Source organism: Delphinapterus leucas, chromosome 15, assembly GCF_059928025.1.
Source record: "Delphinapterus leucas isolate spDelLeu-1000000601 "Yukka" chromosome 15, BTC_Dleu_Yukka2, whole genome shotgun sequence".
NCBI classification, from domain to species: domain Eukaryota; kingdom Metazoa; phylum Chordata; class Mammalia; order Artiodactyla; family Monodontidae; genus Delphinapterus; species Delphinapterus leucas.
In genome coordinates this window covers 82835074-82976788 of record NC_143143.1, presented here as the reverse complement: position 1 = coordinate 82976788, position 141715 = coordinate 82835074, and the positions used below count along the sequence as shown (strand labels likewise).

General features: G+C 52.0%; 1 protein-coding gene across 3 annotated transcripts; it reads left to right on the top strand.

Annotated features, from left to right (window-relative positions):
- Positions 1-28407: 28407 nt before the first annotated feature.
- Positions 28408-121916, top strand: BMP7 (bone morphogenetic protein 7). 3 transcript variants are annotated; one of them, XM_089897099.1, is made up of 7 exons: positions 28408-29396; positions 60797-60989; positions 88683-88831; positions 105991-106188; positions 110803-110879; positions 112292-112402; positions 118396-121916. In XM_089897099.1, exons 1-7 carry the CDS (start codon positions 28979-28981, stop codon positions 118510-118512), a joined length of 1263 nt encoding a protein of 420 aa, XP_089753225.1. In that variant the 5' UTR covers positions 28408-28978; the 3' UTR covers positions 118513-121916. The 3 variants fall into 3 exon arrangements, with proteins under 3 accessions (XP_089753225.1, XP_089753226.1, XP_022453203.1); XM_089897100.1 differs by lacking the exon at positions 118396-121916 and adding an exon at positions 110996-111122 and having other exon boundaries at positions 112292-112381; XM_022597495.2 differs by lacking the exon at positions 118396-121916 and adding an exon at positions 115607-118370 and having other exon boundaries at positions 28409-29396.
- Positions 121917-141715: the final 19799 nt, after the last annotated feature.

The following is a 141715-nucleotide window of genomic DNA, read 5'->3' as shown; positions in this document are numbered from 1 at the left end:
AGAGGAGACAGACTTATTTCTGAGGGAAGATAGCCCAAGGCTGACGGGTGGAGCCAGAGCTGCCCTCAGGAATTCCAGGAGGAAGACGGCAAGGCTGTTTCCTGGCCACTCGAGGGGAGGAGGTTGGGGTAGAGTTAACTGGAGAGGGTGGACGGAGGGAGGAAGGTGCCAGGCCTGGGGATGGCTTGGGTCCCAAGGGGACCGGCAAAGCCCTCAGGGTGGCGGGGTCACTCCTGCACTGGTCAGGCAGGCCCATGGCTGCCCCAGCTAGGATGCGACCCCACTGCATGCAACGGGTCCTGTGTACCCAGCTTCTCAGTGGATTCTTTGTGTCTCCTCTTTGGCACATCTTCACCTGCCCACTTCCTTTGTTTCTTTCTGTCTCGGAGTGAAGACAGCAAGCTCTGGGGTGCGGGTGATGCCCTGAGAGACCGCCAGGTGTCCCCCTATCTAAGATCAAGTCCAGATTGCTCAGTATGGTGCACCTGGGGCTGACAGTCCTTCCGCCTGGAGCATCCCCGCACCTCCGCTCACACCCCAGCCCCCAGCTGCACCCAACTGACCATATGTTTTCTCCTCCGAACCTTTGCACAAGCTGGTCTGTCTCCCCAGAATACCACCCCTCACCCCAGCCCCAGGGACAGGGTAGGTTTACCCCCTCCTGCAACAGCAATTTCCTTGAGTGACCCCTCCCTCTGGGCAGAGTGTCCCTGCCAGCCAGGGGGACCCTTGTGTGAATGTGTATGGGACGCCCCTGTACCACGATTAGGTGGGATGTTAGCAGTAGGGGGAGCAGGGTGAGGGGCACGCCGAACCCTCTGTACTGTGTTTGCAACTTTGCTGCAAGTCTAAAATTACTTCCAAAACAAAATGTCAGCAAGAAAAGGCACCCTTTCCTCCGTCCTACTGGGCTTGATTTCCCGTCCCCAGGGCAGGGCAACCTGTGTGACTGGACCTATCGGACCTGTGGGTCAGCGTCTCTTCTTTGTCCGTCCTCCAGCCCCGTGTGGCCCCCACTGATACAGAGCAGGGCCCGATGGAGAAATGGCTCAAAACACACACTCGTTGGCTCATTGATCCTTCTGGTTTTGTCTTCTCAAACCTTTAACACAGTCAGTTTGACCTGTAACCTGCTGTTTGAAACCATTTTGCGAAATGTCTCTGCCTTAGGCCAAGTCCCCTTGAAGCAGACACTGAGACACGGATTCATGTGCCCGGGACTTCCTGAGGATGTGTGTCCAGGGCAGCTGGACGGGGCGGGCAGACGCCAAGCATGGGGGGTTGTCAGGCGTGCCCAATGCCAAGCCCAGGACCCCGCCTGGCGGGAGTTCTGTCCAGAGTGTGAGTGACATTCGGAGCTCAGCCTACCTGGAGGCAGGGGCTGGACTCTCGGTCGTCGGCTAAGGGCCGCTGGGACCTCAACAGCCAGGTGTCTTGGGCTCCCTGGGCCTGTGACGCAGCAGGAGCAGCTGCAGGAGGAGAGCACAGAAGCAGAGAGGGGCGTCCGAGGGGGCACAGGCAGACGCTGGCTCTTGGCATCTGCAGGGCAGACGGTGAGACCAGGAAAATGGATGTTCAGTGGGGGAGGAACCTGCCAGAACCCACAGGCATGAGCTGGAGCCCACGAGGACGGACCGGAACCTGTGTTGGTTCTTGTCCCCTCTGACCATGGTGATGGGGGTGTCTTGCTACGGCCGGGACCTTCACCAAGGAGCTGAACACACGCCCGGCCCAGGAGCTGGAGGACCTGCAGGAAGAGCCAGGAGAAGGGGGGGCAGTGGCAGCCCCCTGTTATGAGTCGAACTGTGTCCGCCCCAGAAGATAGGCTGAAGTCCTAACCCTCAGGGTCTCAGCGCGTGACCTCACTTGGAGATGGGGTCGATGCAGATCCTATTTGGTAATTAGTTGCGGTGATAAGTTGAAGTCCTGTTAGAGTAGGGTGGGCTCCCAATCCAGTAGGACTGGTGTCCTTGAAGGGAGAGGGCAAGGTGGACACAGATACGTGGAAGGAAGACGACGTAAAGATGCAGGCAGAGATTGGAGGGGTGCAGCCGTAAGCCCAGAACGCCGGAGCCGCCAGAAGCTGGGAGAGGCCAGGAAGGATCCTCCCCTAAAGGCTTTGGCCTTGATTTGATACCTTGATTTTGGACTTCTAGCCTCCAGAATTTCGAGAGAATAAATTCCTGTCATTTTAAGCCATCTACGTTTTGGGTGCTTTGTTATAGCAGCTCTAGGAAGTGAGTGCAACCCCCTACCCAGGCACCGCAGAGAAGGGAGTTCCAGGAAACAGGTCGCAGACTGGCCACGGCAGTGTATCAGAGCCACCCAGCCTCTTAGATGAACGTCACCACCTCAAGGAGGAGCCCTGAGCCAGGCCCCTGCCCAGCTCCTTACTGGTGCCAGCCGTGCATGGTTAAGTGGCGTTGGGTCACGGGGCATCCTTGCCGGCTCCCCCGGAGACCATTCGTTCTGGCAGACGAGCGAGCGTGCCATCTGGTTCCTTCTCTCTGTTGTCTCAGGCCTAGCAAAGTGCCTGGCACATTGTAGGGCCTTTGGTAACTGACAGAAGGGAGCGGGCTTTGCAGGGAGAGAGACGTGACCACTGCTGGGCTGGCATCGCAGCCTCAGTGGGCGGGGGAGCTGGGGCCTCCTTTTCCCAGACCCGCACTGGTCAGCAGATCAACGTCTCAGAGAAAACCCGGCTTTTCTTCCTTGCTCCTTTGGACAGACAGCCGCCAACCCTGACTTACCAGTTTCCTCCAAGTGCTGGTTTATCAGGACAATAATAATCTTGGGGATGATTTATGGTTTGGAGGGATTACCAGCCTGTAGTGGTGGAGCTGATAGGCGTTTATTACCTACTTAACCATTTAAGTCGAACAAAAAAGGAAAGCCTTGTTGCACAAAAGGTGATGAATGTTTCTGTTAAAACACCCTGTTAACATGATTCATTAACATGACAAAGAACGGCTTGGTCTCCTGACACCAGCTATAGGAGGTTGGAAGATCCCACCAGACCTGCGCTCTGGGGGCAGGGAAGGGGCGGGTGCCGGCGGGAGGCTCCAGGAATTCAGGGATTTGCTTCGACTCTGCTTGGGGTGGGGTGTGGGGCATATGTGCCCAGGTCTCAGGCCAGCTGCTTTGTGGGATTTGGGTCTTTTTGAGAACCCTGACCCACATTCACCTCCGGCAGCGGCGCTGCAAGCTGTACTGGGAAGGAAGTAGCTATAAAAAGAATCCCAGAGGTTTCCCTCAAATCTCCTCCTTATCGAATCATTTCTAAACAGCAGAGGGGTTGGGTAAGGATGTCACGACTGTGCCGCCTGGTGCCAGTGTCAGGTCACTCAGCAGCTGACACAGAATAGCGGATAGTGAGCCTTTAATGATAGAAACGTGGCAGAAAGTGATCCAGTGGAGTGACCAAGAGCTGGGGGTGGGCAGTGGGAGGGGTGCCGTGGACGGGCCTGGGTTTAAACTCTCCCTCCGCCCCGCCCTCACTGTGCGATCTTGAAGAAGTCACTTCTCTCTGAGCCTCAGTTTCCTTGCCTGTAAAACGGAGCTGACACCTGGACCTAGTTCCAGGGTTGTTGCCAGGGTTCAGTGAAAGAATCATAGCAAAGCTCTTGGGTCAGTTCATGGGTGGAGTGCAGCACAGTGCCTGGCACAAGTGGATGCTGAATAAAGGATCTTTGGGGGTATATTCAGGCTGTTTCATGAAATTCCTGGTTCATCAAAGACACCATCTGGGCAGTGCGCTCCAGGATCAGCCCTTCTCTGGAGTTCTGCCAGCTTGTTACTGTTTTTTAAAAAATACAGATGACGTTTATCCAATACCACCTCGTCTTTCTCCCTTGATTCTCACCCCAGCCCCACGAGGTCTGCTCTGTCATCAGCTCCATTTTCCAGATGAGGATTGCTGAGGCTCAGAAAGGGTTAAGTGACACCCCAAATCACATGGCCAGGAGAGGATGGGTGCCCAGTTTGAACCCTAATCTGTCTGAATCTTTGGTATTTAAAAGTGTATCCTGCCAGCTGGGAGAGGCAGGAAATGGGCAAATGTTTCTTAAGGAATCACGTACCAGAATCTTTCATGCCCTTTATCTCATTGAATCACTATGGCAGCACTTCAAAATGGTATTTTATTAGTCTTGATTTATAGCTGCTTGCTCATAGAGTGTTAGTCCTTCAGTACAAGGAGTGACTTTGGGGAGGCAGGCTGTCTTTGGGGCAAACCACTTTCAGGTTCAGCTTCACTATGGAGCTGTGTGACCCAGCATAAGTTGCTTAACCTCTCTGTGCCTCAGCTTCTCGATTGGTAATCCTGGCACCTACCTCCTAGGGTGGTTTGAGGCTCCATGACTTTATATCTCCATGAGGGGCTCATGGTCAGGGCTCAGTACTTGTTTTCTGTGATAATTGGGCAGCGGCGGGCTGGACTCCGGCCACATGGCCCCCTCTGTCCCCACACCCGTCATTCCTCAGAGGGTTACAGCGATCTACAGGGTTTCCATCACTAGAAACTGTTCACGCCGATCTGACCCCATTGATAACAACTCCCCCAAACACACCTCCCTGTTTCTCTTTTATTTGAAGATGAAATTCATATTTCTACTATCTACTATAGGTGTGTCTGACAGCAAAAAAAAAAAAAAAAAAAGTAATTTAAAAGCCTGGAATTCAAAACCCGCAAACCTTTGAAGCTAGAGCCAGCTGAAAAACTTGTAGTCAACTGTAGTCATTCATGTTTATCACGAAGAGAAAAAAAGGTTCACTCCAAACAAAGGCGCTTACCGGGGAGAGGGAAAATATGAGAAGTATTTGGTCAAATGCCGTCCTCTGAGCAGCTTACCCAGCAAGGCATTTCACCCACCAGGGGCTTGGCCTCTCCCCCCACCCCAGGAAGTTATTAAGTTGAAAATAATTAAGGTTGCTACGTGATTTCACCTCTTGTGAAACCGCTAGAAAGGAATCCCGTCATTGTTTAATTAAAAAACGAAGAAGGGAAAGAAGGAAGGAAAGAAGGGGAGGAAGGAAGGAAGGAAAGAGGGAGGGAAGAGTGATGGGGGAGGGATGGGGAAGGGAAGAAAGGAAACCATGTGATGTGCTTGGAGGATGGGGCTCTCCCGGGGTGGGGGGGCGGGGGGAACATCTCTTCTTATCACAGAATGAGCTCATTTCCCACTCAGCTGGAAAGTGGTCCCTGCCAGGCCTTCCCCCTGTTGCTCCCACCCCTTGCCGGCACCTCTGCGGTTGCCTCTTTCCTGCACCCAGGAGAGAACAAAGGGATTCTGAAGTTCTTTTGGCACCATATGCCAACTTCTTCTAAAGGCACACAGGGTCCCAGTTAGAACACCGAGCAGAAGTTCTGGATTCAGACTGGCTCCAGCGTTTCCCCGTTATGTGGCCTGGGGAAAGGTCCCTGGCTTTTGCTTGACTATGATTTTACTTACGTGCAAAACAGGATCAGTAATATACTTGTTCTGCCTATGTATTTAGACTGAACTCATTTTTTTTTTTTGGTAGGTCAAAAATGGCCAAATATCAGTAATTCCATAAGGTTCTACCTGAATCAGTTAAAAAGGAAAGAGCATGGGAGTGTTTTGAAAGTGGTTAAGTGTTGTACCGATACAGTCATTAAGTCATCCCACAGGTAGTCGCTGAGTGTCTCCGAGATGCCAACACGGCTAAGTCAGCACGTACTGTGGACCCCGCTTAATCCTGCGACAACCCCGGGGATGGATGCGACTGTTCCTCATTTTATGGATGAGGAAACTGAGGCTCATGGGTCCAGAATCACATACCCTAGGACATTCAGTGGAATGTAGAGCAGCCAGAATTTGAACTCGAGCAGCCTGGCTTCCAAACCCAAGCTCTTCATCGTTAATTAATCAATCATCAGTTATTTTTTTTAAAATCTTTATATTCATTCAATAAATATTTACTGAGTTTTTAAAATGGGCCAGGCACTGTTCTAGGCATTGGGAATACAGTGATAAGGAAGATAAAGTCCCTGCTCCTACGAGAGAGAAAGACAACATACAGCAGACGAGTAAAAAGTATTACAGATGCTGGTAGTAACAGGAAGGAAGATAAGGGGTGGGGTGGAGAGGCTATCGTATAATGGGAAACTCTTAAAACCTTTGGAATTTTCTGAGTAATAGGGATGATAGGAGCATCTTTTGTTATAGTATTTGGTGTTTGGCTCTGGTTCCTGACACAGAGCTCCTAAAGCCTTTGGAATTTTGTGATAGCAACATGTTTTGCTCTAATGAGGCGACTCTGGGCAGATCCCTGAATAGCTTCATGATGGGGACTGGTCAGCGGAAAGACTGGACCTTGATGAGAAGCTTGGGACTTTCAGCCCTACCCCCGCTCCCCATCTCAGGGGAAGGGCGAGGGGCTGGGGATTGAGTTAATAGTTGATCATGCTTATGTGATGAAACTTCCATAAAAAACTCTAAATGATGATATTCAGGGAGCTTCCGTGTTAGCGAACACATCCACACGCTGGGAGGGTGGAGCACTCCAACTCCACAGGAACAGAAGCTCCTTTATAATAAACCAGCAAATGTAAGTAGTCCTTGAGCTCTGTGAACAGTTATAGCAAATTACTGAACCTGAGGAGAGGGGTCATGGGAACCCCCAATTTATAGCTGGTTGGTCAGAAGTGCAGGAGGTCCAGGACTTGTGTTTGATATCTAATGTCAGGTTAGTCTTTTGGGACTCAGCCCTTAACCTGTGGGGTCTAACTCCAGGTCGTTAGTGTCAGAATTGAATTGAATTGTAGGATACGCAATTGGTATCCAGAGAGTTGGAGAATTGGTTGGTGCAGGAAAAAACCCACACACACATTTGGTGTCAGAAGTGTTGGGAGTAGAAACAGAGCATATAGTTGGTGTCAGAAGTGGGATTTGTTACAACAGCCCTGGCTCATGGAAACATGTGGCTTGAGAAGAGAGAGGATGAAAGGGTGGGGGATGAGGAACTTTTGATTCCTGGGTGGCCACGTGGTCACCCAAGGTGTGGAACAGCAGGAATGCGGCAGTCAGTTACTAAAGATAAAAGTTGCTCATGGAATTCAGAGTTGGATCCAACTCCTAGGGAGTTGGTTCACTGGATGCAGCAGGAAATGTAAACTAATAAGAAAAAAAGCAAAATATATTCAATATAATGCTTTGGTTATTGTTGTCTGTAAGAGCTAAAATGAAATTAAAAGAGAATTCTGGGTTGGACCTTGATGCAAGACAAAGCTCAGATTTCAGTCAGTCTGTGCTTGGCTACCACCCTCAAAGCCACCCATAAAAGGAAAAATTATGTGGGGACCACAGAGAGTACCCCCAAGGCCTCTAGTCACCAAAAAAGTAGTCCATGTGAGGGGAGGGAAGAGTCAAGAAACTTTTGAAACCAAGGGGGATAGTGTGAAGGAGTTGTCTCGTTTTGTGGATCAGTGTCATCGGATTCCTGAAGAACCTTAACTAAAATGAATTTTGAGAGTGATTACCTCAGGGGCAGTAGCCTCGGTTTGTAACGCTGCAGAGTAGCAGAGGCTCTTCTGGTGGGTGGTCTGGCTGCTGATACTGCAGGAGGCCAGGGTGGCTGGGACATCTGGAATGGAGTAAGAGCAGTAAGGGCAGCCAGAGAGGCAGAGCAACTGCGAACCGTGGCCTGGGCTTCTGGAGGAGGCCAGGGCCACCATCCAGCCAGAGGTGACGGGGGCCTGGGTCTGGGTGCAGGTGTGAGAGGTGGGTGGAGTCAGAATATACCTTGAAGGTAGAGGGGGCAGCACCTGCTGGTAGACTAGGTGTGGGGGACAGAAAGAGAAGGCTGTTGTTTTTGTTATTCCAAGTCCACAGCTAATCACTTGCAGAGGGGGGACTAGAGGTCCAGGCTCTTGATATTGGTCAAATGTTGTCCACCGTTCATTCATTTCACAAGCATTGATTGAGTGCTTGCTGTGTGCCTGTGCCTGGCGCCGAGGCAGACCTGCTCTGCTCTCATACAGCTTACGTTCTCGAGGGGAAGGCAGATTCCAAGTCACAGGTGTCCTAATGGCTACTATAATCACGTGGATGTAGAGAGGTGGGGGGTGCCCCAGGAATACAGGGAGGACCTCATTACCCCAGGCTCCCCTGGACCTGCCGAAGGACAAACCTGGACCAGAAAGATAGCCAGTGTCTCCTGACCTCCTCCCAGGGGCTGGGGAGTATGCAGAGCAGCTTGCATCCGGGATCTCATTTTAATCTTGGTAAGAACCCTAGGAGAAAGGAATTATTTTTATTCCCCTTTTATAGATGAGAAAACCCAGGGTTCGGGGGAGCAGGGGCAGGTAGCTCAAGGTCACACAGCTGGCCGGGCCGAGACTCAAATCTCGAGATTTGGATCCTAAGTTTCACCGTCTTCTCTGTTCAGCATTCTCTGATATCAGCCCCTTCCCATTACTTCTTGGAGCAAAAGGGAAGTGATTAATAAATCAATATGTCACATAATAAGCATGGTTTACCTCCAGACAGTCCCCTGTGATAGAAGCAGGTGTGTTTTTTGGGGAGGGGGTGAGCATGAGGGAAACTTGATGAAAGTCCAGAATTTTCCCCACAAAGTCCACATGACCTTTAATTACTTACAGATTTAATAGAATATCATTCCACATGATTTATTCCACTGGAAGATTGATTAGTAATATAACTTGAATTGTATTCCATTTCCCCATGCAATTTAAGATGATTTAGTGCCAAATAAAGACTAACCTCAAAGCCCTTGCTTCAAAGAGCAGCAGTCCCCCTTCCTGTTCGAATGCATGTGGGAGGGAGAAATTGTGCCTCCCCCCACCCCCATCCCTCCCACCCACCCCCCACCCCCCCCACCCCTCCCACCCCCACCCCCCCGCCCCCCTCCCACCCCCCACCCCTGTCAGAAAGCAATTCCATCTCTCCTAACCTTTAACTAAGTGAGGATCCGGATCCTTGCAATCTTGGCCGTGGGTCTGGGTCACTTTCTCTTAGCCCAGGGTTTCTCAGCCTCGGTACTGTGGACATTTGGGTCTGTTCCTTCTCTGCTGTGGCCTGTCCTGTGCACTGTAGGGCAGTGAGCAGCACCCCTGGCCTCTGCCCACCAGGTGCCAGGAGCACCCCCTGCAGTTGTGAATAACTAAAAATGTCCCCAGGGCTTCCCTGGTGGCGCAGTGGTTGGCAGTCCGCCTGCCGATGCAGGGGACACGGGTTCGTGCCCCCGTCCGGGAAGATCCCACATGCCGCGGAGCGGCTGGGCCCGTGAGCCGTGGCCGCTGAGCCTGTGCGTCCGGAGCCTGTGGTCCGCAACAGGAGAGGCCACAACAGTGAGAGCCCTGCGTACTGCAAAGAAAATAAAAATGTCCCCAGACATTGACACCTGTCCCCTGGGAGCAGAATCTTCACCCCTGGCTGAGAACGACCGATCCAGACTTCACTGATGTGGGAAGAACCAAAGTATGTTCTTTAGAAAAGAACAAATGAGCACAGTTAAAATCTCACTTGCACATGTATAATTAAAAGAGGGGAAACTCTCTCGGAGGGATAAATCACACCTTTTGTTTCTTGTCCCTCTGGTTCCTGTTGTTACATAGACAGCATCCTGCAGGTCCACCTGGGAGCTCCTCGGAGGACACTCAGGTGGGCCTCAGGTTTCAACAGGGGTGTTGAGCCGCAGCACGTTGTGACGTGTGAGTGACTGGTACATTTCAGTCTGTTTCTTCCCTTCTGTGTCAGATCCTGCAGGAACCAAAGGGACCCCGAGGCCTCCACATGAAAGCACAGTGGTCAGAATGTGGCTCCCCCGATGCAGGCTGAGTTCTCGGGCCAGGGAAACACATGTTGCACTTAGTACATTGGCTCTACCAGCTCCTGGGTTTTCAGCTTTTGGGAACCCCTGTCCCTCTGGGATGACATTTGATGTTACTGTGTGTGTGTGCGTGTGTGCGTGCACGCATGTTTGAGTCTCTTAACACGTTGCAGACACTAATTATGGAAATTTGTGGGACAGTCCGCCTCACACCAGCCCCCTTCCCTTTTCCATTTTAGACAACAAATAAAACAGCCCTGTTCTCCTTTGCGGCAGGACCACCAAGGCTGAGCAAAGGACCGCCAGCCCCTCCCAACGGTTCCCTTGTGCTCTGCCCCGCTTGGCTCTTTCAAGGACGGCTCAATGAGTGGCCTTGTTGAGACTTCCACTAAGGCCCGGCCTAGAAGGGACCATTAAAAACAGTTTAATCAGAACAAAAGAAGTTCTGTTCTTATTGTCCCCCTGGTTGCAGTTTGGATGCAGCAGCTGAAAATCTATCTGCACTAAGCCACAAATCCGGATCCAGCCATGCCTCGAAGTTCGCCCTCCACAGAGATTTCTGGATGGATCTTTGGAGCAGATAATTTACAACGAAAGCAAAATGCAAGGAGAAGCCTTTTTATTTGGCACAAATGTTTCCTATTAAAAGCCTTCGAAAGCCCCTGGTAACTGGAGTGCTCCTTTTGCTGCCCCAGCTCAAGGTGATCATATTTATGCGTACAGAGCACCTTAAAAGAATTCCTGGCTTGGATGCCCATCCTGTCTGCGAGGAACAGTGTGGAACCTGATTGTGAAAAAGTATACAGAGGCAGAGGCATGTGAAAGGGAGTGTCTTTCGGTTGATTTTAAATGCCTGCCCTGGAAGCTTTGTGGTCAGTGATTTTCTGCTGCTGAGAAGTTCCAAACAGGTAGGGGCATTTGTGGTAAGCTTCCTGAACCATCCGGAAACAGGGAGAATTGCCCCGAAGTGGAGCCGCTTGTGTGTGGTGAGGGGATGGGAATTTTTGTGGCCAGCTTTCTGGGACACAAAAGAAGCTCAGTGCTGCCCATTCTTTGGAATAGACCATCTAAAAGAGGTTATTTTTAAATTTTTGGTTTTCTAAAATTCGTTTTTAATTCTATTTTTTTCTGTATCGGCAAAGATGAAATTCCTAGGGAGATGAGGTTCAGAAGCTCATCTTATTTGACCTCCAGCTTCCTCGTCCAGATTTTTCCAGAATGGGCAGCTCGTGGGGTTGTGGGCTCTTTTTGCTGTGCAGGGCCTAATGCAGCTCAGAACCGTTTTCATCCCAGCTCATGAGTAGCTCTGAACAAAAGGAGTCAAAGGAACAAGTCTTACTGTTTGGGCCTCAACTTGGGGGAAAATGTGTCTGTTAAGGCCCGAGGAGGACCCTCCTGTGCAGACATCAAAGAACTAGCCAGAAAGCGACACGGGAACGGCTGGGTGGAAGCATTTCCGTGTGATGTCGAATAAAAGCCCCAAAGGGAATTCAATGCCAGGTGGATGTTTCTCTCCTGGTGCCCAGCAGCCCCAGAGTCCAGGCCCCTGTCATTCTTTATCCCCCGTGGAATTCCTACGTGCCCATCTTGGGCAGTGAGGGTTATGAGGCTGTCATGAGACCAGTACTTGTGATTAGTCACCATTTCTTTTTTTTTAATAAATGTATTTATTGTATTTATTTATTATTTTTGGCCGCATTGGGTTTTTGTTGCTGTGCGCGGGGGCTACTCTTCGTTGCGGTGCGTGGGCTTCTCATTGTGGTGGTTTCTCTTCTTGTGGAGCACGGGATCTAGATGCGTGGGCTTCAGTAGTTGTGGCACGTGGGCTGAGTAGTTGTGGCTTGCGGGCTCTAGAGTGCAGGCTCAGTAGTTGTGGCACATGGGCTTAGTTGCTCCGTGGCATGTGGGATCTTCCCGGACCAGGGCTCAAACCCCTGTCCCCTGCACTGGCAGGTGGATTCTTAACCACTGCGCCACCAGGGAAGCCCTAGTCACCATTTCTTTTTTTTTTTTAATTATTATTTATTTTATCTATTTATTTTTGGCTGCGTTGGGTCTTTGTTGCTGTGCATGGGCTTTCTCTAGTTGCGGCAAGCGGGGGCTACTCTTCGTTGTGGTGTGCGGGCTTCTCATTGCAGTGGCTTCTCTTGTTGCGGAGCACGGGCTCTAGGCACTCGGGCTTCAGTAGTTTGGGCATGAGGGCTCAGTAGCTGTGGCACGAGCGCTCAATAGTTGTGGCTCACGGGCTCTAGAGTGCAGGCTCAGTAGTTGTGGTACACGGGCTTAGTTGCTCCGCGGCATGTGGAATCTTCCCGGGCCAGGGCTCGAACCTGTGTCCCCTGCATTGGCAGACGGATTCTTAACCACTGTGCCACCAGGGAAGTCCCTTAGTCACCATTTCTTAAGTAATTAGCATATGATGGGCACTTTCCATGGATTTTCTCGCTGACTCTTCCTGGCAACATGGGGGAGATAAATGAGAGAAATAAGTCTCCCCATTTTACAGATGGGAGAATGGAGACTCGACAAGGGTCAGTAAACTGTGCAGGCCCCCACGGTGAGCAGGTGGACGGTTCTGATCAGCAGGCCTGGGTGGGCTTGAGGTTCTGCTCCCAGTGATGCCAGTGCTACTGGCCCACCAACCACACGTTGAGAATCAAGGATTTAATGCAGGAGCCGGTCAATGTTTTCTGTAAAGTGTGGTTTACAGATTGTAAATATTTTTGACTCTGCAGACCATATGGTCTCTGTCCCACTATTCAACTCTGCTGTGTAGCATGAAAACAGCCACAGATAATATGTAAACAACTGGCGTAGCTGTGTTCCAGTACAACTTTATTAACTAAAATAGGTGACTGAATGTGGTCTGTGGGCCTTAGTTTGCTGACCCCTGACCTAGTCCCTAGACTAGATGCGCAGTCTGCACCTCACGGAGCTGGAGGGAGGCTGCAATGAGTTCGGCCTGTGATGTGCTGGGGCAGATGCTGCTGGTTGCTGGCCCTGTACCCCTTCTCCCCTCCTTCCTTTCTACCAGAGCCAACATGATGCCAATTAAAAATACCCTCTGATTAGCCTCTGTTGCAGCTAAGGATGGCTGTGTGGCCCTGCGATGGCTGATGAGATGTGAGGATGAGATATGTTGCTATCAGGAAAGGCTGTTGTTTCCCCCTTGTCCCCCTCCTTCTTCCGTTCATCCTGCCTGGAAGACTGATGTGATGGCTGGAGCTGGGCAACCAGGAGGACACTGAAACCATGAGGAAGCAAACCACAGGCTTCGGACTGCAGGGCAGGAAGCTTAAGAAGAGGAAGGTCATTGTGGTGTTTTCTGAGAAGCTACATCAACCTTGGACTTCCTACCTGTACACTTCCAGTATGGGAAAAAACCACACCGTCTTTTGGTCAAGCCATTATGGGCAGGTTTCTGTTAATACAGCCACGTGCCATCCTACTAGTCCAGCTCTGGATGAATAGTGAGTATTTAATAAGTGATTGATATTCAGTGTTGTTAATGTCAGAAGTGAAATCTTTGACCTCTTGGGCATCTTGAATGATGGGTAGGGTGGTAAGGTGGCATGTTTTGTCATGGTATCAATTTTAATGCCTTTTTCCCCCTTTAATTCAGTGAGCAGTTAGGAGGTTGGGTAAAGAAGTGGAAAGAACAATGCCTTTGTATTTTTCATGCTGTCATAATTGTGCCTGTTTCTCTCCTTTCCCCAAAGACACAGTTGACCTCTGTCTGAATCATCCCTGTGCCCCTGGGTACTGGGACCTGCAACTCACCCACCACATGCTTGTAGAGGCTCGGGGGTGGAGACTTCTTGCCCAATATGATGGTTAATTTTAAGTGTCAACTTGACTGGGCTAAAAGATGCCCAGACAGCTGGTTAAACGTTATTTCTGGGTGTGTCTGTAAGAGTGTTTCTGGAAGAGATTAGTATTTGAGTTGGTCAACTGAGTAGAGATGATCACCCTCACAAGTGGGGGCGGGCATCATCTGATCCATTGAGGGTCTGAATAGAGTGAAATATGGTGGAAGTGCCAATTCAGTCTCTCTGCCTGTGCTGGGACATCCATCTCCTGCCCTTGGACATCCTCACTCCTGGTTCTCAGGCCTTCAGACTCAGACTGAATTACACCACCAGGATTCCTGTTTCTTTAGCTTTCAGAGGGTAGATTGTGAGACTTTCTGACCTCCATCATTGCATGAGCCAATTCCTACAATAAATATCGATAAATATTGGTTCTGTTTCTCTGGAGAACCCTGAATAATACACTCCTATGGCATCGCCGTTGTTTGTCCTTCCAGCAGTCCGTCTCCACCTGCTTCTTACAACAGCAGAGGAGCCAAACCCCGTACTTATTTTCCCAGCCTCCCTTGCAGCCAGGTGTGGCCATGTGACCTGCTCTGACCAATGGGATGAAAGGGAGGTCCACTGGGGACTTCTGGGAAAATCTTCAGTCCCAATGAAGAGAGAGAGGGGCAGAGGAGAGGTTTCCATGCCCAATCCCTTCTGTCTGTGGCGCAGGTTGTGGGAGGGCTTAGTACCTGGATCTGTGGCAGCCATCTGTGACCTTAAGGTAGCAAGTCAGAGAAAGAAAAGCCAACCCGATGAGGAGGGCAGAGAAGGGAGATGGAGACAGCCTGAGTCCTTGGTGACTCTGTTGAATTTCTGAGCCAATTCTAAAACCATTTTCCTCCTTACCTGTTGTTCTTTGAGATCATATAACAGCTGTATCATTTAAGACACCAGCCAGGGTTTCCCTACAGCCAAACACATCCCAAACACATCACCTTCTATGCAGTACCCTTTTAAGTTTAGTGAGCAGAGCTCTTCACAGGTCCCCCACCCCCAGCCTCTTCTTCCTCCCCGTTCCCCACCTCAGTCCATGGCACCACCCTTTACCTGGTAATTCAGGCCAAAAACCTTGACATCATCCTTAGTCTCTCTTTCCCCCATGCCGTACATCCAGTCCATCTGGAAATCCTGTTATCTGTCTTCAAAAGGAAACCAGAATCCAATCAGTTCAACATTCTTACAAACTTAGTGACTTAAAATAACACATGTTTATTATCCTTTAGTTTCTGTGAGTCAGGAGTCTCTGTTAGCCTAGCTGGGTCCTTTGCGGGACTGCAGTAAAGGTATTGGCCAGGGCTGGGTTCTCATCTGAAGGCTCAGCTGTGGAAAGATCTGCTTCCAAGTTTATGTGGTTGTTGACAGGACACAGTTGCTTGCTGACCGTTAGCCAAAGACCACCCTCCAACTTTGTTCCCTAATGCTCCAGCCACAGAGACCTCTGGCTGCCTTCAACACATAAGCATGTCTTGCTTCAGGGCCTTTGCACTTTCTGTTCCCTTGACCTAGAATGCTTTTCCGCAGGGATGTGAGCAGCTCCCTCCCCACTGCCTTCAGCAGGCTCTGGTCAGACACATGTCCTCCAGGAGGGTTTACCTGACCACTGTAGCTAAAGTAGCACTCTTGTATCTCTCTGAACCCACGCTCTGCCTTACTGGGTCTTCTGTCTGACAGCCCCATTAGGATAGAAGCTCAACAAATCAGGAATTGTATTTGGTCCTTGTTGTTCACCCTGTGCCCACTGTTCTCAGGAGAGTGCCTGCCGGGCACACAGTTATGCTCCATGTATATTTATTGCATGCAAACAGGCTGAACCTCTAGAAGGATGAACCCTTGCTCTTGAAGAAGAGGAAGAAAAGAGTTTTAAGGTGCAAGGTAGGAGCAAAGACAGGGAAAAGCCAACCAACACACAAGCAAAAACCACTGGCACATGACATCCGCCCCTAATTAGCATCTACGGCCATGTGCCAGGCGCTGTCCTCAGAGCTCAAGGCAGGTGGACTCTACCGTTTTAGTGAGGGAGGTGGACAAGAGACCAGCAGCTGCACTGAAGCGAGCTGAGTTAGGCTGTGGCAGAAGAAGTGCAGGGGGCTCTGCATCTCCTCTGTCAAGCAGGTATTTATGGAGCACTGACTGTGCAGGGTCCCTAGTTAGACACAGAAAGTATAAAACAACGGGATCCAGTGTGCCCCTGGGACCTCAGAAAGCAATGGGCGCGAGGCGTCCGCCCCTAACGTTCGGCCAGCAGTCAAGCAGGGCTGGGATTTGGAGGATGGAGAGGCCATGTGGCAGTGATAATTCTGGCTCCCCAGGGTGTCTGTCTGTCTGCAAAACCCCAGCTCAGCTGGATGCTTGACCAGAGAGGGGATTCTTTGATCAAAGGTGGTGCTGGTATCTGCTCTTTCATTTTCACCCACCTGGTATCCCTTCCCCGCTTTTTCTAGTGACAGCATCCCCTTGTTTTGGAGGAACAGCTCCTGCCCCACGGCAGGCATGGGTCTCTGGTGAGGCTTTCAGCACCTTGATCCCCACCCTGACCCAGGGGCAGTCAGGTTACCCAAGTCAGGAAATCCAGGTCCTCCACTAACTGGTCCACGAGGTGAGCCGAGATCTGGACATCCTCTCCTGGGAGTGGATCCCCCCCGCCCCGCCCCCAGGGTCACCAGCCAACACTGTATGGTGGCGGAGACCCCCTGCCATGCAAAGAAAGCTTGTCTGTGGTAGGAAAAAAATGAACATTCAGACAGATGCTGAATCAAAAGAGAGAGACAGAGAGAAACTAAGCCACAGAGAAGAAAGCACGGTAAGCCCCAGTACAGCCCACACAGAGCTCCCTTTTAGCGGCACCACTTGGATTTGGGCTGATACCACTGGGACTTGAGAGACCCCCTGACTTACTGTAACAGCTCAGGGAAACTCTGCACTTTAAAGACCGAGGAGGCCCGCAGTGAAGAAACCTGTTTATCTTTCTTGAGCTCATCATTTCTTAAACTTACTTGACCAGAAATTCCTTTTTCCGCAGGACACGTGCGGACATTTTGATGACCAGGGAGAAAGAGACGGCACATTCCAGGTGATGAGACAGCAGAGGTGTGGAGGTAATATTTGCAGCATAAAAACTCATCTGGGCAATGGGGCTTTGAGGTAGCTTCTTGAAGCCAGAAGTAGGGAATTATCTAAATCCCCCCAAACCTTCCTGCCTCTTGTAGGGTTCACTTCCCGAGTGAAGAGATGTGTCCACATGGGACCATTTTTACAAGATGACTTCTCTGAGTCACATTCCGTTGTTTTATCTATAAAAATTCTGCCTCGGAGACAGACCAGCTTTTTAAACACAGGATGGTTTTATCTCCTTGGCCTGTTTATTGCTTAATGCCAAGAAGGCTTTCTGAAGACACAGATGCCTTGAACTAACCTCCAAGCAAGGGGGACTCAGTGTGGTCACGCTCAAAGGTTTTTTTTTTTTTTCCTCTTTTAAAAATGGAAATGAAAGAACCGAAAGTCTGTAAATTAAATTTTCTGGTTATAATGATGCTTTTGAACCACTGTAAATCATCCTTTTGTTTCTCGGGTTCCCACCTCCCAGCCCCAGCAAATTCCCACAAGGCATTTGGGAATCAAAGAGTATTACCCCATAAAAACAAAATCAGGGCCATAGTGCCAGAGACATGGAGGGACATGGGAGCCACAGATTACGGCGGGGATGGGGGTGGCTGGAGGCGTCAGCAGCTTCTACCCTTCACCGGAGCCTAAAGAAAACATGTCAGACTCAGTGTCTAAACAGCAGCTGCAGGAAGAGGTCTGGCTCTGAGGTGACTGCAATCTTTGTAACCTCTTTGATGTCTGGGAACATCATGCTTCCTGGCTTTGCAACTGCAGATAGCTAACTGGGAACACGGTCTTCAGACGCGGCTGGGCAGGGTCTGGCTGGTGAGGATGCTCAGCTTCAGACCAGAAGAAATGGATGAGCACCCAGCAACACCGAGTCTGAACTCTGCTTGGGGACAGAGGCCCAGGCTGGTTTGGGCTGAGTTCTCTTGGCTCTAAGAATTAGGCATCCGCTTAAGTCAACCCAGGGAATATGTTGGTATCGTAAAGACACTCGTGTCCGGGGATCTGGGCACAGGGAACCATCAGACCCCAGGAAAAACTGGAGTTAGAAGTTATTTCTGGAGTTAAGCAGCCCAGATGCTCTTGAGATTCACCTCAGGGCCTTTGCACTGGCTGTTGCCGCTACCAGGGGCAACTGTTCCCTGTTTGTCACATGCCTGACTTCTTCTCAGACATCTGCTTTTCAGACAGGTCTCCCCCTTCTGTTTCCCGCAGCCTCTCTCTCGGCTCTGTTTTCCTCTTTGGAACTTCTCACTCACTCATTTCTCGTCTGACCCCCCCCCCCCCAACTAGAATATAAGAAATTTTGAATGTCTTTCCACAGCTGCTACCTCAGGGCCTGTATAGAGACTGCCACATGGTAGAAACTAAATACATATATGCGAATGAATCATGAATAAATAAAGTCTCAGGGCTGCCAGGTACAGTCACTCAGGGTGTGCACTGCACAAGTCCAGAGGTCACCACTCGCAGACAAGGATGGGAATGGTGATCCAAGGGAATGTAGTGCACAACCTCTACCTCTGGACATGGAGGCCCAGAGCTCCTTTGCAATGCCGGCTTGCTCACAGCCCACCATGGCTGTGTTCACTTCACTTTCTACCTCCTGACCTGGACTCACTCCTATTTTCTCATGATAGGCCTCATTTTTCTGGAATTTTCTACTTTGAATACTCAAGAGAGTGAATCTGATACGCCTGGCTAGTGTCTTGCTCTAAGCCATGTCATTGATCACTCTGGCCAGCATGGAATGGTGGCCCATAGGTGGCTTCCTCTAGCCTAATCATCTCTGGCTAGAGAAGGGACAGGGTTGCCTGTGGTGGGCACTCGGGCCCATGGAGGTACTTCACACAACATCCCAGCCAGGTGGTACTGTTATTAAACCTGTTTTACAGGTGAGGAAATGGGCTCAGAGCCTGATATCGGGCCATCTGAGCTCATGTTTGATTTTATTGCTTTGTGGTAGTGAAACCCTGGGAAAACTGCTTACCGTCTCTGAACCTCAGTTTCCTCATCTGTAAAAAGGACTGATTTCAGAATACTGATTTCCAAAGTGCTATGACGATTAAATGCGGACATGCAGGTAAAGTGCCTGGAAACCTAGACTATTTAGCTATTGTCGATAAGAATGTCTGCAAGTGTGTTTTCCTTCCGTCTGACACGGAAGTGCTTCACGCTCTTGTCTGCAGTGCTGCTGGGGGCGGGCAGCTTGCACACACTCAGAACACTGGGTAAAAATGGGAAAAGTTGGCTTTTAGGGTTTGTGTCTCCAGGACTCAGTTGTCTGGGGGCACGAGCCCTTGGATGAGAAAAGGAAACCACACTCGAATACTTGAACATGTGGCTTTTCTAATCCATAGCCACTGTTGAGGTTGTTTTGTCACCTGACCTCCCCTGTGATGCTGGGCCATAAGGTGACATTAAGGACGGTGCCTCGGGGACAGGGTACCAGTGACAATCCCAGCTCCTGATTCTGAGTCAGGCAGTGTTCCTGACAGAAACCAAGAATTGCTCTCAGGGAGTGCATTCATTTACTCAGCAATTATTTGTGAGCGTCAACTATATATGAGACGCTCTTCTGGGGTCTAGTGAACAAATCAGACCAAAATCTGCACCCACATTCCAGTGGGGGAGAGAAACAATAAACATGTGACTATATAATATTTCTGGTGGTGGTAAGTGTTATAGAGAAAAAGCATTGAGAGGAGGAAAGGAAGGCAGGAGTGGGGAGAGATTGATTCTGGTAGGGTGGGCGGGGAAGGCTTCGATGACATTTGAGCAGAGACTTCTTAAAAATATTTTTTCCATTTCTGTAATTTTATTTTAATTAAATTAAATGAATTAATTTATTTTTTGGTCTGCGCTGGGTCTTCGCTGCTGCGTGCGGGCTTTCTCTAGTTGGGACGAGTGGGAGCTACTCTTCGTTGCGGTGAGCGGGCTTCTCTTTGCAGTGGCTTCTCTTTGTTGCGGAGCATGGGTTCTAGGCCCGCGGGCTTCAGTAGTTGCAGCACGTGGGCTCATTAGTTGTGGTGCACTGGCTCAGCTGCTCTGTGGCATGTGGGATCCTCCCAGACCAGGGCTCGAACCTGTGTCCCCTGCATTGGCAGGCGGATTCTTAACCGCTGCGCCACCAGGGAAGTCCCTTGAGCAGAGACCTGAAGGAGGTGAAGGAGGGAGCCGTGTGGATATTGGCAGATGAGCCTTCCAGGCAGATGGTGCAGCAAGTGCAAAGGCCCTGAGGTGGGCATTTTACTACAAGGCAGAACCTAGGACACAACTGATGTTTCTTGCTTTACCCAGAAGAGCCCCTTAGTGTAGAACTGGCAGATATAACATACGAAATGTCCAGTTATATTTGAATTTCAGATACTCAATGACTAAGTTTTAGTATAAGTATGTCCCACAGAGTTTGGGACATATTTATATTTTAAAATTAATCATGTGTATCTGAAATTCAAACCTAACTGGGTGACCTATATTTTTATTTGCTAAATCTGGCAACCTTACTCAGCGGTCAGTCATTGTGTGAGCTATGGAAATAAAAGTAGTGGGCTGGCTCTATGGAGAGGTATGGCTGGAAGAAATAAGGGAGTCAGAATCAGACTGCCCGGGATTTGAATGCTGGCTTTGGCCTTCACTAGCCATGAGGTCTTGGCCAAGGTCTTTGACGTCGGTGCCTCCACATCTTCATCTGTGAAATGGGAGACGCGGCATCTAATTTCAGGGCCATTCGAAGATTCAAGATAATCTGTAATAGGAATTCCCTGGCGGTCCAGCGGTTAAGACTCGGTGCTCCATGGCAGGGGGCGTGGGTTCATTCACTGGTCGGGGAACTAAGATCCAGCACGAAGTGCGGCGTGGCCAGAAAAAAGAGAGATAATCTGTAATGTGCTCAATTAATGTCATTAATGTAACTCTCGTTAGTGTTAACTGTGTCATTAATGTTACTCTCATTAGTCTCATTGTGTGATAGATGAGCTGAAATCTGTTAATCTTCCCAAATTATCTTTTTACATGAGTCAGGACTAACCTATTTAGAGTGAGGCTGTGCCTGGCAGGGGAGATGATAAAGATAAAACCCAAAGTAGAAGACAGAATAATTAAAAAACAAAAAAGGGGGGGCTCAGAAACAGAGTGAGGGAGGGAAGAGAAGGAAGAAGAAACAGGGATGGATAGAAGCATGGTGCGGGGCAGTGAAGAGCTCCCAGGACCCTGAAGGCCAGGGGCCCCAGTTCGAATCCCAGCTCTGCCCTGACTTGCTATAGGGTTTTCAGCCCTACAGTTTTCTTCTGGGTCTCAATTTCTCTATCTTCAGGATGAAGGAAATGAACCCCACACCGGGAGGACTTTGGTTGTAACTTACTGGAAACTCAGTATACAACGGCTTAAACTATCAAACGTCTTTTCCAATAAACAAAGAAATAAACTTCCAGCATAAGTATGTCCCAAATAACACATAGGACATACTTAAACTAAAAATTATTCCTTGTTTATCTGAAATTCAAATTTAACTGGGCATCCTCTATTTTTATTTGCTAAGTATAGCAACCCTAGGCCCCTTTCTTGCTCTATTGAACCAGAGAAGCTCTGTTTCTGTTTTCTGTGTTGAGCATCTGTGAAAAGCTTCTTGACCAAAAGTTTCAGCTGCTGAAAAAAAGAGAAGGTCTGTAAGCTTTAGATCAGCATGATTTCCATGGCCCCTCCCAGCTCCCTGATGCTGTATTCTGCAGGGTTCATAGCTGTGGGCAACAGAAACCATCTGGGGCTAACTGGTGCAGAAAAAGTGCTCACCAAAGGATCATGAGAGGCTTACAGGAGGCCCAGAAAGGCCAGGGAACCAGGCTTGGGGGCTCTGCAGCTGGGAAGATGGCCCCCAAATGCTCTGCAGGATAATAGCTTCTGGGGTGGGTGCCTCTGACTGGCTGAGACTTGGTCACATGCCAATGCTGTGTCTGCAAAGCAAGCTGGGACAGTGCATGTCAGGGTGTTCAGCTCCTATTTGCGGATGGGGGCGGCAGGGGCTGCTTCCCAAATGGGGAATTCCCAAACATAAGAAAAGGTTCAGGGACTTCCCTGGTGGCGCAGTGGTTAAGAATCCGCCTGCCAGTGCAGGGGACACGGGTTCGAGCCCTGGTCCAGGAAGATCCCACATGCCACGGAGCAACGAAGCCCGTGCGCCACAACTACTGAGCCTGCGCTCTAGAGCCCGTGAGCCACAACTACTGAGCCCACGCACCACAACTACTGAAGCCCGCTCGCCTAGAGCCCGTGCTCCACAACAAGAGAAGCCACCGCAATGAGAAGCCCACGCACCGCAACAAAGAGTAGCCCCCGCTCGCTGCAACTAGAGAAAGCCCGTGCACAGCAAAAAAGACCCAACACAGACAAAAATAAATAAAAAAATTTTTTAAAAAGGGTTCAGATGTAGCTGGTAGGAGGGAGGTGCTTGGAAGCAACAATGACCAACACTCTTGCTCCTAAAGAAAGAATTCTGAGTTTTGATGTTTCTGGGTGAATTTTCTGACCTGGGGGGTGAGTTTATCCGAAAATCAGTTAGAGCGGGAGTGCCAGGGGGAAGCGACTCTGGAGAGGGTGAGGGTCTGACTTTGCCTGGAGGCGAGGGAGTGGCAGGTTCTGTCTTTTCCGCCTCTCACTCAGTGTTCCTGGAACAGTGAATTAAATGGAGCTGCTTAGAAATGCCCCAGCCTTGGTGGTCCTTTGGCTTGGGGCAAGGGGAAGGCTGGGTTAGCCCTTCAAATCCAGCAGAGCCCTTTATAAGGCCAGAAGCAAACTGGGTTCCTGAATCAGACTGGTAGATGGGTTTTCTTTGGTCTAACAGTTCAAAAACAAACGGAATTAGTTGCCAACAAATGCACATTGAGAGTTTTCACATACAAACCCAAATTTCCAGCTTCTCTTGAGAATTAGGACTATCTGGTAACACTGGGATCAAATTCCTGTACGGCATCACCCATGGTAATATGGTTTCCAGTTCACCTTGGTCCCTACCCCTCCCCTGTTGTATCGGGGCCCCGGGTCCCTCGCCACCTGTCAGTATGTCTGTGCTTATGGTCCCCTTTAGAGGAAAGTTAGCTGTAACTTCAGACACGTACAGCCTTGCCCCTCAGTGTAGAATCCTCAGACCAGCAGCATCGGTCCACCCTGGGGACTGGGTCAAAGTGCAGAATCTCAGGCACCACTGGTACTGGCCGTGTGGGAATCTGCATTTTGACAGCTCCCCAGGGGTGTGTGTACAGTCCGGATGGAGAAGTGTGGCTTTAGGATCAAGCAGGGGGGAAAAGATCACGAAACCACCAGACGGTGAGGAGTCTGGGCTGTGTAGACGGATGTGGCTTTGGATAAGGGTTCCGTCGTAAATGAGCTGTGTGACTTTGGGCAAGGCGCTCTCGGAGTCTTGATCTCCTTCCTGCGGTCTGAGAAGCAGAATAGGCCCCTCTGTGCCGGAGGGTGACATGAGCTAAGGCAGCACTGGGCTTAGCAGGTGCCTGGCAGAAGGGAAAGCCCTGGACTTGTCAGCAGCTCTTATTCATGTCTGGGAGGGAGGAAAGGTCTCCCTCTAAAGCCGAATTGAGAATCGTTAAGTTCTCAAAACCAAATCAGATTTCCTCCAATCGAGGAAGAACTAACAGCCATGCTAGTAATAAACAAAACCGCAGCTTCCCACTAGCTGTTTGGGAGACCCTGGGAATCCCTCCTTGGGCATCAGTTTTCTCTGGAGGTGTGTGTGTGTGTGTGTGTGTGTGTGTGTGTGTGTGTGTGTGTGTGTGTCTTTGTTGCCTGTGTTTTCCATTTGGAGCGATGGCTACTGCCACGTGTATTTAAGACTGATAAAAACTGTTTAGTATCTTACTCCTCTGTTTAAAAAACAGTGCAGAGCAAGTCCCAGCGTGAGCGAGCATGAGTTTATTTCCAGTGCAATGAGGGATTTGCACGGAAAGCAACATTGAATTATAGGTGTGCTAAAATCATTTCCTCTCTAGGGTAGATCTCTTTGCACACAAGGATTTTAAAGCCTGTGCGTGAGAAGGCTCTCGGCCCCTCTTCCCTACTGGGGTCTGAGGCCGAGGTCGTCAGGCCTTGGCCAGGTGGGTGGACAGAGGGAGCAGCCCTCAGGCTCCCTTGGCTGTGTAGGGCGCCCCCAGGGAGCCCTCAGGCCTGCTGTGCTTCCTCCAGGGCAGATGGTATAAGAGTTCTGCCCATGAAGATGAGGTCCCTATCTCCCGCTGAATGTGCGTGTCAGCAGAATTCTTTTCTCCTTTTTATTGCTTTGGAGACACATGCTGACTTGGTCAAAATCGCTTCAGCAAGATGACTGATGACGTATGAAATGAAAACTGCTTACCCAGTGCTGGGAGGCCGGCGAGTGAGGGCTGTGGACACTCGGCCGGGGCCGGCCAGACACAATAACACCCCTCACGTTTCCAGGCCATCTTTCATCTGGGAGAAGCTGGCCCTGGGGTGGAGCAGATTGGGGAGATCGGGTTACCGCCCAGGAGTCCAGGGCTGGGTGCCCCGGCTTGGGGAACCACAGCTGGGGTCGGGTGGCTGGGGGCTGTCTGCTGGGGAAATGAGATAGGCCCCAGGGAAGTTCCTGGGCCCCGGATGGCATGGGGTGGCCGGGGGTTGGGAGCTGGGGGACAATGAGACGGATCGGAATGCGGGGATCCCCCTTTCATCTCTGATCCCTTCTCCCTCTCTGCCCTGCTCTCTCCTGCTCTCACGCTCTTGCCCCTGCCCTGGATCTCTCCTAGTCAGGATACATTTGCTTTCCTCTGTTTGGCCAAAAAACAGACCATCATGAAAAGTTGTGTTGTTATTTTTAAGCTTAGGAGGCTTTCCTGTTAACATATTTTCCTTTCCATCCAGATGGTAACTAACATCTATCAAATGCTTTCTCTGTGCCCCAGGCACCTTGCGAAGTCCTTTACATGAGTTGAATTAACTTCTGAATCCTCCCAGCAACCCTAGGAAACAGGTGCTATTTGTCCCCCCGTTATACAGATGGGGGAACTGAGGCACAGAGAGGTTAAATCCCTGGTACATGGCTGCAAGTGGCAGGGCTGACGTGTGAACCCAGGCTGCCAGCTCCCACCCAAGACTTTCTCTAAACAATCTCGAAGCCCCTGCTGGTGGCCTCGGCTCTCAAACCAGCATCTGATGTGCTTCCAGGCAGGTATTCTTGTTTGCATGAGTGCATTCATTCATTCAGCGATCAAGCCAGCATTCAGTGGGGGCCTGGTGCAGTCTGGGGGACTCCTTTAAGGGAGGAAGCAGGGAAAATCAAGAGCCCCCCTACCCCCGGCATGAATCACAGGAAAAATCAGGTTAAATAGGGGGTGGTGGGAGTTCAGAGGGAACCTGGTCTCTTCCGGGTCTCAGATATGGAAAGCGCATCGTCTCCATCTCGCAGGGGAAAAGATGGCATAGCAGAGCAAGGGGGGCGGGGTGAGGGCTCCACAAGATGCCTTAGCCTGGTGCCTGCGCAGTCAGCCCTCAATCCACTGTGCTCTCCAGGTATTGGCTGTGCTTCCTGCTCTTCATTCAACAGGTACTTACTGAGCGCCTGCTGTGTGCCAGGCTCAGGTGAGATGCACAGATCTTGCTTCAGGGCCTTCCCCTGACCGAGGGGGAACAGCGCAGACGCCAGCCAATCAGTTGTTTTCGTTGTAGACTGGTAGCACCAATACCTGCGGCCTCCACCCCCAGCCTCACTTGCTTGTTAAAATCGCCCCCAAGAGATTTGACAGTGGATTGAAAAGCAGAGAAGGCTGCTGCAGAGGGGTAGTATTTCAGACTGGAAGAAAGTAACCTACTTCATCCAAGCTGGCATGGGAGGTGGCATAGCAGTTGCAGTGGCTTTGCCCCTGGAAGGCCAACCCCAGGGGCACAGGGAGCTCTGGGGAGACAGAGCCTGGTGGCCGTTCCTCGCTCTGCAGGGCCTGTGTTGCACTTGCTGCTCTCCCTGCCTGGGATGCCTCTCCCTGGCAAAGCCGTGTCTTTCTCATCCTTCCAGGACTCAGGTCAATGGCATCTCCTCCAGGAGATCCCCTTCCCACCTCCCTCCACCTCTCCCTGTTTATGCACTCCTTCACTCTATCACAGGCTGACATGATCTGGGTTGCATATGCTCTGGTGGACACTGGACCAGCCAGTGCCCCTCTGACTGCCTCAGCAGGTCCCTGTGTTGGTTCTCACTTTCCACAGTGCCCACCCGGGGCTCTCCCCCTCGACCCTCCTGTGTGCCCCGCTTGGCCTGGCTCCAGCAGGTGAGCGCACTGCATCCTGCCTGAGAGAACCGATGGCCGAGCATAGCCTCCCCTCCCACCCCTAAACCATGTATCAGCTTCCCGCTTTGTCTCCCCTGGCCTGAAAGCCAGCTTCGTGGTGGAGGCCACTGGGTGAGCTCGCTCTCTCCTGTCCCCTCCAGCCCAGCACTGTGCTGGCACTGGGATGGGCCACATAATTTGCAGGGCCCAGTGCAAAATGAAAGCGGGGACCCTTTATTCGTAGATCACAAAGAGCTGCAATGTGGCCATAGCAGAGCATTAAGCCAGGTGTGAGCGTGGGGGCCTGGGCACCTACCGGGTCACATGCCCGTGGAGCCCACCCTGCGTGACACCCAGGAAGTGCTCAACAAACCTTTGTTGAAGGAAGGCGTCAGTGGAAGAAGGCAGGTGGAGGGGGCTTTCACAGTGCCTTGATTGACAGGTGGGCAGAGGCCCAGCCCTGGGCCAGGGGGCCCAGGACCCGCTCCACCTCACAGCCTGGAGCCTGTGTAACAGGGCCGGGATGTGATTGAAATGGCTAGGACCCACAGCCTTGCATTTCTCTTCTCCTCAGCTGGCCTCTGGCCTCTCCTGTCTCCACCCATGTGGACCCTCAGGCTGCCATCTTGTCCAGAAGCCCCCAAAAGGCTGCATGGTGGAACCACCTATGCTGCAGAAAACTCCAGAAGATCAGGTTCCTCTTTACCAGCCCTGGAGCTTCTGCCTCCCCCAAGTGAGGCTTAGCCAGATCCCTCCCCCTAAAGGACACCCCTGTCCCCAAACGCAGCCCTTCACCTTTCATCCCAGAGTCCCTCTGGTCACCCTTCATCTAGCCCATCATCGGGCAACCACTGGTTTGTGGGTTTGCCTCCTTGGGGCAGGAAAGGGAGGAGGCAAGATTGAACTTGATCACGGTACTCACCGCCACTCTGAGTCAAGTGTTATTTTGCTCCCAGTTTTACAATGAAACTGAGGCTCTGAAGAGCAGTAGTTTACTCAAGGTCCCACAGCGGGTTCTGGGTTGTCTGGGGCGCCTGTGTGCCATGCCCAGTGTGAGCTGGGCCCCAAGTGGGCAGCTCAGTGTCATTCGTGGGATGAATGAATGAGGGGACGGAAGAAAGGAGGCCAGGAGCATCTGGTGAGGTCTCAGGCACAGACACTCAGAGGTGAACTGGATGCAAGGCCAGCTGTGCGCTCCTCAGGTGTGGCCAGGCAGGGGCTGGTGGAGAAGGTCAAACAGTGACCGAGGGACTTCCCTGGTGGTCCAGTGGGTAAGACTCCACGCTCCCAATGCAGGGGGCCCGGGTTTGATCCCTGATCGGAGAACTAGATTCCACATCCACGTGCATACCGCAACTGAGAGTCCACATGCTGCAACTAAGAAGTCCTCACGCCACAACTAAAGATCCCGCATGCTGCAACTAAGACCCGGCGCAACCAAAATAAATAGATAAATAAATAAATATTTTTTTAAAAAAAGAGGCAGTGCCGGGCCGGGATATCTGGTCTCAAGCTGAGGAGTGGTTGGGTCCCCAAGGAAGGGAGGTGGGGAGGAATTCTCCAGCTCACACAATTTCAGTCATCCAACAAATAACGACCGTGCAGCCACAGTGGCTACCAGGCCCTGGGCTCAAGGACATCTGAGAGGGTCCCACCTTGGCCCCCAGGGAGCTCTGTTTCTAGTGGGAAGGCAAGACAATAAAGAAGGTACGAATAACTCAGTAATGCCAGACGGTGGGAGGAGGAGTTAAGGAAAATAGAACAGGTGTGCGCGGGGGTGACGAGGGGAAGGGACCTTATCTCCGACGGTCTGGGAGGAAGTGGCACCTGAGTGGCACCTGGAGGTGGAGGCTTGGCCAGATGGCAGGGGTGGGGAGGGAGACTGGGAGGGGAGAGAGTTCCAGGCAGAAGGACTGGCAAGTGCAAGAACAAGCTGGCAACAAGTTCGGGGAGGGATCCGCGTGTCTGGAGTAAGGCGGGGAGGGGGGGGGCAAAAGGCGAGAGGGGCTCGGGTGCCACCTCCGCCAGGAAGCCTTCTCGTATCGCCGCGCTTCCTCCACACTCCCCCAGCTTGCTCTACCGCAGCGCAAATCCCATGGGTGCCGCTCAGGCCTCCTTCCCTGTCCGGACTACGAGTGCGGAGAAAGCAGGGCCGGCTCGGATTCCTCTCTCCGCATCCCCGCGGCGCCCGGCCCGGCGCTGGGCACCCTGTGGGCACTGGGTAAATATTTGCAGAGCGCACTAGAAGGAATGAATGAACCCATTGGGCGCCGCTGGGGGGAGGGCGGGGCCGAGGGCAGGTGGGAGGCCGCCGACGCGGGAGGGGCCCTCGGAAGCCCGTCCTCCTCCTCCCCCTCCCCCTCCCCCTCCCAGGCCCCAGCGCGCACCACTCTGGGGCTCCCGAGGCGGCCTCTCGTGCGATCAAGGGCGCGCAGGGCTGGGAGAGCGACCTGGGGCCCCTCTTCTGGGCGCCGGAGTTCGGAAGAGGGTGGGTCCCCGCCGCCCAAGAGCAAGAGCGCGAGAAGAGCCGGAGGAAGGAGCGCCCGCTCGCCCGCCGCCTCGCTGCCACCCCGGCGCTCGCTCTCCCGGCTCCTAGGTTTGCTGGCTGCTCCTCCCACCCGCGCCCGCCTCTTTGCTCGCGCTCTCGCTCGCTCAAGCCGGTTTCCGAGCCCCACGGTGCGCCCGGGCGAGTGCGGGGCGAGGGGCCCCGGGGCCAGCGCCGAGCCGGGGGCGGGGGTCCGGGCAGAGCGCAGCCGGCCGGGGAGGGGCCATGTCCGGCGCGGGCGCAGAGGGGCCCGTCTACAGCAAGTGACCGAGCGGCGTGGACGGCCGCCTGCCCCGCTCCGTCACCTGGGGCGGCGCGGGCCCCGGTGCCGGGTGCCCGGAGCCCGGGTCGCGCGTAGAGCCGGCGCGATGCACGTGCGCTCGCTGCGCGTCGCGGCGCCCCACAGCTTCGTGGCGCTCTGGGCGCCCCTGTTCCTGCTGCGCTCCGCCCTGGCCGACTTCAGCCTGGACAACGAGGTGCACTCAAGCTTCATCCACCGGCGCCTCCGCAGCCAGGAGCGGCGGGAGATGCAGCGCGAGATCCTCTCCATCTTGGGCTTGCCCCATCGCCCGCGTCCCCACCTCCAGGGCAAGCACAACTCGGCGCCCATGTTCATGCTGGACCTGTACAATGCCATGGCGGTGGAGGAGGGCGGCGGGCCCGACGGCCAGGGCTTCTCCTACCCCTACAAGGCCGTCTTCAGTACCCAAGGCCCCCCTCTGGCCAGCCTGCAAGACAGCCACTTTCTCACCGACGCCGACATGGTCATGAGCTTCGTCAACCTCGGTGAGTGAAGGCGGGAGGGAGGGGTGCGCGTCTCGGCCAGGAGTCGCTTTGGGACAGGGAGGGCGCCGCGTCTTGCATCCAGCCCGCCCATCTTTCCACTCCCGGTAGTTTTCAAAACGCCAGTGCCTGGCCGAGGGTCTCCCACCCCCCTGCCTTAGTGGACCCCAAGCTGCGCGCGCCCCAGGTAGGGCGAGCCGGGCTCATCTGGCCTGTGGGAGTTCGGGGGAAGTAAGGACCGGTCTGAAGCCCGCTCTGGGTTTAGTCGGCGACTGCACCTCTGGGGCGGGAGGCGCCGGGCGGGCCGCGGCTCAGTTCAAAGCGCGGAGCTCGGTCATGTGAGCTGTGGCTGTACGGCTGGGCCCGCGCTACCTGGATTTAAAGGGCCCTGCTCCGCGAAGCTGACTTCCCGCCCTTTCTGAGCCCCTCTCTGCCCTGCCTGGCCCTGGCATCGCGGGCTTTGCGCTCCCTTCCCCGCCCTGGCCAGCCCTACCTGTCCCCTCGCGGTGCGCCCGCCGTAGCGTGCTGCGCGCCCCGAGCGCCTCGGGGCCCCTTTCCTGAGCGCTGGGCGCCCCTCTCGCTCTCAGCTCTCCTGGCTGGAGCTGGGGGAAAAAACGTTGCCATTGCGACCTTTCTATTTTAAATATTTAATGATAGGTCCCGGACTGGCAGAATCCATTTTCAGCGTTTATCACGTGTGGCGCGCAAACCACGGCTTCTGGCTATTGGGTGGCGAGGGATCTCCCAGCAGACGCCGCCGGGGGAGGCTAGGGGACCCGGCTTCCGACTGGAGCCGCGACGGCCCCGGGGATCGGAGGCTGGCGCTGCGGCGGGGGTGGTGCCCTAGCTCCATCTGTGCACATTCACCAGACTTACTCAGACTAACCCCCGACTGCGCGCTATAGGGCTCATGATCAAATATTTGGTTTCTGAGATAACACGCCCCGATAGCGCTGTTTCCCGAGCCGCTTTCATTCTACAAGTGTCACTTGCTGCGAAAATACGAACGAAGTCAAGACAGCAAACTCACGCCCACCGGCGCTGTGTCAACAAGGAAATAATGATCCTGAAGCCCCCCGCGGGGCACCTGGGGCGTGGATGGAGGGCGCCGGGAAGCGCGGATCAACCTTAATGCTTCCCGCGCCAGATAAGGTCCCTGGAGTTCCCGGGACGCCATTGTCTGTCCTTAATAATAGCCCAAAATCAAATAGTGAAACGAGTTTCAGCGAGCAAGGGGTGGGAGGTTTAGATGCCAAAATGACTTCAAGAAAGTTTAAATTATACTAGGCAGCCTGTTAGAATGAGACAGCTCCATATGTCCTGATTTAGAACAATCTCCAAGATGTATGGGGTGGAAAAAAGCAAGGTGCAGATCAGTGAGGTTACATACGTGCTTGTATATCATGCTTTCCCACTGGAGGAAGACGCCACGGATTGGAAATAGATTTTATGGGGGCAGGGCAGAACTGGGGCTGGGGCCTTAGGGATTTGGGAGCTGGGGCCTGATATTTCATTGTCTGCAGTTTTGTGTATGATTTTTTTTTTTAATGTGTATTTGTGACCTATACTAGAAGCTAAAGAAAAATCCCAAATACGTACATGTAAGTAAATTAATTAAAGCAGAGCTGTGTCTCCATCCTGAAGCCAGGGGTTAACCAGGGCCCTTTCTCTGGCTGGGGATTTATGGTATCTTCTGTTCTGTCGGATACCTGTGACTCCCAGTGAATGCCAGCAGGTCCCAGTGGCGGCCTTCAGAGCCTGGCTGAGGTCATTAAAAAGGTATTTGTATGCCCTGGCTTCTGTGGAGGGCTCTGCAAACACAGTGCAGAAAGCACCCTGCTGCTTATGGACCAACCGCGTGGCCAGACACGGGCTCCTCCCATGCCCGAAAAGGACCAGGTTGCCAACTGGGTACCTCTGGGAAACTTGGGGCAGGGCTGTTTGCTGCCCCTTGGTAGGGGGGAGCAAGCTGGGACTCGTTTGGGAAGACCACAGCTGGGTGGTTTTCCTCCTCTGGCTGTACACACACCTTTCAACCCGTTAGTCCCATTTCTTTCATCTTGAAAAGACAAAGACCGGCTTGTCTGAGCCTCTTAGTCAGGCTGGCTTTGGGCTTTGTGGGACAGTCCTGACTTTCTCAGGTCTTGCTTTCTGGAGCATCACTCCAAATTAGATGGCAGAGTGGCTTTTAACAGAGAGCCCTGACCTTGCTTGCTTTCTTTCTCAGTCCCTAAAACTTTCTCGGTAATTAGTTGGGTGAAGACCTGGACCGCAGTTGGGCAAGACTCTTCCTGTAGATGTTTCTAAGGTTGCCCTTTAATTTCTGCTCGGCAGCAGCATGGGAGTAAACCGCCTGTCCCTTCCATTTTGTGGGGTTCTGGGATTTTGCCACAGGAGGGGCTGGGGGGTAGCAGTGGGGTTGGAGGGGGCGTGTAGGAGACCTGCTTGGAAGCTGAGAAAAAGCACACGATTTTTCCTTGGATTGCAGATCATACTGACCTGTAACATACAAAGTTTTCTAAAGATGCGTTTAGTCTCACACTTTTACTAAGAGTGAGAAAAACGTCGTTTGTTCATATGCAGCTATTACTTGTTGCCTTGCAGGGGACCTGGGGGAGACCTCGAAGGGAGACTGACTTTCTCCACCACCCCCTCCTCCCCTCAAAGCCCCCTCCTCCTTCCACCACCCCCTCCTCCCTCATTGCATACCGCTGCTGTCCTGCAGTGCTCTGGGGGACTTCGGCCTGAAGTCTGAAGGCTTTTGCAGAGCTGGTGCGTTTATTCTTCCGTCTGCAGCCAAACTGGTTTTTGTTCCTCTAAGTCGTTCTCCTCAGAATTCAAGCTTTTTGCCAGGCTGAGTGGGATCTAAACTAGAGAGGGAACTAGAGGAGAATTTATGACAAAACCAGGTGCTGAGAATGAGGACCTCAGACCGCACCTTGTGACAAAGACCAGCCTGTACAATAAAGCCCCTGTAATGCTAGCTGAGCTGCCGGAGGGAGACTTACATCTTCCCAGGCTGGGCCTCTTAAGTTCAATGGCGAGATTTGTAAACTGGTTTGGATTAACAAGCCCCCAACTCCTCTGTGCAGACTTAAGTTTGGAATTCAAAACAGGCTACCCTCTCTTAAACTGTCCCCAGGCAATGTGAGTTCTGCAGACTGAATCCCGAAGATAGCTACCCTCCCCCCCACCCCTTCTTTCTTTGGAGAAATCCAGCAGCTCCTTTTGGGATCTTCTAAAGAAGCCCCTGGCACTGGGGGTGTGCGATCCACATTTATCTCTGGTCCAGGTTCTGAAGGAACCAAATTTGTTTAATCTTTGAAGCTAAATTAAAAAGAGGGGAAGTTAGAAACCTATACTTATTGGGCTCAGTGTCTAAAAGTGGCTTTTGTTAATGTAGCCGAGGAGTGGGGAGAAGGCCGTTCAGTTTTACTTTTATTTTATACCATCTGGCGATCCTTTTTGTTGACAAGTGTTTGGCATTAAGATCTCTCCTTTTGCCCCTTCAGAACAGGCCCTACCACTGTAGAGTATTAGAAAAAGATTCTGTTACAGTTTAAAAATTTCCTTCAGGGAGTGCTTGCCGAGGGAGCACAGGCTGCAGGCGCTCACAGCTGTAACCTGGCTTGTGTTAAAATTTGGAAGGGGCTGCCCCACATTCCAGCACTGGAGTGCCGGCCCTCACTGGTGAGCAGCCAGAGGTTAATATAGATGTCACACAGCCTTCCCTCCTTTCTTTCTTTCTCTCTTTCTGCAGTGTCTTCGCTATAGGAGTGCACCAACAGCTGTGTTTTTAGTAACCCTTTCAACATCACTTCTTTTAAACCTCATTTTCCTGCTTATATAAATCAAAGATCTTCTCCCCCCTCCCCCCAAGGATATATGTGACCCAGGTTTGAACTTTGGGGGGGTCTTTGTATTTCCCTTCTGGAATCAGAGCAGGTTAAGGCCGAAGCCTGGATGCCAGCTCGCGTGGCCAACAGTTCTGGTGTTTATTCCAGAGTTGTCACTTGGTTGTGGGGCGGCTCTTGAAGGGGTAAGGGAGGAGGCCTAGGGAAGCGAAGGGGGGGCTTCTCTGAACGCACAGAGAGAGGAAACAGCTTCTGAGATGCAGCTCCTGCGAGCTTCGGGTCGGGGCCTTCCGTAGCGTCGTAGCCTGTCAAGCCTCTGCCGGGATAAACACAGCTGGCCCGCGAACCCTTGACCAGCAGCGTGCCTGCGGTGTGAGCGAATATCACGTGTCCACTGAGCTCGGAGAGGATGATGACTTCATTCCAGGGAGAGCCTCATCTAAGTTGATTGATCACCCCTATCGCTTTAATATCTTTTTTTTCCCCTATTGGGTAAGGTCATATTTGGCCCATTGCAAGAATCAGAGTGTCCTAACACTCCCCCAGTCTCCACCCTTCCCCAGCCTGCCCATCCATTTCACCAGCTGACTATTTTGAATGGAGAGCCCTTTGCACCAAGTGGCTGGCCACGTTCATTCTTTGGCGATCACTCTTCAGACCTAGCTGGGGGCTGTCGGCACGGCTGCTTTCTGGCCGGCCTCTGCTTTAATGCACTCTGGCAGTGTCACCGGGCTTAGGGCACAGGCAGGGATGTGTGGGACCTGTCACGTTATTGTCAGAAGGAATGCATGGATTAGCCTGTAAAACGTGGCGGTGGGAGAGCGCTGCAGCTGTGTATACTTATTATCAAAGATTTAAGTCCCACTGGTAAAATCAGTACGTTGAATTGCATGACCCTCTGCTTTTAATTAGTTTAAGTCAAATGCGCCGGTGCCATTTTGCCTCCTCTCGCCTTCGTGGGGTGAGGAAATACCAATATTTACATAGAAACCGTTAATTTGTGGTAAAAATGATAACACATTTAGCTTTGCACACCCAAAGTGCTCCGACTTGATGGATCCCGGATCAATGTGGAGTAGTGGGGTGATGTCACCTGGGCGAGAGGGCAGGGCGGCCACATCAGTGATGTTTGTCGCCTGGACCCAGGATGTGGTCGCAGGTGCCTGTACCGATGGGTGGGTGCAGTGCGTGAAGAGGCTGGTCTTTCAAGAAACTAGCCGACTGTCTTTGCAAGCCAGATACGTTGCGATTCAACCCCATGATGTAAAATCTTTTAAGCATTCTTACAAAATTGTGAAGCGAAGCGGCAGTTGCCTTTCTGGTTGTTTTGCGTCTGTTCTCCCAGCATGCTGGGTCCTTTGTACTGGGCAGCTCAAGGCACAGTACTTTATTTATTCCAGAGCTTCAGATGCTTTTCTTTCCAATTCCTGAAACAGTTTATAGAGGAAGGGGGGTGCTTTCACGGCAAACGATCCCATGTACAACCACAGCTATTATGTGAACCGTCCGCTATTAGCTCTGTGTTCAGCTGCACTGGAAATCTGGGTTTTGCAGCAAATGGCATTTGACAAATAATATTTGACAAAAAATGTGACTTGGTATTTCTTAATATGGAACAGATATTTCCCAGTTAACCTTCTGCGGGGAAAAAATGCTCTAACCCGATGTGAAATGGCAGTGCCGATGAATACCAGGGCTGCCGCTGTGCGCTTCCCCCGCTCTCCAAAGTGGAGTGTTTATGATTTGGGGGCATATTAGCAGTGCATGAAGCTTGACACTTACTTATGTGAAACTCAGAGTAGCATGTGCGATGCCGTCCTTTCAACATTTGTGTCGGGAGGCATTGCTGGGAGCCGAGAAAAGCCTTTGCTGATCCGCGTGGAGTGGATTGAATTAATGACAACTCCAAGAGCACCAGTTTTAGGGTAAATTGCTTTATTGTTTTGGAGCCAGGGTGCTTATAATCCGGTTCCTGTACAAACATGTTTAACGTGTGTTAATGCATTTGCAAACCAGGGCCTCTCAGCACAACCCTGCTTTTCATTAATTGATGTCGGTAGCATGGTACAGTATTTCAAAGAGCTGGCCAAGTAGAAACTGTGTTTCCAATTTCCTTCCTTTCCTGTGTTTGGAATGCCAATGTTAATTTGTTCCCATGCAGGAGCAGGGGCTGCCAACTGCGGCTTTCTATAAAGGGCTTCACGGTGAAGGCTTCCAGCCCTCGCTGATGCTTGGGGCTGCCTGGCCAAGTTTTCTGACACTTTGCAGCTAATTCTGGGTGATATATGGAGTGGGGGGTTGGGGGGCTTCACTGCCGTGTAACGGAAGTTCTCGGTGACAGCAGAGGGTGTGACTTGGCAAGAGAGAACAGAATGGCATCCACACTGATTCTCTTTAGACACAGCTTCAACCCATGTGTCTGTTTCCACTATGGTTGCCTATTAGCTTTGTGACCTTGAGCAAGTTACTTAACGTCTCTGAGTTTGTTTCTTCGTCTCAGAAATCTGGTTAAGAATCCCCTCCTCCACAGACTCTCATGAAGACAAAGTCATATCTCTCTTGGGTAGAGTCGGGCACCAAGTAGGTGCACAATAAATGGTAAACCTTGTTTGTATTTTGGTGTCCAGATCACTATTCACTTTGGTATAATAGTCCAAATTTCCGTTTTTAAGTACTTGATCTTAAAGTACCAAGATTAAGCCACCCATGTTGTTTTAGAGATATGAAGAAAATGACCCCAAAGATGTATATCTTTGTATATATGTGTATCCCCCGCCCCCCAACGACACATGCATTTTCGTCCTCTTCAGAGATCTGTGACATTTGAGCACACCAAACTTAGTTGAGGACAAGTAGAGTCTAATGCTGACTTTCTCTTGATTTTAAGCATCTATGGCTATTTAAAAGCTTTCCTACTAGGGAACCTAAAACTTGTATGAGGGGTGTACAGGAACTCTCTACTATCCTTGCAACTTCTCTCTGAATCGAAAATTATTCCAAAATAAAAACTTTTAATTTCAAAAACTCGCATTACTGACATATTTCTTCCCACCCCTTCCTGGAAGGTGGTCAAAGTACGAATTGTCTTTTCCTTGATTCAAGGGAGTGACAAGCCCAAAGCATTCATTAACAGACCAGCACAACTTCCCCACTTTTTATGGGAGCAGGTGCAAGACTGCCCGCCCCCCGCTCTCCCAGCTGCGGTTGGGATAACAAAGTCCCAAGTGGATTCAGTGCCTTTAGAAGCCTCTGGAGACCAGAGGATGGTGAAGGTCTCCGGGGCCTGAGTCTCGGGGTGGGCTTTCTCACACAAGGTTTCCCATAAATTCTCTTCAGCTCTTTCTGTACCGTTAGAAAACTCTGACTTAGCGAGCATTAAGGTTCCCACATCTTTGAGGTCACGTGTTATTCTTTCACATCTTTATCTCCCCAGAGTAGCTTTCAAGTTTCACTCTTTTGTTGTCTGGCTTAATTAAATTTGTCTGTGAATAAAAACTTGCACTGTTTCCAAAATTGCGGACTTGCATGTTTTTAAACATTGGAGTTAGGCCTGTACCGTCTTGTAATGCCAGCCTCTCTCTTGCCTTCATGTAGTTTGAAGAAAAAAAAAGAATCCAAGCAGTTAGCATGACCATCCACCTAGAATGGCCCCGGGGCTCGTCTGCCCAGCAATTTAACAGTGCACTCAAAGGCAGGAGGGTTTTTCTGTGGTTTCGATGGCTTGTGTTTTGGCCTTTGATAAAGGACTTTTTCTTGACTATTTTCTCAGACATTCTCCCCGTCCCGCTCTAGCACTGCCTTGGAGAATTCTCATGGCACAGAAGGTACTCGGACATTGGCAGCTTGCGTGCGTGCAAGGGGTGAGGATGTTACACGGCAGCGTCTTCAAGTGTTTTTTGATCTTGCATCCCCGCTAGGAAATCTTTGAGTACACACCCTAAACAGAAATAGATCGTATAACTACTCCTGTTTTAGGATGGTGTGCACTTTATAAAACAAAGACTAAAATAGAAGTTTAAGTAGGAGGCACTAAAGATAAAAAAATACAAAATTCTGATGTTCATTAATACACATTTTAACTCATGCATCATTAGTAATTAATGCAAAGATTACAAGTTTAATTCATTAGCAAGACAAATGTAATTTTGCTGTCCCTAAGATTTTCAATGTGATGGAATTTGATCTTTCACAGCTCATGGTTCAACAGTTTGGGGTCAGCGAGCTAAAGGTCTGGTCCTAAATTTTGATTATTTTGATCCTTCGTCTAGTCAGCATTAAGAGTTCACAAAGAACCCCACAATCTCGGTAGCTTGAAACCACAGAGCTTTGTTGTTCTTTTGTTATGGCTGCATCGTGGGTTGGCAGGGGGCTCTGCACATTGGCAGGGTGGGAGGGTGTTCAGATCTCCAGGCCGACGGAGCTGCCGCCCTCTTGAAAGTCACCAGTTGTGGTCCCAAAGGGAAAGACAGTGTGGCTTGTGCACGGGCTTTTCATCTTTCCAGCAGGAAGCTACACGGGCGCTTCTGCCTGCATTTCATTGGTCACAGCCTGTCACATGGTCAGACCTGACCCAAGGAGGCAGGAGATGACAGTCCCACCCCAAGCTTGGAAAGGGGAGCACCAGAAAGCGCCTGGGAAGTGGCACTCATGACGACCACACTGTCGCAGGCGAAGGCTCTCTCACGGGGTAAAACGATGGAAATAGAACAGGTGAATTGCTGGCTGCGTTACTGAAAACAAGGTCTGTGTTTTTCAGTCTCATCCATCAGTTATGCAGAGATGCTTGTTGAAGCTCAGCCAGTAAGTCCCCATCTTCCCTGACGCCCCTCAGTCCTTGAAATTTACTTAGTTGCGATTATAATCTTTCCCGCCCCACGTCCCAGTGGATCCCTCTTGCCCCCGCTAAGTGCTTGCACCCCATTTTGGAGACCAGTGTTTCTAGAATCTTCCTGATCACTGAGGTATTCACGTGGTTCAACAAGAATAACCACTTCTCTCCATCCCCACTTGTAAAATGACTCGCCTCTTTAGGACTTGTCTTTCAGCAAAAGCACGCTTCGGCGGCACTCGGGTTCACTACCCAGAGAATTAAGGAGCCTGACTCTGGCCCCAGCTCAAGAGGCCCTTGCCCTAGCCGCGGTCTGTCCGGGCTGTGCAGGTGACTGTCTTGTCATGAGGTCTTGCTTTTTCTTCCTGGGCTTCAGGGGCACTTCCTCGTCCAGGCAGGATCTTGCAAGGCTAAACCTAGAAACTGAATTCAGAGACTCCTTCATTATCTAAATGCATCGCTGAAGTAAATCACAGTGATAACGTGGGAGGGTTGTGATCTTTCTGTAGCGCTAAATGGATTTATAACAGCCTCCCTTATCAGGCTCCTTATTTAATTCTCTCAGGTTCTGCAAAGCAAGTCGTAGCATTCCCATTTTAAGGAGGAAGAGACGGAAGGGCCCCGAACTTGCAGAGCTACGAAGTGGTGGGGTTGGCATTTGACACCAGCGCTTGCCGAATGTAAACCCATTCACTCTTCCTCCCGGCCCCGTGGAGGTGCGTGAATGGGGGAGACGGGGCACAAGGGCAGTGGTGATGAGACTGCCAGGACAGCCTCCAAGCCCTTGACCTTGACTTTGTGGTTCTGTGCTCTGAAGAGGAAGATAACGATAAGTTATCCATCCTGCTTGTGGAAACTCCCCTCTGCTCTGTCTCTATGGCTTAAGAATTATCGACGGGGCAAAGGGCCCCGAGTGCCCATGTACTGGGGCTCCTGCATGCACCCCACACCCACTTGATGGGAAAATTCCAGAGGCAGCTAGGGACTGGTATTTTAATAGCGATACCTCAAGACACTGTATTGAAAAGATCATGGAGGTGGTTTTTACCATATGTACTGGAATAAATATTGCATATTGTTTGTAATAGCATCGTCACCACCAGCCTAAATGTCCATGAGCAGGGGACTGGAGAAATAAATTTGTAATAAATTTATTTATAAATGTGTAAGAAACCAGAAGGGAATGCAAGAATTTCTTTTTTATGTATCCACTTAGACTCAGACAGAATGTCAAGAGGGAGAAAGCCAGTTGTAGGAGGATGTTTAGGGTGTAAGCGTTTGTCGTTGTGTCAAAACAGACACACACAAGAGCACCAGATAATACTGTGTATCGTTTGTGGGCTCATATATTGTGGTAACACTACGGAAACATGGCGGTAGGACTCACACCAACCGCCTTTGGGGAGGGAGGCAAGGGATGGGATTGGGGAGAAATTTTAAATAAATTCCAACTGTTCTGGTCAAGTTTCCTTTATTTTAATAATAAACCATTCAGAAGTGCAGTGTGGTATCCTGGACTGGATCTTGGAACAGAACAAGGGCAATAGTGGAAAAACTGGTGCAATCTGAAAAAAAATCAGGAGTCTGGTTAATAGTAACCCATCGATATCAAATTCTTATTTTTGACAAGTGTCACACGGTTATGGAAGATGTGAACCTTGGGGGAATCTGGGTGAGGGTCCACGGGAACTTTATACTGTCCTTGCAACTTTTCTATAAAGTTATTCTAAAATAAAAAGTTTATGGGAAAACCAGGAAGCAACCGTGATATTAACTCCTGCAAATTCTTAGTTTTGTGGGTACCTGGATATTAGTTACATTTTCCTCTGCATTCTTCTTTGTGATTACATTTTTCCAAGCACCAGTGAATCAGAAATCTCTCCTACTGGAGACAAGAGAGTCTTGGCCGGAAGCTCAGCCCTGAGGTGGCTCTTGGTGGTGTGGCCCCAGGGAACCCGTCTTAGAGTGTATTCAGGGTATCATGCCCCAAAGGCCAATAACTCATCAATCCACAGACCCATTAACATGATGGGGCCTCAGCCAGCAAATGAAAACCTCACATGGCAGTGTCCCGAGACCTTCAAAACTCTCCCTGCCTCGGTTCACGAGGTACCCCGTGTAAGGCAGTCCTCCGTTTATAAGCAAGAAAGAGAGGGGAGGGGGTCGTTTTAGGTCTTTCAGTTTTCCTCTTGGTCCTGAACTTTGTGAAATGTCCCCCCACCCTCTTCCCTCTTCTCAGGTTCCATTTTCTGACTCACTTGACCTAACATTTGTTGAGGGAGAAGCCCTTAAAAATGGCAGTGGGGCCTCAGAGCCTTCCAGGGCTAGTAAACGTTTATAGGGTGGAGGCACTCGTTGGTCATTTCCTTTAGGAGAAAACAGTAAATGAAGCCACTTGCCTTATACCTGCTCAAACCCGGAGCTCCTAATTGTCTTAATATATTGGGCGGGGGGGGGGGCGGTGAGGGTGCGGGGGGATGGGAGAGGAGATCCAGAAATCTCTGGTTCTCATGTGCCTCAAACACCCTAGGAACTTGGAAGTGGCCCTTTCACGTAGGTGTAGAGCAGGGTTTCCCACCCGCAGCGCTGTTGACATTTTCAGCCCGACTCTTCTCGGCCGGGGGGCATCCTGTGCGCTGTAGAATGTTGAGGAGCATCGCTGAGCTCCACGCATGAGCGGCCAGGAGTGGCCTCCAGTTTGACAACCACAGTGTCTCCAGACATAGCCAGATGTGCCCTGAGGGGCAGAGGAGCCCCCGGCGGAGAACCACTGGTTTGGGGTAACTCTCCTCCAACTTGGAAATTGACTTGGGAGCCTTGGCTTCAAACCCATTGGCCCATGGCCGTAAGCGGGGAAAGCGGCGTTTTCGGATGGATGGATCGTTTTCCGGTTGAAAGGAAGACAGAGTGCAAGCAAAACGTGAGCCCTCTCCTGGGGACCCAGCTCTGCCCGGTTTTGAAACAGCCTGGAGACGAAAAGGAGGTCAGATCTCTCAAGAGCAGGCATTGTCTCCCGGGAACCAAAATATTTTTACAGCACCTTTTGCCCGATGATACTAAAAACTTATTAAACACACACTTAGAACTGGTCTCTCTTTATTCCCCTCCGCCAGCTTCTCGGGAGGAAATAGGGCAAACCTCTCTCTTACCTTGTTCCCCTCCAGCAGGTAACCTGCTGGGGGGAGGGGCGGTGAGCGAGGAAGCTGCATTTTCCATTTCTCACTGCAGCTCAGAGCTACGATAAATAAAGCAGGGAGACCCGCTGATTTTTGTGCAGACTGTGAGCCAGAATGGCTTTTACAGTTTTCAGAAAGGGTGATAAAAGAAGAATATTCCATGATGTGAAAATGAGATGAAATTCAGACTCCAGTGTCTATAAAGCTTTATCGGAACTCGTTTTGTTTGCGTCTTGTCTGTGGCTGCTTTCATGCTCCATCCACAGAGCTGAGTGGTTGCAACAGAGACGGTGCGGTCTCCAAAGCCTAGAATATTTATTATCTGGCCTGCTATAGAAGTTTGCTGACTCCTGCTTTAGACTGCCCATACCCTCTACCTGGGGAAGGGTAAATAGTAAAAAAAAGTCTGAGTTTTACCTGACCCCTCTGTCCTCTGCAGACGTCCAGTGACACATAGACAACCCTCTCTCTTCCCGGGTGTGGGAGGGCCTCCTCTGAGTTTGAACAAACTCTTAGTTAAACAGATTGCTCCTCTGAAGACTTCCTGGCATCCTTCATGTGGGTCGTGCGTCACAAGTTCCCACCAAAGTGATCAGGTAGACTGCACAGCTTTTCCTAAATTCGCTTCATCCCAGCAACCCCGTCCCATGTTCTCTTTTTAAAAAAATTGTCCTAAAACGTCTCAGGTGGTAGTTAAGACTGGCTCTGGGGTCGGACCTGAGTCTAAATCCCACCTCTGCTACTTGTTAGCTCTGTGACCTTGGGCAGGTTATGAAACTCTGGGTCCCCATTTCCTCCTCTGGGTTCGTGTTGGTGCCTGCTACCCGGGCTGCTGTGAGGATCCGTCCCCTCCGCGGTGGCGGGAGGAGAGCTGAGCATGGTGCCCACGTGGCAGCTGGTGCCCCATACGTAACGTTAGTGGCCGGCAGCAGCGCTGTCACTTGCCTGGCCAAAACTCGGACCACTGTGGGCGTGGCCTGCCCGTGCAGGTCCTCCGTGCAGCTCCCCCTGGCATGTAGGGCAGTGGGATGCACCGCCCGGCACCTTCTGGGGATGGGAGCGGCGTGGGCACGTGTCCCACCAACTGAGTGCTGTGGGATTTGGGTCGGGGTGGTCCTCCCTCAGCCGGGATGCCCCGTGATGAAGCTGGAAGCTGGCCTCTGTTGACTGGGCACGAGGCAAAGCAGGAAGCTGGTTTTGTTATTATGAGTCCTGTTATACTAGGAAGTTACCTCTTGCTGATTATAATCTGTGTTTATCCGTGCAGAGGTTTAAGGAAACAGCAGATCATCAGGACTAACCCTCCGCGCGTCCGCCAGCTTAGGGCACAGACAGCCCCTCAGATTTAGACACTTGTCTATGGGCGGGCCTACTCTTAAAAAAATGAATAACAAGAATTTCACAGTAAAATTGTACCCTTTTCTCTCTTTTTTTTTTTCCTGAACTCTGTTTATGTCAGACTTAGTAGCATTTCCTGTGCCCGACATATTGTTTTGTTTTGTTTTTGTTTTTTTGCGGTACGCGGGCCTCTCACTGTTGTGGCCTCTCCTGTTGCGGAGCACAGGCTCCGGACGCGCAGGCTCAGCGGCCACGGCTCATGGGCCCAGCCGCTCTGCGGCACGTGGGATCTTCCCGGACCGGGGCACGAACCCGCGTCCCCTGCATCGGCAGGCGGACTCTCAACCACTGCGCCACCAGGGAAGCCCCCGACATTTTTTGATATGGGCAACTGACCTCCACCTGAAGTGAGGACCCACCCATGCCGGTCATTCTTCAAATAGCACGATTTCCACGTTTATTCTTATGTGTGAGGAAACTGGGACGCAGGGGTGACAAGTCATTTGCCCAGCTTTGGGGACAGCAGGTCTGTCTGGCTTTGAGTCCCGGGTCACTGGTGTGTGACCTCATGCAGGTGACCGGAGGCATTCAAGTGCTCTGGGACCCAGCTTCTGTCTTGGTCAGCTTGGGCTCCCATAACAAAACACCATTTCCTGGGTAGTTGAAACATCAGACGTTTATTTCTTGTAGTTTTGGAGGCTGGAAGTCCGAGATCAGGGTGCGTGCATGGCTGGGTTCTGTTCTCTCTGGCTTGCAGACGGCTGCCCTCTCGCTGTGTCCTCACATGATGGGGAGAGGGGTCAAGTCTCTTCCTCTTCTTATACGGGCGCTAATCCCATCCCTTCATGACCTCATCTATACCTGATCACCTCCACACATGAATCTGGGGGACCCAATTTAGTTCATAGCAGTTCCCCTCTCATATGGTGTGGCTTAGGGCTCAGGGCAGCTGGGATTAAATGGGGTGATGGCAGCCATCTCTCAGTAAACAGGGCCTGCCCCGGTACTGCCTTTGGAGCCCAGTCTGGCTGCAGAATCTCTTTTAGGTCCTTCTGTAAACATGGGTATGGCCCGATGTCCTGACTTGTCCTCACTGGGGACGCCTGTAAGTTCCTCTTCAGGTCCAACTGGGGTCCTCACGTTTAAGACCCAGCATTTTCCTAAGTAGCGTCACGTTTGAAAAATCGTATTTATATTATTTATTCAAATCCCATTATAGATTTTGACGAGGCCTGGACATTTCAAGAGCAGCGTGATGCTGCATTTGCCCCTTTGTGGGGGCAGTGGGTCAGACAGAAATTGGGCAGAGTGAAAATGACCCTTGGAATCCCTTAGGAAGCTGCCATGTTGGAGATGGACACACTGTGTAAGTCCCTGCTGCTGGTTTTTCTTCCAGCATTGGGGTAGTTTGCCACTTCTTCCGTGGCCCATGAGACGAAACAGTTGGCTTAAGTTTAGTGCCATATTATACCAAAATACCTTTTTTAAAAAAAAAAAATTTATTTATTTATTGGCTGCATCGAGTCTTGGTTGCAGCACAGGGGATCTTTCGTTGGGGCTCGCGGGCTTCTCTCTCGTTGGGGCTCACGGGCTTAGTTGCCCCGCGGCACGCGGGCTCTTAGTTCCGCGACCAGGGATCGAACCCGCGTCCTCTGTAGTGGAAGGCAGATTCTTAACCACTGGACAGCCAGGGAAGTCCCCGAAAATACTTATTTTTAAACACTAGCACCACTCTCATGAACAGGAAGTGCTGTAAGATATATACGTCCCAAAGCCTGCTCCTTGTTTCTGTGGAGAGGAATGATGTCTCATTTAGGACTTGTTCTAAGTCACAGTATACCTGCCTAACAGTGGCTTCAGCATTAAAAACATGTCAGTATCTCCCATAACAGCAAGTCTTCTGCGAAGTGATTCCAAGTTTGGGGTAGCAGCTCAGTAATATCATCCAGGTATCCATGAGCTTTCCCCCTTGCCTTCACCGTCCTCTAATGTCTTATGTCTGTTACCTCACGGTTACAGGATGGCTGCTACAGCCCCAGACATCACATCTTCATATAATCTCACGTTCAAGGCAAGAGAAAGGGAAAGGGTCCAAAGAGCTCTCCTTGCTTATCTGTCTTCCTGGCTTCCTAGACATTCCCTAGAAGTCTTCTCTGTAAGTCCCCTGGCCCAAACTGGTTCACAAGGCCAGATCTTGCTACAAGGAAGGATGGAAAGGAATGAAACTGGCTTCTGGCCCACACAGTAGGAGGGAAAGCTTGGGGAAGGAAAGTGCATTGGAAGTGTTCGTTATGTAGCCACATTCAAATAATCTAAGTTGTTTCTCTCTCCCTCTTTGTCGTTGTTGCCTATGTGGTGTATAGGTGGATTTACAGAAGTTATTTGCACATGTGATTTGACTCAACTCTTCACTATGCCCAGATAAATGGGGACCCTGAGCTAGTTTCCAAAGTCTCCAAATAATAGCGTGCCGCAGTGAATATATGCAGAAGTTGGGTTGCATGTTGGCATTAATTCAACCAGACCCTCTGCAGCCCATGGAGAGACTTCAGTTTCTCTTTAAACTCGAACCTGTGAGTAGGTATACCTCTCGCCCTGACTTTGAAGACTGCGTGGGATTCTGGCCAACAGCCAGTTGCCTGTTGAAAACTATCTTTATTTTATCACCATCTCCTTAGACAAGTGGCAAAACTTCTTGAAAATGATCTGAAAGGGTCAGAATCATTGTCCCATGGAAGAAAACAGGGGCCAGGTCTGAGTTCTGCTTGTGGGACAGGTGGCTCCTGTTTCCCTCTGGGTAGAGGATGAACAGATCAAGATACTCAAGGCATGTTACGAATCTGTGTCTTTGTTGGTAAGCCGAGGGTGGAGAGCTACTTGGATGGAAGCCCTGCTATCCTGGTAGAACCTTGTTTGTACCCTGAAAGCCTGTAAGAACTTTTTCCTAAGTGGGTTCTGGGCACATGGGTTACTTCTGCTTGTTTCCAAGAGAGACCAATGTGAGAGGGTCTGGGTATATCCCTAGGCCCACTGGTTGGAAGAGATGATCAGTGGAAAAGGAGGTAGAAGGTGTTTTCAGGTGTTATTTCTGTGCAGTGTGTGTTTGGTGTGAACAAAATTATATGTAACAGAATTTTTGGGTTGCAGGCAAGAAAATATATTCAAACTAGTTTAAGGAGAATAAATAGGAAATCGATGCATCCCCAAGACCTGGGAAAGGACATAACAGCGACTAGAATGTCCTTAGAGAGTCCAGGGGTTATTCTCTCCATGTCCCTCACTGAATAGCTTCCCTCTGACCTCTCTGCCCCACTGGATTCCTCTGCTACCCTGCCTATTGGGAGAAAGATGGCCACCCACAGCAACTTGTAGTCACAGCTCTCTGGCTAGCCACATACTTGCCTTACCAGCTTCCCTAGCAGGATGGAATGGACATGGGATGGTGTTCTAACCAGTGAAGCACCAGAGGAAATCTGCTGGGAGTAGAAAGGGATGGGAGATGGTTCTGAAAAATATTTTGCTTCCTGATGACTGACAGATGAACAAACAGAACAGACTATCTTTTTCTCCCTTTTCTTACCTTGAATGTGGTTCTGTGAAGATGTGATGTCTGGAGCTGTGGCGGCCATCTTATGACCATTAGGCAACAAGCGTAAGGACTGAACATCAATGTGCAGGCGATGGCAGAGCAAAAAGATGGAAGAAACTTGAGTTCTTGATGACTTGGTTGAGCTACTGCACCCAAATAAACTTCCTCGGGAGGGACTCTTAGCTTGAATTACATGTTCACTCATGAATCGGTTGGGTCTAGAAGGTAGATCATGCTTCATAAATAAGGTTTCTGAGAGTCAGCCTTTGGCCCCCTGTGGCTGGGTTGGGGAGTTGGGGGTGTGTATACGATCTAATTATCGCTAAGTTAGCAATAAAAATAATAATAATCTTTGTAGCTAACATTTGTGAAGGGCTTACTATGTGCTAAGTACCCTTTATCCTCTTTACCTATATTACTAATTTAATTCTCCTAACAGCTGTTTCAGGTGGGAGCTATTACTATCCTCCTTATTTTAGAGATGGGAAAACTGAGCACAGAGAAGTAAGTAGCTGGCCCAGAAAGTGTATTTGAATTTGGAGGTCCAGTTACTGAGCCCTCCCTCTTAAACTTGATCCCGAGCTGCTCCTCAGGCTTGAAGGATGGGTTTGGAGCAGGTGAATAAACAGCCTTGCTAACGGGAGGGTCATAGGTCAGGGCAGTAGGATGCCACATACACGTTTCCCAATTAGGTGCTTTAGGCATAATATCCCATTTCTTTGATTATCGATGCTTCTGAAACCAAGATGTCTTAAAATTGATAAAGGTGTTAGTATCTTTTCCCCAAACAGCTGGTATGAGATTGCTCTTACTATAGGGGGACTATGGTGACAGATACTTCTTGAGTACAACTGGAGATGGATAAAGCCAGCCAATACGTATTGTTGATAAAACTGTTTATTGAAGTTTAACTTGTGTACAGAACAGTGCACGCATCTAGAACAGTTAGGAATTTCCACAAAGTGAACACACCCAGGTACCAGTGCCCGGAACAAGAAACAGAACGTGACCAGCTGCCAGAAGCCCCCTCACAGCCTCACCCAAGGGCGACTGCCATCCTGTCTTCTAACGCCATAGACTAGTGTTGCCTGTTTTAAAACTTTATCCATTTAATTGTACAAGTGTTCCCTTAAATCACTACCAATCATTTCCAATTATTTGGAAAGATGACTCCATTTAGACCTGTTTCAAGTAAACCAGAGGAGACTCACTTTGGAAATCTGTTTGCCGCTCTGCCGGTTACATTCAACAGAGAATCCAAGCTGTAATTTCAGAACCATTGTTTGGTTTGACCTCGGATTCTCCTTCACTTACCAGAAATAGGTTCAAGGGACAAAAATGCAGTTTTAAGGGTGTTTTGATAGTTCAGCTTGGGAAGTCAAGTTCAGTTTGTTGCAATGTGAGCGTGAAACGAATGAGGGTCTTGAAGTTTGCTGGTTTCCACCAAACTCCCCCCTGCAAGCCCCCGGGGCGGCTTCTGAGCATCTCTTTACAGTCCTATTTGCAGAAGTGGACGCTGATGCCTCTGTGATGAGTGTTTTGCTCCATGTATGGGGTTTAGAGGAGACTCTTATTGTGAAAGGGAGATGGGGGTCCAGCATGAAGGAAACGCAGAACAATCTCTTCCTTAGCTGCACCTGCACGGCTCTGGCCTAATGAGTTTAGGTTGATGGAACCCAGACCTCAGGAAGGATTATGAATTCTCATTTGATTTGATTTGCTTCTAAAATACCTTAAACCAGCTGTGCCTGCCCAGCTGACCCAGGAGTCTCTGGCTGCTTTGGGGGAAGGTCTGAGAAGGCACCCTCCTGTCCTGGGGAGGGGCCCGTGGGCCGCCGCACTGCCCCTCCCACCCCCGGCCACTCCCAGGGCCTCCTCCGGTCTGGTGCTTGTCCTTGTCATGTCCCATGATCGCTGGCCTCTGTCTTCTTGAATTCTCATGACGGCTCCATATAACTGGGGGCCTCTTCATGTCCCCATTTTATTGAAGGGGAAGCTAAGCCTCCCAGAGATGGGTTAACTTGTCCTGAGTCACTGCTGGTGATTGGCAGAGTCCGAGTCTGAACCCAGGCCATAGGGCCCCATCTCAACCCCAATTCTCTGCTGCTTCTAGAGCTGAGTGAGACCGAGAGGGGCTTTTCTGCCCTCCTAAGGGAACCCGGGGGGAAAGTTTCCAAAGATTGTTCACTGAGATACTTGAGAACCTGCCAAGTGCCACGCAAGTGAGTATGGTGGGTGGAACAGTGGAGAACCACAAAACAATCAGAGCTGACATCGTTCAAGACTTCTCTGCGCACCAAGGACTCCACGGACGGGCTCTATTCTGGCGGTTCTCAAAGTGGGGTCCCTGGACCGGCGGCATCGGCTTCTCCTGACAACCTGTTAGAAGTGCAAGTTCTTGGGCCACACCCCAGATCTCCCATGTTACAAATACTGGGAGTCGGTCCAGTGGTCTGTGTTTTGACAGGCTCCCCGGTGATTCTGGAACACGCTGAAGCTTGAGGATCCCTGGTCTGTTTTGATCCTACACCGACCCAGTGAAGTCAGGGTTATTCTCGTCATCCTTGCATTTGACAGCTGAAGAGTAACTTGCCCAAGCGCCCCGTGGGTGGCAGGGCTGGGACTTCCCCCCCAGCCTGGCTCCACGTTCAAGCCTCTTACGTTCTGTACCTGACTTCTCTCAGGTCTTACTCTGGGAGTTAAAACCTAGAAAAGAAGACGGTTAATAAACAGGTCAACGGGCCAATGAATCACTTCCTTAAGCCGTAGGAAGGAAATGAACGGGGAGGGGCGGCTGGGAGGGAGTGAACGGCCCGGCTCAGCCGAGGGGAAGGGGTCTCGGGGCCGGGTGGGCCTGAAGCAGAGCCCCTGAACTTGCTGGGTCTGATGATTACCCAGCCTGATGTCACTCAGCAAGTGACAAACTCCCAGGTGGCCCTGTGACCGGGGCAGGGGTCGTCATTTCTATTTTACAGACGGAACCGAGAGCCCAGGGGCCACCAGTGTCCGACGCAGGCCTCTCCCACAGCTCCGGGATTAAGTTCTCCCTACTTCCATGGAATTTCTCACACTGGGAACCTGTTTTTGAGGAAGAACCTCCCCGTCTCTCTGAGAACACGTATTTGGACCCTGGTTTGTGATAAGCTCTTTATGTCGTCATGCTGCTATCAGAAACCAGTGCGCCGATGCTACAGAGCAGCGCTGTCCAATAGCACGTTCCCCGATGATGGAAATGTTCTGTATCTGCCGTCCAGTACAGGCGCCCCTGGGCGCATCTAAACTGATCACACTGAAATAAATGTAAACACTGCCACACCGGCCGCATTTCAAGTGCTCTGTAGACACATGCGGTTAGTGGCTGCCATACTGGACCGTGCGGATGTAGAATTCAAGTTTAGGTCGAACTACATATAGGTCAAAATTGGTGGAAATGTCACAACTTTTTATGGTACAACCTAACAGAAGTGAAAGGGGACTTCAGACCAATTAAATCCATTCTCTTCTTACTGAGGGAAGAACTGAGGCCCACGGAGCTCAGGGTCCCACGCAGCCGATTGAGAGCCCAGGTGGGACCGAAACCGCCTGGGTCTCATGAGGCTTGTGTGTCTGTTAGCTCCCGGATTCTCAACTCGGCGTGGTTGACAGTTGAGGCTGGACCACCCCCTGTAGTCGGGGGCTGTCCTGTGCACTGTAGGATGTTTAGCAGTGTCCTGGCCATTACCCACCAGATTCCAGTAGCACATGCTCCCTAAGCTGTGACAAACAAAAAGGAATGCAGGCATTGCCCAAGAGCCCCTGGGGAGGGGAGGGGAGAACAAAATTGCCCCTGGCTAAGAATCACTAGTTTAGCTGAAATAGTAACTAGTTTCCATTCTTTCCCCTCATTTTCAATTAGCTAAGGATGGGGTGGGGACCCAGAGGTCCCTAAGGGCTGGGTTCCCCCGCTCTGGGGAGACGGGTACCCCTGGATGAAGGATGGCTGCCTCGATTTATGGCGGAAAGGTTGATGTAAGCTCACAGCCTGTTTTTCTTTTCAGCTCTACCAGCGTCTGGGGCTTTTTAGGCAAACAACTGGCTTTGGCCCTAGAGATAATTAAACCCATCTTTTCTCCGACTCCCCGCCCCATCCCCTAAACCCTTTGGTCCATTCAATTCACAATGATAACATTGTTCAGGCAACAGCGCACACATGTTGACGCCGGGGTGTTTAATCTCGCTGGGCAGCAATTCTCCGCTCCACCCCCTCCACATCTGCGCGGCTGCCACGCTTATGACAAAGCGCCTGGCCGCCAGCGGGCTCGCCTCCGCACCCGCGGCTCGGGCCGCGGCCCCCTGCGTCTAACAAGGAGGCAGTGTCTCGGAAGACCCTCTCGGAGCGCCTGGCGCTGGGGCTCCAGGTGGTCTCGCTGGCAGCCAAAGCATTTGGTGGAAAGTTCGAGAGTTGAAGCGGCAGTTCAGGGGAGACAATGCCGCTTGTGTGCCCTCTGCCGGGCGGGGCCCCGCCCCCTATTTTGGGGGGCTGGGGAGGGAGGATGGAGAGAGACGGGTTAAGGCTACACCACCTTCAAGCGGTCGGCCTCCCTCGGGGCGACTCTCGCACCAGCAGGAGCAGTATTTACAAACCAGAGGGACCTGAGAGGGATGCGGAGTCCTCGCTCTCTGAGTTTAGCGTTTAAGGAGATTAATGTTGTGACTGCGTCGTGTGTGCTGAGAGCTTGGTGCGTACTTCAGGGATGTCTTTATTTAACCGTCTCCATGGCTAAGAGGTTGGCGGTGGCTCCCGGCATGAGGGAGAGAGTGTGGCTAAGTGGTGAAGCATTCAGACCAGCTGTGTGGCCATGGGCAAGTGACTTTACCTCTCTGAGCCTCAGTATACTCATCTGTAGAATGGACACGATGGACGTGCTTACTTCTGAGTGGAGGGTTTTATAAGGATTCGAGGAAATGATGTGTGCGTGACACACGTGATGTGGTATCCAGGCCAGTGGGAGGGCTTTGGTAATGGTACCCGTCCTCCTCATATCGTTAGGATGGCTGCTATCAAAACAAAACAAATCGTCAGAAAATAGCAAGCGTTGGGGTGAGAGAATGTGGGGAACTTCTGTGTGCTGTTGGTGGGAATGTAAAATGGTACAGCCTCTATGGAAAACAGTATGATAAGTCCTCAAAAAATTAAAAGTGGAAGTACCATATGATCCAGGAATTCCATTTCTGGGCATATATCCAAAAGGATGGAAAGCAGGGTTTCAAAGAGAGATTTGCACACCCATATCTGTAGCTGCATTATTCACAAGAGCCAAAAGGTGGAAGCAAGCCAAGTGTTCCCTGACAGATGACTGGATAAACAAAACGTAGGGTATCCACACAATGGAATATTATTCAGCCTTGAAAATGAAACAAATTCTGAAGCATGCTACAACATAGATGAACCTGGAAGACATTGGGCACAGTGAAATAAGCCAGCCACAAAAGGATAAATACTGTGTGGTTCCACTGTATGAGGTACAGAGGGCCGTCAAAGTCCTAGAGACCGAAAGTAGGCTGGTGGATGCCAGGGGACGGGGTGGGTGCACAACGGGGAGGCGTGTAATGGGGCCAGAGTTTCAGTTCTGCAAGAGTAAGAGTTCTGCGTATTGCTTGCACAGCCATGTGAATGGACTTAACGCGACTGAACTGTACACTTTAAAATGGTTAAGACGGCACATTTTATGTTGTGTGTATTTTTACCACAATTAAAAATAAAAATTTTCAAACGGTGGCTGTTACCTAGCTCAGGGGTTGGGTAGGTGACAGAGCAGCAATCCAAGTGAGCTTTTATCCACCTCTCACCTCTAGCAGGTCAATAGAGGGCTCGTTCCCCCCGAGAGGGCGGTCAAGAAATACTTGTACAATGAATACAGCGGGGATGAGGAGACACCGAAATATTTTCTTGGCAGTGTTTTATCATGTTAGACTTTGATGCAGTTTTCCTCTTCTCTAGGACCGTCTCCCTTCTTCTGTAAGAGCAGCACAGTGTATCAACGCTCATGTTATTAACATTTTCCTGTTAGGGTCATTGGTATGTCTCTTCAGTTCTCTAGGACTCCCAATTTATGGCATGCCTCTGGCGGCTTTTTCAAGCTCCTTAATCTTGCCGTGTAAATCTTGGAATGAATGAAGAACCGTCATCAAATTTCACATCCCTGAAGCTGCAGAGCCATAAATCGCCGAGTGACAGCAGCCTTGGTAACATCAGCTCCAGTGAATTCTGGCGTGTGCCAGAACCTTCTGGATGAATTGTATCCCCGTAGGACAGGAAGGAGCCTGGGGTGAAAGTTTCAGAGTGAAATCAGGGTAGGGGGATGCTGGGACACAGGATCCGAAGAAGTCAAGGGTCTTTGAAAACTCAGCTCTAGTTTCTGGTTATATTTTGGACTTTGGTTGGTTCTCAGAGCCTCGTGAAAGGCGTCCAGGGGTCTGCCCCCAGCCCATAACTGGAGCTCGTGGTCCAGTCTGAGCTCAGGGAAACCGGACGCTGAGTAAAGAGCAGACTTCTAATGCTGGACTTGCAGTTTTTACTTGGAAAGTGTCACTTTGCTTATAAAATATTTAAGTCCTCTCTCATAGTTTGGCGGCATCTTTTGGGGACAGTCAGAGGACCGCATAGTCTGGAAGGTTAACTAAGCTTTTTCTAAAAACCATGAAATTTTGGAAGGAACAGCTGGGCCATTAACTTGCTTACTACTATTTATCAGGTCTTCCTAGCCCTGGCCAGGAGACCGGCTCAAGGAGGGAATGAAGGCAGCTTTGTACGGGCTGACAGTCCCCCCTCCACGACGCAAATGTCCATCCTCTGCAACTGGCCATCTCTTTGCTTCTTTGCCTTCTCTGCACGGCTGTCTCCACCATTACCACGTCCTGGGGTCTCTAAGCAGCGGACGATCAAACCCCGTGCGTGGCCTCCCTATCCCTGTTACCTGACGCTGGCTACCACCTGGTCATCTCATCCTGCCTGTCTCTGGTCCTGTTCCTTCCCCTGGACCGAGGTCTTGCGGTGGCCGTGTCTTCCGTCTCCCGCACAGCCCCCCAGTAGTGGTCCGAGGCGGTGCTCATCTTTCTCATTGGATGTGCATTTTCCCCACAAAGCTAGATGCCTAAGTGCAATTCAACAGCCCCCAACTGGACATTCAATTGTCCAGTCTAATTTCCCACTTGGATTTCCCACAGGTCACCTCAAGTTTAGCTTTCTGCATCTACACGTGTTTCTTCCCTCCTACTTCACCTGTGGAGCTCTTCCCCCTGCGCTTATATCCACCACTGACATTATTGCCCACGAGGCGTTCCTAGCCAGCACTGGGTAGCCCTTCTCCATCTCCCTCTCTTCAAAATGCTTGCCCTTGACCAGTCTTTGGCTTCTGTCCATTCCCACTCCTGCTTCGAGGTGTTTACCCAATAGAATTGTGTTCACCAAAAGGAAGGATGTTCACTGCAGCCTGATTTGTAATAGTCCCAAACTGGAAGCTCCCCAAATGCCCATAGAAAAATCAGCAGTGGCCTATTCATACAGTGGATCCAGTACAGCAGTGGAAGTGAATGAATAACCGCTCCGCATAGCCACAGAGGGCGCGCGCGGACACAGGTAAGTGAAGGAAGCAGAGGCAGAAGGGGGAGCCCCAGGCAGGCAGGATGAGTCTGCGGTGTTGGGTGTTCGGATGGTGGTCACCTTTGGGGATGAGCAAGGGGCTGGTGTTTGGGAGGGGCCCGGGGTGGGGGTGTCTTTGGCGCTAGTAACGGATGTGCCGTGTCCTGCTCTGGGTGCGTTTGCATTGAGAAATTTCACGAAACTTCATGAACACCTAGGATCTGTGTGCTTTACTGCATGTATGTTATCAAGAAAATAGTTGACTTAAGGACTAGAAGAGGATTTCACGAAGTAATATATTGAATCCAGTAGACGAATGGAGCCCTACCAAGCATCAGGCTGCGCGGGGCACTGGAGGCTCGCGATCGAGACGTCATTGCCCCTGTTCCCAGAGCTCGCTCAGGGGGTCATCTTATACTTGGAAATTATCCACGTCTGAAGAAAGCTTTCATGGCAGATGGTCACCTGGACATCCCCACTATTACCTGGGTGTGTTTCCTGCCCATCCATTTCTGGGTGTGTATATAATTGGGCTCGATTGTTTTGCTCAGAACTGCCTTGGTTGCAAAGGACAGCAACCTGACTCTAAGTAGCTTACACGGGACTTGTCTGAAGGGTCTCCGTGTGACTCACAAATTAGAAGAACTGAAACCTCAAACTTCAGGGAGGATGGGGACCACCAGGCCAGGGGATCAAGCCTGGAAGGCTTCCCCCTTAATTCTGAGCTCTGTCCTCCTTACCTGGAGTCTTCTCACTGGCCAGCTTTCTCTGTGCGGTGATGGTGTGTGGCTGCCCAGAGTGCCACATTACATCCTTAGGGTTTAAGGCAGAGAAAACAAACGGGGCTCTTTCCCACCAGGTGCCAGTAAAAATAAAAGAAATCTTGTGTTTGGCCCAGCTTGGGGCTTGTTCCCTCCCATCCCTCAACTCTGGAGAAGTAGGTCATGGGACAAGATGGCGGCTCCCTTGGGACCATTTGGCTTGATTGCAAGAGCCACGATGAAGCTCTCCAAGAGAAAGAGATGGCGTGAACGTGGCACCTACTGGTGACATCACAGTGAGCTGTGTCTCAGCGCGAAATGAACCTTTAGGGAGCAGGAGAAATATTGCATCTTCTATAGCTCTTTTCCATGTGTATAAGAGTTTATTGTATTCATTTATCTTCGTGTATTATTATGTATGCACATCAGTGTGTGTATATCGGGGGGCATACCCCTAACTTTTAGGGTGTTAAATACAGTTCTATAAAGCGTGGCTCTGGAAACCTCCACCTAGGTACCCTTTATTTATTTTTAAATTTTATTTATTTTTGGCTGCGTTGGGTCTTCGTTGCCGCTCACAGGCTTTCTCTAGTTGTGGAGAGCAGGGGCTACTCTTCGTTGCGGTGCGCGGGCTTCTCATTGCTGCGGAGCACAGGCTCAGGCGCGCGGGCTTCAGTAGTTGCAGCACGTGGGCTCAGCAGTTGTGGCTCACGGGCTTAGTTGCTCCACGGCATGTGGGGTCTTCCCGGACCAGGGCTTGAACCCGTGTCCCCTGCACTGGCAGGTGGATTCTTAACCACTGTGCCACCAGGGAAGCCCCACTTAGGTACCCTTTAAATGCCTGCTGCCCTCTGCAAGTCTGCATGGCAAGCTGCCTTTGGTTATCGTAATCCGCTCGTGCAGAGGACCCTAACTTAGTGAGGGGCACACTTGTACGTATCGTGTGACTGTAAACGGGAGGAGAAACCCTAGGTGCTGAGAGGAGGCAAACGCTCTTGGGTGATGCTTGGGGATCAGGCTTGACCTGTATGTGGGGCAGAGGTCTTGCCTGACATGTCAGAGGGTCATGAGAGGGGATACCGCCTCCTGTTCCACCTGCCTCTACCCTTTATTGGCACCCTCCAGCCCAAAATTTGCCCTCCCGGGGCCAGCTTTGGGGTTATCATTTCAGGCTTTTGTGAAAGAAGGACACCAGAATCGGCTTTGGGGACAGTCGTGAAGCTGGTTGCTGTCAGGATGGTTTTTCTGGAATCTATTTTCTTTGGACTTAGCTTTTGGTCTCAGGGGTTTGGACTTTTTTAATCTTTTGAAGATGAAAGTCCTTTGTTCATTCCTGTGAGTTCACTCAGTCAGTGGTGTTCTAGACTATAAAGGGCAGTGGGAGAAAAAGCTGGTTTCCTAGGTTCTGGGTTTCCTTGGGTTGCTTTTCTTAACGGGCTCAGGGAGATATCAACTCTAGACATTTATTTTAAAACTCGAGTCTTGGGTAATCAACTACAGTAATGTAACAACAAAGTGTGAAGACAGTTTTCTCCATAAAATGCATGCATGTTTCCATCTGCTTTAGTGGTGACTGTTAAGCCATCTTTTTTTTTTTTTTTAAATTAATGTATTTATTTGTTTATTTTTGGCTGCATTGGATCTTCGTTGCTGCGCGCGGGCTTTCTCTAGTTGTGGCGAGAGGGGGCTACTCTTCGTTGCGGTGCGCGCGCTTCTCATTGCAGAGGCTTCTCTTGTTGCAGAGCACAGGCTCTAGGCACACGGGCTTCAGTAGTTGTGGCACACAGGCTCAGCAGTTGTGGCTCACGGGCTCTAGAGCGCAAGCTCAGTAGTTGTGGCACACGGGCTTAGTTGCTCCGTGGCATGTGGGATCTTCCCGGACCAGGGATTGAACCCGTGTCCCCTGCATTGGCAGGCGGATTCTCAACCACTGAGCCACCAGGGAAGCCCTGTTAAGCCATCTTGATCCCTGAGACTGAAATGGTGTAGACTCCACACGGTGGAGTGGTTTCCATATAAAATGGAAACCTTGGGAAGAGGAGATTTGGGATTTGCTTTGAACTTTGAATTAGTCGCTGCTCTTCTTTTAAAAAATGACTGTTTTTTCTTTGATAAATCACAAGATTATGTAGGTTTCAGGAAGAACAGAATAATGACATGGTTCATCCCTCTTATTGTCCTAAAATGATTAATGAAAAAAATTCACTTAGGAAGCCATGCCAAAGAGCCTGTAAATGTTTGCAATAAATTTAGTTGGACACTTCATCCATTTATCTTTTTTTAAAAAAGAAACCTTATAACCCTGATATCTTAACTGTCTTAGCAGTTAAGATACGTTTTATCTTACATATTAAAAAAAAGTTACATATACACCTGCTGCAACAAACTATATTTGTGATTATATATCAGTGTTTTCTTTCTTCATTGCCTGTGACTTCAGTGACTGTACCTGTGTTAATGTCATGCTTATCCAAACATTTCCTTTCTGTTTGATCTATTGTAATTTTTTTCAAATAAAGTTATCATAGCTGAACTATGTAAATACCCACATGCACATATTATTTTTTCTGTACTGATTGTCCTTCTTACAGCTCATTGTTTGAGAGGCCCTGTAAAAATGACCCATACAAATTACTTCCCATTTGCCAGGCACTGTTGTGAGTGCCGCCTCCTGTGACCTTCCCTATGAGAAAGGACCAGTGTAATATCCCTGGAAGAAGGGGACACGCACAGAGGTTAAGTAACTGGGCCAAGACCACAGGCAGCGCACAGCTGAGACCTGAACTCAGGCCACCCGGCTCCAGGGAGTGTAAAGGTCAAGAGTGGGGTTTTGGAGCTCAGGCACTCACCTAACTTGTGGCCTCGGGCAGGTTACCTTTCCTCCCTGAGCTTCAGTTTCCTCATCTGTCAAATGGGGCTCAATCCTGCCTCGCCTGGATCCACCACGTGATGGCCAAGCGTGCTCAATGTGAGAACCGTCACGGAGCACGTGCCTTTTTGCACTTCTGGGTTCTTCAGCCATCTTCATTTGTAAATTGGGGGTCCACTGTCCCATTCTCTGCTTGGGTTGATGGCTGTGTTTGCCAGTAGGAGCTGTGGTGAGGCGTGGTCTGTCCCCGCGCTGGGAGCAGGGGCACCGGGGTCTGTCGGGGTCTCGCTGAGTCCCAGGCACTGTGCCCGAGGCTCCTGTGCACAATGGCACGAAGCCGGCTTGCTCGCTGAATATTGAAGCATCGCACACCTCAGGGGTTCTTTCTGGCCTTCGGGGGTTTGGCTCTGCTGGGGGAGAAGGGAAGACGGTTGGAAATAGAGACTGTATCTGTATAGTCTGTCAGCATGGGGGGCCACTCCTGGTGTTCCTTAGCTGCATGTCAACTCCTGTAAATGGAAATATCTAAGGGGATGTTTCAAGGAGTGGCCAGAAGGATGGGGCGGGGTGGGCGGGAGACAGCCAAGCGTTCACAGTGAAGGGGACTGCAGGAGGGCAAGGTTTGCCGAGGCTGGAAGAGCCACATGTTGGCCGCTGCTACCTGGAGGTCCAGAAAAATGGTGACCATAGGGTGTCCTTTCCATTTGGTTGTGGGTGGTCTCTGGTGACCTTGGCTTGGGTGGGGTGCTGGGCTGGGGGCGACGTGGCTGAGTTCACTGCGAGCGAGCTCGGGGGGGCACGGGGGAACCCTCCGGCTGCTCGCTGGGGCGCAGGGATTCTCTCCAGGAGTTGCCGCCTCCCCTCAGCCCCCCACCCAGAGTCCCCTGCAGAAAAGTACCTGAGGAGAACAGGAGTCATCCCCAGACTGTGCCCACGTCTTTGGCAGGACAGACTTGTCTTCTTCCATCACCCCCGCCCCCTGTACATAAAAGTGCTCGGGCGCGATAGCGAACACACACAGCTCCACTTCTGGGTGTGCCTGCCTCCCGGAAATACGGGTGCCCGGATGTGCACAGCAGCACTGCTCTCAGAGCCCCAAACTGGAAACTACCCAAACGCCCGTGTCCCGTAGGATGGATCCGTGAACAGGGCTGTAATCGAGCTGTGGAATATTATACAGCAACGAGGAGGAATGAACGTCCACAGCAACATGGATGAATCGCACAAACGCTGTTGAGTGAAAGAAGCCTGGCACAGAAGAATAGATACTGTATTATTCCCTGTTTATAATGTTCAGAAACAAGCAAAACTAACCTCTGGTTTGAGAAGTTGCGGGGAGAGGAAGGGGGCACTGGTAATGTTCTGTGTCTTGATCTGGGAGAAGGTCCCATGGTGGGTTCACTGTGACAGTTCACTGAACTGCACCCCTATGGTTGTGCACGTACAACACGTATGTTGTAATGCAGTGAAAACATTCTAACAGCCACGCCAAGGAACTCCCCTTGCTGAGCTGTCAGCACTGCCACTGAGATGTGTGGTTAAGGCCTCGGGTTGGGTGGGACCTCGGTTTCAGTCCCAGCTCCCAGACCCTGGGAGGCCACACCACGCCTCTTGGGTCTCAGGTGCACCCCCACCCCTACCCCTACCGACGCGGCATTGTGCTCACCTCCTAGGGTGACGTGAGGGCTGAATGAGCTAGAAGGGTGACCAAGACTGGCCCGGGGCATTTCCCTAGTGACAGAGGCCCCCTTACCCTGGGGTCCCCTCCCGAGGCTCCCTTGATCCCCAGTGGGTGGCACTTCGTAGAGGCTGCCACAGTAGACCCTGCGTCCTCATCTTCTCCATAAATCAAAGTGGAAATGCCCTGGGCCAGTCACATTATTAAGGTTTAAAACAGAGTTTTGGTTTTTAAAGGGCCTTTGGGCTGCCAGTGCTGTGAACCTCCTTCCTCAAAGGCATTCACGCGTTCACGTCCTGCTTGTACCTGTGGCAGCCCTAGCCCACCCAGCCTGAGGGCTTTCAAGCTGAGAAAGCTGAAGCTCGCTGGTCATGTTTCTCCTCCCTTCTGGCCAAGCTGGTCGCGCTCTCCCTCCCTGTCTCTCTGGTTCCCCACCCCCGGGGCAGGAAGTGGAGATTGGGCTGCATCTCCCAGGAAATGAAGGGTACCTGCAGATGCTCCAGGCCCACCTGGGCTTGGCCATCCTGCATCTTTGCAGCACTGACGATGCTCACCTTCGTTGCTGCTCCATGTTAGTCCAAAGGATGCACGATCCTTGGGAACCAGGGGCCCACTCCCAGAAGCATCGCTCTTGGACTTATATCCATCTTGGTGTTCGCCGTCTATGAAGTGGACATAATGGCTTAGTCTAGTATCACTGCCAGTATAAGGGAGAAGGGCTTGGTCCCTTGACCTTGTTTTGTCCTGAAGTCCTCTTCCAAACCCCCCACCCTCCCCGCCAAGATGCTGCCATTCACCTCTTTTTGTCTAAGGCTGTGCTTGTAAACCCTGGCTGCTATTAGAGACATCTGGGGTGCTTTAAAAAGTACAGGTTTCTGGGCCCCCTCCCCAAAGATAATGATTCATTTGGTTCCGAGAGGGGCAGGGTGCTGGAGCCCACTTTGTGCCAGTCTGCCCACCACTGTTCTCAGTGACTTCACTTTGGTAGCTTGAAATCTTCCAAGATGAAAATTGGCAAACACCGCAGATCGGGTCCTAGAGAGCCGGTTATTAAACATTTACCAGCCCCCACTGGGCTAGGGCATCAATGCTTTCTCAAAGTTCCCATGGTGATTGTCACACGCAGCCAGGGCTGAGCACCACTGGCCTAGGTAACCCATGATAGGCATAGTAAGGTTGACGTTTACACTGTAGCTCACAGTTATCCAGCCCTTCCAGTGGTTAGGCTATTTATATGAATTAGATCACTTAACTCTCACAGCAACCCATGAAGGGGGATTATTATTCCCATTTTTCAGATGAGGAAACTGAGGTCCGGATAGCTTACCTGGCACTTGTCCAAGCCCACCCAGCTAGGTAGTGGCTGAGTCTGGATTTGAGCCCAGGCCTGAGTCCCCGGAGCCCAGGCCTGTCCAGGGCCTCTGGGATGACTTGGTCAGTACCCCACTCTCCCCAGCAAGTTGATGCAGAGTTCATTGTTCTTATTGTCCAAGGTGACCACGGGGTCTGAGCCTGTGACCTGTAGTCTGCTGCAGGTCAGCCTGGAACAGGCAGTCATCACCAGGGGTCACCGGCTCTGGGCAAGCCTCCATCGAGCTTAGGCAAGATGCTTTGCACTCTGAGCTGGGAGAGTGAAACCCAGTCACTAATGAGCTTTTGGTGCCGATGTGTGTTTTCTCCCCTTTCCAGTGGAACACGACAAAGAGTTCTTCCACCCACGCTACCACCACCGGGAGTTCCGGTTTGATCTTTCCAAGATCCCAGAAGGGGAAGCGGTGACCGCAGCCGAATTCCGGATCTACAAGGACCACATCCGGGAACACTTCAGTAACGAGACGTTCCGGATCAGCGTTTACCAGGTGCTGCAGGAACACTTGGGCAGGTGGGTGCTGTACTGGTGCCTGGGAGAGGTCCTGAGCTTCTTCAGCTGCAGAGGAGCTGGTGGCCAGAGGATGCGACCAGACTGGTCATGACCGCTCCCCCCGTGGATCACCAGCCACGTGCCCTGGATGGAGTATCTTTTTTTAGAGATGGTGTATGGTGTATGTCTCCACCTCTTAAAGCTATCACCGTCAGCAGATCGAGTTAGGAATAGGGGACAGCCAGGTGAGCCAGGGATTGGGTGGCCCCCGTGGGTAATTATGGGTAGTCTGGGTCAGCCTGTGTTTAGGGGGAACAAGGAAGAGGAAGAAGCGTTTTTGACGGTCTGCCTCTATTCCATTCATCACTGAAACCCAGCTTGTGATGTCAGGCCACCAATGAAAGTGGCCATTTGTAATAAAATGCTAGGGGATAAAAATCCCCAAATCAAAAATAAACAGGCAGAGAACTCTCAGCCTTCCAGGAATCTTGAGGTCAGGAACGAAAAGCTTGGGTTGAAGGACTTTCATTTCTTGAGACCCTTCCGTTTCGTTTCAAAGTCCTCTGAGAGGTGAGAAGGCTGAGAGAATGGGCTGGAACTTCTTTTTTTTTTTTTTTTAACATCTTTATTGGGGTATAATTGCTTTACAATGGTGTGTTAGTTTCTGCTTTATAACAAAGTGAATCAGTTATACATACACATATGTTCCCATATCTCCTGCAGTCCCGAGGTGGTGCTGCCCGGTGGCTGGGTTTTTGGACGTCGCGGGCTCTTGGACTTTTACTCCACTGGCACCACCTGTCACTCCTCATAACGGGAGAAAGGTGGTGTGGACGCCCCCTTCTGCTGGGCTGTCCTAGCGTCTTCAGCGGGAAAGGGGACCTCGTAGCACGTTTGGGGACATAGCGACTCTCAGCACCTGGCTTGGCAAGCACTGTCATTTGGAAAGTCATCTTAAATACTAAGAAAACCAAGCTTTTCTTGAGTGTTTCCAGTGTTTTGCCTTCGTTAACTGCCTCTGCGTCCAGTTTCTCGCGTTGTCTCAAACCAGCAGATATGTGTGCATTTAAATCTTTTCACAAACGGCATCTCGTCCTAGACTCTCTCCTGCACCTACTTCTATCACTAAACCTTGACAATCTTGGCAGTAAACCTTGACCATCCTTCCACGTCCCTTCCCAGGGGGCATCCTTGTTCTTTTCATCACCACGCGTCTCCAGTCGTGTGGGTTGTGCTCTAAGGTATTCAGCCAGTTTCCTGCGTGCACAAGGTGGATTCTCAACTTTTCCGAATTATAGACGGTGTGGGTGGGACGTATAACACACATGCTTGTTTATCAGTCGGATATAGTTCTAGAAATAGAATTGTGGGGTCGGGGGGCGCATACATTGGTGACTCTGATAGATTTTGCTGAACTGCTCCCTTTGGAGGCTATGTCAATTTATACTTCCGCCAGCCACATAGAGGGGGCCTGTGGCCCCATGTGCTCCCCAGCATGGGCTCTTATTGGACTCTTTTGATCTTAGTCTGTCTGATGGGTGACACATGGCATCTCAGGGTGGATTAAATTTGCATTTTAGAGCCCTCGCTTGAACTCACTGCCCTGTACTGCTCCTCGGCTAGAAAGGATGGCAGACCCTCCCTGAGGGGATGGTACCTTTCTGGAATGTGGGTGTGGCTCGGAAGGGGGGGCGGGCAGCAGACAGCCTTGGCAATCACCTCCGAATCTTACTAAAGGCACTCAGGTGCCCCACTTCACCCTGGTGGGCTGGACCCTGGCCCCCAGACCCAATTTCAATAAGAAGCATTGAGTTCAGTCCCCCAGGGTAACATATGTTTGCTCTGTACTCTGACAGATCCCCCGGGACTCTTGAACAAGAGCACATGTTTGGCTTTTTTCTCCTGAAGGCTGACCAACTGGGGGCGAGGCAGGTACCCAGAGGCTATTTGTCAGTAGCACTCGATCGGTCCACTTGTGCAAAAGCCAAGCCCTGCTCACACCCCAGGGCCTCCTGGCAGGCTCCCCAAACCTGCCTCAGAAACCTCCACCCAGAGGTTTAACCTCAGGAATGTAGCTGCCCCGATGGCCTTTGGCTGAGCAGGACCGGAAGGGTTGGCTGGTGTCACCTGTGCAGCTCTTCCCCCAAGTTCTCCACGCAGGAAGGCATTCGCCCTCCCTGGCCGGTGGTCTCTGGGGTCAGCTGGGATGCTGCTGATGTGGGCCCCTCCCTCACGTGCGTGGGAGCTTGCTTCGTGTCTGGAGCATCCTCAGGCCCCGCCCTTGACGCGAGGGGCACCCCACCCCTCGGCCCCACGCCTGCCGTGCGCGCCCGCTCCACTCCACGCGCTGGGAAGAGCAGCGGAAACCCAGCAACGGGCGAGACGGGCCTGGCGTGCACGTGCCTCCCTCGCGGGGCGGCTGGGCTGCGCAGAGGCCACTGCATTTGGAGAGATCCGTGGGAGCCCAGCCATTTGCTTATTCAGCCACTGCTGCTAAACCGCTGGGATAAACCAGCCCGGCTCACGGGGGCAGGGACCTCGTCTCAACTCTGTGTGAGGGGTGTGTACCGGTTTCCTGCCCTCACGAAGCACCACACACTGGGTGGCTTGAAACGATAGAAATGTGCTCTCTCACAGTGCTGGGGGCCGGAAGTCTGAAATCAGGGTGTCAGCGGGGCTGTGCTCCTTCTGAAATTTGCAGGGGAGGATCCTTCCTGCCTCTTCCAGCTTCTGGTGCTGGCCGTCGATTGTGTTCCTGGCGCTCGGCTGCGCCGCTCCCATCTCCACCTCCGTTGTCACATGGCTCTGGCATCCTCTCTGTGTGCCTCTCTCCTCTTCTGATAAGGAGGCCAGTCATCTTGGCTTAGGGGCCGCCCTGCTCCAGCATGACTTTTCATTACCTAACTGAGTATGTTCATAAAGACCCTAATTCCAAATAAGGTCACATTCAGAGACACCAGTGGTAGGACTTGAGCGCATCTTCTTAGGAGATACAATTCCATCCATAACAGGGGGTGAAGACGGGCAGTTAACAAATAAGCAAATAAATAGGCCCACTGGCCAGACAAGGTGACTGGTGGTCCTTGACGGCCTGTTGAGCTGGGGATATTTGAAGGACTAGAAGGAACTGAAATGGGGTGCGGGGAGAGTATCTCCGGGGAACCACAAGGGCCACCGTCCTAAGGTGCAGACGAGCATGTTTGTTAGAAGGACAGAAGGGAGGTGATGATGCTGGGGTGGGTGTGAGCCACTGGGTCCTCACTTAGAAGAGCTTCCCTAGCGCCTGCTGGCAGCCCCTCATCCTCCTGTGTCAACCTGCTGACTTCGTGGGTACTGGTCCCATAACAGTTTGAAGTGGCTGCCTCCTCGGCCCTGCCTTAGCTCCATGGGGTGGATCCAGAGGTCCTGGGAGGGGAGAAGGCCTGAGTCACTGTGGTTGGAAGAGGGACAGGCAGGACAGGACAGCTGTCAGTGGCTCTGTGGCCAGCGTGGCAGGTTGCCCCGAAGAGCAGCTTGGCCACAGGCCACCTCTGGGGACACTCAGGCCAGCGATGGGAATTCCTGCCTCAGGGGGCTTTGGGCTTTGCTGGGAGACCGAGTCCCCCCTCAGCAAATGTTTGAGTACCTGCTGTGCTGGGCGATGGTGGACGTGACCAGACCCCAGTCCGAGCCCTCGAGGAGGTCACATTCAAACAGAGGAGGAGACGCAGGAGGACACGGCAGGTGCAAAGTATAAAGCAGAGCAGAGAGTGGACCGAGAGGCCGCAGGAGGGGCCGCTTGCTTTAGATTTCTAAACTTCCTATCTATACTTTTTTTTCTGGAATTTATTTATTTATTATTTATTTATTTTTGGCCGTGCCGGGTCTTCGTTGCTGCACAAGGGCTTTCTCTAGTTGCGGCGAGCGGGGGCTACTCTTTGTTGCGGTGCACGGGCTTCTCATTGCGGCGGCTTCTCTTGCGGAGCACAGGCTCTAGGCGCACGGGCTTCGGTAGTTGTGTCTCGTGGGTTCTAGAACACAGGCTCGGTAGTTGTGGTGCGCGGGCTTCGTTGCTACGCAGCATGTGGGATCTTCCCGGACGAGGGCCCGAACCCGTGTCCCCTGCCTTGGCAGGCGGATTCTTAACCACTGCGCCACCAGGGAAGCCCCCTATCTATACTTGAAAGAAGGAAGCAAGGCCCTCATTCTCCAAGAGTTAAAAAGGTGAACATTTTTTCCAGAAAATTACTGATTTTTCTTCTGGGTAGGTTCTGTTTTTGACTCCACAGCAAAATGATCCTATTATGTTGTTCCCCTGGTGGGATAACCCAGCTTTGAAGAGTGTAGATTCGCATCCCGACATTATGTACCCGTGTGACCTTGGGAAGCAGTAACCCCTCAGAGCCTCGGTTTCCTCCTTTATACAATGGGGATAATAACTGAATCTACCTCCCAGGGCTGTGGTGAGGATAAAGGGAATTAACATACCTACTTAGAACATAGTAAGCTCTCAATAAAGGCTTACCCGCTATTAGAATCATCACCATCGCTGCCACCATCACCACCACCATCACGGGGAATGCAGAGACCTGCCTAGGAAAATGAAGGGCTCCAGGTCTGGGTGGTGGTACTGCCTTTGCCCTCTATGCTAAATCCCTTAATTTCGCCGTTTCTGATGGGGATGCGGGCAGAAGCTTGCTTGGAGGTGGAGCGCTTGTTTGCACTTCCACAGCCTGGGCCACGCGTCCTCTTCAAGCAGAAGGCCTTTGGCTCATCTGAGCCCGAGAGGAGTTCTGATCCCGCCCCCGCCGCCCTGCTGTGTGGCCCCCTGCTCCCTCTGCTGAGGGAGCCGTGGCCTCCCTGACACCGACCGCCCAGCTGCGCAGAGCTCGGAGCTGGGACATCTGGCGAGCCTCTGCCTGAGCTCCAGGAAAGCCCTGGGCGTGCCGGGGCTTAGCTGGCTTTGGGTCGGCCTCAGCATCACTCCCCCTGTGGCAGCCACTTTCTACAGACTCCTCTTGATCTCTTGGAATCCAGATTAAATTCCGATAATGAGCCGAGCTGGAGGCCTTCCACGGCCTTTGGGCTCCACTTGCAGCTGGAGAGGCCGCCCTTGGCCGGCTGTGGGGTGAGCGGGGGCCGAGAGGCAGGTCTGGGGATGGTGGCCTTGGCTCCAGTGGCCTTGCTGGGGAGGGTGGGGTGCGGCGAAGGGCTTGGAGTCTTACCCTCCTTTTAGGAACCCTGGGTCAGGGGCTGGCCAGTCGGGGCTCGGCTTCCAGGAGCTGGTCCCACTTCTGTCCCCCTTGGCTCTAACTCTGGTTCCAGCTCAAGATGAGACTGTTTGAGGTGGGCGTCCTGCAAGCTAACGGGCTTCATTCGTGGAACTCAGCCTGGGCGTTTTCCAGCCTCACCCCGCCCCGGCCCTCTCCTCGCAGGTCCACGCTTTCTCCCTGCAGTGCTGCCCCACCGGTAGGGGGTCCAGCTGGTCAGTGAGACACCCTGGGGCCCGCGGGCCAGCAGAACCCGCTTGCAGGGAGTCAGTCACTGCCAAGGTCGAGATGAAGTTGACAGTTGGATAAAAACTATCCCTCGGTCTGTCTCAGGGACCTTGGCTGCCAGGAGGGTGACCTCAGAGTGGTCTCTGGGGCCAAGATTGGATCAGCCGTAGCCTGAATCACTCTGAGGAAGAGGGAACTGTCCCCGTGACGGGCCGGAGGGGGAGGGGGGCCGAGGGGCTGCTCGCAAGTTCCCTTCACCCCAAGGCAGCCGCGGGCATTGAGGAGGGTGGAGGCCAGCGCTGTGCCCGTGCTGCCCACGTGGGGACCTTGTAACCTGCAGCCCCGCCAGCAGCCCCGCCCCAGGGCTCCCAGCTCCCTGCACAGAGGAGGTGCCACGGGTCTCCTCAGCCGGTGTCCCCACCCTCCAGGCATTCGCACGCCTGCTGCAGCTCCTGCCTCCCCTCGAGAAGGAAGCTTCATCCAGAGCTTCCCTGACCCAAGCCCAGGGCCATCCTCGCCCTTTAAAAGCTCAGCTCAGTGACACGGCTCCTCCGGCATCAGATGAAAACGCAGGTTCCAAGTCAGGTGGCTGGGGTGCAGCCTGAGCTTCTGTGTTTCTGACAAGCTCCCAGGGGATGCGATGCACAGAAGCGGGCGAGAAGGCGCCGGGTGGACAGGGCCTCCCACTGTGGGGACATTGTGGTCCCCGTGCCCCAGGGTGGCCTCAGGGCGGCGGGTCATCGGACCCTTCCCAAGTCTTTGTCGCATCAGATAACGGTGAAGAACTTGGTAACAAGACTGCTTTTTTTTTTTTTTCTAATTATTTTATTTATTTATTTTTGGCTGCGTCGGGTCTTCGTTGCTGTGCGCGGGCTTTCTCCAGCTGTGGCGAGAGGGGGCCATTCCTTGTTGCAGTGCGCGGGCTTCTCATTGCGGCGGCCTCTCTAGTTGCAGAGCACGGGTTCTGGGTACGCGGGCTTCAGTAGTTGTGGCTCGTGGGCTCCAGAGTGCAGGCTCAGTAATTGTGGCGCATGGGATTAGTTGCTCCGCGGCATGTGGGATCTTCCTGGACCAGGGCTTGAACCCATGTCCCCTGCGTTGGCAGACGGATTCCTAACCACCACGCCGCCAGGGAAGCCCATGAGACTGCTTTTTATCTGACTTCGGTCACCATGAGCATGTCTGGACAAAGGGACGTGGTCGCACCGCAGGGCACTTCACCTTCCTTGAGGACCTTGGAAATGATTCTGCGAAGGCTTGATATCCCCATTTTACAGGTGTAGAGACCGGCTCAGAGGGGAAGTAACTTACCTGAGATCCCACAGCTCAAATGGGGCAGAGGCGGGACTTAGCCTCAGGTCTCCTAGACTCCAGGGCTCGTGTTCCGGCCACAGCAGCACCCTGGGGCTTCTTGCTTGTACGGATTTCCTTCCCTGGAGAAAACAGGCTCAAACAGGGCGACTGTGAGTCCCCAGCTGCAGTCCTCACCCTTGGCTGTGCATTAGAATCACCTGCGGGGGTGGGGTGGGGCTTTTCCGACTCTGGCTACATCAGGGTCTGGGGTGTGGCTGGGCCTCAGTATTTTCTGAGCTCCCAGGTGCTTCTCTATGTAGCCAGGTCTGAGAACAGGTGGCTGAGCTCTCTCTTCTCCCTCCCCTGTGGGCTGTCCTATGCGCCCAGGAGAGGGAAGGGGAGAGATTTCTTCTAGCCCAGGCCCCCAAGTTCCTCTTGCCTTGGTCTCTCCAAGAACACTGTTTCTCTCCCATCGGACTGAGCCCCAAGTGTGGTCCAGGCCCCGATTAACAGTCTCAGTGGCACAGGGAAGGGGCAGGCTGAGGGTGGAGGTCCTGCGGGCTGTGGTTCTGAAGGCTTCGGGAATCTCCCGGAGCCTTCCTGCTGAAGGCCTGCGTGCCGGGTTCCACTCTCCTGGCTTTCACCTTGCATCACGACCCTCCGCCGCAGGGCGTGAGCTCCGCAGAGGGCAAGGAGGGAGCACGGACTGCCCAGGCACTGCCGGAGTGTCCTGTAAGGCCCAGGGAGGGCAGCTTGGTTCAGGGCACCCAGGCACTTCTGCCTGCCTCCCCCAGGCCCCTCCAGATCCCAGCAGAGTGGTCCCATAGGAGCCAGGGCCCCTTGGGATCCCCTCAGGTGTCCAACAGGCTCACTCTGGAAAAAGCCTGCATCCGGCGGGCCCCCCCCCCGCTGAGCAGATGGCACTCTGCTGTGTCCAGCCCGCATCAGGCCAGTCAAATCGCAGTTGGGCTGCCCGGCTCGGCAGCCCGGGACCAAATGTCCACGTGTCCGTCGGTTTCCTGTCCTGCGGGCTAAGGCCATCGTGGGCCTTGTTGCTTTTTAAAATCTTGGTGCCTTTTGTTTCCTTCCGTAATTCATCCCCTAACTGGCTTCGCAGGGAAGATACGAGCGGTGGTCAGGGAGTCGGTGGCGACAAACTCTGTGCGTCAAGTGCTTGCAAGTTGCACGCTCGCTAAGTCCTCACGACGACCTTGAGATGTCTGTATCCTCCCGTTCTGTGGATGTGGTCACTGGGGCACAGAGAGCTCAAATGACCCTCCCAAGGTCCCACCCTCCCTGCAATTCAAAACCAGGCACTAGGTAAAATTTCGGGGCCCCGCCCCCAGAATTCTGATGTAACGGGTCCCAGTATCGCCTTGACACTGGGTTTTTTTAAAGCCCCCAGAGTGGACTTGATCCTGTTCTTTCCTGGTCCTTTGAGGATCTGCGGGACCTTGCAGGAGTCACGTCATCCGTTCAGCGTGGGTGGAGACTCCTGCCCTGCGTCCCCTCCCGGGAGTGCGAGAGATGTGGTTGATGCTGGTGAGTGCCAGTGTGGGATTCCCCAAGGTGAGCGGATGGCAGCCTAGATGCCTCTTTGGGAGAGGAGGTTACAGACGATAACGCTGGGGAGCCTTTAGGAGGACCTTCTTCTGTGCCTGCCCTGTTCCCATCATTCCATATGGATTTAATGCTTAATGACCGTGAAGGTCAAGGAGACCAAATGTCCCGTGAGTCAGTCCCCTTGCAGACCCGCCTTGTAGAAAGGGCCGCTCCTTTACCTCTTGTCCATTAGGCAGATGCCTTCGAATTCACGATGTAATATACACGCTCCCACGTGGGTAACAGTTCTCTGAACTGAGAGAAGAGTTGGCTGCCTTTGCTGACGGTGACGATGACAAAGATGATTGTTCAGAGCACTCCGTCCTTCCCACCACAGGCCCCTGAGGGAGGTCCCATCACCCACCCCGTTTTACAGGCAAGGAAACTGAGGCACAGTAGCAGGTTAGGGTCAAGGAAAGGAAGTTTGCATCTGTCCCGTCACATCTGGTTTTCCTCCTTGGCTGATGGATACACATTTCCTTTTCCCTTCATGGCAATCCTAGGAATTGGGTGATGGGAGGGAAACGTATTTTCTGCACAAGGAAACTGAGGCCGAGAAGATGGAAGACCTGCCCCGCTTGCCCCAGTGATGCTGTGTGGACAGCTGGTAAAGACCAGGGGCTTTGGAAGCAATTGGATTTGCCTCCCACTCCACCACTTGGAAGCTGTGTGAACTTGGGTGGGTCGTGGCCCGCCATGAGCCTCATCGGGCTTTTCCGCAAAGATCTGAGTGGGAGCCGTGGTGACCGTGATGGTGGCCCAGCAGCAGGGCCAGAGACGATCTCTCCATGAGGGCAGGCGTCCAGTGTGTTTTGCTCACTGTTGTATCCTTAGTACCTGGAAGCTGGCGTATAGTAGGTGCTCAGCAAAACACGTGTACATGAAGGATCTGCCCTTCTAGCCGTGGGCTTCCTGACTTGACAGACTGGCTGCGTCTTGCACAGAGGAGTTTCAGTACCAAGCACGGGGGCTGGTACGAGACCGTGTGAAACAGGTCCCTGCTGGCCGGGGGAGTGCCGGCCCTCCTCTCACACTTCCCACACCTCCCACCTTGGGCCCGTCAGTCCCAGCAAGCCTTCCAATGTGTTCTCTCCTCCAGAGCTGAAACCCGAGAACGCCTCGTTCGCAACCTTTCCTCAGCATCTGAGCCCAATTTCCAAAAAGTGAAAATTGCCCATAATTATAATACTTTTCAATCCCAGGGAAGTTTCCCTGTGATGATTATAATTATATTATTTTGAGCTTGTGTGCCAGTGGGTACCCAAGGGTGGATTGGTTCTCGTCCGCAAGTAGGGGACATGTCAGCGTGTGTGCCATGGCCCCGGATTCCCTACACTGGAATGAATTTTGGAAGAATGGGCTTCAGTATTGGGGGCTGGCTGTATAACTTGATCCCAGTGCTTTAATTCCAAAAGCACTTCATACTTGGACCTCTGCTCGTCCATAGGAGTCTATTTTTCCAAATGTATTAACATCTGTGTTTCATATCAGGGCCCGTAATTGCTTTAGCCTTTTTGGCAGGAGACAGAGAGAATTAATATTTTTCAGTTTGGTCAGGAGCAGTGGGTCATCTGTAGCTGGGAAGAAAAGTGCCTGCTCAGATGTGAACTCAGTAAGGATGGGAAATGCAGCCTCACCGGGAAAGGGACATTTTAAAAGGAGTCAACCATGGTTAAGGAAGCCCTTGGTTATTTCAAGTTCAGGCTGGAGGTCAGCATCTGGGTAAATGCTCAAGGTTCTTCCAGACACTGGTCCTTCCTTTGTCTTCCTACCACCAGCCCCCAGCAGCACCATTTTCTTCTTTTCTCCACAATGTCCAAGGCTTTGCCTTTTGTCACTCCAAAAATGGAGGAAGGAAAGCTGACGCCTGGCCTGCGGTCCAGCGAGCATGCCACCACACCCCCTCAGGGACCCAGGGCAGGCATCGCTAATAGATCACAGAGCTCCTTCCTGCCGACCCGGGCCTTGGCCTGAATCCTCAGTACAGCTCCGCTAGCTGAGGCAGCTGCTGCTAGTTGAGTGAAGCTGCCATCGAGTGAAGCCTGCTGGCCACCCGTCTCAGGTCAGGCTTCCCTGAAGTCACACCCCGAGATGAAGACTGTGTGACGGTGCACGATTAGAAAACGTTTCCAGAAAAAGCAGGTGCATGGGGAAGTGGGCCTGGAAAGACAGGCAGCCAGGCAAGGGGGTGGCGCCGGGCAGAGCCCCACGGAAGGTGACTTTGGCTCCCTCGTCCTGTAGGGACTTCTGGAGGGGTGAGTCGTAACCCTCCCCCCGCTCACGGGTCAAGGAGCTGAAGTGCTTCTACCTCCTCATCCGCCAGTGCTGTTTGAGGCAGGTTTCTCAACCTGGCGTCACGGACACTTGGGGCTGCCCTGCGCACTATAGGGTGTTCAGCGTCCTCCCTGGCCTCCGCTCGTGAGATGGCACTGCCAGGGTGCGACAACCCCAAATGTCTCCAGACGTTGTCACATGTCCCCTGCGGGACCCCTGGGGAGGGGGAGGGGCACCTCCACCCTGGATGTTCACAGGTGAAGGGGTGCTGGCACCTGGGAGGGAAAGCCCCCGGGAGCCGGGGAGCCCAGGCAGAAGCATCTGAGATGCTGCGCTTGTGGATAAGCCGGAGGGGGTGCTGCTGGCCCTGACCCAGGCTTGAGTGGGAAGTCCCTCCCCACCCTGTCTCCTTCCTGCCTCCCGTTCATCGTGCTCACTGCTATCCTCCCCCTAAAGCCCCACTAAGCTCCAGCCACGTACCTGCTCCCACGGGTCCATCCATCGGCCCCATGGTCTGGGATGGGAGGGCCCAAGCTGAGCTGTTGTCAGGAGCCCCTGGGACCACGTTTAAAGAGAAAAATACAGATTCGTGTGTTTAACCGCAGCCAATCTGGTGCAGGGACCGGAAGTCTTTGTTAGTATTCTTTTTTTAAAAAAAAGGATTTTTTTTAGAGCAGTTTCAGGTTCACAGCAAAATTGAAGGGAAGGTACAGAGACTTCCCCTATAGCTCCCATCCCCACACGTGCACAGCCTCCCCATTATCCACATCCCACACGAGATGGTACATTTGTTACAACTGAGGAACCTCCATCGATACATCATAATCACCCAGGGTCCCTAGTTTACATCAGGATTGCTCTTGGTGTACATTTTATGGCTTTGGACAAATGTGTATGACATGTATCCATCATCACAGTATCTTCATGTAGAGTATTTTCACTGCCCTAAAAGTCCTCTGTGCTCTGCCTGTTCATCCTTCCCCTCCCCTCAGCTCCTGCAACCACTGATCTTCTTACCGTCTCCATAAGTTTGCTTTTTGCAGAATGTCATACAGTTAGAATCATACAGTATGGAATTATTATTATTAATTGTTAAAAAGAAGCTCCCAGGACTGGTCACATACTTTGTGAGACCCAGTGCAAAACGGAAACATGGGACTACTTGTTAAAAATGCATTAAAGGGGACTTCCCTGGTGGTCCAGGGGTTAAGACTCTGCCCTCCCACTGCAGAGGGCACCGGGTTCGATCCCTGGTCGGGGAAGATCCCACATGCCATACAGCGCGGGCAAAAAAAAAATGCATTAAGGATTTCAAGGCAGTGACTGCAGAGCATTAAACCAAGCACGGAGCCCTCGTATGTGTGGGCCCCTGGGTGATTGCCCAGGTCACATGCCCATGAGGCTGGCCCTGCAAGCGACCTGGGTATAGATATCTGTTGCTGTCTATACACATATGAATGCTTCTCATCTGTACCTTGAAAGTCCAGTGCTTTAGTGCAGGGATGCACACCTTCCACAGTCCGGCTCCGGCCTCACCTCCAGCTGCCGCCTGTATACACACACACACAGAGACACACAGATACACATACAGACATATACACACACAGAGATACAGGCACGCAACACACACAGATACACATACAGACATATAGACACACAGAGAGACACACAGGCACACAACACACACAGATACACACACACACACACACACACACACATGACCTGTGGTCCAGCCAGCTTGGCTCTCGCACACCCCCCTTTTCTCCAGAGATACCTTGTTTTCTGGCCTCTGCTTTCCCCCAGCTGGTCTCCCTTCCCTGTCTCTTCAGTCCTCTCACTCTAGTTTAATCCTTCCACCCCCCTGGAAACCAGAGTTTAGAAAAATATAATTTACTTTTTATTACTAGATCTTACTTTTCAGAATGGGTTTAGATTCACAGAAACATTGACTAGATGGCACACAGAGCTCCCATACGCGCTGTACCCGGGCTCCCCTGTTAACCTCTTACATTAGTTTGGTGCATTTGCTATAGTTAAGGAACCCATGTTGATGCATTATTATTATGAACTGAAGTCAATAACTGACCCAGATTTTCTTGGTTTTTACCCAGTGTCTTTCTTCTGCTCCAGGACCCCATCCAGGACATCATATGACATTTAGTCATCACGTCTCCTTGGGCACATCTTGCCTGTGGGTTTCTTAGGCTCTGCTTGTTTCTGATGACCTTGACAGTCAACCAGCTTTTTTTTTTTTTTTTTTTAATAAATCTATTTATTTATTTTTGGCTGCGTTGGGTCTTCGTTGCTGCGCGCAGGTTTTCTCTAGTTGGCAGCGAGCGGGGGCTACTCTTCGTTGCGGTGCGCGGGCTTCTCATTGCGGTAGCTTCTCTTGTTGCAGAGCACGGGTTCTAGGCGTGTGGGCTTCAGTAGTTGTGGCTCTCGGGCTTCAGTAGTTGTGGCGCACGGGCTTAGTTGCTCCGCAGCATGTGGGATCTTCCCCGACCAGGGCTCGAACCCGTGTGCCCTGCATTGGCAGGCGGATTCTTAACAGCTGCGCCACCAGGGAAGCCCCTCAGCCAGCTTTTGACGGAGCGTTTGTACATAATCCTCTCCCACTGTTGCTTCGTCTGTCTCAACCTTACCTCTTTCAAACTCCAACTCGAATCCCACACCCTTTGAACCTGGACGCAGGTGGTCAGGATCGCTAGGTCCTCAGCCTGGAGCGCCCTGTGGCCTCTGGGGCTTTCGACCAGTGCACACCACCCCTTTCTGGTGCCTGGCACAAAGCCTGTGGTTTCCCTTCTTGCATGGAAACTAGATTATGAGAGCCTTTTCGGAGTTAGGATTTTAAATTTTTTTGGTTCTTCCTCAGAACCTAGTTAGGGACTCTTTAAAGATGACACTTGGGTCCAAAAGCTGACTTCTTATTTCCCCTTGATGTGAGGTTAGGGATTTGGGCTCAACCTTTGGCTCCAGGGTTGGGCCTGTAGGCTGGGGAAGTGTAGGAGTGCTGGTCTGTGAGCCAGGTTTTCGAGCGGGACTGAGAGAACGAGCAGCCTGCAAGGGAGTCGGTCACTGTCAAAGGGAAGGAAACGGGGCTCTCCTTGGACAGCGCTTTCCAGCAGAGCCCTGCTTTGTCAGGCATTACACGTGCAGCGGTTCGGGGTGCATCCCAGTGACCCTGAATTCCTAGGAGAAGAATCTGTGAGGCCCATAGTCTTGATTCCTGGGCTGGAAGAGGGACCGCCCACCGGCTTCCCCTTCAGCGCTGGGTCTTCTCTCCCAGGTCCCACCCCTACCAGCCATCGTGGGACGGGGGGTCCCTGCAATTTCTCCTGCAGCCCATGTCTGGCCTCCAAGGGTGGGCAACTCCTGCCGTGTTGGCCTCGCCAGCTGTGACCTGGGACAGGGCCTCCGTCCTTCCTCACTGCAATGGCTGACTGGCGCCACACGTGAGATACTTCCGCTCAGCACTGCCCTCTCCTGCCCAGGGCTTTCTCTGCCCCAGGAGTGTGTGCAGCTCACTGCAGAGTCAAAGCCCCTCACCTTCCATCGCAGGTGGATATATAGCCCAACCTCCTCGCACCCAGGAAGCACCACGCTGAGCTGTGTTCACGCAGCGCCCCGGGGGCCCAGCGGGTGTGAGCCCCAGATGCCCACAGCTCCGTGTTTTGGCCCCTTTCCATCCCTGCCTCACTTCCCGCCCTGCTTCAGGTGGTTCCTGGGGTCACTTCTCAGACGAACCACTTGCATTCAAGTCCTTGACTCAGGATCTGCTCCTGGGGGGCCCCAGAATATGACAGAGGACGAGAGAGTGCACCTGGTAGGCTGTCGGGGGTCCAGCAGCGTAAGGCACCTGTGGCACCTGGCACAGCAGGTGTGTCCTCAGCCTCGCCTCTTCCTGCCGCCACTCTTTGGTTTAAGGAGCCACTGGTCTCAGACACCCCCTCCCTCCTCTGCATCGAGTTTCGAGTTTCGGGTCTGGCCTTTGTTTTCGAAAACCTTGACTGTGGTGCTCAGGACACTTGCTTCTGTCTGCAGACTCCACTGCTGAGTTCATTTCCTCTCTCCCTTGTCTGCCTGGTTCACTTAACTTTTCTTCGCCTGAGTTTGGAATCTTAAAACAGCCTGTGGTTGTTTTTAAAAAAAAAAAAGTAGGAAAGATGACACAGCACAAAAACTGGGTTTGTGTTGGTGTGTTTATTCCTTGAGTGTGCGTGAAAGAGGCTGCATTTACCTTGTGCTATTTCGGTCCGGAGCTGGAGGCTGGAGGAAATGGGGCAACCGGGGAAAGTCTTGAAAAATGAGTCTCCCATCCTGGGCGTCTCGCCCGCCCACCTTCACGATGCCAGATGCCGGCAGCTGCCCGGCCACGTGGGATTTCCCATCTCAGAGCTCCGTGGTGCTCCCCACAAGGCCTAGTTGTTCTGGGGCGACCCCGGGGACCTTTATGTTTCACCTCCGAGCACTGAAATCCCCAGCGCGGCTCACTTCTCATCGTTTGGTTTCTGTATGGACCCCACCCAGGGTGAACAGAATGCCAGGTCTCCAGGGTTCTGGAAGATTCTGGGGCCCAAACCTTGGGATCTTAAGTAAGGAGGAGCAACAGTTGGGTCCCAAAGTAAATTTGAGATTGACTTTCTTCCCAGCCGCAGCCCCCTGCCTGTCTGCGTCCTGTTGGTTTCTCCTGACAGGTGCAGACCAAGGAGCTGACCTTGACAGGGTGCTGAGGGCATAGAAATGGAGGAGGTGAAGCCCAGGCAGCCGGGCAGCCTCCAGCTGGGGGTTGGCTGGGGGAAGTTTGGCCACCCTGTGATTACCTAGCCAGGACCTGTGGAAGGTGGGGAGCGTGGAGGTGCCTGGGGACGGACCAGTGTGTGTGACCAGGCAGCCTAGTGCCTGTGACCTGGGAGGGGGCTCCCGGTGGGTGCAGGGTGGATGGTGGGCCGAGGCCCAGGGCACTGGAGGCAAATCCATCTCTGGAAGCACCTGAGTCATTAGAAAAAACATTCACTCTTCCTTTTTAATAACACAAACTACAGAGAGCGATATCAGAGCACCTCCTTGGCTGATAGAAACTCCAAAGATACCAGCACATTCATTCAGAGGTCTTCTATTTGAGACCTACTATGTGCTATGTTGTTTGCTAGGTGCTGGGGCTCCGACGGAGGTGAGCAAAGTAGGACTGGTTCTGGCCGATAAGGAGCTTAAAACGTGTTGGGGAAAGAGGAAAACCCAAAGAACCACATGAACACATTTAAACTCTAGCCTGAGTGCTGGAAAGGAGAGGCTGCGAGGATGTATAATGAGGACGTACCCATCAGGGTGTCAGTGGAAGCTTCCCTGAGGAGCTGCAGGATGCCCAGGTACGACAGAGGCGAAATGACAGGGAACAGTCTTCCAGGCAGTGGGAACAGCATGTACCAAGGCCTGGAGTGGGCCAGAGTCTGGTATAGATGGCAGCCTGAAAGGAGGCTGGAGTGGCTGGCCCTGGGGGGCAGGTTGAAGGACAGTGGAGTGAGAGGAGGTGTCGGGGAGGGAGGGGGGCCAGACCACCCAGAGCCTATAGGGAGGGTGAGTAAATGCCCCCATGTGCCCACCTGGAATTAATAGTGGCCTCCTTCCTCTCCCCAGAGTTTCCCAGTTTGGACCGGCAGTTACATCATCTCCCTTATCATGGAACACATTAGTGAATTTTGGCTTTTTTATCCTAAGACCTAATAAAGGGTTTAGGGCAGGGCAGTTAGCTGTTCAGAATCGGGGTTCTGACAGCCTAGCCGGCTGCTGGGGACAGACGGAGTGGGGGAGGAGGAGGGTGGAAGGAAGGCTCTGAGGTTCCTCCAGGTGGCCGCTCTCCCTCCACCCTGGGAGCGTTTGTAAGCTTCCCTGAGCCTCAGTCTCCCACCTGTGCAAGGGGACAACAGCACCTGCCTGCCTCTCAGGTATCGTAGGGTTCGGTGGGCCGTCTCCATGCCAGACCTGTTCTATGATCATTGCGTCTCGAATGAGAGTCAGAACGATGTGGTTGTGAGTGAATCTGCTGCACCCTGGAGCCTTCAGCCTTGAGTCTTCAGCTCTGTGCCGGCATCTCGACTGTCCCATCCCAGTTGATGCATCCTTAGAACAGTCCTCATTGTTACCCCCACATTACAAACAAAAGAACCTGAAGGACAGAGGTTGGCTTGCCCTGGGTCACTCCACAGGGATTTGATTTCGGCTTTCCTAGGACCAAAAGCCTTGTGTCGTCATGCATACATCCCTGACCCCCCAAAGTGTGACCCAAGGGCCACCCTGGCGACTTCATCACAAAGACGATCCTGGGCTCCACTTAGACCTCCTGACTGTTTCCTCCTGCTGGGAGCTGCATCCCATTTTTAGGTCCAGACTTGATCCCTTTCCCCTCCTGCCCCCGTGATCTGCTTTCACACACAAGTTTGAGAACCTCTGCAAGCACACTCCATGGCTGGAGGAGACATTTCTTTGCAGCAGGATTTCTCAGAACCTTTAACGAGCCAATGTGCATTATGAAATCTCTTAAGAAGCAGTGATCACGTGATGCTTCCTGATCTTACTTGAATACAGAGCCTTTGTGATTTTCAGCCGTGTCATTTTACCCCCTTGGACATCTTATTCATGGGAGGCAGGTTTTTTTTTTAATTAATTAATTTATTTATTTTTGCCTGTGTTGGGTCTTTGTTGCTGCGCACGGGTTTTCTCTAGTTGTGGCGAGCGGGGGCTACTCTTCGTTGTGATGCACGGGCTTCTCATTGCGGTGGCTTCTCTTGTCGTGGAGCACGGGCTCTAGGTACCCGGGCATCTGTAGTTGTGCTGTGCGGGCTCAGTAGTTGTGGCGCGTGGGTTCTAGACTGCAGGCTCAGTAGTTGTGGGGCACGGGCTTCGTTGCTCCGCGGCATGTGGCATCTCCCCGGACCAGGGCTCGAACCCGTGTCGCCTGCATTGGCAGGCAGATTCTTAACCACTGCGCCACCAGGGAAGCCCGGGAAGCAGTTCTTGAGACCTTGGTAAACTCCAAATCCTTCCTCTTGCAGACGGACAGATTGAGCCCCAGGCCTTAACGGCTGCTGATTTGCTCCCTGACTCCAGTGACACAGGCCTCTTGGACCCTGGACAGGGGTGTTCTTGACCCTTCTGTGAATGCCCAGGTGGAGGATGGGGAAGGGAAGAGAGGAGGGAGAGACAGACAGACAGACAGGCAGACAGATGGTCCTGGGGCAGGGACGCTGTGGGCTGGTGACTCGGACTCTGGCTGCGGGAGGAGAATATTGTGCTTCTTTGTGTATTTTTCCACCTTTCTCCCCAAATGACTTAATTTTAGTCTTCCTGGATAGGCGCAGCCTTAAAAAAAAAAAAAAGTGTTTAAAAAAAGCCTTGGACCTCTCTGACTTCACCTTCCCGCCCCGGGGACACCAGGGACTGTCTGGGTGACTCGGAAGAAGGTGGGGCATTCCCTGAAGCCCCAGGTGGGGTGGGGGGACCTGGGCTGGGTCCTCCCTGACCCGGGAGCCTCATGACAGCCACACCCCACTTCCTCTGCCGGCTCCTTTGATCTCCTTCCCGGCTTCCCTGCAGGGCTGGTGTTTGCAGGCTGGGCTGTCTCCAGGTGCACAGCGGGCTGCTGGCTTCCCAGCCTGACTCAGCCTTAGCAGTGCCGTGACTGCCCCGCTCCGTGACATCACGTTAGCCTGGGAAAGCTCTGGCTTCTCCATCACTCGCTGCCTTCTGAGGAATGTTCTCGAGGCCCAGAAGCGGTTTGCAACATGCAGGGTTTTAAAATAAAATGTCCAGCCATGCAGTTTCCCAAAGAGCCACAGGGTGAGGGTCAGAGCAGGGGTGAGGGAGAGTTTGCCCAAAGCCAGTTATTTCCACTCCCTGGTTAAAACTCTTGCCAGCCTCTCAGTTCTCCCAGCATCTGAACCTTCCCGTGGCCAGGACACCCTGCAGCTCCGTGCCGCCACACGCCTCTGTGCTCGCCAAGTACCTGCACCCCCTCCACGGTAGCCTCTCTCACGAGGCTTTGCGTATTCTGTTCCCTCTGCTGCAATGCCCTTCCTGCCCTGTTGGCTGCATCGGCCTTGCTCACGCCTCTGGCCTCCCTCAGGAGACACTTCCCTGGACAGCCTCGCCCCCCCAAATCCAGTGCTTTGCTCTGTCTTGGTCACCCAGAGGGCACTTCCCCTCCTCCACTCCATTTAGTCAGGGTTTACTTGCCCTCACTATGGGATGCATTCATGGCCCATGGACCCAGAGCTCCGTCTGTGGCTGCCTTTGTACCTCTGGTTCCCAGCAGAACTCCTGAGACATAGGAGGTGTTCAGAGTGTGTTTCAGGAGGGAAATTCTTAAGTTCTTCTGGCTGTGGCAACAAATTACCGCGAACTTAGTAGCTTAACACAAATTTGTTATCTTTTAGTTCTGGAGGTCAGAAGTCTGAAATGGGTCTCGCTGGGCTAAGAGGGAGATGTCCCCAGGGCTACCTTCCTTCTGCAGGCTCTACGGAGAATCTGTTTCCCTGACTTTTTTTTTTTTTTTTCCGGTACGCGGGCCTCTCACTGCTGTGGCGTCTCCCGTTGCGGAGCACAGGCTCCGGACGCGCAGGCTCAGCGGCCATGGCTCACGGGCCCAGCTGCTCCGCGGCATGTGGGATCTTCCCGGATCGGGGCACGAACCCGTGTCCCCTGCATCGCCAGGCGTACTCTCAACCACTGCGCCACCAGGGAAGCCCTGTTTCCCTGACTTTTCCAGCTTCTAGAGGCACCTGAATCCCTCGGCTGGTGGCCCCCGCCAGCAGTCACATCACTCGGCCCTCTGCTCTGTCCGACATCTCCTTCTCTGACCCTCCCGTCACCTTCTTTCACTTATGAGGACCCTTGTAATTACACGGGGCCCACCTGGATAATCCAGGGTCATCTCCCATCTCAAAAATCCTTGATGTAATCCCTTTTGCCATGTAATCCATGGGTTCTGGGGATTAGATGTGGATGTCTTTGAGGGGGGTATCATTCTGCACACCACGTAATCTCAAGTTCTTTTCCCTTTTTCTAATGGCGTTGGGGGGAACCTTGGCACTGGGCCAGCCGCATTCTCTCTTGGATCCTCTCCACCTCCTCTAACCTCAGGGAGGGATTCTTGGCTGGGGGTACCGATGTGAAGAATGGGGCCATGTGCTTCATGTCACTTCCGGTCGGGGGCCGGCTGGTCACTAGCTGAGGATGCTGTCTTAACTCCCCTGCAGCTCAGTTGTGTCATCTATGAAGTAGGGGCTGTAATTATGTCTACCTGGTTGGAAGAGGAATGGTTAGGTGAGAGAACGTCACTCAAGAGCTTGGCGCACAGTGGGTGCCCAGGATACGGAGCTGGGGTGCTAACGCCCCCTGCCACCAGCGAGGCCTCCTGGAGAGACCTTGGGTGACTCTGAATGTGGCCCTTCCGAACCCCAGCCTGCGTCTGCACCCTGTCGGTGATGGACTGTGTCCGAGGGATCCCGGAGGGAGTCAAGCTGGGTCTCGGCCTCCATCACACTGGCCTAGACTGAGGCCCAGGACTGGGTTCTAATTCCCGTGCAGCCACCAGCGGCCTGTACACCAGACTCTGGTCTTCCGGGCTGAAAATTAAAGCATCTGGAATGGATTTCCAAGGTCCTTTTTGGCTGTGAGGACCCTGCACTGCTGGGCCCCACTGGCAGGTGGAAGGTGGTGTCCTTCCTACAGCGCTATAGGGTCGGGGGGAAGAAGAGTAAACTGGGTCCTGAGACTGGACAGGGACAGTCCCAGGTGACCAGGCAATGTGCACTGGGTGACCCCGTTGGAATCTGTTTCCCATGGGTCCTGCTCCGGCCTGGAAAACCCCAGGGGTCAGAGGAAACCCCAGGCTTCCAATCTCAATCCCGGGGCTGTTTCCCTGGGAGCTGAGTGTATGCAAAGCATTAACAATGTCTCTGAGGCCCTGGTCAGAGCCGGTAGCGCCTTGCATCCTGCGTGGGGCTCTTACTACTCCGGGAGAGGCTCGTGGGCGAAGGCCCTTGAGATCACAGTCTCTAAATAGTCTCTAAGGAGCCAGAGGGCAAAAAAAAAAGGACTTTCCACCTTCCCACGTTGGAGATTTTAAAATACCCACTTTTCCGTTGTGGTTGGACTTTCCAGGGGAAGGTGGGCTGAGATGCTGGCAACTAGGTCAGGTGATGGTGTGGGCTTCCTCCTGCTTCCCCCATGGGTTAGATTTCGGCCGCTCTCATGGTGTCCCTGGGAGGAGTAGCCCGCATGCCCCAGCAGCACTGTGTCCCCAGGCTGGTGGTTAAATATTAATGCCCCTTCTGCCACGGAGTTGGGGTCACTGGCGGTTCACGCGTCGTGGAGAGCAGGGCTTTGGGGGAGGCTGGGTTTCAGGAGGGGTGAAGTCTGCCTTCTGGGTCTCTCCCGGCTGCCTTGTGAGCCTGGAGGAACGGGCAGGACTGTCCCCAGGAAAACATGGAAACAATGTGGACCTCGTACTATCTCACTTCTTTCAGAAATAGATGGTGCTTGCTGACTTGCGACAACATTGATATGTGTGTGTAGAGGCGAGAAACAGCCTCAGGGGGGGTTGTTGCTGCAACTCCAGAGTATATGCATCTAGGCTTTCCACGCATAGGTGTGTTAACCTTAAAGAAATTGTTAGCATCGTGACACCGTCCTCTACATTTTGGGCTTATTCACTCTTTAAAATATAGCTTTATTGGGATCTATTTCACATACCATCCACTTCAATCTTGCAAAGTGTGTTATTCATTGGTTTTTAGTATATTCAGAGCTGTGCTATTTAAGGTTACCCTATTTAATCTTAGATGATATTCACCACCCCAGAGGAAACTCCATACGCATTGGCAGCCAGCCTCCCCTCATTTTTCCCCATCCTCGGCTACTGGCAGCTGCTAATCTCTTCAGGCTCCGTGGATTTGCCTCTTCTGGACGTTTCATTTACATGGAATCCCACAATATGTGGTCCTTTGTGTCTGACTTCTTTCACTTAACACAATGACTTCAAAGTTCACCCATGTCGTAGCATGTGTCAGTGCTTCATTCCTTTTTACTGCCAAATAGTATTCCATGGTATGGGCTTACCATGTTTTGTTTATCTGTTCATCACGTGATGGATATATGAGTTGTTTCCATTTTTTTTTGGCTCTTATGAGTCATGCTGCTACGAACATTCATGTATAGGATTTTCATTTCTCTTGGGTAGTAAAATTATTGGGTCATTTGGTAACTCTATGTTTTACCTCTTAAAAAACTGCCCTTCTGGGCTTCCCTGGTGGCGCAGTGGTTGAGAGTCCACCTGCCTGCCGATGCAGGGGACATGGGTTCGTGCCCCAGTCCGGGAAGATCCCACATGCCGCAGAGCGGCTGGGCCTGTGAGCCATGGCCGCTGAGCCTGCGCGTCTGGAGCCTGTGCTCCGCAACGGGAGAGGCCACAACAGTGAGAGGCCTGCGTACCACAAAAAAAAAACCTGCCGTTCTATTTTCCAAATTCACTGCACCATTTCACGTTCCCACCAGCAGTGTCTGAAGGTTCCAGTCCCTCCACATCCTGGCCAATACTTGCTATTGTCTGTGTTTCTGGTTTTAGCTATCCTGCTGGCTGTGAAGTACTAACTTACTGTAGTTCTGATTTGCATTTCCCTAATGGCTCACCATGTTGACCCTCTGTTCATATGTTCACTGGCCATTTGTATATCTTTAAAGAAATGTCTGTTGGAACTGGCCTTATCCATCTTTGGAATCAATAACATGCTAGCTTTACAATACTGATTCTTACTTTTCCCTCTTCCATTTTCTCGACCAATTTGTATAAGAAGGAATTCTTTTTTAAAAAATTTATTTATTTATGTATATATTTTATTTTTGTCTGTGTTGGGTCTTCATTGCTGCACGCCGGCTTTCTCTAGTTGCGGCGAGCGAGGGCTACCCTTTGATGTGGTGCACGGGCTTCTCACTGCGGTGGCTTCTCTTGTTGTGGAGCACGGGCTCTAGGCGCGCGGGCTTCAGTAGTTGTGGCACACGGGCTCAGTAGTTGTGGCTCGAGGGCTCTAGAGCGCAAGCTCACTAGTTGTGGCACACGGGCTTAGGTGCTCCGTGGCACGTGGGATCTTCCCGGACCAGGGCTCGAACCCGTGTCCCCTGCATTGGCAGGCGGATTCTTAACCACTGCGCCACCAGGAAGTCCAGAAGGAATTATCTCTTGATAATATGGCAAATATACAGTATAAAACCATCTGGGTGTGGGGAAAGGCCTTTTATTTCAATTTGTTAGTGCATGTTGGGTGACTCAAATTTTCTATTTCCTTTTTTTTTTTTAACCAATCTTAGCATATTGTATTTTTCCAGAAATTTGCATACTACACATCCTGTTTTATGACACCTTTTTACTTAATACCGTGTTTCCCTCTTGTCAAGAAGTATGGGTTTATATGGTCCTTTGACGCAGCTGTGTAGCGCTTGGATACACCCTCTGTTTTTACCCGTCCCTCTCAGTAGATGGTTCGTTTTCAGTTTTTCTGTTCTAAACAGTGTGACTGTTGTTTGGGTTCTATCTCCGTGGTGAACAAACCACCTACAACACAGTGGCTAAAACAACAATCATTTAATTGCTCAGGAATTTGGGCAGGGCTCAGCTGGGCAGTTTTTCTACTCTTGGTAGCGTCTGCTGTAGTCCCTGGTGAAGCTGAGAGCTTGGCTGGGGCTGGAACACCCTGGACGGCATGTCTGCTGAGGGCTGGCTTGGCTTTTCTCTCTCTCCCCTTATAGACCCCCCTCCTCCGCAGCCTCTGCCCCTTCCCCTTCCATGTCATCTCTCCCGCAAAGGAGTCAGAGTTGCCAGTGCAGTGGGCTGCAGAAGCAGAGCTGCTAAGCCTCTTCCGTCTTCCTCCTGGACATGGCAGGGCCTCCCTGCCACTGAGTCCACGGCAAGTCAGGTGGTCAGCGCAGACGTCAGAGGTGGAGCAGACCTCCCCGATTTATGAGAGAGCTGCATGTGGGGAGGGAGGGGAGGAACCGTTGACGGCCGTATTTGCAGAAAATCTCCCGACTGCGAACACCCGGAGACCCTTGTCTGATGAGCGCTGGCGTCCAAGGCGAACATTGTTTGAGTGGATATGTGGTCTGTTGTTCCATGGATCTTGGGCAGTCATGTAATGACTGGGACCAAGATAGATAAAGCTCCCATCCCAGAATTTCCTACTGTCCAACAGGGAGTGTACCCCAGCACTTACATGACTTGTAGTAATTACGGCGTTGCTCCAGGAGCCTTGGGATAGGCTAGTCTTCAGTCGGCTTCCCCAGCTGCTGAAGAAGGGGGCGTTCTCTCCATTTTACAGAGGAGGAAAGGGAGGCTCTGGAATGAGCTAGCTTGCCCTACTTGCCTTCTCTTTTCCCTGCTCCCTGGACGTCATCCCCCCTCTAGTATTTTCTCTACTCCACACAATGTTGTGACAATAACACGCATCATGCAGCATTGAACAACCTCCTGGGTCTCTTGTACCTTGGCCAGAGGGTGAGTTAAGGAGGTGATGGGGCTTAAGTACCAAGTTCTCAGGTCACGCTTCCGGCGCTGTATCCTGGTTCTGTCAGGATGTTTATCGATGTGGGCAGTGGGCTTCCCCTCTCTGAACCTCACTTCCCTCATCTATAAAATGGGAACAATAACCTGACTGTTGGAGATCAGGGAGCTGGTGCGTGGAAAGTACCTAGATTCTTAGCAGTGGGAAAGGGGAAGGAGTGCATTTAGGTTCCCCGGGGCTCCCACCCTGAGCCGTTCTGCCTCTGCTGTCACCTGGGCTCGTCAGGGAGGCCAGTATGTTCATGGTAAATAAAAACATCACAAAGGGCTTGTTGGTTCCTCCCAGTTGTAAGAACCATTGTGTTCGAATAAGATGCTGGAGGTGGCAGTGAGGCATTCCCACTTTCCCAGCAGTCCGGACGCAGCTGCTGGGTAATTGCTCCCTTGTCCCGTTCACGCGGCCAACCTGGGGCTGGGCTTTCTGTCTCGAAGCAGAGTCTGTGTTAGCATCTCACTCCTCCCGCCTCGACAGGGCTTTCCTGTCCCGATGCCTTCCACGAAGGTTTGGCTCTTCCCAGCAAGCCCGGAACGAACTGCGAACTAGGGCTCAGGAGAGGGAGTCCGCACACGCACACATGTTGATTCACGATGAGTCAACGCTCGCCTGTAACATCTGGCCCTCGGTGTCCTGGCTGTAATAAGAGAACGTGTAGTACCGTTTGGCAAGGCGTTCACTGTTCAAAGGCCCAATTCCATTCCCTGTCCATCAGGGCCTATCCAGATATCTGGTCACATCTTCTGGCAAATAATTTTCCAGCGAAGTTGCCACCCAGGTCTGTGACTTGTGCTGTGCTGTAGAGGCTTCCTACCGGGGCCCTGGGAGCCTGAGCGAGTGAGGGAGTTGTTTGGATTCGGAGTGGTGCTTCTTCTCTCATCTGTTAATTATCTAGAGCAGCGAACTGGTTCGTCGACAGTCTTGGTATCTCCATAGCCAGGAAAGCCATCAAGGCAGATTGGAGATGAAGACAGTGGAAATTCTTGTTTGGAAGTTTAAAATCTGTGTGGACGTCCCCCCAAGTCAGTTCTGAAACTGCCTCTGAAAAGGCACTGGGAAGAAGTAGAAGTAAACGGGTCATGAAAGATTGTCTCGTTATTTTAATTCAGTTTGGCCATGAAAGTGAGTGTCCTCAAAATATTCGGTGGCTCTAAAAAGACGTCCTTGCCCCTCTGATGTCTCTGTATTACAGAGGCAGCAAGTGTCCTGCAGTCACAAGGGACTGCGGTTTGGCTGGTCAAGAGACCATGCACTGTCTTGTAGTGCGGCTCCGTTCTGCCGGCCGTACGATCAGAAGTCGTATCTCATTCACACGTGTGGCATAATATAATTCAGCATTTTCTGAATTGGGCTCCGGCGATTACTGAGTATCACTTAAAAAGTGGGATTTTGGGGGGCGTGAGGTGGGGATAACCCCTGTTTCCATCTTGTGGTCCCGGTCACCGTGGAGTCCTCAGCCCTCCCGTGGCCAAGGGCGGGGCAGGGACTTGACGAGGCCAACTAGATCCTCTGCCCTCAGACGTTTGGATGGAGAGAGTCAAAGAGGGAAATACAGCTCAAATTCATTCCCTCACTCCCCAAAACTGTGCCTTGATGAGACAGCCCTGCACCCTCACACCTGTCTTGGCTCCTGTCTGCTTCTGAGCCTGCTTCTCCAACCTGTGTAGACTTCTCTGAGTGACCTGTTAATCTCCCGGTGCATTTCCACTGGGTTCCGAGTGAAAGTACATTTGAGACACTGGGTAACATTACCAGTTTGTTTTCTGCATGCATGCCTTCTCTGAGTCTCATACATTTTAATATGCTTGGTAAGTGTCTAATGTGTTATGATGCAACAGAGACATCACCAACTTGGAGGTCTGCAGACCACACAGGAAAGATGAAGAGGGTGGTCAGCCCTAGTTTTTAGGAGAGAGAGCGGGGGATGGGGTCAATAGGGAGATCGTGCCTCATCTCAAGGAGCGGGTATCTGCCGCTCGCTTCGGCCGAGGGCTTAGTGAGTTATATACAATGGGTTTAATTCGCCAAAGGCTCTGAAATGATGACAGCTACACTTGAGCAAAGGCAGCGTCCAGAAGACCTTCTCTTCTTGTACGGTTGCAAGCCTCCCAGGGGGCCCGGTGGGCTTCCAGTCCTGCCTCAGCTGTGTGCTAGCAGCGTAACCCTGCGCTAGCATCTTTGCCTTTCTGAGCCTCAGTTCTGGGACCCACACAGTGGTACAGTTAATATTACCCACCTCAGAGAGTCATTGTAGGAACTCAGTGACATGATCTGGGCAGGCAGTGCAACCCAGGGCTTGGCAGGTGGTAAGTGCTCAATCAGTAGTTGATACATCTGATAAGGTGTGAGCAGAGAAAATTCACCTTAATTCCCAGGAAAATTAGATCCCTCCAGGTACGATAGAAACTGTCAGTACCCTGGGGCAGGAGCTGGTTGGGTGCTGTTCATCATTGTACCCACAGCCTGGTACAGTGTAGGAGCTCAGGTATCCTAACTGACTATCGAAGGACTCAGAATATTTAAACTTTGAATCCTTATAATTAAAAGTGCAAAAGAGACATTAAGATATCTTACATACTAGAATTCTACTACCTAGGAATGTAAAAATCCATCCATCCATCCTTCTGTCCATCCATCCATCTATCCATCCATCTTCCATCTATCCATCCATCCATCCATCCATCCATCCATCTCTCCATCCATCCATCCATCCATCCATCCTCCATCCACTACAAGGTCAATTGTGGTTTTACCCATTTTGCTACTACAAATCTGAGGAAGAGAGAATTAAAGGACTCCCTCTATTAATGATGTCAGTCTGCATGGGGGGGTCCACCTCCTAACACGTGGTGGGCTCATGAAGAAGTTGCACAGTGTGGAAATGAGGAGCGTTTGCACTGGTGCTCAGCTGCCTGGGCTCCAACCCCCAGGCTAGCAACTTCCCGGCTAAATGACCTTGGGCATGTCATGGTTTTACCATGGATTCATCGGAGATGATAGTACTCCCGCAACTTAGGGTTGTGAGAACTGAATGAGAATGTGCGTACCACACTGGGGACAGCGCCTGGCAAGTGGTGAATAAGCCAACGAAAGGGCACTTCTGTTTCCTGAAACTTCCGGCATCACAGAGGCTGTGTAATTGCTGCCTTCCTGTGCTCTGTCTCACTGGCATCCCCCCTAATGAATCTGAAGGGCGCATCTGTCTCGTAGCGGTGCGTCTGTCTCCTGCACGTATCTCTTTACACCTCTTCTGCACTCTGTCTCCCCACCACGGCTGCTACCTGGGGGTCTCCATGGCTGGATCTTGGTCTGATGAACCCACTTTGGGGGGACTGGCAGACCTCCTGCCAGCTCCCCTGCCTCACAAGGTCCTCCTGTCCATCAGTGGCTGGCTGGCTGACGGGGGGCGGGGACCGAACCATGACCTGCTGACCCGGAGCCTGTGTCTCTCTCCTCTCTTGCAGGGAGTCAGACCTGTTTCTGCTCGACAGCCGCACCCTCTGGGCCTCGGAGGAGGGCTGGCTGGTGTTCGACATCACGGCCACCAGCAACCACTGGGTGGTCAACCCACGGCACAACCTGGGCCTGCAGCTCTCGGTGGAGACTCTGGATGGTAAGTGCCCGCCAGCACCCCAGCTCGTGCCGGTGCGGCCCGCAGCCGTGGACTCGAGGAGGACCTCGGCAGTCCACGTGCTCGTCTCCATCGGGACCAGGCTTCCCCTGCCCCTCCGCCATCAGTATTTACTGCCCAGCGTTCCGATCCACAGTGAAAGCAGTCCCTGCCTCTCTTGTATAAGATGGTTACACAGTTGGCCAGAGCTGGGTTGGGTGAGGCCTCGTGGCTCACAGCAGCGTGGGTGGCCTCCCCCTATTCGAAATGCAGACTCTCTGGCCCGTCCCAGGCCCGCGGCGTCAGAACCTGCGCTTTAGCTGAGCCTCCGGTGATGCCCGAACATAGAACGTGCTGATGCAGGCTCCTCAAACTCAGGTGTCCTGGGCGTTGTTGGATGTTTAACAGTATCCCTGGCCTCTACCCACTAGATACATAGATAGCCTCTTCCACTTGTGACACCCAAAAAACGTCTCCAGACGTTGCCAAGTGTCCCATGCGGGCACAGTTGCCCCAGTTAAGGACCACCGCACTGATACGAGGCATTACCGTCTTCCAAGAGATTGAACGCGGTGCTGAGTCCCAGATACTTGGAGAATGCGCTGTCCGCCCGCCCTCCCCCAGCCCCTCCCCCGCCCCCCACGCCCATCTTTTCTGAGAAGGGCAGACAGGAGAGCACGTGCGGGACTAGGGTCGGGCCCGGCTGTGCCGATTTCTCCTTCCCCAAAGCGTATTTCTTATTAAGTGGGGATGCCTTTAGGGTGTGGGTAACTTCTTCCTTACACCAGTTTACAGAAGAATTATTTTAGAATAGGTAATACATGTGCCTGGCTCAAAATTCAAAAGTTACAGCCGTGTGCAATAGTGAGTAGTTTCCCTCTGACCTCCTTCCTCCAGCTGCTGAGTTCCACCTCCCAGCGGCAGCTATCTCCATGTTATTGGTGTCTTTCTGATCAGAGATGCCTTCTGGGTATCTAAGCAATTACATATAGATTCTGCTGTCCTTTTTTTTTTCCTCCCACAAATACTATCATAGTATATACAGTGTTCTTCACTTTGCTTTCTTCACCGGACAACGTATCTTGGAGGTTGGTCTTTTTTCCACTGTTAAAGAACTTCCTTAGTCTTTAGAGACTGTTGTGTTTTTGTATACATGTGGAGTGGATGCAGCTCTGCCGCTCACCCGCTGTGTGACTTTTTGGACAACTTCGCTAACGTCCCAGAGCCTGCACTCCTCGCCTCCAACCCTTGGGTAATAAGAGAGCCTGGGCTATTGGGTTGTTCTGAGAATGAGTGAGTTGATACAGGAAGAGTTTTAAAAATAATGCCCTAAGGTACAAAGGAATTCCCTGGGACTCTTGTGAAAGTGCAGATTCTGTTTCAGCAGGTCTGGGGCGGATGGGAGGCTGTGGTCCAAACAGCCCCCAAGTGATGCAGAAGCTGCTGGTCCCTGGACAGTGCCTTAAGTAGTGAGGGCTGAGAACAGGACCCGGCTCATAATACACATGCCCTAAATGAGAGGAGGAGTTGTCGTCGTCGTTTTTGTTGTTTTACTACCACCAAGAGTAACTCATCCAGTCCACCCGGGATGGACGTCTAGGGTTTTTCCATCTTCCGCTCCTATAAACAGGGCTGCAGCGGAGAACCTCAGCGCACGTGTCCTTGGACACTTGAGTAGGTGTAGGTCTAGGAACAATTCCTGAAAGTGGCATGTCTGTCGTTTTTTTTTTTTTTTTTTTTTAATATTTTATTTATTTGTTTAGGCGGCACACAGGATCTTTTAGTTGCGGCACACAGGCTCTTCGTTATGGCACGTGTGTGGGATCTAATTCCCCGACCAGGGATCGAACCCGGGCCCCCTGCTTTGGGAGCGCGGAGTCTTACCCACTGGACCCCCAGGGAAGTCCCTGTTTGTAGTTTTGATCGGTATTGCCAATTTACCCTCCGGAGAGGTCTTTCCATTTGCGCCCCCACCAGCAATGCACGCGGGCACCCGTGTCCCCTTCTTTGTCGGGACAGCCTCTCAAATGTACCTGTCTTTGCTAATCCGATAGATGATGCGTGGGATCTTGTAGTTTTGCTTTGCTTTTCTCTCCTCTGTGCGAGGCTGAGCCCTTTCTCGAATACGCCGTTTGCAGTTTCCTCCCTGGGAACCTCTGTCTCCTCTGCCCATTGCTCGCATAGGGTGTCGGTCTTTTTCTGCTTTATATTTTAGGGACATTTTGCCCTTTGTGATTTGAGCTGCAGATGTTGTTCCAGCTTTTAGTTCTTCTTTTTACTGTGGTTAATGCTGGGGTTTGGCCAAGTGGATTTGGAAAATGTAAATAAATTTTATAATTTCTTCCCCAGAATTATCCGCCTAAGGTCACATGCTGTGTGGGAGGGCGCCACAGAGTTTAGGACCACACTTGTCTTCTCTCCAGTCTTCTTTCTACTGATGGTCTCCCCCAGGCTCCCCAGCCCCCCAGACCTTCCCCTTTTCATGCCCCTGACACTTTATAGTGAGGTCCTAGAAGATGCTGGAGTTTCCCATTGCTCTATACTGGGTTGGCAAACTATGCACGGTGGACCAAATTCAGCCTCCAGACTGTTTTTGGGTGCCTGTGAGCTAAGGATAGTTTTCAAAATTTTAAATGGCTAAGAAAAATTTTAAAAAGAAGAATATTTTGTGACACATGGAATTATAGGAAATTCACATTTTGGTGTCCATAAATAAAGTTGTGTTAGTACACAGTCACACTTGCTTGTTTACGTATCACCTGGTCCTGCTTTTGTGCTGCAGCAGCGGAGTTGAGCAGTTGTAACAGAGCCGCTATGGCCCACAAAGCTGAAAATATTATTTTTAGAAATACTATTTACAGAAGGAGTTTGCAGCCCCTGCTGTATACCAGAATTTCTCAAACTGTGTTCCGTGAAGAGTCATGATCAGTTAAGTGCAAGAAATGCTAGGTTGGATAAACTAAACGGGCTTCACTGCAGGACTTATCAGAGCCTTTATTTTGCTGATGTCCATTGTCAATCTCCTGATAGGGTATACGGCATAGAAGAATTCCAAACTTATTTGGCGATAGAATCATTCAACTCTTGCTTGTCCTTAAAAGCCCCTGTGGAACACAGTGGAGATGAGGCACAAATGAGGCTAAGGGAGACTTGATTGACCTTTTCAGAGTGACCATTTCCCTGAACTTGTGGGTGTTGGCTTGGCCTGCCAACTTGATCCAACGGGTCACGTGCTCCTTTATCCTGCCTGCCCTTCTGGCTCAGCGTGGCAACAGGTTTGGTTTTTCTCTTAAGTGACACTCAACCCAGGCCTGCCATCCCCTTTCTCCCCCACAGTCAGGGCCTTTGTCCCCCTTTTGCCTCTAGCGTCTGCTCCCCCCCAACCTGTGGCTGAGGCTCAGTGTTTATTGACGTGGCACAGCCTCATGGTTACATGGGCTTGGGCTCAGGAGCTGGCCAGACTCCCCAGGTTCAAGTCCCAGCTCTGCTGTTTCTAGCCACATGACGCAGGGTGAGTCACTTAATGTCCCTCATCTGGAAAATGGGGTTAATAATAGTTTCCACCTCCCAGGGTGGTTGCAAAGGATTAGATGAGCTCATGCAAGTGAAGAGCTTAATTGCTTAACATGTGGTAGCTGCTAAGCACAAAGTAAGTGCTTTCTGCCATTGTCTCATGTGATCCTCACCATTACCAGCGGGGTAGGTGCTATCATTAACATCCCCGAGGGACAGGTGACGAAACTGGGGCCCCTGAGAGGTGCTGAGGCCTGGGGACCCCTCTCCATCCAGGGGAGCGTAGCCTAGTGGCCGCAGGATGCTGCCTAGAGCCAGGGTAAGGCTTAGACGCCATGCCCCAGACTTGATGCCCCATCTCCTCCCCTCCTAAATGGGGCCGTGGGGGCTGGGCATGGATGCTGCCGCCCTGAGACCCGGCCTGTCCAGGTGCTGTGCACGCCGACACAGCAAGTTTAGGCTGGCTGCCTGGGTCAGGGAAGGACCACCCACCCAGACCGTCAGGGAGGAGGAAAGTATTCAATGGCCAACTGAGGGTATGAGTTTTTGCATCTTTGGGGGGATGAGATAAGAAGCAAGTGAGCCCAGCATTTCTGAGACCACAGGCTCCTGGCTGGGAACTCGTTTCCCTCCATGGTGTTTCTCCCACGTGTTGTCCATCACAGCCCCCCTGGGTGGCACGTTGAGCATACAGATTCCCGGGCTCCGCCCCCAGACCCACTGATGGCGATTCCCCAGGGATGGGCCCAAGAATCTGCCTTTTCTCACAGGCTCCTTCTAACTTGGGGTCTGGCCCAGTGATAACACCCCGCCCCATGTTTTGGGGTACCCTGTTTATAAGATGGTGCCTGGGCTGGCCAACTCCATTCAGCTCTAAACCTGGGTCAGAACCTTTTCACGTTGGATGCCCACACAGGTGAAAGACCAGCAGGGCCTGCTGGGGAGTCTGTGGATTCTGGGGTGCATTTGATGGGCAGGCTGAGGCACACACACTGTGTGCCAGCCCTGTGTTGCCTGTAGGGGCAGCCTGGCCCCTGCTCTGGGACCACCTACTAGCATTAACATAAACTCCGACAGCACCTGGAGAAGACGGGGTTTCAGGGCGTGGCACCCGTGCCCAGCTCCCAGTGCCCCATCTGGGAGGGGAGGAGATGGGGCACTGAGTCGGGGTACAGCATCTTGCAGCCACTGGGCACCTGCCAGAATATGCAGTCAGGTCACCTCCGGGCCTCAGTTTCCCCACCCATACAATGGGCGTGTTGATGATAGTAATTCGGACCAGCTTGCTTAGTGAGGCACAGACGTCACAGACCCTCTCTCCTGATGTTTGGTGGGGCGTGAGGTGAGCCCCGGCTCACCGGGTCTCCACACGCTGCCTGAGACCACCCAGGAAGCGCGTGTCTGTTCTGTTCCCTCTTCCTCCAGCTGCGGCCCTCCTGTTGGTCGCCCCTTAGAGCGGAGCGGAGCGGCACAGCTGAGGCCTCCGCCAGCCGGCAAGCCTGTGTGGGGAGAAGCCCATAAACTCCCCGGGCACCTGGGGCTCGTCAGGAGCCCAGTAGGGAGCCTCATCTCATCTCCGAGGACAGGACGCCGCGGGAAGGAGGGCTGGCGTCTGCTGTCTTTCCTTGTACAGAGGACAAGAGGAGAGGCAGCCCCTCCACCTCCCAAGCCACACAGACTGCGCCCCCCTGAACCCCCAGGGCAGTGGGAGAGGGGAGAAGAGGCACCCTGAACAGAGGGGACCTGACACCAGTGTGGAGGGCTTGCCAGCTGGCAAGGGGGCTGTGTAGGCGGCGCTGGTGAGAGCTGCGCCCTCGCTGCCGGCCAGGCCCCGTGCTCAGTTCCGGTCCGGGACCAGAGTGGGGACATTCTGGCGGCTCCTGCACCGACTCCAGCGCCCAATGGCCTGACGCTCCACGGGGCGGCCTCGTGTGATCTGGGACGGCTGGTCCAGCCTCCTGATGCCTTGTCCCTTCATCTGTTCCTCGGGCATAATTATGGCTGGGAGGAAGAAAAGAGTGAATTCATGTAAAAGTGCTGAGCCCTGGGCCGGCACCCTGTCCATGCTCGTGAGTGTTAGATATTATTATTGCTGTTATCGATGTGTTTAATTCTCACAATGACCCTGCCCAGGTAGCACGTTTGTTATGGCCAGCATCTTACAGATGAGGAGACAGAGGCCGAGAAGGCCAAGCAACTTGACTAAAGTTACTCTGCTCCCAGGGTAGACCTGGGCTTGGCTGCAGATTCTGACTCCAGACTTGCTCGTTGCTGGAAAGCCTTCGAGGAATGTGGTCACCAGCGGCCACACCTTGAGGGGCAGTGTGTAATTAACAGGCCCCTGCTGGGTGCACGGCTGGGCCATCCAGACAGAGAGCCTGGGACCCTATAGCATCCTGGTTTCTGCCTGGCTCTTCTCTCCACATCCCCTTTCCTGCGAAGAGAGTTTGAAAAAGGACCCGGAAGACAGTGGGCTTCCCACAAGGCTAACTGGAGGAGCCAGCGTCACAGAAGTGGCCAGGGGGTCCTCCCTGCATTCAAAAATGTTAGAACTTGGTTTATGACCATCTTGATATAACGATGAATATAATCCTGGCTGGATTAAAAATGAAAACATTTTCTCCAACACTAAAAAGTTCATGTTTTTTCTTCTGATTTTAAGAGACACTATAACGTTTTCCCAGGCCCCTAAAAGTGCTGTGGGTCTGGCCGTGGTGCCTGACGGATCCCAGCCTGCAGAGCAATGCTGAACCCTCCCAGCCCCAGCACCTGGTGGTCAGAACTGGCTTCCTACCGTCAAGAGCCTTTTGCCCATGTTGAAAGCACATTTATTCACTCAACAAACATTTGTGTGGAGCTATGATGGACCTGGGACTGTTGCAGGCACCAGGGCTACGGCTTGGATAGGACAAGGCTTGTGCTCACATTCTCATAGGAAGAGGCAGACCGTGAAGGGACCATATGCTGAAGGTCAGGGATGAGGCCGTGAAGACAAGTTCTGAGGTTCCGAGAATGGCTCCGGAGGGCTTCCTGCACACTGTTCCTGGTGCCGCTGTCCGTCCCAAAGCGGCAGGGAGGTGAAGACTGCTTTGGGCTGGAGACTCCATTGTCTTTGCAGATACAGAAGCACCTAGTCCTTTGTTCCCAAGGCGAGGACTCCAACATCTTGTCCTCGTTGACAGGGTCCCCCTCCTCTCCCTTGTCCACAGAAGAAATCACTTGATGGTTCAGGAGGCCCGCGGTGTCGATCAGCCCTGGCTCTCTGACTCAAGAAGACGACCTGGGGGCCTCGCTTCCCCCCTCACACTCCCTTGCTGGGGGCCTCCAGCCGCTGCTCGACACCCCCGGAGCTCCAAGACCAGGAGGGCCCCTTCTTCTCCCTCCAGAAGGGCAGATACAGGCACATCCTGGACGTCTGCATGCAAAGAGGGCGCCCACGAGAGCACGTATCACTGTTCTTGATCATCCCAGATGGGATCAGATGGGATTGTGAGGCATTTAAAGGATTGAGGGCGTATGCCGTGCAAGCGTGATGCCGGCCGCGGCAGCTGAAGACGGGACCCGGGGGCGAGCCTTCGCCCACGGAGGCTGCGGAGACTAAGCTCCATAAAGCCGAGGTTGGTGAGCGATCCCGCCCACGGCGCAGCTGGCTCCCAGGTGCCTTCGCCCTTGCGGTTGCTCCACATCCTGTTCGTCCAGAAGCCGAAGCAAGAGAGCAAAGAAGAGGCCCTGGTGACCCAGAGGCTGGGATGGGACCTTCCAGGGCCGGTGGGCAGTGGCGGCTGCGGTGGCCTTGGGTAACTGGGCCAGGCGGATGTCACAAGTATTAACTGCGTTCTCACTTGTCACTCAGGCCTCGGTCCATCAGGAGAAGTGGCTGGAATTAATGCGTTTTGCACAATCAAGGAGGAACATTCTTATGCTGTGGGCCTCCTAGGGGCACCCGATGGCTCTAGCCCTGGAAAACAGAGAGACCACAAGAAAACCAAGATGCCACCCTCTCTTGGGCGAGTTACATCCCCTCCTTCCCTAAGAGGCCCCGTTTGTGCTCCCTGGCTGCTCCAGGGCTCTTCTGGACTGGGCATGCTCTTTCTGCCCAGGCCACCCAGGCCTGCCAGTGGTGGCCCGATGCACTGGCTCGAGGTCGACCCTGTCCTCAGCTCAACTTCCCAGAGTCCTGTATCCACACCCCTGCCCGCCTGGTTTGCCTCTGGGAAGGACCTCCCCTCAGAGCCTCGGTGGACCCTTCCTACCCCTGGAGGCCCCCGTAGGCTGCCCACATCCATGCCTGGGCAATCTCTCCTTTCCGCATTTCCATCCACCTTCCCTCGGCAAAGGTTTGGGGGTCAAGTTCGTAGCCTCGAGCCAGCTCTCCCCGTCTGTAAATGTGGGGCCAGTAGTCCTGCCCGAGAGCAGTGCAGGGGGTGGGCTCCGCACAGTGCCTGGTACAGAGCACACACTCAATAATCTTCGCTGTGAACCAACAACGGGCAGAACCCTCTCTGCAAGGAATACGTTCACTGGCAAATAATAGACGGTAAAGGCATCTTATCTCATTGCGACATTTTATGGTTTTCTTTACAAGTCTAGAATTCAGTGGATCTGGGGTTGGTTAGAGCAGAGGTCAGCAAACGCCTTCTCTAAAGTGCCACATAGTAAATGTTTTAGCTTCGCGGGTCAGACACTCTCTGGCCAGGTTCCTCATCTCGACCGTTATGGCGGCAGTACGTACGTGCGTTAAAGCGGACAGTAAATGTGTGCACGGGTGTTCAAAGCTCTGTTGCAGTAAAGCTTCTTTTTTAACTTTTTATCTTATATTGGAGTAGAGTTGATTAACAATGTTGCGTTGGTTTCAGGCGTACAGCAGAGTGATTCAGTTACACACGTATCATGTGTCTATTCTTTTTCAAATTCTTTTCCCATTTAGGTGGTTACATAATATTGAGCAGAGTTCCCGTGTTACGCGGTAGGTCCTTGTTGGTTATCTGTTTTCAATACAGCAGTGTGTACATGTCAATCCCAAACTCCCTAACTATCCCTCCCCCGCCCCACCCCGTAACTGTAAAAGTTCATTCTCTAAGTCTGTGAGTCTGTTTCTGTTTTGTAAATAAGTTCATTTGTATCTTCTTCTTCTTTTTCTTTTTTGATTCCGCATATTGCCCTTTCTCTGGAGGGAAAGGGAAATGTCCAATAAAACTTTATTTGCAAAAGCAGGCGGTGGCTGGATTTGGCCCGCGGGCTGTTATCGCCCCGGTTAGAGTGTGAGCAGCAGGCAGGGCTTCCCCCCCGGCCCCCGTCTTGCGTGTGTTGGCTGCGTGGCGCCGCTGGCGGGTGGCTGTCTCCACGTGCCCAAGCCTGGAGGAGGGGAGCAGGGGCCGGATGAAGGCTGTTCTCGGCCTCTTTAGGAGGAGCCTGCAGCACCCATCCTAGAAGGAGCGGCACACGGGGCTGGGAAGGGTCTCCTTTGCAGCCTGCTTCGGTGGAGGAGGGCCAGGCAGGACGGGGCTGGGCACGGTGGCGGGCGCGCTCCTGGGGTCGGACCTTCCCGGCTCAGCTCTGCAGCCTCCCCGGTCTCTCCAGATGGCAGGCGGGTTGATTCCAGCACCGACGGACACCTCGAGTGTGCGAAGACTGTGGGGAATAGGCCACACCAAGGATTTCACCTCTGCTTCACGTCACAGAAATGAAAGGGTAGGTCCACACAGAAACCTGTACGGGAACGTCTGTCATGATGTTCATGCTTACGCACACTGGAAGCAGCCCGGGTGTCCTTCGGCAGGTGACTGGGTCACCAAACTTCGTGCATCCCCACTGTGGACCATGAAACATGCAGCACCGCGAGTGAATCCCAAAGATACGCGGGTTGAAATAAGCTGACGCAAAAGACTGTGCGTCCATGTATATGAAATGTCTAGAAAATGCAAAGCTGTAGGGATTAGAACAGGTCAGTCGTTGAGAGTCTGGGAGTCGGGGAGGGGGTGACTGAGAAAGCAGGGCTTCTCCCCCTCGGCACTGTCGGCGTGCTCTGTGTGTGCGTTGGGACGGGGTGCGTCCTGTGCACTGTGGGATGTTTAGCAGCATCTCTGGCCTCCACCCGCTTGATGCCAGTAGCACCCCTGCCCCAAGTTGCGAAAACCAAAAATGTCTCCAGACGTTGCCAGTGTCCCCTGGGGTGGAGGGGGGGGGGCGGGCTCACCCCTGGTTGGATGCACTGAGGTAAAGCAGCAAGCACGAGCGAGTTCTTTGGGACGCAGGAGCCGCTCTGTATCCTGAGAGAAGTGGTGCTAACATGAACCTATGCACGCATTAAAACAGACAGATCTGGACACCAAATAAAAGTCAATTTTACTAGATGTTAATTTGAAAACTAAGATTTAAGAAAAGCCAGAAAACAGGAACAGAAGCAAAGCACTCACTCTGCTAGAGGCAAAGCCATGAATCCTAAGGATGAAGAAATCAGCAGAGTCATTACCTGCTTGTTGGGTGGGCCGGAGACCCCATCATGGTTGCTACAGTGTAGCAGGGTCAGTTACCATCACAGGCCAGGAAAGGCTTTCTATCCTGACTTAAGGAGCACCTCTTGGCAGATAAAATACAGATGCACGCTTAAATTTGAATGTCAGATAAACAACAAATAATTGCTTAATATAAGTTTGTCCCACGTATTGCAAACGTTATTCATTTATCTGAAATTCAAACTTAACTGGGCATCCGGTATTTTTATTTGCAAAATCGGATAATCCCATCCTTGGGCAAACCTTCAGGGTTTTTTTTAACCTATTAATCCTTGTCTAGAATATAAATCTTTTTCGAAGATACAGACCTCTGTTCAAATATTACGTGTATCTTTTCTTCCTGCCTAGATTAATGAATTCACCCACCTCAGCCCCTCTGCCTGATACGTTTGGCCTGGCTCCCTATTCAGTGTGGCTTGCTCTGGAGGTTTAAATACAAATAATCAAAACAAATACTTGCAAGTGCTAAGTGAAGCCTTTATATTGTAACAGCATAAAATGGAAAGGAATTCCTCTCTCAGCTAACCCACACATCTTCTCCCCCAGTGTAACCTTTCTCTGCCCTTTGTGGGAGTATTAAAACAGAAATAAACTTTATGTATATACATATCCACATCTGTTGGTATATGCTTCAAATTTCTTTTCTCCCATGTGGAATCACACTGTATCATGTTCTGCCCCTCACTTGGCAGCCCTTCCTTCTGTCGGTCCCACGAGAGCCTGGACCTGTCTTGTCCCCGTGGTAACCCCCAGGGCGCAGAGCTTTGCTGGGCTCGGGGCGTGTGAGCCAGGAATATTCGTAAATCGATGAGTGAATTGTTTAGGTGGCTGGTTGGTACTTCATGCCCGCACCCCCTCATTTAATTATCCTGTCGTAACAAAGCACCACATTGTCTGTGGGTTGCGCAGCGAAAACCTTGACCACAGTAACGTATCTTTGCGTGTCTCTGCTGCCTGCCTTACTTTAGGAAGCGTTTACGCTGGCTCTCGACCTGGGACGTTTTGCCTCCCAGGGACACTGGGCAAGGTCGGGAAACATTTTGGGGATGCATTTTTGGGAGCAACCAGGGATGCTGCTGCACATCCTACAGTGCCCACGACGGCACCCCAGAGGATCAGCAACCCAAACGCCTGGTGCCAGGTGGAGAGGCCGGCTGTGTTTGCGATCGCCTGCTTGGCGAACGTGCTTTGGGCCCCATCTTAGAGCTCTCACCTGTGCAGGGACGGTGGGTGAAGGGGACCATCCCTGCCCTGAGTTGCTGAGCCTTTGGAGGAAGACGACGTGTGTGCAGGGCCCCGAGAGGCCGCCCTAAGCGTTACGGGGGTCCAGAGGAGGGCGTGGTGGGATGGGGCTGGTTTCTGGACCTCCACATGGCTTCCTCTCTCCCCACCCTATCTGTTCGCCACACACCAGTCCCAGGGGACCTCTCATCACAGAACTCTGGCCACGTCCCCCTGCCAGACCTAGAACATGAACCGAGGCCCCGCATGACCCGGCCCCTGACCGGTCCCCCCTTGCCCCTGAGCGCATCTCCCTCTCTGGTCAGCTCCTGGGGCCTGTCACCCCGCACCTGGCACGGTGCCTGGCACACAGAGGGGGCTTCATGAATCGTTGTTGACTGAACTGCTAAATGGATAAACAAGTTGTTTGTTCAAGCCTGGGACGGAAGAGGATGAGGCAAAGGGATTTCCAGACGCGAGGCCCCTCTGCAGCCGCAAGACACGAGATCAACATGTGTTTCATTGACGAGGGAAGATGCCCACAGTACGTTGCCCCCAACCCAGGTTTATGTGAATCAGCAGGGACACACATCTCAGTTATGAGGAATTGCACACACGTGTTTCCGTGTGTCTATACGTGCATGACGGGAATGGCTTCACGGGTGTGTGACCCGCACAGGACCCTGTACTAGGACCCCATGCTGGGTTTGATGCTCTGCTGTCTCCGTCTTGCGATTTTTAATAACATTAGGTCAAGGGGTCCTGCATTTCCACTTTGCACTGGGACCCGCGGATGCTGCAGCCAGTCCTGGTGTCCGGGGATGGCTGGGAGGTCAGTGCATCTTCTAGAACCCCAAATGGGCTGTGAACGGCAGGGCCCACTCTCTTCTCTGCAGTTTGCTCCGGTTGCAGACACCAGGCAGAGTTTTTATAACCCTCCCACCCCAATAGGAAGCCGGGGGGATGAACTCAGTTCAGGGTCCTTCTTTCCACATTCTTCCAAATGACCGTGGTCGCATAGTTGACATTTCAAGGAATACCAGGGAGGTGAAGACCAGCCTGGGAGAAAGCTGTCTCCTCTCCACCTCCAGGTGGCTCTTTGAGATGCGGTCCTGGGCCAGGGGAGCCTCCGAGCTCACATGCCGCTCCCACCCTGTGTTGGGGAACCTTGACCCCTTTTTAGCACGTGGGGCAGCCCAGGACACACTGGTGTGACGCTGAGAGCTCAGACTCTGGCTTCCAGCAGAACAGGGTTCGAATACTGGCTCCACCACTGACCCGCTGCAAGGCCTTTATCGCGGGAGCTTGTTCCTCTTTGACAAGTGACATCACGATGTCTGCCCCGTGGGGCCGTGGAGAGGGCTGGCTGGGCTGTGAGCTCTCAGCCCACTGTTGGCACAGGAGACGTTTGTTCATTTAGTAAACGGTCATCAGGAGCCCACGAGTGCCGGGCACTATGACGGACATCCTTACACTGTTTATTAACAAAAACTATCCCCCGGGGTTTGGTTGATGGGTCATCCCTACTCCTGTTTTTTTTTTTTTTTTTTTTTTTTTTTTTTTTGTAATTCATGTACTTCAAAAGTTAAGATATAGTTCACATACATGGAATTCACCATCTTAAAGTGTACCGTCTGGTACTTTCTAGTACATTCGCCTTGTTGTGCAGCCATCCCACTAAACAATGCCAGAATATTTCCCTCATCCCCAGAAGAGACTTGCTATCCATTAGCACTCCCCCCATTCCCTTCCCTCTCCTGGGCCCTGGCAACCACTAATCTACTTTCTGTTTCTATGGATTTACCTATTCTGGAAATCATACAACATGGGATGTTTTGTGACTGGTTTCTTTCACGTAGCATAATGTTTTCAAAGTTCATACATGTTGTAACATGGATCCGTACTTCATTTCTTTTTCTGGAGAATAATATTCCGTTGTATGGATACACCATGTTTTGTTTAGCCACTCATTAGCTAATGGACACTTGGGTTGTTTCCACGTTCTGGCTATTATGAATAATGCTGCTGTGAGCACTTATGAACCTATGTTTTTAGTTGTCTTGGGTATGTACTTAGGGATGGAATTGCTGGGTCGAATGAGAGCTCTCCGTTTAACTCTTTGAGGAATTGCCAAACCGTCTTCCGAAACATCTGTGGCATTTTTATAACCCCATCAGCAGTGTAAGAGGGTTCCACTCTCTCCACATCCTCAACAATACTTGTCTCTTGTCTGCCTTTATTTTAGCCATTTTAGTGGGAGCGAAGTGATATTTCACTGTAGTTTTCCGTATCCCTGTTTTTTGTTGAAGGTGAATGTCTGTTGTGGTGACAGTCAGTTTTACCTTGAAAGCTCTGATCTTTTCTCATACTTGGTGATAGTATGAGAACCTGCCCTGTGAGTGCCTGCTCTCTACCAGGCCCAAGATGGCTTGCTACCCTGTTCCCTAGTTCTCCAGCCTCTGAAAAAGGGGCAAGGATGACCCTAAAATGGCAACTTGGACTGAACAATCAAAGGGGTTTATTCGTTTGGCTGGCCGGGGCAAGAATCCGCTTCAGGAATGGTGTGATCCAGTGGCTCGGTGATACCACCAGAGATCACATGTCTGTTTGTCTCTCTGCTCTTCCCTCCAGCAGGTCAGCCCCATTTGGAAATGTGGTCTACTCGTGGTTGCCAGATGGTAGCTGTTTCTGGGACTCTCTCCATCCCTCCTCCCTCAATCCTGTCCAGGGAAAGAGAGGGCTGCTCTGGACTTGGAAACTTCTAGGATACCTGTGCTCCATTCATTGACTAAATTGGGTCATGTGCCCACTCCTGAGCCAGTCGCTGTAGCTGGAGGGTTGGTTGCCGCGTATAAGGCCGCAGGTCCTGCCCTCTACGGCCAGGCTGGGGTCACTCTAAGGCACGGCTGCCTAAATAAAAATTGGGTTGGGCAGGAAGAAAAAGAGGGCATGGGTGAGACAAATGGCATCATCCCTATTTCACAGATGAGGAAATGGAGGCCCCAGCACGTGACTTCCCCTCTCTCAGCCCACACAGGCTGGTCAGCGGCAGATGTGGGTTTCAACCCCCTGGAGACCCTCTTCTTTCCTTTCTGTCTGCCCATTTCTCAGCTGAGGCTGTGCGTCCCTGGACGTGGCTGTCCTGACAGTGGCCAGAGCGAGCCAGACACCCTCCCTCAGATGCCCAGCGACTGCCCCCAGTGCTTGGATTTACTGGATCTGGAACAGCATCAGGTTTTCAGGGAGGCATTTTTATTTTGCCCTAAAAGCCTTCCAGGAGGGACACAATTCCTAAGGGCTTGGCTTTAATGGTTTCTTTTATAGAATCATTCAAATTATAGATGGGTGAACTCGAGGAAACCCCGCTAAAGAATGCAGGAAAGCCGGCATTAAAAGTGACCAAGGTAAAGTAGTGGTGAGTGGAAGAGCTCGCTCTTTAAACATTTGTTGTTAAACAGCCAGAGAGAACCCCCTAATGCTGATCTGGTCCTTGGGAGGCCGGGTTTCGGGACATCTGGCCCGTCTGGAGGGCTCCAGGTGAAGCTGATTCCAGATGTGGATGGGCCCGGGGCCTTCAGAAGCACTGCTTTCGCTGACCTCTGACCCTTCGCACCCAGCTTGCAGGCACCATATTTGCTGTGGTTAAGCAGCCTCACCTGGGTTCAGATCCAGCTTCCCTGCTTCCAAGCTGAGTGTCCTTGGGCAAGTTATTCAGCCTCTCTGAGCTGTTTTGTCATGAGTGAGGTGGGCTTTCTTTGTCCTCTTGCTTTACCTTCCTTTGGAATACTTATCACCACCAGATGTGATGTTAAGTATATACTGGCCAATGGTCTCATCGTTGCCGGAGCTGGTAGCCTGTTCTAGGCCCCCGTCACACTCGACCCGCCCGCAGAGCACAGGACACTATGACTGCTTCATCCGCCTTCTCCCCCAGAATCCAGAGCCCCACATCCTCTCGGCATCCCCCTTCCTCCTGTTCAAGCTTCTTCCAGATCCTTCCCCGCCGGGCACTCGTGCACAGCCTCTGCTGCATTCCCCGGATCTCTCAGGTGGAGACAGGGCATCTGGGCTCAGTCCTCACGTTGCTTGTCCAGCTACACACTCTCTCCGGGGTGCAGTCTCCACTCCGGCCTGGACCGCTGCCCTTAGCTGGTGGTTAGTGAGCACTTCCGGCGTGCAGAGCTCTGCTGAGAGGAGCATCTGTGTGTTGAGTGGCAGAGGTGGGGCGTGAACCCAGGAAGGCGGGCCCCGGGCCAGAGCACGTCTTGGCTCCAAGGCTGTCTCTCCCCCTAGATCAGGAGCCAGGCCTGGGCTGGGATGTCCTGCTGTCCCCTGCCCGTTTTCCTCGTGCGTCCGGTGGGGATTTCAGAGAGGAGCTGCTCAGTCGCACTGTTTTATCCTCTGTCCTCCACTTCCCAGGTCTTCTCCCCACCCCTACCCTCCGCCTTGGTTTCCCCACCTCCTGAAGGGTACATGGGGCCTCCCTGTACATTTTTATCACAATTTCCTGTGAATCTGTAATTATTCCAAAACAAGACACTGAAAATAAAATAAATTCTAAAGATGAACTTCAAAATGAACCATCGAGGGTCTGAGGGTTTCCGGCCGCCTCTGCCCTCACTGCCCCCCGTCCAGTGCCTGTCACGTCTTCCTGCGCTATTCCGTCGCCCCTGCCCAGACTCGCACTTCCAGCCTCGCCCCCTGCAGTTCAGTCTCCAGCAGTGGCCTGGGTTGGTCTTTTACAAACAATTCCAGCTGCCCACTCCTCAGCCCAACACCCCGTGGTTTCCACTTCATGCAGACAGGGTGTGTGTCCTGGGACTTAAAGCAGCAGAGCTTTATTGTCACGGTCAGGAGGCTGCAAGTCCAAAACCAAGGTGTCCTGAGCCACACTCCTTCCAAAGGTGCCAGGGAAGAGTCCTTCCTGGCCTCTTCCAGCTTCTGGTGGCCGTCGGTGTTCCTTGGGCTCTGTCTTCACAAGGCTGCCGTGTGTGTGTGTGTGTGTGTGTGTGTGTGTGCGCGTGTGCATCTCCGTGTCTTCACGTGACCTTCTAAGGACACCAGTCATTGGATTAGGAACCACCTTAATCCAGTATGATCTTAACTAATTACATCTACAAAGATGCTATTTTCAAATAAGGTCGCATCCTGAGGTTCTGGGTGGACATGAAGTTGCGGTAGTAAACGGAATAAAGGTAAAGGGCTCGCTGATGCCCCCAGGACCCTGCGTTGCTTCTGCCCCCTGCTGTGCCCACCACTTTTGCCCTGAACTCCCCCGGCCCTCTCACCCTTAGTCTCTGCTCCAAGAGGAGGCCAGTTTTCTCACTGCGCCCCCGCCACCTCCGGGCCTTTGCCTTTGCACTGCCTCCTTCCCTGACATGTGGCTCCCTCCCTCGCTGTTACCCACCTCTCTGCTCAAGAGGTCCCTCCGCGCAGAAGGTGGCAGTCACTGGGGCTGCTTGTGACCGTTCCCACCCACCTGGGCACCAAGCGGGACTGACCCCACCCTTTGAATTTAGGTGGATCACATGACCTGATTTGGCCAATGAGATGCGAGTGGAACTTCCACCAGCTGGAGTCCTTCTGCAGACATCAGCGTCCTACCCCTCCCCTGCTCCGTTTGTCTCCACACACCATCACCACGGGCTCCCTGCCCTGCGTGTTTCCTGGCCGCCTTCCCCACCAGTGGGCGCACCCAGGGGCCAGGGAGTTTTCTCTCTGTGGTTCCCACCGTGTTCCAAGCTCCTAAAGCAACCTGGTGTAGGGTCAGAGCTGAGGCCACACTTGGGATGGACGAGTGGTGGGCGCGCGGATGGATCGCGAGCCTCGGGTGAAACGCAGTGTGTGCAGCCCTTCCCACTAACCGCCTCTCCTGTAACCGCTCCTCTGTGCATTTGACTCCTTCCTGTCTAGGGCAGAGCATCAACCCCAAGTTGGCAGGCCTGATCGGGCGGCAGGGGCCCCAGAACAAGCAGCCCTTCATGGTGGCCTTCTTCAAGGCCACCGAGGTCCACCTCCGCAGCACCCGTTCCACTGGGGGCAAGCAGCGCAGCCAGAACCGCTCCAAGACACCCAAGAACCAGGAAGCTCTGCGGGTGGCCAACGTCGCAGGTACGCCTGGGGGCGGGAGGGTTAATACGTGGACGCCCGCCCCCCGCCCCTGAGGAGCCCACAGGGGGCCCCCTGTGGGACCCCAGCTGGGGTGGGACTCAGAATCCACGCATGTGCTTGACAGATGGTTCTGGAACCAATGCAGCAGGAAGCACAGCCCACAGAATCCCTTCCACCCCAGAGCTCACCATCTTCCGGGTATAAATTGTGTCATAAATTCATTTCTAAATGCAAGTAGCAAAACATGAGCGTAACAAGATGCCAATCATGTAAATTTCCAAGCGGACGAAACAATAGCTCCAAAAAAATGGAGGGAGGGAGGCCGCTGCCTGGGGAGCGGGGAGGAGGAAACGGGGGCAGTGTGCTGCATCTTTAGTTTTATTTCTTCAAGTGAAAGACACTTGAAACTCATGGCAAATTTTAACACTTGTTGAATACGGCTGGTACGATTTTCCTGTGGAGCCGTCCCGGCTTTGGGTTCATCGTGAGCTGGGGGAGGCCTGGGGCTGGTCAGAGGAAGCGTGGAAGGGAGACATGGGGGGTGTGTAGAAGGGTGATGGCGAGGTGGGAAAGGGGCCGCCACCCTCAAATTCACTTATATTGTCAATGGCTTCTTCTGCCTTACCTGGACAATTTTGAAATTTCTGTTCATTTTCCTTTTCGAGGAAAAAGAAAATTACAGTTACTGCGGTTGGTGACGTTTTCGAGAGCAGGGCATCCTGCTGGGTGGGTACTAGTGGGTACGTGTGGCTTCAGAGCTTGTGTGCAGAGCTTTTGAATCTAAAAGAATCTTTAGATTCTTTTCTGGCAGGTGCATCCATTCTTTTCTAGGCTGCTCCAAGGGAATCTGTGATCCCCCAAATTAAAACCCAACCGAATCTCTTCATTTGTATTAGGAGCCTCCTCTGCGCTGGGCTCTTGGGGGCTGGGATTCACCAGTGAAAGCCCAGCCGTGGTGCAGAGATGATTCAGGATGGGCAGGAGGCTGCCATCGTTCACAGCCACACTGACACCAGGCCCGGGAGTTGGAACGTGGTGACGAGGGACTCTTGAGGGGGTGGTTCAGAGAAGACTTGCCAGCTGAGAGCTCCGAGGCGAGCTGGTGCCCCAGGGGCCAGGCCGGGCGGGCAGGAGGCCAGCGCTGCAGGCAGTGGGACCTGCAGGTGGAGGGAGTTTTCGTGGCAGCTCTGGGAGGGAGGGCGGAGGGGGGCAGGCCATGTGGCTGGGCTGGGGAGTGAGCACAGTCAAGAGTCCTCTCGGGAGCCACATCTTGAGTTTGAATTTCATCCGAAGCAAATTTGGAAGCCTTTGCAGAGTTTCCAGCTATGATTCGGGGTGGGGTTGATAAGAAGCTCATTCTGGCTGCTCTGAGAATGGTGGGGAGCAGGGCGGGGCACTCAGGGAGGGTTGGAATAGGAAGACTTATGAGAGGCTTTTCTATATCAATCAGGCAGGAAGGGCTAGCAAACGTCATCCCCGCGGAGACTCCCGTGGCTCGGAGGTCTGTCAGGTGTAACGGTCTAACCGAGGTAGTGAAAGGGGAGGGCCTGGTCTCAAAATCTTAAAATTGGACACTCAGCTTCCCCCACTGCATCCTCTGGTGAGGACCCCCATCAAGTCTGCACTTACATAACCCCACAGGACGGAGCGCTCACTGTCTCACGTGGCAGCTGTTCTTCCTTGCCTGGGATCTGCTTCCTTGCTCTGGATTTCTACTTCCTGGCCCTGTTTGAAGTTCACCTAAACCCTGCCTGGGAGTTTAATTTTAAAAGAATACCGAAGCCTGGGCCCCACTGCAGGCTTAGGAAACCAGAATCTCTGAGTGTGTGTTTGTACACACATGCCCGGTTGAAGTGCTTTGCCTCCTGTGATGAGCTGGGAATCCTGCTGCAGGGCCACACGAGTAGAATCCTCTCTCCTGTGGCAGCCCTTGTGTGCTAGAGAGACACGTCCTGCAGGCCAGCCCCACCCCGCAAAGGCCTTCAGCTGCTCTTCAGACCGTGTGGTTTGGGGTGAGAAACTGGGTCCCTCGCCTCCCTTCCACTTGCCTCTCACCCGCGACTGGACCCAACTCCCTAGTCATTAGCCATTTTCACCAGATGACCCATGGGGGTGGGAGCTGAGTCCCAGCACCGGTCGTAACTTGTCAGCTGCTCTGGCCGGGTTTGCGGAGGTGGGTGAGCAGTAGCCTCTCCACTCCTGCTTGCCTGCTGCTGCGGCCTGGGATGGGTGGGCAGGACAGGAGGAACAGGGGAACTAGGATTCTACTTCTTGAGCATCTCTTTTCTTCCCTTTCCTCGTCTTTCTGCTAGTAAGAGGTCAGAGTGAAATAGGAGTTCCAACCACTTCTTCCTGGAGCAGCCACGTTCCAAGGAGGCCTGAAGGACCCAGGTGTCTGAGGTCCCTGATGGCAGGGCCAGGGCCCACCCCGTACTGATATGCCCACAACTAGCTTCATGAGCTGCTCTTGTCCTTGGTCTGTTGGGCCTTGGGCTTCAAACATGAAGCCACGTATCATTGCTTTGTTTTCAGACAGGGTTGGGGAAAGTGGCAGGAAGGTCCCTACTCGCCCTTCCTCTGCTCATGGCAGACATTGCTAATCAATCCTGGCACATTCTTCTCACTGAGCCCACACAAAGCTTCAGATCCTTCTTTACTCAGGGCAACAAACAGCCAGCAGTGTTGGCCCTCCACGCACAGCTTCTTTGCCACATCCCTGGCCTAGGCTAATGCCTGGGGCCACAGGCATGGCCACAGCAATGGAGGCCTTCCTGGATTTCCACTCAGTGTCTGTGCCTGCCATATGGCACAGTGAATGGTCCAGGAGGTTCCTGGGCTCGCCTCTGATGGTTCCCTTGAGCTTGACCTTTGTATATCAGTGACCACCTGGCCCTCCAGCAGCCCTAGTACCCCTGCAGCTGGTTTTCTCTATCTCAAGGCCCTCAGGCTAGGTCCCAAAGTGGGGAAGGGGGGCCCAGGACTCCCCATTCCTGCTCCATCCTCCCTAACCTCCCCCCCCACCCCAGCCGTGGAGCTCAATCCAGCGAAGCAGACCTCCCCTCTGCACGCCGCCGGCCGCTGACCCCAGCGCTGCCTCCTCATTCCTGGAAGGCTCTAGTGCCTGCTACCTGTCCCTCTGCGAACCGCCACTCCTGTCCTGGTTCTTGCCGACTTCCTAACGCTCCTCTCCATCCTGCTCCGTCCTCATCCTGGGACCTCCTCCCTTGGATTCCTCCCTGGCCCGCCCTCTCACTTCCTTTCATTCTTACACGAACATCACCTCCTCGGAAGGCCTTGGTTAGCGCCCATGGCACAGACCCCTCAGCCCACCCTTCCTGTCCTCCTCTCCTCCCTTAGTTCCCCCACAGCACTCGTCTAGATGGAATGGAATTGGCGTTTCCTCATTTGGTCATTATCTGCCTCTCGCTGGAGGATAAGCCCCTCAGTGGCAGGGCTTTGTTTTGTTCACACTTGTAGCTCCAGTGCCCAAAATAGTCTGCAAATCTGTAGACATTAACGATTTGTATGAATGAATGAATGAATGAATGAATGGCACACCAGGCACCAAGGTAATGAGGGCCCGAGATACCTGAAGGTGGCTGCTCCCTCCCCACCAGTCTAGGCCCCCCTCACTGAGATCCTCTCACTGGTCCTGAGTGTCTCCTAGGAGCCAGGATCCCTCCTAGAAAGACACATGCAATTCTGTCATAATCAATTGTGTCCTTTCCTCATTGGTTTGTACATTTTAAAAAATTGCTCTTCTGAACTCTAGATATAAAGATACATGTACAATTGGGGATATTCAAAAAAGCTGATAGGAAGCCCCTGGGAAGTTTTAGGCCGAGGAGAGACAGGTCGTGGTTAAGAAAAAAAATGAATCCCTCTAGCTTCTGGGTTCAGGGGAGGTTGTGCAGTGGCAGCTGTGTGTGTGAAGAGAGAGACAGAGACAGAGAGAGACATAGACACAAAGAGAGAGATAAACAGATTTCTACATGTTTACAAGGGCTCAATTCCTAACCCAAAGTTCCTACAAACTTTACATACTTCTGGAAAACCCCAGTGCATCATTTTCGTTCCTCAGAGAAACCTCAGTATTGTTTTTCTGGAAGGTCAGTGGGACTTGACTTTTTGCCCTGTCATTTCTTGTCGATGGTGGGGCTTTGTCCCAGGCCCTGTCCGTGTCTCCTTCTGCCCGCTCCACGGGGCTGAGCATCGTGAGGTGGGCGGGCCTCACAAAGTGAGGTTGAGTGGAAGCAACCCCTCTGAGCAGGCTCTTGCAGCCAGTGTGTGGGATGTGGATGGAGATGGACTCCCACACGGAATCCACGCAGATGTCCACATCCAAACAAGAGAAAACAGTGTCCACAGAAGGATCCAGAGAGAGCTGTGAGCTAAGCCTGCGTAAGAGAGACGGGGGCATTGGTACCTCCCTTACAGAGGCCGTTTGCTGGGGATGGAAATGAGTTTTGAGGCTACAGGTGCTTGAACGGCTTCTGTGTCAGGAAGGTCACCCTCCAGCTTTCAGAGTTTGCTTGGGATCACACCGCTGTCTTAGACTGAGGAAACGCTAATCTGTGTGTATTTCCTTTTCCTCCCCCCGGCGCCGCTCCTCAGAAAACAGCAGCAGCGACCAGAGGCAGGCCTGTAAGAAGCACGAGCTGTACGTCAGCTTCCGGGACCTGGGCTGGCAGGTAAGGGCGGCGGTGGCTGGATCGGCCCCCGGATGTGTGAGGCCTCCAGTGTGGGCTCCCCCGGTGGTGGGGCTGGGTCCCGCATGTGCAGTGAGCCGTGTTTCTCATCTCTTGAGACTCCAGTATCGCGTCCTAACCGGAGGCTCCAGGGATGCCCCATGAAACCCAAGAGCAGAAACACGGTTGAGACTCAAGCTAGAACCAGAAACCCAAACGATGTGGACTCTGAACCTCATTCTCCATGTGAGCCCCATTTCCATCCTGCACTGGCTGCTTCTCTCAGACGTGGCCGAGTCCGTGTGCTGGAATCCAGCTGCCTGGAGGACGGGCTTCCACCCTCTGCCCTGTCTGCTTCTCCCTCCCCCGTCTGTGATTCCAATTCCCAGAGAAGGTACTGATTGGCCCAGCTCAGGTCAGGTGCTTGTTCCTGAACCAGTCAGCTGTTTTAGGGCTGGGGTCATGTCCTAGGACTGCGGCTGCCCCTCTGGAATCATTTGACTGGAGCAGGGCAGGGGATGAATCCTAGAAAAAGGGTATCTCAACTCTTTATGAGTATCTATGACATCCTGGGCCCTTTTCTAGGCACTAGAGGTGCAGCCCTGGGCATAGCTATGTGCCTGCCCTCATAGAGCCCAAATATCCCCGGACAGGGTGTTGTCGTCGTAAGATCCTCAGGGCCACTGGTTTTGTTGTTCTCCCTTCAGCGAGCTTGTAGTTCAGTGGGAGGGTCCAGATTCTTCCCAGGTCATCATGTCCTCAGATACACCCCCAGGGCACTTGTGCACACAGCCGGCTTGGAGTCCTCCTGCGATTTTGTCCTCACTCTTATGACAACATCCATGGTCTAAGAGGTGCCAGGCCGTGCTTACGTTCTAGTGCTGGAACAGAGCCCCCAAATACACTTGAGTCCCAGAGGGGTATATGTATTGCTAGCACAACATTTCTGTGCTAACCCGACCACGTGCATCCTTTACATAGTCGCACACGTGTGTACCAGGCACTGTGCTGGGTCGGCTATACTGTCATGTCTCTCCTGGGTGGGTGAAGTGAGGCCTGGAGGCTTTGTTTAAAGCAAAGCGCCCACGGGTTACCACCTAGTAGGGGTAAGGTTGATGCCACCCTAATCACCCCTCTCTGTGCCACCTTCCGATGAAGAGCAAGTGTTCATTCTGGGCTCAGCCCAGCCCCCGGTGGTCTTTCCCTCACTCTGCAGTCTGTTGGGACCATGGAAGGCTGCCTCTGTAGGAGCCCCAGCTGCACAGGAGGAGGTGGGCCGTGCCTTTGACCTCTGGGAGCTTGGGAGTCTGGCCCACAGGAGGAATGTTTCGGCCTAGAGGGCAGGACCCTGCGGCTCCCACTTTCCACGTGGTTCTGAACCCGCCCCCCGCCTCGTCCTCCGCTCTCTCCCGCAGGACTGGATCATAGCGCCCGAAGGCTATGCCGCCTACTACTGCGAGGGGGAGTGCGCCTTCCCTCTGAACTCCTACATGAACGCCACCAACCACGCCATCGTGCAGACACTGGTGAGTGGCCTGCGCGCCGGCCGGGGTGTGGGCAGCTGGGGGAGCAGGGCCACCACATCCCGCCTCGTGCTCCTCCGAGCTGGGGCCACAGCAGGTCTCTGGCCAAGACCACGTCATGGCTTTCAGGAGCCCAGGGCACTTTTGCTTTCGTGGGCCCTACCTCCATAAAACAAGACTAGAAATTATAGTTAATAACATGTATTATAATCTTCGTGTATGTCTTCAACCCTAGAGTGCATTTATTTCTCCTAATTTTAGAAGCAGTTAGAACAGTTTTGTGGGCTTCTAAAGGTATCGTGGGTAAAGGCCACTGTGCGTAATGGCGGTCGCCCTGGCCCTCCCTCCGTCAGGCGACCGCTGTTCCTGGTTGTCAGCATCCACATCCACAGGCCCTGCAACGTCTGGGCTTCCTCCAGGTCGGGTAGGCTTGAGGGCTCATCCCCTCCCAGAGCTCGTGGCTTTGCCTCCTGGTCTTGAACTCTGTGGTTCAGCCATTCAAGGGTGTTTATTGAGCATCTACTACATGTAGACCCTGCGCTGACAGCTGGGGATGCTGCAGGGAACAGCATACAGGGAATATCACAGACGTGGTCCCTGCACTCAGCGCCTCATTTTCCAGGCAGGGAAACAGTCAAGTGAACAAATGCGGGGACTTCAGGGAGAACAGAGAGGGGAACGACAGGAAGATGGCAAACAGGACAATAGGGTAGAGAGATGGGGGGCAGCCATGTGGCTCTTTGAACTTTCACGGGGTCATTGGAGGATTCAGTGTGATGATGCAATTAAATCTCTTAACGGGGTATCCAGCACAGAGGACACTCAACAGATGTTATTTTTACTACTTTACCAACAACAAGAGTGATACGAGTTAGAGACTTTGTTCTTTAGCTTAGAATCTGAGGCTCAGAGACGTTGTTTATCTTCCTTCTTGCTGTGAACATGATCTGGGCCTTCCCTGACAACTGGTCATCCTCTCTGGCTTGAATGCTTCTAGTGATAGAGAGCTCACTACCCAGGCCCATCTCCTCTGTACCACGGGTCTGTCTGTTGCAGAGCTCTGTGCTCCTTTTGCTTAGTAACCTGCCTCCCTCTTCCCTGTCCCTGCCCCGTGTGTTACTTCTCGCTCCCCTGTTCCGTTTATTTGGATTAGGCTCTGCCCTTTGAGGGAAGGCCTCTTTTTTGAAGCATTGCTTTGCCAGGACCCCCACTCCCACAGCAGTAAACTCTGAAGCCCTATTCAGGACTGAAGGTCTTCAGGCTGGAAATGAAGAGTCACCCCAGCCTGTTCCTTGGCCTGAACTTGTCCCCCGTGCCAGTGTCCCCCTGTTCTGTCCTGCTCCGAGGACCAGAGTGACGGGGGTGTCTCCCAGGCTGCCAGGAGCACACCTCCACCCTTCTTTGAGCCCTGCCCACGGAGCAGAAGCCTGGCTGCCCTGTGACACTCTCTCCATCTGCAATTCACCAGAAAGCTCTAGGATCAGAATGAGTCCTTTGATTATTCTGAAACGAAGGTCATGTTTGAAAAGGAGGTGAATCCCTGCTTTCTAGAGAGTCCTAGTGAAATACAGAGGAAGTGAGCTAACATCTGGGACTTGCTTTAACATTATTCAAGGATGGAGGAGATGGGGGAAGGTTTAGATTTGTAAGGTTTGAGATTAAACATAAAAAACAGTTTAAAAAGCACGCTGACCTACGTGGGAGGTCATAGACTGGGGCTTGGGGGCGGAGGGTCATCCGCAGGGCTTCCGGTTGGCCCACGTGGTGTGTTGGAAACCTGGAAGTTTCCCATAAAAACAAAACAGGACTGACAGCTGGCCTGAGCACTCGGCACATCCGATCGCACTGGCTTTGGGCAGCTTGTGTCCATCTCCCTTTGGTTTGCCCCGGTCCTCACCGTCCCCTATGGTCTGACTCCTGGCCCAGTTTGGTCATCCGTGGCGCTTGCGTGCCGCTGCCGACGTTTGAATTAGTTTGTCCCTGAGCCCCACGACCCGTAAGGTGCGTAGGCGCCCACGAGCCAGAAGGAACAATAAACCTGGGCAACTGGCTGACTCCTTTCCTCGTCCTTACCTCTGGACCTTCTCCCTTCTTGTGGGCGTCCCCGCACGGGTTTGCCCATCCCCCCACGGGTTTGCCCATCCCCGCAAGGGTTTGCCCGAATTCTCTGCCTCCCATTTTTATTGCTTAAGATACAGAACAGCCTAGTATAGTCTAGACTCACACCATCCGATACAGTGAGCACTCCTGCGTGGTGGCTCTTCAGTGAGTACTTGAAACGTGGCCAGTCTGAATCGAGATGTTTTGCAACTACAAAATACACACTGGGTTTTGAAGACTTAGTATAAAAAAAATGTAAAATATCTCATTAATGATTTCTTATGCTAAGTGTATGTTGAAATGATAATTTTTTGAAATCTGGGATTAGAGTAAATGTACTGTTTAATTTCACCTCTTTCTTTTTCACCTTTTAAAATGTAGCTACTAGAACGTTTTAAATTACACGTGTGGTTTGCGTGATAGTTTTCTTGGACAGGACAGGCCTGGCCCAGAGGTTGGCAACCTTTTTCTGGAAAGGGCCAGATAGTAGATATTTTCGACCTCGAGAGCTGAAAGTCTGTGCTGCACCTTTTCACCACGGATGCTGCGTAATGCAGAAGCAGCCCCAGATGATGTGTAGATGAAGGGGCGTGGCGTGTGCCAATAAAACTTTATTCATAAAAACAGGCGGTGGAGCAGGGATCGGCCTGCAGGCCGACCCTCGTCTAGCCCAGTGGTTCTCCACTTGGGGCAGTTTTGCCTCCCAGGGGATATTTGACAACGTCTGGAGACATTTTTAGTTGTCACGGTGCGGGGGTGGGGTGGAGTGCCTCCGAATTCTAGTGGGTGTAGCCCAGGGATGCTGTCAGACATCCTACCGTGCACAGGACAGCCCCACATGCTGGCCCCAAGTGTCTTCCTAGCCAAGTGTCTTCCTAGCCATGTGCTGGGTGACCCTCTATGCTTTGGCTCTCTCATCTGTGAATCAAGAATAACCCCAGAGCTGAGTTAGTTACCCATCAAGCGCTTAGAACTGGGAGTGACCGGTGAGTGTCACCTGCGGGGGACTTTTGTCCAAGCAGTACCTGTTCCTTTTAGGAATACTGAGGCCAGGGAGGAGTGACTCACCGGGTCTCACCACTGCCACCGTTTTGGTGTGTGTTCCAGGTGCACTTCATCAACCCGGAAACGGTGCCCAAGCCTTGCTGTGCTCCGACTCAGCTCAATGCCATTTCCGTGCTCTACTTCGATGACAGTTCCAACGTCATCCTGAAGAAATACAGAAACATGGTTGTCCGGGCCTGTGGTTGCCACTAGCCCCTCCTGGAAGTCAGACGCTTCGGGGCCACGTTTCTCCAGATCCTGGGCCCCTCGCCGCCCAGCGTCTCCCACCACCTCGGCGAGGAGCCTGCAGCCCAGCTGCCTTTCGCGAGGCCTTCCCGTCCCCCTCTCCAGCTGCAGCGCTGTAGGAGCGTTAAGGAATCTGAGAGGCAGATGGCTTTTGATCCGTTTTTCGTTGGCATCCTACAGACAAGATCCTACAAGCTGCTGCAGGCAAAACCTAACAGGGAAAACATATATCAAGAAAAATTGCCGGGCCCCGATCGCTGGCTGTGAAGTCTCAGCTGTGCACCGACTCGTTCCCAGGGGTAATGATGACACCCTTCAGCCCGGCCACCAGCAGCGGGGGGAAGGGGCCGCGGCCAGGGGTGGGCACGTTCGTCTCTGTGCGAGAGGGAGACTAACGCGGAAGTCCCTGTAATAAATGTCACAATAAAACGAATGAATGAAAATGGTTAGGATGGTAGAGATATATTTTCCTAAACAATTTATCCCCATTTCTTGGTTTACTCTGATTTCATAAACAGAAGCTGTGGCCGGCGGAGGGAGGGGAGGCCCCCTCTCCGTGCCATTCCGGTTTCATTCTGAGGCTTGCCGAGGCCCACTGTTTACGTAAACTCACCCAGAAGCCAAGATTTGGCCGGCAGGGGAGAGGGAAATTTTCTGCTTGGAGTGGACCTTGAAGAATAAATAGGTTCCATCGTTCAGCCGAGTGCGTGGTGGCAGAAGCTAAAACAGGCATGTGACGCAGCGGCAGACGCCTGGAGTTGGTTTGCCAACACTCCCCGTGGTAGGAGGTGAGTGAGGCTTGGCAGATGGAGGCGGACAGCTCAGGACAGAACTTGCAGCTTGATCCTGAGTTCCGGCCACCATAGCCCTACTTTCAGAAGCACGCTAGCCTTCAACAGGGTTGGGTGGGCAGGGGGACCGTCAGTCCCCCAAGCCAGCTCCTCCGTTGGTCATCGATAGCAGCGTCCTGGAGTCTGGGCTCTGATGAGGGCCTCCGTGGTCACCTCTTTTCGTTCGCAGACCCCTTTTTGAGGACTCTGCCCAAGAATCGGCCCCTTGAAATAAGGGAAAGGTGACACAGTGGGAGGTCTGCTGGATGCAGGGTGTGCAGATGTGAATCTCAAACAGAAGCCTCCAGAAGCTGTCGTGAGAGTGTCCTGACTCGAAGGTGCCATTTCTGACGCAGCTCTTGGCGTGAGCCTCCCTTGCCTTAGCTGGTGGGTCCCCTAAATGGCGTGCACCCAGCCTCCAGCTGCAGTGCAGCCTTGGAGACGACCAGGCTCTCTGTGAACAAAGAACAGGGTTATCCCGGTGAGGCCTGTGGCCCCTGGGATCTGGTCTAGTGGGAAACTGCTTCTCCATGTTGATTGAGTTGGTTCCTGGAAACACAGGGACGCTGTTTTCATTTTCTTTTATGTTTTCTTCTTCAGTAGCTTGGGCTGCAGCCTTCACTCTGCCTGGTCAATGGGGAAGAGTCGGTGTTTTTGTTACATTTTGTTTTGTCTGTTGACAGATCTGGGGGTTTTGCTGTGATTCCCTCTTGGTGCAAGTTTTGTCACCACGTATACCCCAGCCGACATCTGGCTCGCATCATTTGTACACTGAAGCATGTAAATAGTTGTTACTAAGCAAAGAAATTATTTATGTCCGTCTGAAGCTCATTTTAGACCCTCTCCAACCCCTTGTTCAGGACGATGAGCTTACTCGCTTCCCTCCAACCTGTTTATTTTCTTATTTAAGACTATTTATTAATGGTCAGACCAATGTACCTTCAGCCGTTGCATAGAGCAGTCCTCAGAGAAAATGCTGTATAAATAGACAAAATAAAAAGGGTTCTGGTTTTGGGCCTGTGTATGTCTGTGTTGTTTTTTCTCTCAGCGCCTGGATATTGGAGTTCTCTTGGTGTGCTGAGAACTCTTTGCCTTGGCCTCCACCATCAACACGCTGTTTATCATTCAGGCCCTGGGGAGAGAGGGACGCTCGTCGATATTTGATGCAGCTGTGTGGGGCTCCGGGCAGGAGAGATGGAAGCAAACAACAAATGTGAATTTGGTAGAGGCTCAGCTACAAAGATCCGTGATTGAATTGCAGCGCAGCTGTCAGCAGCTCTTTCAAGGAGGCAGGGGGTAAATGAGCTGTGTTTACTGCTAACGTAGCTGAAAGATTTAGTCATCCCAATAAAACAGAGGCACAAGAAAGAAAAAGAAATAGTAGTGGGGGGTAGGGGGAGTGTACACCCAAAACTTTAAAGCAGCACGGACCCCGGAGCCAACACTGTCCGGTGCAAATTATTTCGGCGGCTTGGGGGCTGCTGCTGGCTCCCGGCTTGAGCCATAGACGGCCCGCAGCGGGCCTGGTGAAGGTAGCCAGGGGCCCGCTGTGCATGCAGCAGCATGGAGCAGCGTCTTGGGTCCCTTTCCGCTTTGAAGTGCACGCTGAGGTCACCTGATGGTTGTTAGAATCTGGGCCCATTCCCTGGCTGGCTGCTTGCTCTTGCCCTGTTGTCTCAAATGAAGCAGCCGCTCCTAACAAGTTCCAGCCCCTGTGATTTCCAAACCCTCCTGTCATTGTCCTGATGCGTGATCTAGCTTTTGTTCTGTTTCCAGGCTGAAGACCAGAGCTGCAAACCAGAGGGCCAGATGCAGCCTGCAGACGTATCTTATTCCTCCTGCATGGTTGAATTCGTTGCCAACACATTTTTGAAACTCAGAAGGTTGGGGTGAAAAAAACCTCAGATTCTGCCTTCCCTTGAGCGGTCTGCAGATCTGGCCACCCTGGGCCCCGTTCCTGCGTGGCAGCTCCCGGCTGGAGCCAAAGAGCAGTTGTTGCCACAGTCTCCACTGCTCCCTGTTGTCTGTCTCATGAAGGTGCGAATGTCAGTTGCTGTTTTAAAAATTGTAGGTATTTATTGATTTGTACCCATGTCTCTATTAAGAGCAGGAAAGTAAAGCCTGGACTGAAAGAGCCACGCACTTTGGGGGAAGAGGAGAAGCCTTTTGTTCATTTCTGGCTCACTTTCCCCTTTCCAGCTGGACCCCTGTAGGCAGGCGTGTCTGTGGCTGCAGCACCGCAGGTGGCCTCATCTTTGGCCTTCACCTTGCCCTCTCCTGGTTCCCACCTCTCTTGCTCGTCGTTACCTTGGAGCATTTTGCGTTGGTGCCTCTTCTCCCTGTCCCACTTACGGAGCACCTCTGTCAGGGACCATGGTTTCCACCACTTGGCCCGACATCGTTGCTGGCCGTGCCGAGAGGGCCTGAAGAAGTGAAGGAATTTACTCGACGTCACCGGCTAATAATTGCTGGGACTGGAATTGGGACCCAAAGCCTGGCCTCGATCCCATGCTCACCTGAGTTAGAGTCTCCTGGGTCTGCTCACGAAATGTGGGGATTCCCAGCCCCCAGCCCTGCCTCTCCAAATGACCTTCCCCAATTCCTTACGTCCATCCCTGAATCCGTGCCAAGTTCCTGGACCACAGGCTCAGGCTTTTGGTCTCCCTCCTGCTTCCAAGCAGCTCTAGGGCCTTCCTCTGTGAGCATGTTGCCGAACTTCTAGCATCCCCCCTGGCTGGGCCCGCCAGCCCTGCCTGCTGTACATGTAGCTTGCCTCACCTCTGATTTCTGCTTCACTGCCTGGTGACGGTAGTGTGTGGACCTTGCTGGGAGCCTGGGAGGGTCAGCAGTGGTCACTGGGGCCATCTGCTTAGAAAGTTCTCACGTGTGAGTCCTTCCCTCTGTCCAGATCTTTTGGAGAAGCTGAGTGTATTAATTTCCTGAGGCTGCCCTCACAAAGTACAAACTAGTGATTTAAAAAACTAGAAATGTACCCTCCCAGTTCTGGAGGCTGTAAGTCCAAACTCAAGGTGTCATTGGGGCCACGCTCCCTACAGGTGCTTCAGGGGAGGAACCTTCCGTGTCTCTTCCGTCCTTTGGTGGCTGCCGGCAGCCTTGGCTTGTGGCTGCATCTCTCCAATCTCTGCCAGTCTTCACATGGCTTCTCCATTTTTCTATGTCCTTCTTCCGCATGTCTCTTAAAAGGACACTTGTCACCGGATTTAGGGTTCACCCAGATGATCCAGGATGACCTCCTCGCCTTGAGGTCCTTAATGACATCTGCAAAGACCTTTTTTCCAAATAAGGTCACATTCCCAGGTACTAAGGACGAGGATGTGGACATATCTTTTGGGGTAGCACCGTTCGGCCCCCTGTCATGAAGCTACACGTCCCGCTCCTGAGGCCTTGCCCCCACTTTCCTGCTGCAGAGTTTTGGGACCTCGTAGAGCACTGTGGTCCTCAGAATGCCCCTGGCCGCCATCCGTGCTGCTGTGTGAGCACTGCAGCTCCTTGTCTCATCCCACGACTAGAAATGGGCTTGGGAGCCCAGCCCGGCTTCCCCCCAATTCTGAGCCTTCACCCAGTCATGCTGCAGCCAGGTGCGGCACGGGGTGCCGGGCCGTGTCAGCTCTGGAGGAGTGGGCAGACCATAAACAAGGATGGCTGAACCACGGTGCCCTTCACAGGCGCAAAGGTGTCTCTGAGGGCTTCACAGGCTTCCTCTTTGGCCAGAAGCCTTCATTCACTCACTAGTTCCTTGTGCGTCCTCTGTGTGCCAGGCTGCGGGCACTGGAGATACAGGAGCAAAGCATCCGCTCAGGGAAGCACATGTTCGAGGGCACAGGAAACATATAGTATCTGGTACCGCACCGTGGCTGCGTGGGATTCTTCCTCCATGTAAAATAATACAGATTTTCCTTCATGATTGCGTTGGTATAGAGATGAATATTAACCAGGCTGCATCATATTTTTTTATCTTCTCATTTCAAAAGATATTAAAATATTTTGGTGGGCTCCTAAAAGTACCGTGGTTCCCGAGCACGGTGTCTGCTGTGCCTGATGGGCAAGCCGGCTAGGGGTGACCCATTTAGTGATGAGTGCTGGGAAGAAAGAGTGAGCCAGGGAAGGGTGGGTGGTGTCAGCAGAGAGGCTCTTGGAAAGCATGGTCAGGGAAGGACTCTGAGTGGGGAGCGATAGGGGTCCCCATGGGGAAGAGCATTTCTGCCTGAAGGATTTGCACATGCAAAGGCCCTGAGGTGGGACTTGCTTGCCAGGTTGGAGGGACAGCAAGGAAGCCTGCCCTTGTGGCCGGAGCAGAGTGAGTCAGGCAGGAATGAAGTCAGCGAGGCAAAGGCTTTGAGGGCCCCAGAGGGACTTTGCAGTGGGGTCGTAGGACGTGCTAAGAGCAGGAGAGGACTTGATGGGAAGAGCTGGGGGGTGGGTAAGGGAATAAGGGAGGGCTTCAAGGAGGACGTGGCATTTTAATCTCCCCTGCCCCAGTTGAGCCTTTCCCGTCTCCCATCTGCAGAGGCTGGAGGTGGGGTGAGCACTCAAACCCCTCTGCCTGGTGTTTGGGATGGGAAGTGGCACCCGGTCAAGGTCACACACGGAGGCAGCTGAGAGCACGCTCGCTTCCCCTGGGAGAAGACCTCTGCTGCCTTCTTACACGTATTTATTTGAGATGGAGGTGAATCCTCGTGCCACAGAGGGAGTGCATGCTGGGCAGAGGGGCCTGGGATCAGCGCCAGCTCAAAGCCTAACTAACTTATTTTGTTAGCTGTGGGACCTTGGGCAACTTCCTACCCTCTCTCCCAGGACCCAGTCCTTCTTGGGGCCCCAGCCCTGCACTCAGGTTGGAGCCCGTCCACCCCTTCTAGGGATACTGACCGTGACCTAGACATGCTTCCCCTCTGCCTGTGGATCGGGTCCTCCTGGCTCAGACCCCTTCAGGACTCTGGCCCCAGCCTCTCTTGGTCTTAGATTTGAGGAAATAAAAATAGAAGAGGAAGAACACAGAACTCTCCAAAGTCTATGGATTTGCGACAGCTGTTGGGACAAGAAAGTGCACCTGGCCCGGGAGGACAGCGCTGCCTTCCCTGGCACTCAGTCCTTCCCACCCGCCCTCTCCCAGCCACAGCTCCCTGGTGACAGAGGAGGTGGCCGAGTGGGGCAGGGTCTCAAGCCCCCCACTCCATGGAACGCAGGCCCTGGGCTGGCCCTACTTTAGTGCTGTGAGCACTGCAGTGTGGCCACAAGTCATGTCCCAGCATCAGCGGCCAGTGCTGTGAAATGGTGCCAGCTACCCGCCCCCCCTCCCCACCACGAGGGCGTGTGGCCTGGGCAGTCACCCGGGGCTCTGTGCCCCAGAAGGCCCTGCGTTTCCATGCTGCTCCAGGTCCTGAAGCTTCCGTAGCCAGTCCTGTGCCCAGTGGACAGAACAAGAACTTTGGTGTCAGGCCCAGGGTCCGATATGTCCTCTGCCACATTCACTGTTCAACAAGGACATTTGGGACATATATGGGCTGCGGACAGTGTTCTGGGCACTGAGGATACGCTGTGAACGGGGGTGGGGGGAATGAGGCCCCCCTCTCTTGGATGGCGCATGCAATGGCAAAGAGAGCAGGCGAGCAAATGAATGGTCAAGGGAGAGGCCAGACGATGGCCAGCGTTGGGGGAAGGATTCGCACCAGCTGAAGAGATGTTAGCCAGGTGTGCGGTCCAAGTGTGCAGAAACCCCAGGTAGAAGGCCCTGAGCCCACGGAGCTGAGGACAGACCCCAGGGGAGAAAGCCAAGGCCGGCGGAAGGCCTGTGATGGGAAGAGGTTAAGTGAAGGGATTCTCAGCTTCGGCACCACCGGCGTTTGGGGCCGGGCATTCTCTGTTGCTGGGCCGTCCTGTGCATTGTAGACGCCACCCTCTAGCCCCCAGTAGCATCCCCCTGTTGTGACAACCACTAATGTCCCCAGATATTGCCAAATGTCCCCTGGGAGGCACAACCGCTCCCAGTTGAGAACCACCGAATTACGGAAACTGAAATCAAGCCAACAGAAGCCTGGGAGCTATGGGGAGATTTTGAGGGGTGGGGTCCACTTACTTAAGAACTCAGAGCTGAGGAAGGGAAGGAAATGGTGTTGGATCACCCCCATCCGGCCTCCTAGAGACACCCCCCCCAGTGATGTCCAGCCCCTGGACTGGCGCTCAGGTGTCTACTCTCTGGTGTTGCCTGCCTCTTGGGAAGGGCATTTGCAGGAGACAGTGACGGGGGAGAGTAGAGAGCTGGGCATTTACTTTAGGGACAGTTGAGGGGAAACTCCTACAGTGAGTGGGGCCACTAAACAAAGGATCTTGTATGCCCCGTTAAACGATGAACTTGGAGCCTCTTATGAGCTGATTGACCTTGGGCACACCGCATAGCTCCTCAAGCCTCAGTTTTCTCTTCTGTCAAGTGGGCACAACAATAATAACCTCTTAGGGTTGTTGGGAGCGTTAAATGAGATGATGTAAGCAGAGCACACCTTGGCAGCCAGAGTGATGCTGTTAAACAAGAATTCTCTGCTCAAAGCCCCCCACGGGCTCCCACCCTGCTCAGAGTAAAAGAGCCAAAAAGAACCTACAGCATCTGACGCTCGCCCCCGACCGAGTTTCCCGTTACTAGTGACCGCGGTGACAAACTACAGTCGTGCCTCATTTTCCAGGACCCCTCTCTGTACTTGCGTGTAAGCTACACACATCCTCCATACACTTTAAATCATCTCTAGATTACTTAAAATACCTAATAAAATGTACATGCTATCCGTATGCACCAAGTTCAAGTTTTGCTTTTTGGAATTTTCTGGAATCTTTTTCCGACTATCTTTGATCCACGGTTGGTTGAACCCATGGATACAGAGGGCTGAGTGTACCACAGACTTAGTGCCTTAAAGCAACGCAAATTTATAGTTCTAGAGGTCTGAAGTCTAAAGAGGGCTGGCCCCTTCACCATCTCCAAGGCCCGCAGGGTAGCATCTTTAGGTCTCTTCACATCTTTCTGTCCAGCCCTCCTCCTTCTGTCTTTCAGGGACCCTGTGCTTACATCGGGCTCACCCACACAACCCAGGAAAATCTCCCCATCTCAACATCCTCAATCACATTGGCAAAGTCCCTTTTGCAAGGCGGGACATAATAAGAAATAAATATTTGGTCTTTGGTCTCTAATTCCTGGCACAGAGCTTCTAGACGCCTTGGAATTTCCTGAGTGCTGGGAAGAATAGGAGTTTTAGGATTGTCTAGTTTTCATAACTAGCTCCTTTCAACCCTACCTGAGTTTATGCTAATGAGGTGACCCTTGACTGAGCAAAGAGACTCTGTGATTGGAGGGTCGAAACCTTCAGCCCCACCCCTGACCTGAAGGAGGGTTTGGAGAGCTTCCAGGTTGGGGACCGCATGGAGGTGAGGGACGGTGGTGGTTGGGAAGGCCTGGGGGCCGCGGGCTCCTTCTCCCACTGCACTTTTCCCTGAGCATCTCTTTCATGTGGCTGATCCTGAGTTGTATCCTTTATAATAAATGGGTAATAGTAAGTAAAGCGCCTTCTTGAGTTCTGTAAGCTGTTCTAGCAAATTATCAAACCTGAGGAGGGGTGTGTGGAAACCCCTGATTTATCGCCAGTCGGTCAAAAGTGCAGGTGACAACCTGGGATTTGCATTTGGTGCCTGAGCCCTTAAACTCAGGGTCTGTGCTAACTCCAGGGAGATAGCGTCAGAACTGAATTAAATTGTAGGACACCCAGTTGGTATCCAGAGATTTAGAGAACTCGTTGGTGTGGGGAGAACCACCCCGCCGCCAACATTTGGTGTCAGAAGTGTTGTGAATGAAAATGGTTGATACAGACCAACGTCCGTCACCTTCCGTAAGGTAACATTCGCAGGTTCCAGGGATTAGGACGTGGCCATCTTTGGGGGGCCATCATCAGCCCCCGTCACCGCCACTCTACCGCCCCTCCCCCACACACTCTGCTCCAGCTGCAGCACCCCCGTTGCTGGTCTCCACATCCCAGGTGTGCGCTTCTGCCTCAGGGCCTTTGCACTTGCTGCACCCCCCAGCCAGGAATGCAGTTCCTCCAGACGGATTGCAGGCTGTTCCCTAAGCTCCTTCAGATCTTTTCCCCAAATCGCCTTGTCCTCGAGCCTTCCTCTGCTGCCTGCTGGTGACTCCACTCCCCCCTCCCACCCCTCCTGCCTTCTTCCTTGCTTGCTTCCCCTCCGTAAAGCTCGTTGCCACCTGACAAACTGAATGTTTTTACTTATTTATGTGGCTGTTGTCCCTCTTGGTCTCCAGAGGACAAGGGATTTTGTCTGTTTTGTGGTGTGGTGTGGTGTCCCTATGCCCAACCCAAGTCTTGGTGCACAGCAGGGCTTCCTTGACACGGTTTGATGAATAAATGCCTGTATTGCTATTAACAAGCCCGGAATCAGGAGACTTGGGCTCTGCTCCTCGTAGCTGAAGGGCCTTGGAGAGGGCTTTAACCCTGGCCCCCTGGGCCTCGCCCTTTCAGATCAAGGTTAGATCGGGGGTGTCTGCTGGCTCCACCTGATTGGCCCCTTTGGCATCTGGGCAGCGTTTCGGGATCATCTGTGAGACGTTTTCTCAGGTGTAGCCAGGAGTGTGCTTTAATGGAGCGGTGAAGTGACCCTCTGAGTTTCATCCCAAACCCTGTGGTCTTTTCTGCTTCTCCTGCTCTAGGAAAGGCAGGGGCTGGGGGAGTTTAGGAATGATGACTCTGGCCTGAGATCCATGTTCTCCCAAACTCATGTCATTATTTAATGGCACAAACAAGCCGCTGAGCGACAGACTAAATAATTCCCGAGAAAAGTTTGCGCTTGTGTGCTGGGGTGGGGATCTGGGACGGTGGCGGTGAAGGTGGAGGTCCGGCGGGCGGGGCGGGGCGGGGAGACGTGGCCACCATTTGCTCAGAGGCCCACATCCTTGCCCTTGACCCTTGATGGTGCACATAGAACTTAATCACGTTATAGAAATGCTGAATAAAAATCGTTTCAGTTGCTAAAGCCAACAGAGAAACTGCATACCTGAGCTCTGACCCTTCCTAACCGAATCCAGATCCAGATCTCTCTATTTCAGGACATCTTAGCAGAAATCATCTTACCCTTTTTGTCCAGCCCAGAGTTGGGGAGCAACGGCTTTGCGCCTCCACCTGGCAACCCACTTGGCCTCGGGGTGGGTGGGTCACCCAGGGGTGCTCTGAGGGGGACGGAGAGTCGCTCTGAGCAAATTCCTTCCCCGGGTGTCTTTGCAGAGGATGACTTTCCGGCTCAGTGGCCTCTCCAGCCCTCCAGGCAAGCACTGGTCTGTGGCCTCTCCAGCCCTCCAGGCAAGCACTGGTCAGTGGCCTCTCCAGCCCTCCAGGCAAGCACTGGTCAGTGGCCTCTCCAGCCCTCCAGGCAAGCACTGGTCTGTGGCCTCTCCAGCCCTCCAGGCAAGCACTGGTCTGTGGCCTCTCCAGCCCTCCAGGCAAGCACTGGTCTTTGTTCCATTCTTGTTTCGAGTGTTGATGAAGGGAAGGATGACAGATGACCGGGCCTCCATCTCATCCTGTCCCTCTGAGTGGTCCCTAAAATAACACCATTAGCGGGCCAGGCGGAGGCTCCTTATCTTCAGAGGGCTCTGCTGATAACACCTAGTGGGGCTTCTCGGATGCCCTGGGCCGAGACTGGGCGGCGGCCGTGGCCTTGATGCATTACAGGGGTCTTTGCTTCCTGGCGGCCTGGTGACATTCCAGGGGTATAAATAGTCCGGCAGGCTGGAGGCCTGCGTGCACGGGCGTGATGGCGGCGGCAGAGCCTGGCACGTCTGGTTCATGACACCCGCCGGCAGTCACGTGCGTACGCAGACCTGCCACTGCTCCTGCCCGTGTGTCCTCAGCCAGGCGGGGCCTGTGAGCAGCGGGGTGCGGGACAGGCTCATCTGGGCAGCATTTCTTCCCAGCCCTTGCCCAGCCGTGACCTTCCATCCCCGCCATTGGCTACGGGGTGCTCAACTTCAGCGTCATTCCTTAAGCCTTTCTCTGGCCGCCTACGGCTCATCCTCAGAATGCTACTTTGGCTAACATTGATCATTCCTGATCAGAGATTTGGAAATAAAGAACAGCTCACGGGAAAAGGTAACAAATGACCCATCAATCTACTGTTCTCCCCCTCCCTGGATGTAAACATGATGCACGTTTCCACTCCTCTGTTCTGTGGACAGATGTCTGACTAGTCCGTTCAGCATCTGACACTCACAGAGCCTCCTTCAGCTCTGCCTCTGTGCCAGCCGCTGTTACGGAAACGACACAGAGCAGGAGGAAGACGGACAGGACCCTGCTCTCCTGCGCTCACAGGCTGGGAGGCGAGGCAGGCACGACACAATCAACCATCGGCACCAGACTGGCAAGTGACAATCCACCAGCCAGAGAAAGCAGCCCTGAGAGAGACAGTGACAGGGTCGGTAGAGAATTCACAGGGCTGTGGTGGTGCCAATGGCCACTTTGGGACAGGTTTTCAGAGGAGGCTCCTCTGAGAAGGCGACATTTCAGCTGAGACAGGATGTTGGGAAGCCACCGTCAGCCTGGTCTCCACAGCCCTTGGATGAGGGAAACACGATCAAGATGATGTGACTGTAGTTACTTTCAGTTTTCTACTGAAGTATGATATCCATGCAGGATGTGCAAAATGTGAACACAGAGTGACAGTTTCTGCACCTGGAATAAATCAAAAAATAGCATCACGGTCCCCAGAGTTGCCCTTCTAGTCGTCACCCCGGCCCCCCAGAGTAGCCACTGCCTGCAACTCTCACTCCGTAGGTTGGTTTTGCCTATTTTAGCGAGTTAGCAAACAAACAGTATAATACTTGTTCCACTGCGCCTGGCCTCTTTTCCTCAAGGTCATGACTTACCCATCTTGCTGTGTTTAGGTGTAGTTTGTTTCCTTTTCGTTGCTGTATAATATTCCATCGTGTGAACATAGCAAATTTGTTTCTTCATTCTACTGTTGATGGGCGTTTGGTAGTTTCTGTCTAATAAGAAAATGTGGCTGTGAACACTCTTGCATATGTCCATGCTTGTCTCTGCTGGGTCTCCTCCTAGGAATGGACTAGCTGAGCTGGGTCACAGGATCTGTGAAATGCCTGTTCTAGCTGATTCTGCCAGACTGCTTTCCAAGGTGATTGAAGCTACATCCTCACCACCAGCAGGTGAGAGTCCCATTTGCTATACATCCTCGCCAACGTTTTGTTTTTGTTTTTGGCTGCGTTGGGTCTTTGTTGCTACGCACGGGCTTTCTCTAGTTGCAGCGAGTGGGGACTACTCTTCACTGCGGTGCGCAGGCTTCTCATTGCAGTGGCTTCTCTTGTTGTGGAGCACGGGCTCTAGGTGCGTGGGCTTCAGTAGTTGTGGCATGAGGGCTCAGTAGTTGTGGCTCGTGGGCTCTAGAGAGCAGGCTCAGTAGTTGTGGTGCACTGGCTTAGTTGCTCCGTGGCATGTGGGATCCTCCCGGACCAGGGCTCGAACCCGTGTCCCCTGCATTGGCAGGCGGATTCTTAACCCGGGCACCACCAGGGAAGTCCCCATCCCCGCCTACATTTGATGTATCTGGGTTTTTTGTTTGTTTGTTTGTTTTCACTTTACAGATGCTCGTGAGCCATTCAATTGAATTTTGAATTTGCTAGTTTGAATTAATTTTTTGAGGGGGATTCACAGTCACTCAAAAGTATTTAAGGGCAGGGGCAGGACCAGGGATGGAAAAGAGAAAAGGTCTCTGCTAGCTGCTGCTTCGTGCAAACCTCCTGTGAGCCTGGTCTGGGCAATTGCACCCACTGTTCCAGTCCATGCTGTAAGGGAGGTGCTGTGACGGCCCCTGCACTTTGGGGACCAGAGAAAAGGATTTTGGCCCAGAGACACTAAGCGACTTGCCACTGTCACACAGCTAAGGGCGGAGATTTGAACTCAGGCTTGTCCTGCTCCAAACCCTGCTCCCATTCCCGGCACTATTCCACCCGTGAAGGCGCTCGCCCTGCCCAAGAAAGGGGAGACCGAGATGCTTCTACTCCCACAGACCAAAGGTTGTTTCTTGTTCCTTTTGGCGTCTGCCCCAAGCCTTGAATGTCACAAATGTGGGGGCCACCATGTGAGAACTTGAACCAGAATCCAGGGAGACAGCTTATTGCCCAAACCTGTATGCGGGTGAATTAAAACCAAAACAAGTGACCTCCTTGGTCATTTACCAGGCACAGCAGGAAGAGGGGACTTGGCAATGTCCTGCTCACTGACCAGTCTAGAGGAACAAACCTGATCATTCAGGCTAAAGAATTCACTTGCTTCGTCAGTCCTGACCCATCGGGAAGCCTGGCAGCTCCGCCGGGAACGCTGCTCTCGCCAGGACAGCTGTGGGAAGGAGAGTGATGTGTTTATTTATTTCGGATTTATAGATGCACTGCTTCCCAAAAAGGTTTTGTGGGAGGCTTAACAAAAAACTTAAACACATGAAAAAAATAGGAAGATTTAAAATAAAATTGGAGTAAGAGGTTTAAAAAAAAAACAATGAATTTAACAGTGGTGGGCACCTGGCATGGGACGACCACACAAATGTTCGAGGGGCCACCTTGGGGAATCTGAGCGAGATGCTGACCCCGAGGAAGGCAGAGCAGAGAGACAGAAAAACTGGGCTCTTGCTAAGGTGACCAACCATGCTGGTTTGCCTGGGACAGACAGCTTTCCCTGGAGTGTGGACATCCCTGTGCTAAAACTGAGATCGTCCCAAAGTGGGTTGAGTTGGCTGCTCTAGCCCTTGGTGACGTCACTTGAGCTGCTAAATCCAGCTGTGCTTGAAAGCAGAGCACCCTACCACCGCCCCTTGCTTTGCCGGCATATATACCAGTCAATTCCTCTTATTCCTCTTTTTACCCATAGAAAACTATCCTTTTGTTACTCATTAAGTTTAATTTCTATTTGTGCAGAGGTAAATAAAAAGTTCAACTCTAATACAAGGTTTATAATAAAGAGCAGCTGTGCTCTACCCCCCTCTTCAGCACTGGCTCCAACTCCCAGTGGGGATTCAGATCAATATTCATCATTTTGAAATGTATTGTCCTGGGTACTTGATGGGCACCTTAAATCTGGACATTAGTGCCTTCTAGAAGAAACACCTTTTCTTTCTACTCTTTTAGCTATTTCTTCTCATATAAACCTCTGTATTTCTAAATAATATGCTCACCCTCTTCTTTCTTGACTTCCTATTTTAGACATTAACCATTGACCTCTCATATGGAAAATGAGAATTGAAAACCTAACACCACTTCCATATATAGGCTTCCCACATCCTCTTGATCTATTGATCCAAATGTTTGGCAAAATGAACATTTAGTGTTTATGTAATTCTGGCCTTGCAAATACTGTTTACCTCTGCCCAGTGTAGTATGGTATGACATCATTTCCTTTCTGACACAACCTTTTGTTTTTCCTGGAGTTTATAATTGCCTTAAGAAAATAATCTGCTTAGTTTTCTTTGTATCCATCATGTGTCTTTCTCCAACCCTCCAAAAGAATTCTAAAACTTTTCTCAGCACGAACATATCAGGTGATCTATTGGGTGATTTTTGTTTGTTCGTTACTTTACATTTATTCCTCCTGGTTCCCAGTCAATGGCTTGCAGGCCTGCTGCAGCACCGGGACTTCCCCTCACACCATCCCGGGACTTGCCCTCACCTCCCTTCTGCGATGGGTCGCCAATTCCTGGATCCTGCGCTTTCCTCCTTCATGGTTTACACTACTGTGTGATTGGAACAGGTTCTCTAGGAGCTGCCTGGCATGAGATACAAGGGAGGCAACTTTTTGAAACATCTAATATCTGAAAGCATCATCATTCTATCTCACACTTTGATTGTTTAACCTAATATAAAATTCTAGTTTGAGAATAATTTTTCTCCAGGTATTTGAAGGCTAATAAGGCTTGGCTCCGTGCACTTCATAGTTGCGATACTTCCAGTGCTACTGTTAAGAAGTTCGGGGCTATTCTGATTCCTGTTCATTTGTACATGACATTTTCTCCCTTCTTTCTCTTTGAAAACCTGAAGTGTCTTTTTTTTTTTTTTTTGCGGTACGCGGGCCTCTCACTGTTGTGGCCTCTCCCATTGCGGAGCACAGGCTCCGGACACGCAGGCTCAACGGCCATGGCTCACGGGCCCAGCCGCTCCGCGGCATGTGGGATCTTCCCGGACCGGGGCACGAACCCGTGTCCCCTGCATCGGCAGGCGGACTCTCAACCACTGCGCCACCAGGGAAGCCCGAAGTGTCTTTTTTAATCTCCAGTTTTCTGAAAAATTTTAATGCTATGATAATTTCTTTTTATTGAAGTATAGTTGGAATTTGGGTCCCAGGATGGAACCTCTAATTTTCTTATCTCTTACTTCTAGTTTCCATCTCCATATTTTTATGCCAAGTTCTGGGGGTATTTCTTCACCTTTATTTTCTCAATTATTCTATTGATGCTCTTTTTACAGCTTTACAAGAGTGCATTCTTCTCTGAAAAAAAAGTTTTAGGTAGCACTTTCTTCTTGTTTCACCCATTCAATCTTTTATCTCTGTGATAATATTAGCCATGTTTTTTGGTTTTTTCTTAGGCATGTTTCTTCTCTCTGCATTGTCTTTGTTTCCTTACGTTCTGTTGTTTTTTGCTGTGTGTTTCGGTTTCTGGTTTTGATGTGAAGGTGGTCCCCGTGATGGGAGGAGCGAGCGTGAGGCTCACCATTTCCCACACTGACTCGCACTTAAGTATACCGTTTTCACAACAGGGTTGCCCCTCTTTCTCTGTGCTGGCATCCCTGGTTTTGGAGTCTCAGGTTTAATCTCTGCAGGGTTGATCTCCCATCTCCTTCCAGAGAGGGGCTAGAATTAGGGAGCCTAATTTTCTGGGCCATGCTTCTTAGAGTTCAGCTTTTCTGCTGGCCTACGTGGGTCGTCCCCATCCATTTGACTTCCATTTTCAAATATTTTGTGGGCGTCCTTCAACTGCTGTCGTCCTCTCGTCTATTCATATTGTTCTTTAGGTTTATACCTTTATTTAAAACTTCATCTGTGGGCTTCCCTGGTGGCACAGTGGTTAAGAATCCGCCTGCCAATGCAGGGGACACGGGTTCAAGCCCTGGTCCGGGAAGATCCCACATGCCGTGGAGCAACTAAGCAGCCCACGTGCCACAACTACTGAGCCTGTGCTCTAGAGCCTGCAAGGCACAACTACTGAAGCCCGCATGCCTAGAGCCCGTGCTCCACAACAAGAGAAGCCTGCGCACTGCAACGAAGAGTAGCCCCCGCTCACCACAAGTAGAGAAAGCCCACGTGCAGTAACGGAGACCCAATGCAGCCAAAAATAAATAAATAATTTTTTTTAAAAAAACTTCATTTGTTAACCTTTTTAGCATGGTCTCTGGATGGAGCAAAGACAAACACACATGTTCAATTCCCTGGGTTCACCAGGAATAGGGTAACCAACTTATCCTGGTTTGTCCAGGAATTTCTTGGTTTTAAAACTGAAAGTCCTACTGAGCCACCTTGCTGTACAGCAGAGATTGTAAATCAACTATACTTCAATAATAACATTTAAAAAATAAATATCAATAAATAAAACTGCAAGTCCTGCATCTTAGGAAATTCCTGAGTCCTGGGAAAACTAACTTCTCCAGCTGTAGCTTCTCAGTCTCCTTTACCCCATCGACTGTCTGAACCCATCTGAGTCTGGTATTCCCTGAGCAGCCACTGAAAGTGCCCTGGCTCATCCGGGGGGTGGTCCTCACAGCCTCGGAGAATGACGCGGACTGAATCACTCATGTTACAGGCACTCACAAGTGTCTGGAAAAGTCCCTGTATTTCTGGAAACCCCAAAGATAAACGGCAGGCATGACTATCATTACTGAAATTGCCGGCTGCAGCAGAGACATGCAGGTCTGGTGGCCGCCCGGAGGTGCAGCCCCCGCCTGCGCAACCTCTGTAATTATGAGAGAGCATTTTAAATTGTTCCAGTCCAAACAAGACCTGGAAATGCAGAGAGCAGGCTGGTCGTTAGGGCTGGAGAGGAACGGTCTCCATGGAAGAGCCTGGAAGGGCTTACTCACAACACAGGGCAGGGCTGGAGGTGATGTTCTCACCGTCTCTACAGCAACAGGGGTTGTAGATGGAAGGGGAGTTGGCGGATCTTCCTCAGCACCCCCAGTCTGTCCCCTGGGAACAGGCATACGGGAGGTGCCTTTTTGTTTGGTCGGTGCTGCGCTATACTCCACCAACTAAGCATGCATTTGGATGAACTAGCATTTAAAATTAAAAGGCAAATATTTTTATGATGAGTTGAGCTTAGCGGTCATCCACACATTAGCGTAAGTTAATTTACACAAAGAGGGAGGGGAGCCCAGCACAAGGCAGACGCTAGAGGGCAGGCAGGAGGGTGGCTGGTGGAGAGTGCGGACCAAGGTGTGTGTCTTCATGGTGGATACCACTGTGGCTAAGTCCCAGTGCCACCCACTTATTGGCTGTATTATCTGGCCTCCCTGAGCCTCGGTTTCCTTATCTGCAAAATGGGTATAATTATAGCATGGACTGCATAGCGCTGGTGTGAAGATTAAAAAGAAAAATAAATACCATGGGCTTAGCATGTTATGATAGTATGGAACATGATAAGTGCACAATGACTGGTGTTATTATTGCTGTTGTTGTAATTATAAGGCTTATTTTGCCATTCTCGAGGGACCCACCTGACTCTGAAGGTGGTAATTAACAAATGGGGAACAAGCAAGGACTTGCTCAGCAGATCCTGGGGGAGGGCGGGGCCCGGCCAATGTGGAATCATGTCCACCAGCCTCCATCACTCAAGGTGATGCTCCAGGCTCTGTAACAGCACAGGTGCTATGGGGAGGTCCAGTCAGGCTTCATGGGTCCTGACCGTGGAGGAGAACCAGACCAGGGTATCACAGCAAGATTCCAACATCAAGGGGTCGTGGAGAAAGCAATGTTCATTATCTCCATCACCTCTGGCCCAGAGATTTCTGATTATTTGAGCTTTTCTTACCCAGGATCCTTCTCTGGAAAGCATCATGGCACATCCCTGCATTCTTTCATTTGTCTAACGAACAGGCAGCACACTAGACTCCCAATTTTGTTTTTTTTTTAGGCCACGCCGTGTGGCACGTGGGATCTTAGTTCCCTGACCAGGGATCGAACCCGTGCCCCCTGCATTGGAAGCACGGATTCTTAACCACCGGGCCGCCAGGGAAGTCCCCTGGACGCCCCAGTCTTAAAGAAACTCCAAGAGCCCACAGTCTCACAGGGAGGTTGACAAGTCCAAGGCAGTCACATCACCATCGGAGGAGTCCCTTAGTTCTTGCTGAGATGAGGGAGGGAAACAATGGGGGAGTGAGAGAATGAAAGAATGAATGAATGGGCTTCCCTGGTGGCACAGTGGTTGAGAGTCCGCCTGCCGATGCAGGAGACGTGGGTTCGTGCCCCGGTCCGGGAAGATCCCACATGCCGCGGAGCACCTGGGCCCGTGAGCCATGGCCGCTGGACCTGCGCGTCCGGAGCCTGTGCTCCGCAACGTGAGAGGCCACAACAGTGAGAGGCCTGCGTACTGAAAAAAAAAAATGAATGAATGAACTAAAACGCTAGTTGTGGGTGGCATAAGTGCAGGTTTGGTGGAAACACAGGGCTGAAGGACCGGGACTGTCACAACTGCCAAGACTTCCCAAGCTGAATTAGTCCCTCCCTCTCCCCTTCCTGTGCCTCCTGCCTTGCCAATCCCTCTACCTCTATCTATTCTCCCACTTCTATTTCACAGAAGCCCAGGAACAGGCTGGGCACTCCATTTAGAGCAGGAAGAAAAGGAGAAAATCGAGCAAGCAAAATATATAATCCTCTTTAGTTGTGGTGGTTCTGGGATTCTTTGGTAAACGAAGGAGCACTCAAATATTTATTGATTTGTGTCTCTGTCACAAATACCTGGAAACTATTTTGAGGCATTGCTTAACGTTCCTTCTGCCTTTCCTTCCTGCCTGGAACGTGGATGTGATGTCTGGACGCACAGCTGCCATCTTACAGCTATGAGGTGATCAACATGCTAATGAAGGGAGAACCGGGGAGAGACAGGGAGAGAATCAGAAGGTCAGAGATGGACATACACAAAAACTGGGGAAGAGAGAGGGAGAAAGAGAGAGAGAGGAGGAGATGGCCCCACCTAAGTCACCACAACGTTATTTGAATGTTGACTGCTCTGGGGAGCCCCCCAGCTGGGCACCACTGTCCTCAGCCCTCTGTCATCTGCAGCCTGAACCAAGGCGGGAAAGCTGTTCACCTCGTGATGAGGTCGGAAAGCCATCCCTGCCCTGGGGAGGGTCCAGAGAGTCCACATCACGTGACCCACCAGAGCCTCAGTGGGAAGGAGGGATTCCTCCTGGTTGGTGTATTTATTCGGGACCTCTCCCTGGAGGACCTGGCAGCAGATGTGTTTTCCCAAAGGTGAAGAATAAATAGGGAGAATCCAGCAGGGGAGTAGCGCAGGTCGGCACACAGGCAGCCAGGACCCGTGTGTCCCTGTGGGTGTGAGTGTGTGTGCACATGCGCGTGAGCACTGTGCTGTGATCGTCGTCATAGCAGCCGCTGTCCAGCCCTTTGGAATTTACGAAGCAGCTTTTAAATATAACATCCGTACAAGCCACCCACTTAAAGTGCACAATTTACTATTTTTAGTGTTGATACATTCACAGAGCCGTGCAATCACCGCCACAATCCTAGAGACCGGTCAACCTGTGGTTTGCATCCAGGCCCTCTGGGTCCAGAGCCCGTGCTCCCAACCTCTGCAGGGCATGGCCCCTCAGGCCCCTTTGCTGCAGTGGTGAACCCGCTGACCGACGAGCCCGGGTTCTCAGTGCCGTCCTGGACCTGCCAACATCGCTGCTGTCCCTGTTGCTGGCCTGGGCTCCGTGCCCGCAGACGGTGGTGGCTCTGTAGGGCCTGGGTTTTTATCGCCATGCTGTACACTTCCTTGGCCCCCTCCCACTCTGGCTGGGGCTCCTGCCACTTTGATGTGGTTCCTGTTTCCCGTCCTGCATCTGGCCTGCACATGGAGGGCCGGGCATCTGAGCCGACCCACGCCCCCCACCCCATGTCCCCTCTGCTGCTTCTCCGAAGCTGTTCACGAGCCCAGCATCTTCCAGATTCTGTCTTCCCACCTGGGGCTTTGCATCTGGAGGGGCTTGGGAATCTAGAGCTTGGAGGCAGCTCCTGGGGAGATACAGGAAACCCTGGCACCTGCCTGCTTTCGGGGGAGAAAAACTTCGGCTGCAGTGAAAAGCTGCAGGTAGGCAAAAAGCATTGCTTTGAACCCTCCGGGCATCCCTCCCATTGCCCCAGATCCTCCCTCACTGCCCGCAGCGCGGCATCTAAAGTGGCAGCATCAGCCCAGTGGGGCGGCCAGCACCATCTTCCTACTGTGTGTTGCTAAATATTTTGAAAAGCACTTTGCAAAAGTGGGAGCACGGTGGGGGGATGGGGGACATGAGTCTCTAGGGACAATACAGAGCCACCAGCCACGGGCCATGGTGAAGGAGCTCCGAGCTTTGTGGCCATCAGTCAGTGGTGGCCTCCACGTGGATGCATTCTGGGGCTGAGTGTCTGGGTTTGAATCCAGTTCCTACTCTCAGGACTCTGTGACCATAGCCGGTGACAGAACCCCTCTGAGTCTTCAATTATGCATCTAAATCTGTTCATGGTAGCGCTCTCCTAGCAGGGCTGCTTGAAAGATTAAGTTAAACAGTATACTCTAGTAGCGCCCAGCATATAGTCAGCACTCAAAAACTGTAGCGTTACATACGAACTTCAAATAAATAGGGGCGTCTGTGCTGATTTGTAACCTACTTTGTAAACTGAACTCATGGAGTTTTCCATGCTAGTGGATGTAGTTCCACAGCATGACTGTAAGCTGTGGTGGGTGAGAGCAGAGGCTTTGCGACCAAGCTGTGTGATTGAAAATTCCAGCCTTGGCAGATGGGAGCTGGGTGACCTTGGGCAAGTTACTTAACCTCTCTGTGCCTCAGTTTCCACATCTATGAATTCTATTGAAATGGGAATAAAAACACTACCCAGATCAAAGGATTGTTGTGAGAATTAAATTAATACATAGAAAATGCTTTGCCCAGTTTCTGGCATGAAATCAGCTCTTTGGACCAGTTGGATTTTTAAAAATTATTTCTCCATGGAATAGATATGCCTTTCATGTATTTAATTTGACTTCTCATTAAGCAACTTGCCCAGAGCTGGGATTTGAAGCCAAGACCTGTCTGTATGATACTGAAGCCCATCGAGCTAATCAAGGTGGAAGCCTAGAAGCTTTTAACATTGGGAAGGAGAGCTAAATGCACTGCATAGACACCTGAATTGCAAGAAAATGGTTTCTTGTTATAGAAAGAGCGTCAGACTTGGCATCTGAGTTCAAGCCTGGCTCTACCTTCAGCCAGATGATCTCAGTTGAATCATGCCCTTCAATAAAATTAAAAAAAAAAAAATCATGCCCTTTCTCTGAGCCTCAGCTTCCCTCTCTACAAAATGGAGATAATTAAAGTATCTACTCATAAACCTATGAACCTGTGAATCAAATGCAGTAATGGATATAAGGCAGAGAGCAAATAAACCTCTCTGGCTTTAAGGTCACAAAGAGCTGGATTGGCTCCCAGACCAGCCTCTTCCTTGCTACTTACGAAGTCAGCCCACCTGTCCAAGCCTCAGTTCCCTTACCTAAAAAACGCGAGAGAAAACAACGATTTTCCTGAGAATCAAACGTAGGTCAGATGATGTGCTAACCCGGTATCTGATGCTGTTGGCTGAGGGTCACTGTCACTGTCGGCCAAACCTCAGGGGCTGCAGAGGGCATGAAAGCTTCCCAGGATGGCTCAGCTGAGGCCCTCAGAGTCCCCATCACTCCGGTCCCTGGGATGGCACAGCCCTTGGCTTCCGAGGCTCAGCCCCTCCCCGCAAGGTTAAACTGATTAAAGCCGAGCGCTGCTCTGTTGGGATGTAATGCCATCACTGTGTTCACTGATGTTAAAAATAACCTGGAAAGTAAGAGCTGCTTAAAGCATGTGAACCATTAATTGTGTGGGTTTTTTAAAATATACTTGCTTTTAAAAATCATTTGGCATGTCACAAAGAACACACATTACTTTTATAATGAAATAAAATTAAATGAAGAGAATATAAAAGTTAACATAAATAAATGAGGGTTTGTGTCATATGATCTGTCTGCAATTTCTCCCAAGCCTCCTTTATGACCGGCAGGGGACACCAGTGGTTATGGCCTCATGGCCTGGATTCAAATCCCAGCCGTGACACTTACTACTGAGTGATCTTGGGCAAGTTTACACCATGACTCAGATTTCTCATTTGTCAAGTGAGCTTAAAACTGTGTCTAACAGGGCTTCCCTGGTGGCACAGTGGTTAAGAATCCGCCTGCCAATGCAGGGGACACGGGTTCGAGCCCTGGTCTGGGAAAATCCCACATGCCGCGGAGCAACTAAGCCCGTGAGCCACAACTACTGAGCCTGTGCTTCTGGAGCCTGTGCTCCGCAACAAGAGAGGCCGCGATAGTGAGAGGCCCGCGCACCGTGATGAAGAGTGGCCCCCGCTTGCCGCAACTAGAGAAAGCCCTTGCACAGAAACGAAGACCCAACGCAGCCAAAAATAAATAAATATCTTTAATAAGATTGACTATGTAGATTATAAAAAGTTAAAAAAAAAAAAACAACTGTGTCTAACAGGGCTTCCCTGGTGGCGCAGTGATTAAGAATCCGCCTGTCAATGCAGGGGACACGGGTTTGAGCCCTGGTTCGGGAAGATCCCACATGCTACGGAGCAGCTAAGCCCATGCGCCACAACTACTGAGCCTGCGCTCTAGAGCCCGTGAGGCACAACTACTGAGCCCACGAGCCGCAACTACTGAAGCCCGTGTGCCTAGAGCCTGTGCTCCGCAACAAGAGAAGCCACTGCAATGAGAAGCCTGTGCACCACAACAAAGAGTAGCCCCCGCTTGCCGCAACTAGAGAAAGCCCGCGCGCAGCAATGAAGACCCAATGCAGCCAAAAATTAATAAATAAAATAAGTAAATTTATTAAAAAAAAACACTGTATCTAATATAGTGTTACCATACGACCGAGAAATTCCACTCCTAGATAATATAACCAAGAGAATTGAAAGCAGGTGTTCAAACAAAAGCATGTACATGAGTGTTCATAGCAGCATTATTCACAAGAGCCGAAAAGGGAAAACAACCCAAGCACCCATCCACTGATGAATGGATAAACAAAATGTGGTATATCCGTACAATGGAATATTATTCAGTTGTAAAAATGAGGGAAGTATTGACACCTGCTACAACATGGATGAACCTTGAAGCTAAGACGCTAAGTGAAAGAAGCTAGACACAAAAGGCCACGTGTTGTATGATCCCATTTATAGGAATTGTCCAAAACCGGCGCATCCATAGAGGCAGAAAGTAGATTAGTGGTTGTCAGGGGCTGGGGGAGGGGAAATGAGGAATAACTTCTTAGTGGGTATGAGGTCTCTTTTTGGAGCGATGACGATGTCTGCCGTTAGATAGTGGTGAGGGTTGCACAAGATCATGAATGCATGAAAAGCCACTGAATTGCACATTTTAAAATGGTTAAAGTGCTGAATTTTGTTAAATGAACTTTACCTCAATAAAAAACAAAAACAAACAATATCTACCCCCAAAGGGCTGAAACTGGCATGAAATAGCACCCCTGAAGCATTTGCACAGTGCCTGCCATATAACCAGAACTAGCTGAACTTAGCTCGCTGAAAGTAAATGGTAAGACTCGTACAGTTCTAGAACCTTCCATTCCCACCACCCAGCCTGAAAATCCTGCTCAAACAAGCCAACGATCTTTCCTGGGAAGCCGAACAAAAGCCCACTCCATGAACCCCTCCAATCCAGTTCACATGGCACCCGAGGATTAAAAGGAAATTAAGGCCAAACAGGGCAACTGCAGGGGAAGTAACTACAATAAAGGCGGACAACCTGGAACAGCGGTGCGTCCTCCTTCTTCATGAAGACCAGCTCAGGGAAAAGAAAAGTCTTGTGCGTGGCATTTTCCCCCATCTAATAATAAACATCGTTAAACTATGTCCCATAGGAAATATATACTCTGACAACTTGGGCTATATACTGTTTTGAACAACATTGTAGTCAAGAGCACAGGCTCGGGAACCAGAATGCCTGGGGTCAAATCCTGCCTCCAAGGCAGAGGCTGTGAAGCCTCAGGCGAGTGGCTTAACCTCTCTGTGCCTCAGAGTCCTCTTCTGTACCTACCTGATCAGATGGTGGCGAGGATTACATGCGAAGTCGTCAGGCCTATGTCTGGCACAACATGAAGGCTCTATAAACGTTTGTTCTGATTAACGATATTATGATAGGATGTCTATTCATGAGAAAACGGTCCCCATGTTTTAGCCAACAAAGTGTTAATTTCTGGGGAATCTTTAGGAATACAAGAGAGAGACAGTTTTCCAATCCTTCAGTCTGAGATTTGATTTCGTAACGTGAAATGGGACATCACTAGGATGGAGCAGGGTCCTCAGCCCGGGCACTGTTGACGTTTGGGGCTGAATCCATCTTTGCTGTGGGGCTGACTCTGCCTGGCAGGATGCTAAGCAGCATCCTTGGCCTCCACCCCCTTCTCGCCCACCCCCCCCACCCCAATCCGTGACACCCAAAATGTCTCCAGACGTTGTCACATGTCCCCCGGGGGCCAAGTCACCCTGGTTGAGAACCACTGCTATAGAAGGAAAAATAAGAACAAAGTGATGATGATCACATTTTATCGTGTTTTCTCTGCTTCTAGAGAAGTCTCGAGAAGCGCTATATTGGGGCATTTCAAAAATCACATTTTAGCAATAGAGACATCTTAGCCCAGTGGAGGTGACAGACTGTTGAACCGAGAGTTAAAAAATCCAGCATCTGGGTCCTGCCTCTTCATCACCGGATGTGCGACTTGAGATGTGTATGTCTTGCTGCCCTCCCTCTGTTTCGTCACCCGTCACCTGGAGACAACAGCACATGTCAAGTTCTTTCTCTGCATTTGTAGCCATCCGTGAGCAAAGTGCTCTCCAAACTCAGTCACTTCATGATTTTTACCTGTACCCATAAAATAACCAAATTATCATTCAGCATTTTATATAAATCAACTGCACCCTCTCTTTTATTTTTATCATTTAAGTACCCACTTTAGTCTTGACTTAAGCAATTCATGTATTTGATGTACTTGTTATATTTTTGCCAATACAGTTAAAAGCAAATATGTAAAATTTTAAAAGTCTGTGTCCTACCTAAACCCATCTCATCACCAGGGATGTTCAGAACAGCCTTTGTGAAACCTGGACATAAACTTGTACGGGTGAAAATTCTTTGCAATATAAAAATATTATTTTATGGGACTTCCCTGGCGGTCCAGTGGTTAAGACTTCACCTTCCAATGCAGGGGGGTGCGGGTTCGATCCCTGGTCGGGGAGCTAAGATCCCACCTGCCTCCTGGCCCAAAAACCAAAACACAAAACAGAAGCGATATTGTAACACATTCAATAAAGACTGTAAAAAATGAATGAATAAATAAAAATAATAAAAATATTATTTTAAATGGAAGCTATGACTTAATTCAAACCAATATTTGCTAACAGAATTGACTTGGAACATTTGAAATGAGACCGGCTGCTTCCTGTTCTGCTTTGCGGCCATTCCTAGCTCCCACCAGGACATGGAGCTCTGGTAGGGTGTCTGTCCAGCGCTGGGACCGCCGTGACCCACCTTTCCCAGGCTTCACACCCCAGAAGCTATCCGGTGGACAAGAGACTCACCCCACACAGGGGAGCTGAGCCAGCTTTGAAACCCTCTCTGACGGTCCCTGATCCTTTCCAGAAAACCTCCCATTTGCCTGGACGAGGACAGCAAATTTGATGAATCCGAGAAATTAAAGGGTCCCCAAGCAAGCTCCCTCGTGGTCGGAGGGAGGACGAAGCACGAG

Excerpts from the sequence above, each read along its gene's own strand:
- BMP7 (XM_022597495.2), top strand. The coding sequence starts at position 28,979 with ATGCACGTGCGCTCGCTGCGCGTCGCGGCGCCCCACAGCTTCGTGGCG. Across the intron at positions 29,397-60,796 it reads CATGAGCTTCGTCAACCTCG|TGGAACACGACAAAGAGTTC; the intron begins GTGAGTGAAGGC and ends TCCCCTTTCCAG. Across the intron at positions 106,189-110,802 it reads GCGGGTGGCCAACGTCGCAG|AAAACAGCAGCAGCGACCAG; the intron begins GTACGCCTGGGG and ends GCCGCTCCTCAG.